Here is a 127,006-nt window from a genome sequence, read left to right on the forward strand (position 1 = left end):
TGTAGGAGGGTTATTGGCATGAAAGTTCTCGTATGCGTTGCATACTATAGTTATTCCTTCCTCCTGTGGGATATTCGTGTAAAGCTAGTGACATCCATTGAGACTAGAAAAGTGTTTCTAGGCACCCTAGTGCTTTCAATAAACCTTATGAAATGTGTCGTATCTTTAAGATACGAGTCCTGTATTTGTGCTATTGGCTGAAGTAGTTTGTCTACGAATGATGATAGGCATTCTGTTGAGCCACCACACCCAGATATGATGGGGCTTCCGACTAATGTCGGCTTGTGAATTTTTGTGAGGGTATAAAACACTGGGATTCGAGGCGGATTTTGTGTTAGGTTAAACCATTTAACCGTCATTTCGTCTTTGCACCGTGCTTGGTGAAGACCTGAAAGTCAGGATGGAAAGGGTCATGAATCAGATGAACAGTAAACAATATAATCTATTAAGGACTGGGTTAGCATTGAAATTATTAATCTTCATCATTATTGGTATCTTCAAAATGATCTGTCAAGTTATTTTTTTTTTAAATTTGTTGTAACTGATACCTGCGAGCAAACTGCTAAAGGAACGTCCGGTTACTATAAAGTTGTTTTTATCGCGCTCACTACAATTATAACAAAGTTTTCATTAAATCCCTAAGTTGTTGCATATCATTGTAAACTGAGATAACCTTGTATTATGTCTCTCTCCTCCGCAGAGGTTCGATGGGGCGTTATTTGTATCCGCTGAACGAAGTGAGTGCAGGCGCAAAAGCTGAGAGGGTTGCCTGCACTCCCTTTTCTCAGCGGAGCCTCTGCGGAGGAGAGAGGTATTATGTACTGTCCTCTCTTCAGATTCTGTTTCTTTATGCCCGTTAACACGCACAAACAAACACAAGAAGGCAGCAATCAAGAATAAATGCAATCTGGGAACTCGAATGATCAAACTTGCAAATGCTGGGCTCCGGGCTCCGCGCAAAATGTCTTTGGGCTCCGGGCTCCACAGCCATAAAAGGATCAGGGCTCCAGTCAGTAAAATGATAGGGCTCCGGGCTCCACAGCAGAAATTTCAGGGCTCCAGGGCTCCAGGGACCCCCCCTTTGGGACCCTGAGTGGTTAGGGCTCCGGACTGGTAATCCGGAGATCCCGGCGAGATGTCGTCGGTAGCCCCGAGTACTCCTCGGCTGCAACTGTTAATAAACAACTGGTCTGCCTCCTGTCAGTTAGGATTTTTAATCTGTTCTGAATTTGGATTAGTTGTTTCCCATCATTTGAGTGGAGTGCCTGAAAACTAGCTTTAGCTTGGTACAGCTAAGCGCACCTCCACAATAAACAATGGATTTATATTTACATTTTAGCTCTCGAATCTCTTTACGGTGGCCAACTACCTTATAAACTCAGCTGATCAAAATAATCTGATTTAGAAGCTTGACAGCGTTGTAGCTGTATGTTGCGATACTCACAGCATTTCTACACTTTAGTTTTCTGCATCATCTCCATTACTTTTTGTCAGTCCTTGCCTACATTCATCGATTCCAGAAAGTCATTTCATCCAACCTGTTCCCAATAAGCGGTGACACTGAAACTCTTATCAATCTGGCCGAAAGGGATTATAGCCGAGTTTGCTATAATCATCTCATATCCAACAAGCGTGAGTGGAATAATTGTTTTATTAAAAACAATCAAGAAATATTACTAGATCTTGCTAAGAGAACTTGCTGATTTCGCCTTGCAAGAACAAGCAGAAGACACTTAAATGGTCGCTATTTGAATCCCTAGAATTGCATTATACAATGATCAAACTAAACAAATCTTACCATATAAGAATGTAATTAAAACACTCTAATCTAATTAATCTCGAGGAAAATAAAGGTTGTTGTTGTTGATTTCAAGTTTTTTATAATCTTAAATATAGAAATGGCTCATGTAAGTTCGAAAACTGAATACTACCAAAGGTTGTTTTCTTACAGGAGAGCGAAACTTTGGAATTCTCTCCCTCTGAAGTTAAAGACTTCAGAAAAGGACTTATCAAACGCCGTCTGACCGTCACTTGATACACAAATAATTGTTTGCGTCATTTCTTTTTATCCACACAAAGTATTTTACACATACCCGTACTTTGTTTTACAACCAGGATTTCACATTTATATACGGCCTTTATGTAAAGAAGTTATAACCAGCTTACAGAACTAGTCTAAATAAAAGTCAATCACTGATTCACTCACTCATTCGTTCGTTCATTCATTCTCTCTGTTTTCCCTTTTATTTCACGTTATGTTTTGAGGCGATTAGGAAAGAGATTTGATCTTAGCGACGTCCATTTGTTAAGTTCTGTAAAAGCGTTGAAATCATATTCACATAGTTGCATAATAGTCACATGCATCATTACCGAAATCTACTTCAACTGCTGAAAAATCCGCGGATAAAACGAAAGTGAAAACAAGTTACTGAAATCTCATTTCATTATTTAATGTGAATTATTTTGGCCCAAGAACTAAAGCGATCCATTTGTTGTCCTCATAATTCGTCTTAATACTCACAAGTCTTAATTGATAAACATATTTTTGAATAAGCCTTACTTCATTAATTAGCTTTCACTTTTGAATAACAAAAGACTGCCTCAAGTTAATTAACAGACCTTCTTTTTTAACTCTGAATGAGCGTTTATCCCTCGGGAAGAACTGAATGAATACAAAACAATTAAGGGAGTCCTATTCAATATAATGTATTGTGGAGTTTTGCTGTTTTTACCTGTTTTTGATGGCGACCGTTCTAGAGTACATAGCAGCTATTTTGCCGCGACTTTTGTTTGCGGGTCATAGTATCCTAGCTTTGTGGCTTCTCGTGGAGTTCAATTCCAATGAATCAATTTACTGGGCATTTTGTGCTGGCTTGGGGTGCCTGTTTTTGGAGTCAATGTACACTGTTGTCGTCCGCAAAGGAAAGGAATACAAATAGTAAGTATAAACCTCCATATCAACTCAAACTATTTTCGTGGCTCCGTTGTTGCTATCATAAGCTTCACAGTGTACTTATGAAATGAGACATTTTTCACGGTGTTCTGATTGTGAGTACCATCTATCCATTAGGTTAAACGATCTCAGTTGCTAAACAACCTTGCTAAAACATTCTTAATTATGAGAGGCTCTTTAATATGGCAAGTCGTTCATCACAGGGATTATTTACTCAGTCATGACACTTCTCCGGTTTTCTTAGTTGTTTTTTGTACTTTCCGTAAGAGTGCGCAAATTTCGAAATGTTTTCAGCTGAGAGCGCATCACCTCACAGACAAATAAGTTTATTGATCTCGATTCATTACTACAAACTGATTGCGAAAGACGTAGAAAAATTTATGCAGTAATTATTGGTGTAGGGTTAAAAGGTCGAGTGTTCCGAACATTTCTGGTTAATCACAAAACAAACAGTTCTAAAAGAATGTAACTTAACCACACTTTTCCCTGTATGGAGGATTAGCAAAGCTCTGGCCACTTTTCCGTGAACCGAGAGGGTTCAAAATGTTATATACTGTCTCCTGCTACATTATTTAACACCATGACAAACTTAATTCAGTTTTCCTTTTCTTTCTTCTTTCCTTTGGTATCATTGAGGTTTAAGTAGCGTCACTGTGGTTCAATTTAATTCCTGGTATAAGAGCTTTCCGTCAATGAGATAATTGTGTACCTTTGTCTGGAATTTGATTTCACCATAACATTTTAAAAGTCCTTTTACTTTGATCTATTGTTTTGGCATGTATCGGTTAAGGATTGCAGAATTCATCCTGTTCTTTTCTCGGCCATGCCATTTTCCAATCTGGTTTTATGGTAAATGTGAAACAGTTTCAGCTTCGGTTTTCTTTGGTGAAAAAGTTCGGCGCATCAGTGAGTTCCAATTACCTTCTGCGTCATAAATTAGCTAACATGTCGGTACTTTAATACTGTGATAGGAAGAGTGATACTTTCGTCGACTGAAAAAGGCTGAGAGGAGTACACTGAAATCTGTTGGCTCCCTTAGTGAAAATAGCAGGCTGCGTGGGCAAAATTTATCGGCCGAGGGCTCATCTAACACAAGTTGACTGAAATGTTCTAACGCGAGCGACGCGTCACCTCGAAAAATAGTCAAAAGCGTATTTGTGTAGAGTTTCTTGATTTGCTTTTATAAGAAGTTTGATGAAAACGATTTATACATAGTTTATGGTATTTTGATCTATAACTTGCGGATCTTCTGTTAACCTATTGCCACCTAACATTTGTTACAGCTTCTGGCCAAGTTGTTTCTTCTACTTATGTACACTCGTCCCCATCACGTGGACTGCGGAGTTAACACTTTTGGAAGGAAGACTTAACAATAGAACAGAAGACGTCAAGACAGTTATGCCGGGAGGGGTAAGGAGCTGAGATCACCTGCATATTACTAGCCTGAGTACAATGCAAATTCTCATTGTACCTTAAGAAGGCGGGTTTGGCCAGCCGAAATATAGTACACTCTAAAACGTAATTCTACGTTTTATCGGTCTTTGCTTCCCTTATCATCTCAGTCATTGCAGACCCCGTGGGGTGTGGGGTTGAGAGGTGCAGCTGGGCCCGTAAGCCCTACTAATCTATTAACACAGGATTGCACAGGTCACAATAGTTGTTTTGTGGCTGGGTGGGAGGGGTGGGGTGGGACAACAATTTAAATAGATGTTAACAGATTGGTTTGGAGGGCAAGCTATGTTCTGTCTATACAAGCTTCTCTCTATTAGCATTCTTCGTGTATTGGCTAAATAAAACTATCTCAGTAATTAACTGAACTCAGTCAAATTTTCAAAAAGTTACCCATTTAACGAAACGCGTAACGCCTCCTCCACCCATCCCCGGGAGACACTGTACCAGGTGTGAGAAATTACCTTATCTTTTCGATAAGCAAACTGCGAATACACAAGTGGTTTAGTTTTCAGTAAAAAAAAATTCTGTCATATAGACATAAAGCTCGACGAGGATTAAACAGACAATGTCACATTTTTAGCACAAAAAAAAGCTTGTATCAAGGATCCAGCTTTGTTGCGTGTAACAATTACTATCCTAGTGCAAGGAAACCAGTATGACTGTGTTATCTTTGATTCCGCAGGAATGGTCAGGATGGAAATCGATTTAACTTGAAAGAATAATGGCCTTTTTTTCCAGTTCTTCTATGTACCTGAAAGATCGTTAACACTGAATTGATTATGTTTTGTTATTCCCGAAAAGTCCGACATCAGTGCTATTTACAATTGCTTCTCTGGTCAAAGAGCAAAAAAGTACTTGACAGAAATTTACACAGTTTTGACAAGAACACAGCAAAACTCCCGCAACAATACCCCAATAACTATCCTGTTTTCCTTTTTAAAATCGCACAGTTCTCGGTCGGTCAAGAAGAATTGAAGAAGATATGTGAGATTGGACTGATGTTATTCATCATTCTGGGCCGATGGATGCTTCCTCGTGGTTCCATCACACGTGACCAGCTGTCAGTTCTGTTGCTGGAGTATGCAGCGATTGCAGCTGATATTCTGGAGCTGTTTGAAGCTTTTGACGATGAACAGGTATTCACACACAAAAAAAATGCCTTTGCTGGTAGCGTTTACAAGCTTAACTTGCGTCGCGCAGGCGCGTTAAGCGTGTAGCCCCAGCCTGTGCTTTTTCGCCAAAATTGACAAGATTTATATTTCAACCTTTGTGTCTCTTAAATCACAGTTTCTGTTTTTACGTCATGTTTAACTATCAAACGAATAAAGATATCTACACGCGTTTCGTGATGACCCAAATGTCAACGGCTGCGTAGGAGTCAACACAGTAGTGTAAAACTAAATTCTCTAATATGATTGATTAAGCTACGCTTACTTGATATGCGTACCAATATGCCACATTCGCCACTACATTTATTGTCGATTCCAAGAGCCTTTTGGCTTGACTTTACAAGACGAGAAAGTAATGCGCAAAAGGGAAGGCTGAGCCGAGGGCCGGTGAAGAATGGACTACGGTCTTGTCCTTGGACAGTCCACTTGAACGCCGCGCGTTCATTTTAAACCTTACTGAAACGTTCATATCTAATTATCTACTTCGTCGAATCGGGGCTGTCTAGTACAGTCCAGAGGGAGTCATCGGCGTCAAATCCGTTTTCTTAAATTACCCTCCTGATAATACAACCTTAAGCAAGCCCTGATGGTGGCGCGGTTTTTTCAGTGGGGCTTTAGAGAGTGATTTCAGTAGACTTTGTTTGATTTCAGGTGTCCCGCAATAAAGAGATAACAGTGTTCACTCTTGCCGTGTTTTCATGGAGTCTTTTGCAGTTCACCTTGGTCACCACATCCTTCGGTGGAGAAAAACAAGAAGACGACGACGATGAACAAATCTCAGAGAAGGTACTGGAAGACGGACCAGTAACCGGCACTCATTAGATCTAATACATCATTTCTAACCATCCATCTCCTCTAGTGGTCACTTACTTACTCCAGTCAGTTTCACACACGTTTGCGTTGATCTCTAGATTGTCACTGTCCAATGGCAGAAATTATGGGCAGCAAGGCTGCAAGTGTGGGAATTCTGAGGGAGGGAGGAGGGGGGGGAGGGAGGGAGGAGGGGAAGGGGAGAGAAACGCCGCTTAGGTAGTGACAGCTAATTATTCTCCGAAGGAACGCTGTTTTCACAGGTTTTGCACCAATTTTCAACTAATACGCGTGCTCTGGAATTTAATTCAATCTAAGAGCAACTCCGTCATTGATAGTTTCAAGTCTTAACTAACAAAATGATCCGATTCTTTTTTCTTTTTCTTTTTTTTTTTTTTTTTGTGCAGACTGAAAACGGAGTTGCAATGGAAGCTGGTTTGTCCAGGAAATACTTACGAAAGGCTATCGAGGCTAGAAAAAAAGAAAACCGAAAGAGAGAGCTTTACAGGTTAGACCACGATGAGGCTGAAAATGAAATGAGAAAACTTGAGCTGCAAGGAAGTCGATACGGTATCATAGCAGCCATGTTTATGCAGGACGGCCCTTTCCTGCTTCTGCGGCTGTACCTTCTCGTCAAATACGACTTCTTTAGAGATTCCACGTTTCTGTTTTACATTGGAAAGAACATCGTATCCCTCTTGCTGATGATATATCGACTGTATGTTATTCACTTTCACGCTAAAGACGAAGTAGTTGTGGTTGAAAAAGCACAGGGATTTCGTTCTCTGTCCTTTGTAATGCTGGGAGCTCAGAAGTTCAAATCACAAGCACGGAGAAACCCTGGCCTGAGAAACAAACGGTTTTCGCTAAAAAGATTGACGAGATAGAATGGTCAAAACAGTTTACATACGCTCAACTGATCTACATATCTTGTATTTATATGAGTGCAGTAAATTATAGGCTCACGTGACCCTGGCACGTATAACACACTGGAAATAAATTTCTGCCGGCTTCTACTTATTTCACCCGAGCAAGGTTGTGAACATGTTTGTGAACAAAAATCGCGGTGATTCGCACTAACGCATGGTACATTTTACCACTGTCAGTGTTCAGTGTTGTCAAGACCTACCCTGGAACGTAGAGGCTATGTTGCTTTGGCAACCGTAAAACTGTACTGACACACTCTAGGTAACCGACTTTAGTTCTCTTGTTTAATGGCCGTTAGAAATCAAGTTATTGCAAAACAAAAAAATGCAAGTGCAAGACCATCATAATTGGCAGTTTATTGTCCTTTTTTTATTTCTTGGAATACCAAGAACAATATTGACAACACGGACAAAGTAATTTTTATGGCAAGGTGATAAAATATATACCCGCTATTAAATACGGCTGGCCTTTGCAGATTTTTATTGTCAAATGGTTGAAGAGATAGCTACAAGATTAGCGCTTGTTTCTGGACTAGATTCTGACCGCCTTGTAAACATACCACCAAATATGAGTATCTCTCCTCTGGCTACCACAACAGAATGCAAAGAGGTGGCAGGCGAAGATCCATGAGTAACCGGGGGAGGCTTCCATGAGCACGAAAAATGTGACCGGATTTGGCTGCAGTCCAGTATAAATGCTTGCATGGGTAACAAACCATCAAGGCCTGTCCGTTGATACCCAGTACCTTCCTGTCCTACAGGAGACAGTACATGTCCGTGATGGCGAGGTACGCTAAACACGACCACTGTGTCGTCAACGCGCACCGCCGGATGACACCACAACTGAGGCGCTTCCCAGTGACGATTTTTAACCTCGAGCTCCTGCCAAATCCAGTCGTTTGTGTCCAGAATCCACACGTCCCCAAATAACTGAAAAAGTACAAGCAACGTTGAATAAACTTTTTGTTTACATGCACATTTAACATACATTTACACAACACTACTCCACAAATCTATACTAGGTGTTTTTTTCCATGCATCAAACAACAAAAACAAGATGTGAAGTGACCCGTAACTATACTATGAATGACGCAATGGGTCATTTGAAGGCAAGGGTGGGACAAGTCCGGGTCAATCATTCCCAGGGTCCTCTCTCTTATATAATTGAAAGCTATCGATAGCAATTGAAGATTTTATAGAGCAGTTTTCACTTCAGAGTCAGTCTTAAAACGTGATATAGGGGTGTGTTTCTTTGAGAAAATCCGAATCTGGATTTTTGATCCATGATCACTCGGATCATGGTACATCAAAGGAACCGACGAATCCTTACCCAGAGTGGATTGGTCAGTTCCTTCAATACACCATGATCAGAGTGATCTTGGATCAGGAATCAGGATTCGGATTTTCCCAAAGAAATGCACCCTAAATTACATTCCACTGTCCAGTCACAATAAACCTGAAACACATTTTTTGAGTCACTTTTGAACTAGATAAACCCAAAGGAAATATAACAATAATTTCACAACCATGAAGCCAAATGGTTTTCCCTTAAGGCGGCTCGGAAGGGTTTTTTAGCTGCGCGTGCATCATTAATCCACCCACGTCATAGCTAAGGTGTACACATCAGCTGAATGAATTAAATTGTTAAATCTCACGAGGCGGAAATAAAAGCTGCAAGGAACATTCTCTTTTATCTCAAAATGTTGCTTGGTGGCCTATCTTGGTTTTTTTTGCATGCATGCAACATTCAGTATGCTACTTCAAATAGAAAAATTGGGAGAAAGTTATCCAGTAGAATTATTGGTAGGTGAAAAAATACCTTTTTTCATATAAAACAAGATCTACTGGAAAAAATTTTGTCATATTGCCAGAGGAGTTAAAGAATTTAGGGTGCTTTCCAACAACTCATAAAAACGGAAGGTCACTGACTTAGTTTTTGAGATATTCTGCAGAAACTGAAATTTAGAGGTCCTTTTCGTCAGGTGACCTGTTGCCATGGTAACCGCTGACGTCAGAACGAGCTTTAACGGATAGCCCAACAACTGAGTTGCAAAGCTATTTATAGTTTGTCTACATAATCAAATACATTTTTTTGTAATCTTTTCACAAACACTATAAGAATGAAATACCCTAATGATTCTCCTCAAATCACACGGCTTTAGCAAAGCAAAAATAAACTTAAATGTGCACAAAGTATTTTTTGTCAGTCAGTTGAAAACAGCTCTCACTACGAATACAGAATCAATAAGCAATAAAATTTTGAGATTCTTGTTAATATCAATAATTTTGTGTTTGCCTTTAATTGACTGATAGGTGCTGATTGTTGATGGCTGTTGAACACGAACTGATCATTAAAATCATTGATACAACTAAGGAACTTGTCTATGCAACAGGCCCTTTACAACAAGACCTGGCAACTTTCGTCATAAAACAATTTTTATGGAACAAAGTAAAGATTTTTATTTGGAAGAACTTGCAGGCCCCATTTTGTAATGTTTTAAAGATATGTCCCACAATGCATCATAAGGAATTGAAGTAGATGATGTGACACTCTTACAGCAGTGGACCGATTGTCTGTTAAATATGAACAAGGTATTACAGTCATTTCACTCACCAAGTTTGGCCCACCACATCCACCAAGAATAAGTATTGTATGGTCGTCTATTGCCATCTAACACAAAATAACCAATAATTATGTTTGTTATATTCACAATGTACCATCTGACTTTTTGTTTCAAACAGGGAGACCCAGATTTATTTGGATCAAAGAACTACAGCTTTATCTCCCTCGTTAGTGTTATCATCAGAAATGAAATTAATCAAAACATGCATTTTGTAACCAAATTAAAATAAGTTTGAAAAAAGTAAAAATCTACCTGAGAATGACCAAATCTTCCTGAAGGTTTTTTGCCTCTAATATTGGGACAACTCCATGACAGCTGTGTCATGTCCAACACCCACACATCATTAAACCTGGAACAAAAATGTAACAGGAACCATGAATCTGCTATGACACTGAATTATTACAGGAAAACAGTACTTACCAAACAAGATGTTGAGTGAGTTGCTAATGTTCTACTCTTATTTCAATGTCTTTTTCAAAACAAGACAATAACAACCCTAAATAAATGGTAAAAATGTATTACTAAAAGGGAATCATGGGAAGTTGGTGTCATATCAAAAACTCTAAAACATTTCTTTATCAACAAAAACCTAAACGTATTGCTCATATTTGTCACCCCAGTATACTAAGACTATTGATGTGTGTCTCTGGCCACAGATAGACTGGGTTAGAATAGACCACAACTTGATAACGTTAGGCTAACAGTTTTCAAGTTCTTGCATTTTTGTTTCCAAAATGTACTGGAGCAGGTCATGAATTGTTCCTATCAAGAATTCAGCTGAGTTTTTTTACATGTTCTAGAATTATTTTGTGACTAAGTGAAGGTGTTTTCAGCACAAAAGGTCAAAATGCCCCTGACTTTTCTCCTTTATGGCCCTATTACATATTTTCCTAGTCATTAATTCAAATGATAACAGTGATCTAGTTACAACCATTGACCAACCATAGAGCACAAATTTGACAAGATATTTTAACCTCTCACTCTCAAGTTGTTAGGATTTATTTTGGCTTTATCAGAGTATTGTGCAACTCCATCAATAGAACCATGGAATGCAAATAATTTATAAGTGTGCTCTTTGATTGATAATTCACAGTAAAATTTCCTATTACATGTACTTTTCTTCCACTCACGAGATCATCAAGGATTTCTAAAATTGGTTTTAAGTTTACATTGGTTGAAAGTTTACATATTTTTGAGCCTGAAGAAATGATTTTCAGTAATTCAGTTTTGTTCATGCTCTCTTTTCTCAAAACTAGAATCACAATACTTTAAACAATAAACAGTGCAAAACTTAATTGATTCAAAAAAATGGATTAGAATCCAGTTTCGGTGGGTAACATAGGTCATGATTACCAACCAGATCACTGATCATGGTTTTCCAGGAAACCTTGGCGATGGTCAAATTTGTTTTCAATTTCACCAATTTATCAGGCCAGACTAGGAATAATAGTACAGCGGTTACCAATAACACGCAACCTATCGCCTTCAAAAGACTCCGATAAGGTTGCATTTTGGTGGACATCAATCAAAGAAAAGCCGTTGAAATTAATTTGAATTCTGAGAACATTTCAAGGCAACAGAACGAAGAAATTGACACTACTTTTATCCGCTGATGGATGTTAAACTTTATGAAAGTTGATTTCCAAGACAGATTATCTAAAAAATGCGCATTGTTTAGACGAAGCCGTATTTTTTTATGAAACATTTGAAATCGCTACACCTGACAATCAGCAATGCCTGCAAGTGAGCAAATTATCACATGCAGTGAAAATTGAAATTTTTAAAACCTTTTTATTTGCACTTGATCTGGCCGGAGAATCAATTTAAATAAAGTTTACCTTCTCTTAGCAAGGTAAAATCCTTAGTTTCTTGCAGGATTACCTTGGAATCTTGTCAGAATTAAAATAATTTCAACGGCTTTTCTTTGATTGACGTCCACCAAAATGCAACTTTATCCGACTCTTTTGAATGCCGTAGGTCGGGTGTTATTGGTAACTGCTGTAAAGAAAGTTGGTAGTGAATTTGGGTAAATCAGTTTGATACTAGCTAAGGCCATCCCAATAAAATGTTTCGTTTCCCATCGCCCCATCTCTTGTGATGGTAGGTCGGTCGGTCGGTCGGGCAAAAAAAATAAAAATAAAATGAACACTTGCAGGGGTCTGGGTTCCAGACAAGGCCGGGCTGCTAAGCAGGAAAGCCTGGTTACAAAGTCAACTCGAAAATGTGGTCATTTTATTTGTTATTCGTAGCATTGATGTTAATTAAAGACAAGGATATCACATCATACCAATTGTTGTTATTAAAACAAGATCGTGTGCTTGTAAAATTAAAGTATTTGCTTCTTTGAATAGTGAATCTGACATTTTTTTTTTCTTTTCGACAAAAATGGGTCTGTTGGCCGATGGAAAACAAAACATTTTATTGGGATGGCCTAAGCGGGTGATTTTTCTAACCACCTGAATTCTACACCAATAATATGCAGACAAAATCATCACCTGAGCTCTCGTTGGGCTCCTCCAAACACAACCATTTTGTGACCTAAGACACAGGCACCATGGCCTGCCCTCTTACAGGGTCTGGGTTCATTCATGTTAACAACTGGTGACCTCCATGACAAGCTTAGAATGTTAAAAATATATAAGTCATCAAAAAATTTGGCCACAGAATTAATTCCTGTCCTCGCTGGCTGACACCAACCACCAAATATGACGATGTCTTTGTTGTCATAAACCACTACCGTGGCACATTCTTTAGGGGGTGGGGGAGTGCCAGAAGTACGGGGCTTTATCCAGCGTCCTTCTCTTAGATCCAGATAATAAAGGTCATTAAAAGCTGTATTGGAGGAAGAACAGCCTCCATATATGTACATTCTAGCTCCTATGATACAGCAGCCGTGGGAGAATCGAGGCAAAGGCGAAATTCTTGATTTTGTAGCTACTGTTCGAATACGCAGATTTCCAGTTTGCACAGCTTCATGGAAGTTTTGTACGCGTTGTTTGGAAATCCTCGTGATCAAACCATACCACAAACGACACACACGTTTGGCATCAAAGAAGTCGCCATATGGTGACAAATAAGACATGATTTTCTCGACGATCTCGACAGGAATGCGAGAAAAATGACACTCTGTTTCTTTTACACAAATCTGACCCCTTTCGTCCGCCATGATGTGTGGCGACTAAAACTAGGTACACTATAGTGTTGCATAAATGAAATATGTATTGGAGGGGAAAGTCGGAGGAGTATGGTGATGGGAGGATTGCTGTAGAAGATCCATTTGGGTTTCACAGAGTTTAGGAAATACAACAGGAAACAGCTAAAAGAAATGGCGGAAGAAGAAAGAGCTACTGGTTCATTACTGAATTCGGAAAGAGACGAGCTTATTCCAAGGCGCGAACAGCCGTCGTCCAAATCTGGCTGGACTTTTTGGTTGGTGTATACGGCAGCTGTGGTGGTCCTAGGGTCGTCCTTTCAATTTGGATACAGTACATCGTGTATGAATGCCCCGGAGAAGGTAAGCTTTCGGATTATTCTGTCGTTCCTTGGTGTTACTTTTCGTGTTTTCGAACCAGGGAAGATTGGTAAACTTTAAGCTTAAATATAAGCTTATAATTAAATATTATACGTTGCTACCAAAGTAACGGTGTGAACCTTCTAATGTCTCGCTATAGCAACGCCATAAATATGAAGCAAAATAAACAGCAAAATCAGTGTTTTATAATATTTCAGTGAACAGGTCAATTGTGGGTTCCCATTTTTTCTTGCTCCCAATGTGTGGCTTCATAGCTCAGTTGGTAGAGCATCGCACCGGTAACGTGGAGGTCACGGGTTCGAATCCTGTTGAAGAGGGTCCCCAATAGGGTCTTTCAATCCCGCCATCCCGACCAAAATTTTCCCTTAATCCCGTAATCCCGACGATTTTTATCAGCTAATCCCGATCCCGGTCACATGTTCTCCAAAGCTCCTTACCTCAACGAAAAAAGACGTTTCGAGTGGATCAAGATTCTGTCCAAGCAATTGTAAGCATTGACCATCAGCTGTATCTCTTTCCATCAAAACCATGACATCTTTTCATGTTCATGTATGCGTTTTCACAGCTTCAAATGAATTACGTCAATCCAAGTTACTATTTCTCTTTTAGGTACGTCTTACTCGGGGATGGTTGTAATAAAGAGGAACCGTTCTTCTTTATCACAACCATCCCTGAGTAAGACACCCGAAATTTCTCCTTTCGTAAAAAGGAACTTCCGCTTTTCCCCATCTCGTAATAGAGAGCTTACCCTGCGAGCAGAGGCTCTTCGATCTTCCTCGGATAAGCCGACTTATCTAGCAAGATCGAAGGGCCTATGCTCGCAGGGTATAAAGAGCAACACAATTTATAACATCTTGGACATCGGGATCATCGCCGTCTGTGTTAACCGTCTTAACCGACGGGGCGTTTAATTTCTATAAAACTACTAGAAGACCTAGAACTACTGGTGTTCAAGAGGCAGCTCGAATCTCACGTGTACTGATTCATAAACGTGTCACTTGAGTTGAGGTCATCAAGTAACAAAGACAAGAGGGTCAAAAGAGTCCCATTGTGAAACTAGATATCTTGTTACGGCCAAGGTTGACGAAAAAAGATCACAGATCTCCATAGGGGTCATAACAGCCGCGATCAAGGGCTGTGCAAAACGTGAATGGATTGTTTTTGATCGGCTATTTCCAGCTTTTTGTCACCGGACTTCCCGGATCTCGGTTCTTTTAAAGCGATATTTCGCAAATCCCGCTTTGTAAAATTCAGAAATCCCGTGTCCCGTTCATATCTACAATCCCGAATCTCGCTCCCTTTTTAACCCAAAATCCCGAATCCCGGCCTTAAAATAAGCCAAATCCCGGATCCTGAAAAACCTATTGGGGACCCTCGTTGAAGCCTGAATTTTTTTCAGGCTTCTAATTTCCAATTGCGTAAATTGGAAAATTCACTGCGATGATCACTTCTCACTTTCATCTACATCTGCACTTCATATATGAATCATTTCATATACTTTACATCATTTCACTCCTCTCACGGGAAAATGGGAACCCACAATATTGACTTTGCTCCCAATGTGTGGCTTCATAGCTCAGTTGGTAGAGCATCGCACTGGTAACACGAAGGTCACGGGTTTGAATCCCGTTGAAGCCTGAATTTTTTTCAGGCGTCTAATTTCCAATTGCATAAATTGGAAAATTCACTGCCTTGATCACTTCTCACTTTCATGTTTGTAATAAGTAGCCCTCCAGTTCCACTGTATGCTGTGAGCCACAGGCAAGTAGCATGGCTGAAGTTCTTATTATGTTTTGATGCCCTTTGTACATTATACCACTGTACACATTCACAACAAAATGAAATCTATTTGTTTTATACTAAGATAGCACTGTTGTTTTGTGCTCTGATTGGGTGTGCCCAAATCTGTGGCTAATAATAAGACAGGAATAAGTTGCTTTAATTTTGTGATCATGTGGTATTCTTTGTGTTCTATTCCAACAGAATATCAAAGATTATTTCAATAAATATTCAAGTTTTAGTGAGCTGATGTGGTCCACTTCAGTGTCTATTTTTGCTGTTGGTGGCATGTTTGGTTCTGTTGTTGGTCAGTTTGTTGCTAATTCACTTGGCAGGTTAGTGAACATAACTCCTTGTTTACAAAAGGAATGATTTAATATACACTGTAAGTTATAGCTTGCCTGTTCAATTCCACTGATTAAAGGCTTCAATGCAAAAATATTCAAACCACAAAATACAATGCTTCTAAAAACTACAGGTTATCATATCACAGCTGGAAGTAAAATTTGCAGGGCTTTGGGTGTAACTGACCCACAGTGCTTCTTGGGTCGGTTTTGTTGTTTTGTCTTGACAGATTTGCCAGATTTTTAGTCAAGTTTGGATGTGGATGTGGCTCTCAAAGTTTCTAAAGCAGTCGACAAAACCAAGGAAGAATCTATTCTCTACTAGTTTTTGCTAATGGGACAGTCGTATGGCAATATACTGCCTCTTGTTTTCCTCAGTTACCGGTATTGCTGAGTTACATGTTATGTTCAGACAGTCACATACAGCAATTATGTATCTGGCAGCTAACATCTAGGGCGTAATAGGCCTTTCTGGTGTCAGGCACATATTTGGATTGTAGGAAAATTTCACAATGTGGTTTAAATGGAGTGGACCTGTCTTGTTAGCTTGAGTTCCAAGAGGTCTCTCTGCTGACAGGAGGCTATTGTAGTGCCTAAAGCTCCTATAAGGTGTCTGCCTCTGCTGACAAGGGATGCCCACTTAATGGAGGTTGTAGTGAAATGTAGAGTACATATAAGACAGTGGAGAAATTGGTGGAACAGTAGTTTGGTGTCTACTTATGGGACGTGTCCACAAGCAGATGCTGTTAAAGTATTGCCAAACAACAGAGCTATAAAGACATTTAGAGTTCGCCTGCATGATCAGATACAATTTTTTGTATTTTTTCATTATTTCACAAATGCTTATGAAAAACCATTACAAGCCTTCCTAAGTTATTTTTTGTCTTTTTTGTTTTTTAGTAAAAGAACCCTGTTGTTAAACAACATACCAGCCATTATTGGCTCTTTAATGATGTTTTCATCATACTATGCTAAAGGACCTGCTTTACTTATCATTGGACGAGTTTTTTTTGGATTTAATAATGGTATGTGTTTGTATGTGTGCTGTCTGATGTGAAAACAATGTCATTTTCTCAGGGCTGTCAACTCTCCCGGATAATCCGGGAGTCTCAAGATTTTGGACCATATCTCCCGTTCTCCAGATTTATGTCTGTAAACTCCCGAATTTGAGCCGGATTTATCCAGATTTATGTCTGTAATCTCCATGAGAATTTGACGAAGTTTGCTATTTTGCGTAGAGTTGAGTTTCTGACTGTCTAATGTACGCCCCCCCCCTCCCCCCCCACTGAAGCCGTGAAGTTGACCTTGATGCGACGCCTCCGTAAGGCGCTTTGTTATTGCTGGGCAGTTAAGTCATATTCTCCATATTTGAAGAGGTGTGAGGTTGACAGCCCTGGTTTCTTGATCACACGTTGTAGAAGGAATGAATTTTTGCCAGTTTCTTGTTAAGTCTTCGGCATATTTTTCATGTGAAGATTTCAGGTTGAAGTGTATGATCCACATCTGCCTTTTTTTATTAACAGCTCATGAAACATCAAGATTTAAGAGTAAGACATGTTAAATAATGAGAATACATTTAGTGCACATCCATGACACTGGGGCATTAACAGTAACAGAAGTATTGCTTTTGCTACTGTACATTTTAAGCTACCCCACTCTTAATGTTTAGTATACTGTAATATCTATAATTCAATTAAAGATATGAAATAATTTAAAAGCAAACTGAGAGACTGCAGTACCAATCTATAGACATTCATGGGTTCCACTCTGCTCAGGAACTCCATGTTTTCCTTTTGTTATCTATTGTAAATTAATTCATGTACAGTGACTTGTTTTGTTGTTATTAGGTGTAAACACTGCTGTAGCACCAGTGTATTTGTCAGAGATTGCTCCTGTCAAAATAAGAGGTGCTCTTGGTGTACTCAATCAGTTTGGAATAGTCATAGGGATGCTTGTTGGATATATACTGGGACTAAAACAGGTAAAGTGCTGGCCTAGCTGCAAACATGTGCATTAACAGGTAACAAAAAGTGTTTGTGTAGGTGTTATTTTCTTTATTTCTCCTTTTCTTTGGTTGTATGTATTTTTTAAGGCAAGCCAAGATTAATTTTATAATGCAGGACTGAGTCAATACATTGCTAGTGATTGAGTAAGCGTCATGGCTTGTTTTGTCTGTTTGAATGCAGCTACTTGGTACAGATCAGGGATGGCCTTATTTGCTTGGATTTGGGTTTGTTGTCGCTGTGCTTCAAATTTTGACCCTTCCATTTTGTCCAAGAAGCCCACGTTATTTGCTGCTTAAACTGAACAAAGAACCTGAGACTGTGCAAGGTATGGGCAAATTTAATGGTATAATTTGAATATATTTCAGCTTGCTGGGGTATCATTGTGACAACTAGATTATGAGATAGAACTTTCAGAAGGATATTTTACAAATAAATACAAAATTAATGTACATGAAAGAACATGTTGAAAATAGCAAATGTCAAGGAAGAGGCCCTGATGATTTTGATGTGTTAAAATTTTCTTTTTCCTTTAATCTTCCAAAAATTCAGTTCAACATGAAAACCAATTTCATTCAAACATGAGGGAACCTCAAACTTGGTTATTTTACTAATTTTGTCATGAATACACTTTCAGTTGCCAGTATTCTTTAAGTTATACAACAAGTATTCTATTTTTTTAAAAAAAAGTTTGTAGTAAAAATTTGTTGACATGAGCACAGCTGCAAAGGGTGTATTTGGGTCACACATGCAGGGAGCTACACTCCTTGGTACAGCTGATTTATCTATGTCACAGGACTGTATATGTGAATACGTCATGGTGTAGTGGTTAGCATGCTATAGTTTTGATTCCACTTATTAAATAAGCTTGCAAGATATATTTTTGGAGGTTTGGTGTGCTTAGTGAAGAATCCCTTAACCCATGTGTATAAATGGGGTAACCCTGCAATGGACTGGTATCCCATCTGGAGGGAGCATATAGAAACCTGGTTAAGCACTATACACATAGACCATCATTCAAGACCAAATTGTGACTTTACTCTAACAGTACTCATGTGTATGGCTAATTTAACATAGCAAAATTTGTTTATTAAAAAAAAAATGGCACAAACACGGGGATAAATTAATGACCACTTGTCTGTAATTTTCTTATTAAAACTCAGCATCAACTCTTATTGTCATTCTTGTAGTAGAGGATTTCACTTACTCAATAATTTTACTGGCTTATAAACCATTCCTCCCATTTTTATTCATGTTATACATGTAGCTAAGGCCATAGAATTCCTTTAAGATAATCTGTTTCTCTTTAAAAAACAGCATTGAACAAGCTAAGAGGAACTACTGATGTTGAAGAGGATATTGAAGAAATGAGGGTAAGTTGTAAAAAAGTCTTCAACGTACATGATATGTGCCCTACAGATTGTCAGTAAACTTTCATTGTTATCAAGCCTACATGTACGTAAAGCCAGCTTTGACTCAATTTTTTACTAAAATGCCTTAAATATGCCCTTGTATTACAACTCGATAATTTTTGGAAAAGTAGTTAATTTAGAAAATATATAGTTTTTCCCATTGGGCAAGCTGCAAGAGTGTTAATCCACAGGACAGTCTTCAAGCCCCAGTCTGTGGGACAGGTCGTTTTTACATGATTATTCTTAAGAAGATTCAAATTTTCTATTAAATCTAGTCATGAATGAGTCTTGTAACCATATTTAAGGACGGTGCCTACTTTTGTTACTGCGTATAAATTCTGCGCATCTCAAGATACTCAGGTTTCCTGTGGGTGGTGCCTACTAATACAGGGATACTTTTGCACGGTTTAAAACTATGCAGAGAAAGCAGAACTTAGCAAGTGCTCTTGGTATCCAAAAAGAAATTTGGGGGTATCCATGCATTTTCAGAGATAATAAAGCTTCAATTTGGAAAAAAATGCTATACATTACTTTGAATAATTGTTGCTTCAATCTTTATCTCTAAAAAATAAGCGGTTACCCCCAATTTTCTTTTTCGATTTCAATAGCCTTTGCTAAGATCTGCTTTCCCCGCATAGTCGTATACTGCGCAAAAATACTTCCTGGTCAGCAGGCACCGTCCTTAAGAGCAATAAAAAATAGGTAAAGACACAATTTATTGACAGATTGAACAGGAGAGGCATCTGAGAGAAGAGCGCATCAGTGTATTGAGATTGCTTCAAATCCACGAACTGCGGACACCATTGATGATTAGTGTTGTGTTACAGCTTGGTCAGCAGTTCAGTGGAATCAATGCAGTAAGTTCTGTGTATTACACATGTCAAATTAGTATTTCATATTGATACACATTTTTTTTTTTTAAATCAAAGGACACATCCTGACTTTGCGATTCATATTACCCTGTCAAACAAATTAATTCTATACTTACAATATGTTGAGTATTTTCCCAACAGTGTCAAAAAATATATATTATTTTTAATTAATAATTTTTGTGCAAGGTTACAAAAAAAGTTTACATCAGTTGTTTCAATTCTTTTGTTATATGCAACTGAAAATGGAGATCAATCTTGTCTGTTAATCATTGCAGGATCATGAAATGATGAAATTAGGCTATAGATACAAGAGGCTAACAATTACATTTAGAAACTTCATGCTGACCTTTTAATACTGGACTGCCAATGTTTATTACTTGTTATCTGTTTTATTTTAAGCGACCATTTTGTTCAAAGTAACTTTGTTTTTCTCCATAGGTGTTTTATTACTCTACATCTATATTTGACTCTGCTGGTGTGAAGGAGGGCCGTGTGGCATCTTGTTTTGTTGGCATTACTAGTGTGGTGATGACTGGCATCACAGTGAGTAGTTTGATTATTTGTTTTCTTCTCGCCCTCTTAGTCTTGACTCGATCCCTTTTCAATAGAGTTTTCAAGAAATGAATGGCGTATTTTATTTTATGACAGGTGGTTTTCACAATTCCAGTTGAAGAGCTGAGAGCATCACTGTGTTACCATGTGTCAAATTTAAGGCCGATTTTTCGTTTTGCCCAAAAGTGTCTGAGTTTTTGCGTGTGGCGTTCAGTTTAGTCAGAGGACATCTGCTCTGTGTTTTTTCTGCTGGTTAGTACTTAGTTTTCAAGAAAAACGAGGCCAAAATATCGAGTCAGCAAAAGAAAAAGCAAACAAAAAAAAATACTCAGCAATGTTCACTGATTAAACTGAATACCGCACATAAGACAGTCATGCTCTCAGTCAGTCCTGCAATTTACGTTAATCTATATTTTGATATACTTGCTTCTGCTAAAACTTTTCTCGAGCAGCTCAAGATTAACAAATGTCTTTTTTTTTCCGAAACAAAAAAACCTAAGTTGCTAGCCTTCCTCGAAAAAGTTATTTGCAAATTTCAACCATGAACTATCGACAGTCTTTGAATACATGGTGAGTATTTCTTAGCTAGCAATAAGTATTTCTGATATCATGTGACATTTTGTACATTTCAGGTCAAGGTAGTGGAAGTGATGGGACGAAAATCGTTGATGATGTTAGGATTTGGTGGCATGTTTGTTTTCTATGCCGTGATGACAATATCCTTCTGTTATGAAGTAAGGATTTAAAAGAGAGTGGAGAATTGTAATTAAAACAAAAGTGGCGAAGGCAAAATGACTAGCAGTACCCTACTAACAGAGCGTTTCTTCCTGGAAAGTTTTTAGCATGCACGAGGTCTGGTTCGTGTCTCTGCTATTTCGTGTAGTTGGATTGTTTAGCCGGTCTCAAGCCAACTAGGTGGCCAACGAGGTGGCCTCAACTATAAGCCTGGTGGTTTCTAGAGATCACCTCGCCATACATTAAACACTCAATTAATTGTAAATATATTAGAAAGAAAGGCAAATAAACTTCAAACTTCAAACTACACAAAATACCAGAGACACGAACGACTTTGTACATGCCAAAAAACTTACCAGAAAGAAACGCTCTGCTAATTATAGGGTATAATAACAGTAGTGTATCGTATATGTCAAGTCCTGTAAATTATTTATTTGTTTATTATTATTATTTTTTTCTTTTGTATCAGGGCTCCATTTAAACTTGCCTTGCTAAACTGGACACCCTGTATAAATAATGATTTAAATAAATAAAATATGTAATAGAAAACTAACTTTTTTTAATCAATGAGGGAATTTTAATATTGAATCATTCTGTAAGTTGAGGGAAAAAGAGAGATGCAAATAGTGTGCAAAGTTGCTGTTAGCATAGGGACACAGATTGTGCATGGTCAAATTCATTTATTTAATTTGTTTTTAAAGTCTTGTTATTCACTTTTAAAAATCGCACTTGATTACATAAAGTACCCAAAAGAATATCTGTTATTCCATCAAAAGATCTATTCAAATGCGCAGTTCATTTGATTTGCATCTTGTAATGAAAGCCCTGCGAAAAGTGCAAAGGAAGTTCCCGCCTCTTTGATGGCATTTTCAACTTTAAGCTTAAGTGAAAGTAAAAAAATTTGCAATGCGAATGTCATGATAAAAGAAAATAAAAATGTTAAAAAAGCACCAAGTTTAGCTGTTTTAAAATGAGAAATAAAATGAGTGCTGCACGTTGCACAGCTTGACATTTGGACTCACTTCTCTAACAAAAAGCATTTTGTAAAATGGACAGTCAGTTTTGTATGATTTAAGTCATCGGTGTAAATGTAATTAGATCTGAAGGTTGGTGGTTCAAAGCTTAGCCTCTGCGATTGTGTTGTTTCCTTCGACAAGAAACCTTACTCCATATTCTCTTTCTTCACATGTGTATAAATGAGTACTTTTTTTTCGAAACAAACGATAGTCTGACCCTAACAATTTTTGTGTTGATGTTTGCTTGTTTTGGTGATTGCAGAATTTATCTGGAATGAATATTGTATCTGTGGTGGCAACATTATTGAGTGTGACGTTTTTCCAACTTGGTCCAGGTAAAGCAAAGCTTATGATGTTAAAATAACTGATATTTTATCAGTTGTTTTAAAAATGTTGAATATGCGTTCCCTAGTAAATGGTTTGTGTAGATTAGTGATTATACAAGGTAATGGTAATACATTTAATACATACAAGATGGAGTACCGGTATCCTTTTTAATATATTGTTTGGGACTGTACTAACCTGCCGTATAGTGCCAATTTTTCGCTCACAGAAGGGACCAGAAAGGGCAACTGATCGTAGGCTATAGCTGTAGCAGTTAAACAGTTAAACGTTGACATCAGTTAAAAAGAAATATGGGTGAAGCTTTTCCACCAGACCCCGGTTGTTTAAAGGGCGTATAACTCTATCCAGTGGATATATCATAATCCAGTGGATAAAATGTACTCCAACCAATACACTTAAGTCACTGGATAGCGATTTATCCGATCATTGAACAACTGGGGGCAGCAGTTGTTCTTTCAGTTGCGCTGCTGATTGTTTGGGTAGGGGAAGCACTTATTTCAAATGTCTTAAGTGAATTTCGTTTGTTATTTCAGGTGCCATTCCGTGGTTTATCACAGCTGAACTGTTCTCTCAAGCTCCCAGGCCTGCTGCAGTTGCTATAGCAGGTGTCGCTAATTGGCTGGCAAACTTTATTGTTGGACTTGTGTTTCCTTCAATGCAGGTAACTAATTGATATTTCATTCCACATACCCTTCCCTGCCGTACGATTAACACCATTTTTTTTTATTGTTCATGCAGAAAGCCTTGTATCCTTACACCTTCCTGGTTTTCATGGTGCTTGTGGGATTTTTCTTTGCTTTTACGTTATTTTTTGTTCCGGAGACGAAAGGAAAGACTATTGAGGAAATATCAAGACGTTTCAAGAGAGGAGAGGACGACCGCAATGCAGGCCGGGAAAATACTGACGACAAAAACGGCTGAGCAGACAGCAATAGCACCACAGGTAGCCCAAGCTCTACAATTTAATTTGTGTTGACCTGTGTAACGTAAACACCAGCGTCACGTAATTTGAGCATCTAGATGACTATTGTGTAATAGCGAAATTATAAGGGTTCTCTCTATATATAAGCCGTTGGAACTGAAACTCCTCGAAATTGCCTCAAATTGACGCAAAACCCACACAGGACACAAAAGGAACTACAAAAGAGTTCAGGAGAGAAATTTTTATTGTAATTTTTATTTTTCCTAATTGTGCCTTCAAATACAATAATTCTTCTCCCAATACAAACCCTTATAATTTCGCTATTACACAATGGTCATCTTGATGCTCAAATTACGTGACGCTGGTGTTTACGTTACAGAGGTCAACACAAATGGTAGAGCTTGGGCTACCTGTGGTGTTTTCAGTTTAGTTGTCAGTTTTATGAATTTGCCATAAAAACTAATTTATTAATTTCATTTAATTAATTAATTAATTTATGAAATTGCCACAAAAAAAATTGATTCATAGATAACAAAACCAGAGATAAAGTGGTGAGGAAACCCGAATAGAGAACAAAAGGCTTACGTGGAATTAGTTTTCCTCGACAGAATAGAAATGATTAGGAAGTAACGACTGGAGCCTCACGAAAAGAACAATTCAAACATTGTACAGAAGGTGAAATGATATCAAAGCAGTGGGGAGAGATACTTTGTTTACTTGGGTCGCAAAGAAGAAATTTAGAATAAAAAGGAAAATAATCTTATTCTCGTTTTACAGTAAGGAAGAAAACAAATGACCGTGTAGAACTTCTTTTCATTGTAGCTATGAACTTGATTGAAGCTTCCAGGTAGTAAATTATTTTTTTAAAATCAAGTGTACTGTCGCAGAAGTTCAAAACCATTATGTGCAATCGATATGGCATTAAACGTTTCCTTATTTATTATGTCAGTACTTTTTTTAGGCAAAGCAATACTTTTGAGGTCAAAATGGTAGCTAGGACCCCTGATCTTAACGCAGTATTGAATGTTTGGCTCAACTAGTGTATATCATCACCTAAGAAACGATGTCTAGAGAGGCAAAGATTAGTGTACACTGCCATGGTAAATTTTTATTTGTCAGTTCTACAGGTTCAGGTCAATGTGGCAGGCCTAAAATCCCTTCTTCCATGAAATGTTTAGTTCTCAGCTATCTCGACGTCCACTGATTCTTCTCTTGGTACCACAGTTAGCTTCAACTACCTAATTACTCCTTTGGTAATAGTTCACGTTGATATTAGGGAATTATTTTCATTATTGTGTGGACTTTTATTTTTTTTTATGTTAAAAGGTAACAAGCTATGCTCATTGAAATTAGCTAAGGATAGTACTTCTCAGACAAATACTGGAAATATTATGACTATGTAAAGTACCAAAACTGGTTTTAAGAAACCCTATAATTTTACTGATGTATTGGTGCAGTTGTTTGTTCCCTTCTGGAATGAGAATGGACAAAATGGAAATGATTACAATGATTGTAATAAAATACGAATCCGAATCCGAATCCGAATCCAGCGGAACGAAAGATTCTTCATTCTACTACAATGTTAGAATGACAGGAATGGGATGGAGTGCCATTAAAAAATGTGCTAAAAAAACATTCCAAGTATTTTCATCCTAGAATGGTTCCAAAACAACGTGCCCTTCAGTTAGTCTGGTTGTGAAATTTATTTTAGATAAGTTATTTCTTGAATGGTATACGTGTCGTTACTTGTGCGAGAAAGCTCCTACGAGAAAAAAATGAGACACGACATCGTTTGATATTTTTGAAACAAACATTAAATGCCTAAAACATATAATAATGTTACAAATGAAGACTAAATAAAGATGTTGTTTTGAATGTCAGGCAGGATTCGAACATGGGTCTCCGGATTACCGGTTGGTAACTGGTATCATGGCTGTATATCGACCTTATAATGGCTAGCTCCTGGGAGACATTTCAACACATTGTTTGCAATCAGGATTATTACACTACTCCCTCGCTCGATCGGTGATGCACGAGGAAATTAATTTCTAGTCAGTAGGGGAGGGGAGGGGATTGCGTGATTTTCCTAGGATCATCCTATTCCACGAAACCAAGTGTGAACTGTTCCAAAAATCTTGCACGATGATTGAATACGCAAACAGGAGGTGTCCACTTACTAGAGGATCGACAGGTACTGAAATACAGCTACCAGTGGGCAACGAAGAAGGGAAATGTTCACCATTTTCATGTTACCATTACTGCCAAATACTTAAATAGGTATTGGAAAATAACTTATATCTAGCTACTTGACACGTGTTTGTCTTCTTATCATGTCACCCCAACCAGGCAGGGTGAGTCCCTTACCTCTGAAGCAAGCTAATAACCAAAGTTCCAGTGACTGCAATGGTGATCAGACCGGTCAAAAATAGAGGCCTTGTCTCTAGTTGGTTACTTTTTGGATGAAGCCTTCCACCGCACTTCCAGAGTTAACATTCAATGGCGCTTCAATGGGAAGTTTTGTACTTTGCCAGGATTTCCAGCCAAGTCAGATACAAGAGGAGCTGTGTAGGACTCAAATTGCACCTGATTTCAGTTTTAAAAGTTGTTTTCACAGTAGAGCATATGACTTTTCCGGCTTTAGTTTCACGAGCCATAAAAAACGTCTGCTCTCGCAGGCCTCTCCCTTCCCCCCCCCCCCCCCCCCCAAACCCCCTCACCAAAAAAAAAGAGAAAGGAAAAAGGTGGTGGACCCACCCCACAACACTCCCTAGATAAACAATATGGTACAACAGTTTAAGCTGTTTTGTTTTGACAGTCAGCTAAAAGTGACCGGCATAAAAAAAGCAGCCGAAACGATTAATTAAAGAAAAGAAAAAAATGAATATTACTCAAAAGAACATATGATCAAAAGATCAATCGGAAACGCGTGTTTTCCTTGAAAATTTTCTGCCCCTCCCAATTTTTAAGCGCTGAAAATCCCTGAGAACGAGGTTGGTGTTCGCCCGGACCAGTATATTCCGCCTTGATACAAATGTCACTTTGGTCATTGCCAGTTTTCAGCAAACGCCGTCCAGACCTTTATACAGGTTTGAGCGACGTACTGGGTTGAATATGTTGGTTCCAAGGTGTTGTGCCAAACGTTTTTTTAGGTTAATTTTCCATCGGTAGTTATTTGTGCCTTTCATGTCGTTATACACCATTGATATTAAAGAAATAATAAACGCGCCCAGTGCATTGTTGAGTTATATAAGCACGCGGGAATTTTTAAGAACTCGAGAGAAGTGCAGAGAGGCACGAGAAACAAGTTTTTTATTTCTTTTATGAAATATAAACAATCGCAAATCCTCAGACAAGTGCGAATTTTAATGAATCAACGTCAAGTTTCTCATTACACGAGAGAACGCGTAATTTGATAACGCGCGCTCTTGCCGATCACGACAGGGCGCGCGACAGCGCAGTCAAGTAAAAAGTCAAACTGTTTTAGTTTTTCGTCACGTCGTAAGCAAGTTCAACAAGTTAACTCCGAGTCAAGTTTAAGTTTTAAGGTGTTGAAGTTAATTAAAAGTCTGGAAACATCAGTACAAGAGACTGTTCTTTGCGAATCGCTGGAGTGACAGCGCATTCTGTCTCTGAATTTCTCAGATTTTTCACAGGCAAAAAATCTGACGTGTGCTCCTTGCATATGTACAATTATAATGCACACACCATACGCATGCCTCGTGCATTGTGGAGTTATGCAGAACTCAGTTTGACCAATCACAATCCTTGCTTGACCCTGGCTTTTTTATAAAACTGATATAATATTAATTGATATAAATCGTAACCGATAGCGTTATGCTCTGACTCCTCAACAGGTTCGCACCTGAAAAATTGTAGTTGTTTACCCAAGAGTGGTATAATTTATCCTGTTATGATTTAGTTCTCTGGTGGTGAAACGATTACGTACAGTTAAACACCTCCTATGGTCTGCGCTAAGTGAATGACAATAAGGAACAAATATTTGCTTAATTCAAGACTGACATTTATCAGAGAACATACAGTACTTGAAGGTGTTTATTCAGCCAACAGTATCACTCAATATATTTTAATGAAGGAAAGATATTTTATATTTCATATACATGTATTCAGTTTCATATACCATATATGTCGACTCAGTTTGGTATTTATTGTTTATCAATGTATTTTTGAGACGAGTTTGAACTTCGCCCCTTGCCAACTATCAAATTAGGTAAAAAGGTTTTCAGACATTATAAACGCCGGATAGTTAGTGCACTTTACCGCCCTCAATTTCAATTAAAAACTGAGCTGGTAATTTTAGTCTTCTTCACTTATTTATTTACTGTCAATGTACTTTTTTGGGGGGCGAGGTACTTGCCAACTACCATGTTAATAAAATATGTTCTAATTGTGATAGGTAGAAAGGTTTTCTAACATTACAAACACCGTTGAGTCACGGTTTTGACGCTTATAATATATAATATGAGTATAAATTACACCTCATAGGCATTTAAATATATGTCTATTTTTTGTCACATGTCCTATGTTAAGAACGTCTTTTTGCCACACATTCTTGCTTGATGCACTGAAATTGTTCAAAGGAATATTTAAATTGAATTTTAAAGTTTCTAACTACACTTTCGAAAGAACTGAAAGAGACACTATCTCAGACTCAAGATTATGCTAGTTGGGCTGTTCTGTCAAAGCACCATTAAAATAAAAAACTCAGGATTGACGTCTACTTTAACTCCTGCAAACAACTAATCATTCAAACGTTTTTTGCGTTTGAATTTTAATTTTTATATCCATTTAATTTTCTTTTAGCTTCGGTTTAAACGTCGAACTTTGCATGTGTGCTGAACCTAATGTAGATGAGCAAACAAAACCGATATTGTTTTGTTCATTTACACTAGGAATCATCTGCAAAGGCAAGAAAAAAGATCGTCGGTGAAGTTTCAATCCTGGGTAAGAACTGTCCTGTTTTGCTATTACCGCTATCATTTGTGGTATGGGGGTAATAATTTTTTGAAAGCGCTGAACTGTATAAATCAAACCATTTCAGGTTTGACTTCAATATTTTCTGGGCCTGTTATCTCTACCTTCACTCTTTCTTTCGGTTGCCTGGATTTCTTCTTCCTCCATACAGTCCACGAGCCCCGTTTTCTCATACAAAGACACGCCACTAGCAAAATTAAAATAAGTAATAATGCACAGCCCAGCACAATTCCAATAATTTTGATCATCCCCGTGCTCTCTTCCTTCTCCCTAATTTCATCCTCTACGAAATCGGTTTTCAGAATGACAATTTCAAGAGTAAATATGTCAGTTTCTATGCTGCTCTCAGCCACCGCCGTCACCTTAACTTGCAAGTTCCCAGGCTCCAAAGAAGCTGAAGACTTCACGGTCAGGTACCCCACCAATGTCATATTTTGTTTTATGAAGGCCGACTCTGGAGTCACGTGGCTGGTCAAGGAAACTGGGCTTGACACCTAAAATAATAAAATAAAATATTGCTGTGCGTTCGGATCCTGCTTATAGTTGCTGAAGATAAACGGTATTCGGGCTCATCTTCCTCGGCCACTGATGTTTAATTGATTGCAGCAAATGAAATTTTCTAGTTTTTCGCGATTTCTTTTAAATCGCACGAATGTGAAAAAATTAATTTGTTCGTATATTATGAATTTTAGAAATGTTAAAAAATCAGATCTAACCTCCATAATATTTTGTGCCCAAAATATCACCTATCTCGAAGCGTTAAGTCGTGGAAAAATTTCGTACAATAAAAGATGCTTGTTCAAAAAATATAATTTTTTAGTGAAGTATGTACATTTTTTTTTCGGTAAAAATGGCATTCAAATATTTGGCGAAGATATGGCAAAGTTTACCGATTTCCCAAACTTGTGTACTTCCCTTGAATTTTTCCGTGTATTTACAGACTTGTAATTTGTAAGAAAACGGTTGAGGCGTAATCATATCAAACGTGTAACTTATGCCATTCTCCAGTCCTAAAGTAGACAGAGGGAAATTTTCATCTCTCCTTAAATGGATTTTAACCCTGAAACAAAGATCTGTGTGAGATGCAATATTAATCATGTCAAAAGCGTGGGGCAAAAAAATATATATACCGTAGCTAATTTCCCAACCACTGAGCCACTGATCTGTTACTGGGATGCTGTAGGTTAGCTTTATTCATGTTGAGAATTTCATTTGCATACCTTAAATAAGAATTCTTCATCGTGACCATCGTTTCTAACAGTGAAGTTGACTGTCACCGTTGATCCAGCTTGGATTGTTACTTTACGCCTTGGTACCAGGCTCTTTAGTGCAGGCAAATCGTTCATCTCCTTGCCGTGCTTGCGAATGATTTTGACGTCTTGGCTAAAAAGTTTGATTTCCTGTCCACCAGCTTGTGGTATGGCGCTTATCACTATAGTCTCCTCAAGATCGCGGTTTTGCGTGGCATCCATTGTCAGCTCAAGCGAAGTTTTTTCACTGGCGTTGAGATGTACAGGATTGGGTTTGAATTGTGCCCGGATATTGTGCGAGGGCGAAGCCTAAAAGATAAAATTTCAGGTATCTGGAAGACAAGTTTATAAATTACAGACCTTGGTTTGAAGGGAAGCAGAGAAATGTAGATAGTCGTTATTCATTTGATTTTGGGTTCAGGGGAGATTGGATACTAGTGAACATGAAGGCAGGCACAACACTTCCCACAACACCGTGAGTGCCACATTTCACTCTCTTTCGACTAAACATGACATTGATCGGGTACGAGCATTACCGTCGTCTTTAATTTTTCCAGTGTTGTTCATGATGATTGTGTCAGTTTGCATAAATACAGTCTTTATATTCTTTCATGATATTTTATAGTTTGAACTGTATTTTCAACTTCAATTTATTATAGCGGAACTCCTTTTTTTAAAGAAGTTAAAGTTAAGTCCCTTTCTTTCAAACTCCAAGCATTTGATTTACGGTTTGTTTGGAATACGTTTAAGCACCTCACCTTCAAGTTAAATGTGCCAGCCAGACCATTGTTTATTAGCGTGATTTGAACTCCTTCCTGCTTATCGCCGTAATGGATGACAAGAGGTTGATCATGATAAATATCAGCGGTAACGTTCCATCCTAGCAAAGGTGTTTGTTTCTTCCTCGTCTCCACAGTCACTTTGATTTCAGTTAACTTCACTTGTGATCTGTTGGCTGTTTTTAATGACGGCACAGCTTTAACTATAACACTTGTCTTGTTAGACCCAGTCTCTTTCAGTCCTGTTAGGACCAATTCACAGCTCGCTACTTGTCCATGATTCAAATTAACATTTAAGGGAGCAATGTAACCAGTGAAATGTTTGTTCTCAGATGCCTGTAACGTAAAAGATCCTTTGGTTCCTAAATTTCTGATAGAAAATCTAAGCTTTGACGTTTGTCCTAGTTCAAGGTTCAGTTCAACAGAGTTTGTCTCAGCTTCGATGTTTATTAGCGGTGTTACTGCACTCAATTCACAGATGCCTGTGTTACCGCTTAGATCAACTGCAATTACATTGGCTGAAGGATGGCAACACGTTGACGAATACACGGCTGAAACGGACCTATTGGATGTTCCTACGGAAAAGGGTGCAACTGTTGACAAAGAATGAGAAGAAAAATTAAAATAAATCAAATTGGAAAGGGCCGCTTTAGTGATCGGAAAGTGTCTTAATATTGATATATCTATTTTTTTTTTCATTCAGAGACACAGGCAAACTCGGATGAAGAAAATTCTAGTTCTCCCAAGACGAGTCGAACCTATAACCTTCATATTACTAGTGAGCTGCTTCACCACTCAGCTACAGGAGACAATATTACTATAATCATCGCGTTCTTGCTCCCCTCTATCCTTCAATCCCTCTAGTCCCTCTATCTTACAGTCTTGCTTCGTGCATGCACCCTTGTGAGTATTGTGTGCAGCACTTTGCCTCTTTATAGATCAGAAATATTTTCAGTTTCCTCTTCCAGACAAGATTACCAGTCTTGTATCTGAGATGGAGAATGACCGGTTTTCCGAATACGGCTTTTCATCCTCTGAACATTCCCCTACATTGAATGAGATGTAACATTGTGTGACAGACTCAAGAGCCGATCAGGACAACCATTGACCAATCATTCAACAAGTCACGAGTTCACCATCATTATTTTTTCTCCGTATGTTTCATTTCGCTGTTCAAGCCATTCCAACCATCAATACTTTTACTCTCTTTCAGAGGCATTTGATTGAGTCATTAACTATTTTTCACACCTGACAATCATTATCACCGTTCTAATTTATTCATACCAGTAAGCTGGCCAAGGTTGGAGTTCTGTGCTGTAATTTTGAGCAGCCCTTGACCCATCTCAAACACGCTGATATTTGACGTCCATGTCACATCTGAACAGTTCGAGAGATTGTATACAGCATCACACTTTTCTGTTGGATTAACAACCTCACATCTCGGTGGAAAGTGATCAGCTTCCTAAATAAATAAATAAATAAAAAAACGAAAGAAAAACCGATGGGCGATATTTTAACTTTAAACCTCGAGAGCCAATACCCCTCCTCCCAACTCTTATTTTTTACTGTTTGGACAAACGTGTGACCTCTCTGTCCACACAAGAACTCCGAATTTTTAATGTTACTCACCATGGTCTGACCACTGTTGTATTATAGAACACGAGTATTGTTGGTGGGTTAGGTAGTGCAAAATATATGAACACTCCTAAAAAGGATTTTACTATAATGGAAATCTGAAAGCTTGAATGTGACGTAACACATTTTGTAAACAAGTAGGCAGTTCACCCCAAGTAGTCATGACAGGAAAGTACCAACTACAGATCAGAGAGAACAACAACTGAGGAATTAACTTACTACATTAAATTAACTTTGACTTACTACATTACAGAGGTGATTCTGTGATCTATAATTTGTATTACCTGAGGTAACACATGGTGTGTTTTGAAACTAAAAAAAAAACGCAACAACATACTACAGCGTTTTTCCTATAACTTCTCCTTTAATGGGCCGTAAAAATCAATAACCCCTCGTTCACCGCCCCTCTAAAATCCATAATCCCTCCTCAATATTGCCCTCCCACAATGGACGCTCCCTCGGTGGTGGTTGCTGTTTCTTTGGTTGTTGGGGAAAGTAAAAAAAAAAGGGTGGTATGATGTTGCTTTTCTCAACTTCAGACACGCTGGACGTAACATTTACTTAATGATAAATGATTACTCAGTTCCTCTAGAGTTTGTACAAACTTAAGAAAGTTGTTGGTAAGACGCTACTGTTGTAGGAGGGTTGGAGTATATTTCGCATTTACCTTTGGTGCGACGCCGAGATAAAACACCATGTAATTTGATAGCACGTCGTTGTTTGTTGCATGTACAGCGACAGTGCTCGTTTTGCCAGAGCTACCAATACTTGGTGCCCGCACTTCCAATGTGAACTCAACAGTCTCATTTTCAGCAACAATGGAGGAACTAGGAACCAGGGACTGGACAAATCCTAGGTCATCTGTTGCCGTCAACAAGAAGTTCCGGGTTGTTCCTATGTTTCTAATCTTTAAAGGTATTTTACGAGTAATGCCAGGAAAAATTGTTGTGTAGTTGTTTGCGAATCGATAGTCGAAGCCAATTTCAATTGTTTCTATTTTGATTTCTGTCGGTTTTATTCTCCGTAATGATTTTCCTTTAGTTGTTTTTCCAGCAAGTTGGAAGCGAAATCTTTGAACAGACGGTGAAAAATGGACATAAAATGAGCCACCGTATATTCCTTGACCCTTTGTTACCGAAAACGACTCCATAACTGTACCGTTGGTGTCTATCAACGACAGTGAGGTCACCTCACCAACCAGCCGTGGTTTTGCAAAAGCCATGCTTAGCAGCAGTGTTTGACCTGTGAAATTAAAACAAAATATCATACGTAATTCCTTGAGCTTATGGTCCAAAGGATATTCCATATTGAAGAACAACTTACGTTATGTATTCACGAATCAGATTAAATATAATGTTAAGCGTGCATTCTGAGATTCCCTCTCTCATAGGAGGCTAATAGCAACTATATTATCAGGGTCTTACGATTATCTGCGATTTTGAGAGCAATTGGTTTAATGCTGAGAAGGGTGATAAAACAAGGTTTTGAAATGGCACAAAGAAAGTTGGATCCCCAATAGCGTAACTGCATCCAATTTTCCTGTAATACAGAACTAATAATATTTTCCGTGAATAGAATTGATCTTTATACCTTTCACCGGGCTTCCAAGCAGAGGCCGGGTTTCCCCGGTGTTAATATTGTCAACTAAAGAAAGCTGATAGGTGAAGTCCAGTGTACTGCGACCAGTGACCTGCAGAGTGTACGGCCCAGTGCATCGCACACGAATCTCTAGTCGACCACCCCCAAAACTCCCCACCTCAGTCATGTGAATACGATCAAATTCTCTGGTCATTTTTACTGTAATAGGCTTGTTATCTGAAACATCAGAAAAAATAAATAAATTGTCAACTTATAAATGTTTTAGCTGAATCAAGTCCAGTACGGTCAACTCTCGCTTTAATGACATCTCTTTGATCTAGTGTACTCAACAAACATCGTTTAATTACTTTCTTTTCATTTTACTCAAGATATTAATAATTGTCCACTTGACACAACAGAGATTTTAGTCGATCTTGTGTCTCGATAGTATCATGTCTTGGTAATGCTAATAAATAATGTCCTATTAATTAACCACATCTTTCAGCCATTCTCTATAAATGCGCACGTACACCTCTTCTTAGAGGAGAAATAATAGTAGATCTCAAGATTATTTCAAGAGGCCCTAGTCTCATTTCTGGTCTCGTACAATTGATTTTATCCCAAACGTCAAGCCTCCTTCCCGAAAAGAGTCGGTTTGGGTCGTCAGTCAGTTCTTCCCATTTTCCAAGGTATACACCTGTGTAAGAATATTGTAACAGAACATATAAGCTTTTCATTGGGGTAAACTTGCCTGATGGATTAATCAGTGTAATTCCGGGATTCCCTTTTGCAGAAAGCACTATCAGAATGCTTTCGAGAGTGTTATCCACTTCAACTGAAAATGGAACGTCTCGGACCTCTTCATTTGAGTCGCTACTCACGTGTAACAAGACAACCTGAAATAAAGGATTTTAACGAAGTGGAATTAATCACGGGCCCATGAAATGTTCGCTTGAACGGAGGACATCCAACCCAGTGGATAGAACAAGCCAGATATAATCCAGCGGATCATTAGTGCCTTGGATTGAAACTGGTTTATGTAGAATAAAACGATTACAAGCATTTACCACTCCTTCTTTAATGGGATGTTAGTGCATCGTTCTGTTCAACGGAGGCTCATGAATCTGCCATCACCTTACAATATGTCCACCAATAAACACAGAACAAACGTGGAACATGATATAAGCAATTTAAGCAGCTTTAACGTCTTTAACGTTCGTACCTCAAAAAATTCACCAGGGTTTCCAGCTGAACTTTGTGAACCAATAATATCCACAACAACTGACACTTCTTCCTTTTTGGTCACCAGAACCTGGCCCCCAGTAGCTGCAGCTAAACTTTGATACAGATCCTGTGATCCTAACTGTTTGATGTCACGTGACAATCGCACCGATCTACGTTTCCGTTTATAAGAGCACTTTCCACTCAATATAAAATTGAGCTTAACTCTTTTTTGTTTGGCTAATATAAGCACAACTGACGCGAAGTTTAAATCTTTAGCGTCGGCATCAGAGAAGTAGTAAATAACAGAATCCTGGACACTTTGAAGGAGTGTTCGATATAATCCCGTCATGCCTAGTTCTGGACAGTCGCCTCCTTTGTGAGCTCTGAGAGAGTTGACTGCTTGAATAACTTCATCCGGGTTACTTGTTACCGTTACTGGGCCAACCTCTGTAAGAGCAATAAACAACCAATGATTTAGACACAAAGTAGGCTAGGCAGAAAATGTCGACAATTTACTCTTCCTTTAGCGGTTCATATAATAACATCCTCGTCTACGTGCTTCTCAATGTAATTTACTGAAAGGAGTTCGTTAAATTAAACTTTGGTTTGATTTCGTTCGGTGGCACGCAGACTTATGTATGAAAAGTTTAAATGTTCTCAATACGCAAGTATACTGAAATTTTACTGTTTCAAATCAATCAGTGTGAACGCTTCTCTTGTAATCAATGCTGATCTGTATTTTGATAGGAGTGCAGTTAGTTTAAAGTTCTGTTTATGGCTTGCTGTTTAGAAATGTTTGAAACCATAAAAGCGGATTTGTAGCATGAAGAAGCCTACCTGGGTCGTTAAACGGTACGAGGATATAAACAAAAGCAGTGTTGCTCAGGGAATTGTTATTCTTCTGCACAAACTCGGTGGATAATTTTTTTACGGACTTGATCTCCCCTGTTGAAATAACATAAAAAATCGTACAAAAGAACAGCGCACAAGAATAATTTTGTTCTTAAGAAAACTGAAAATTATTTTAACAAACGGTCGTTATCCATTAATGTAGTTGCTCCTCGTTTAATTTTAGCGTAATTCATTCAGACCCGAAAATAAGAAGCAAAACATGTCCTTGTTGAACGCTTAAGGCCGGGGCAAACGAGAGCCGATAGTAAACGATAATGGCCGATAGTTGAAACTCTCGCTCTCGTTTGGCACCTAACTATCGGCCACTATCGGCTACTATCGGCCGCTCTCACCGAGTTTGAACATGCTCAAATTTTTTGCGTAGTCGCCGATAGTTTTGTCTCGTTTGGCACCGCGCTCGATAGTAGCCGATAGTTCAACTATCGGATACTATCGGCTTTCGTTTGGACCGCCCTTTAGCATCTGTTTGTTTGTTGGGTTTTTTGTCAGCACTTGTTTAATCTCCCACGCAGTGGCTTTTAGGGGGAGGAGGGTAAAACGAGTCCGCTAAAACGACAGCGCGGGAGGCTGGCGCCTGTCTGACTGTTAGGTGAATGAATACAATCATTAGTTTTAGTTTCAGCTATTTTCCCTCCAAGGCAGAATTCTGTTTTCCAGGGTCTAAATATCAGCGTTACTCAGTAATCATTTTCTGTGTGTCTGGGGTTATTTTAGTGCGATGTCAATGTCTCCAATGCTTGCTGACCTGTTTGAGTCGTAACCTGGGCCACAGATATTATCTGAGTATGCAGCCTAATTTTCTAATTTTCTCAAGTATGTCACGTTTGTCGGCTTAGCATGACTAGCACAGTACAAAAGCTGTTTCTAAAAATAACTTCTTTACTCTATATACCGAATTCTTGGACAGATGTTTTACTTCAAGGTTTATGATCATATGGCGGAGAAAGGTGGAACAGGCCAAGCAGCAACCATTCTTACTCGAGTCCACCTGCCTCCCCGATCTCACCGTATTTTCTATAATTTGTACTTCATTCATTTTAAGCCAATAATTTATTGCACACGTTAAATCTACGGACGTACTTCCCATACTACCAGTATCATCTATAACAAGAGCTAATGTCCGCACTGCCTGAAGGTTTAAAAAGCGTGCAAATGTGTCGTCACCAACAGCAGTGCGCAGATCCTCAAAGAACGTCTTCGTTGCTTCTATGGCGAGTTCAGCGGCAACCGTGTGAAGTCTGATGATGGAAATGGAATGATACCCAGGAAAGCGGTTAATATTGACTTAAGGAACTAAATGAACAAAAAAGTCTTTTAAGGGACAGTAGAATTGCAATAGATAAAAGTGTGAATAGTGAAGTATTTCGATTTACGTCCGTGGGATAGGCTCAAAGAAATTTTCATTTCCTGAGTACTATTAGCAGGTGTTTTCTGTGCATGGATTTGCGTATGTTAAGATCAGTTAAAATTGACCGAGTGGCTTGCTGTCATTATGAATCTGCAATTAGAAATACACTCAAACATCCACTTTTATGAATGCGGTAAAAAAAGTTAACCTCAGACAGTGTCGGGGCTCAGTATCATGAAGCATGGAAGTACATATATTTCTGTATAGCCTCTTCAGAGAAAACGCGATATAAAAGAACAAGCTTTAACATTACGGGAAGGAAGAAAATTTTTTTTCGCAAAGTCTGGCTAAAATCCGGTTTGTTTTTATGACTGAGCAGGTGTGTTGGGCGTATGCAAATGACATTGTTCATTAGCAAGTTACACAAAGGATGTCAATCCAATTCAAAAACAGAAGTTACGCGGCGATTTTTTTGGCATGTTATGTGGTAAAAAAACACAAATAAGACTTCAATTTCGATTAGACTGTATTCTCTAATGGTTGCCCCTTTTGACAGAATTTTAATTGCTGGCCACATTCTGACGCTTCTCGGAAATCCTTGGACATTTAGAGGCATTTTGCGACAGCTGAATCTTAAGTTGGCGCTGGGAGAAGGAGTAACGAGTGAACTCAGCTCAAAGTCTTTAAGGATCAGAGCAAGTTATGTGATTGTTTAAGGATAAAAATATGAAAAAATATGACTGTTTTGCTTAAAAAATAAAAAGGTTTACGAACGACCTCATGCGCTACCAGTTTGCTAGATAAGGTATATGCATTAAGTTTATTTTTGACCATCAAGGAAGGAAGTGCATACTTTTACCGCTCCTTTTTAAATATTTTACCTTATTAAGCGATAACGGTGAGCTTCACTACCACTTAAATGATATAGCGAGCTCAAAAAGCTCAATTTGTTTCTTAAAACTTAAAATTTATTACTTTCGTAAAGTGAAAATTAAACGAATTCAGAATGTTTTTACAATCTTCACGAGTTTTCTCTGGAATGTTGGTGATAGTTTATTCGACATAGCATTTGGAATAACGTCAACAAGCAGGTTATTTTATAAGGTCACTCAAAATATACTCGCCCCATAGTTTGGCTTTTTTCATGTTGTGATTTGAATTGCTAATTCATTCTTTGCGAATCTTTCCATTAGAGCGAGTTTACAACGATCAAAAAATGTAAATCATGTAGGTGGATGATTACTCCCTCGTAGTATATTAAATTTTGCTTCAGGTTTGCTAAGAATTTGTGTCTAATTTTCAGAGTAATACTTCTGACAGATAAAGAAAGTAACAATAGCTTTTGGAGATCTTCGGAGAACCCTTGGTAAACAAAATTGTTAGGAAAATCAATATCATTTTCAATTAATGGCTTGTAACCTGAAATATTATGCCCGTGAAAATAACCGATTCAATCAACTAAAAGCTCTATCGCTAAAGCGTTAATTCATCAGGAAAATTACTCACACAGCGTTAGCTTTGGCTTTGTTTTCAATTTGTTGTTGGTGAAAAGCTGGACGCAAGTGATATGTAAAATTCATAGGCGCGCGTTCGCGTTCTTTCTCAATTATTAATGTGTTCTCGGTTTTGGATTTAATTTTCATTCAGTGCTGACCAGATCATCGCTGAGCCAAGCTAATCTTGCGTTTCTTTTTCGCCTTTGCTTGGTATTCACTAATTTAAAGAAAATGTAAATACGTTCAATGGAAAATGAAACACACCAGCCATGCATATAACAATGATTATTAAACAAATTGAGAGAAAGAAATTTTTTGTCTTAATTTGAAACTGAATTATGAGTTTTTAAAATAAGAGTGAAACCAAAGAGTCGGTTATAGTGAGCTGTCAGTGGGCTTCATGTCAAAGAAAAGTCAACACTCATATCTATAAAGTATCTCCCTATTTCACTTACTTATAGTGAGGTGACCACTGGCTTGCCGCGGAATCCTTATTTATTCCACCCCCTGCTTCTTTATCAGCACTGCTGTCTAAAAGTCCTCCATGACTGCATTTTCCAGAGTTTGCTGGCTTTGATATATCTTGTCCTTCATGGTATCCACTCGTTATTTTTTGTGTTATCAAGTTATTATCACAGTTAATGTTATTTTCCGTAGCCACTGGGCAGGGAATACAGGTTTGTTCGTTTGGTTTTGAAATAAACTCTGAAGGAATCGAATTACCTCCATTTGTCAAACTGTCGTACGCTCGAACTCGATTTCCAAGCTCGACCCAACTCGAATGGCTGTAAAAGTCCTGTAAAGTGTGCAAATACTGACCAACAAGTTGGCGAGCATGTTCAAATTTGACCCCTTCCAATAAACTTGCGACCACCGCTGATTTTAATTCTAGGAGCCGACTTGATCCTTCCTTAAACTGTTCTCCGTTAAAATGAGCGGCGGCGACATTTTTTAAAGGCGCTGAATTTACTTCCGCATTTGAACTTTGCATCTCTGCAATGGCGTTCTGTAAACGTATTTTAGATGTTATGAAACTGAAAAGCTTTTCAATCTCGTTTGGATTATCCGCTGAGATCAAAATTGTTGACAGATCTCCATTGCTTGTTGAGACGTCTTCGTCGACGTATTGGGGATTTTCCTTCAGGAAATCGACCATACTTTGTAGAAGTCCGATTTTCGTAATAATCGCATGGTCGCGTGTTTTAAGCGCAGATTCGCTGTCAAGCCCTAGCTGAGCAGACGGCAAAAATGCTTCTGTAGAACAAAATAACGACAAATAAACCACAAAAGCAGGAGCAAGAGCCATGGACGGTGTATCGAGATACTTTTTGTGTAAAGCCGCGAGATAACAGCCCCGGTGAATCCACGCAGCTGGTTGCGGAACAGCCGAGTGAATAACTCGAGTATGCCCAACCGCACGCGTCTCTTATTATGTATTGTTTGGAAGCACTTTTGTCTCTGAAACGCCGGACGATATTTGAATATTTATATGGCTCACTGTTTAGATTTCTGAGTGCAAATAATCTATAAATAAGTAATCTTGTTGAGTGTAGGAGACTACAAAAGGGAAAATGTCAAGAATGCGACTGATCGATGACGTTCCGGATTTTTTCGTTCTTTTTTTATTAAAAAAATTGTCAGTGGCGTTGAATTGATGACTACCTTTGCTTAAATTTTTCGCTGCTTTTTTCTATTGCTTTTTTACATTATTGCTCTACCATTGTCACTTGATCTCCTTTATATATTGAAGAGTTTTCATCACCTACGCGTCTCGGCCCGTACTTTTCTTTCACTGAGAATTTTTGATGATTTGTTTTGTTTTTTGTGCGTACGTGTTTTGACACCACCTGTTGAAAATCCCTTGTTCCCATCCATTTCATTTATTTGGCGAGAATATTTGAAACCAGACAAAAGGATTTTGCAGACTGCGTCAAATGCTGGACTGAAGTGTTTTGTGTTTGTGTGTTTCCTTCTAAAATTTCTTTATTTTCAATACCGAAAACTAAGACAAAGCACTTTATCCAGAAACATACGCATCTGTTAGATGAGGGGACGTAAAACTCAAACTTTTACATTTTCCCTGGTTTAAATAACTTCGTTTAGCTTAAAAAAAAATGGTTTTAAGAAATTAGTTCCCCCAGACAGTGTCGATTTCTTTTTTTTTTTTTTTTTTTTTTTTTTTTATCGTCTTGGACCTTTATCAACGGGCTAAACACGTTGAGAACCTTTTAAAACTACCTGCTTAGGTTTCGTATTCGCATAGTAATGAATAATATTTGGGCGAAAAAAATTTCACGCCACCGGCAACAATGCAGAGAAAAATATAAATTGGTTGATTGATTGATCGTTCAGAGTGAATATATGCCTGATTGACATTTTGATTACAGTACAATGTAGACGTTTAAGAGTTTTAATTTCTCAACCACTGCATGGTTTTTGGTTTGTAATATTTAAAGAGAAGAGCCAAATTGCCGTAAGATTGTGGCCTCTAGGCGGGCGGCGCGAAAATGGCCCAAACTGATCTTGCGAAGGGAAGAAATATCGAAATTGTGCTTTTTAGTTGTTTCCGACACACAGGGATTTGGGTAAAACATATTTGGTGTTAGCACGACGTTTGTTCGAACTAAACGAAACGTAACCAACACAACACTTCTTACAACGCCTAGAGTATCCCCAAGAGAAAAAAAAATAGAAACGTTATGTAACGGAGGTCCCTCAAGAAAAAGCTCACTTGTTGTGGAATATAATAGCCAGTGCGCGTAGATCAGATTCGCCCGTGGTGTTTCGCTTTTAATAAATTGTCGTATGTATAACTGGAAACCTAGGTTTGATTGTTAGATTCACGCTGAGTTAAACGAAAGGGGAGTAAATAAGCTAAGACAATTTATATGCTACCCGCTGAGTTTCTTTCCCATTCACAATGAGCTAAGAGCTAAAGACTATCTAATAATTACACCATGAGTGCGTGCACCAATGAGGCGAGTAGCGCGGGGTCGGCTATAACCATCCACTATCCGTGTGACAAACGCGAGAGGAAAAATTGTTTTATGAAAGCCAACCACGCTACATTGCTAGATCTTGGCTAGAGTATAATGGCCGGATTTTATTAAAATAAACTGGATCAATGTATAATTGGCCTGCGTTGCAGCCGGACTTGTCACTCAAGACCTATTAGAGAACTCGATATAGTCCGTCTATACCAGGGATTGTATAGACTGTCTGCGGCGACGCAGGCTGTGCATAATGCAATCCAGGAATTTGATTGGCTTAGTGGCCATGGTATATGAGCCATTATAATTAATTGGCACGCGTTCTCGTTGGACAAAATACATGGTACAAAATCGTACGGTGATTATTTAACAATTATCCTGCGAAATCGGGCGGAATATCGCCGGGCACTTAACCGACCAGGCCGTATGCCGTGCCGAGTTGGCTAAAATCAGGGGGTATTCCACAAGATTGAGCAGGATAATTGTTTTGTTATTAAACGTAGTGACAACAAAGGAAAGTTTTATTGTAGAAAAGCTGGAGACAATCTTCTAATGTCCTTACTTGTTTAAAGCGCTTTGTCATTTTTTTCCCCAACTCAAGAAATAACCTATCTGATCGCACGACATCTGCTGTGTACGGACGACGAATATTGAGTGCACCATGACCATATTTAGGCAGTATTACAATGTGTTGAAAAATAACAGACGATAACAGTCGACCGATTTTTTGATCAGTTTTTGGTCCCAGTCATTGTAATCCAATCTCAGTTTAATAAAGACTACTAAACTAGTTAGATTGCACGACAAAATTGAACGCTAAGCGGCTGAAGCCTGATTTTGAAGCCTTTAAAAAATTGACGACGTTTCGACGTTACCTCACGTCATTAAGGTCGGCACACACGAAGGGACTGGTCCCTGCGACTAGTCCCGGGACCAAGTCCCTCCCTGTAAACTACCCATTTTCATCCATAAATCTAGTCGCAGGGACCACAATTTGATCCCTGCGACTTGTCCCACGAATTCAAACATGGTTTGAATTCAGTCCCCTCAAATTATGCTTGTCCCTGCGTGTGAACTGTCCGTGGGACAGGTCCCTGCGACCAAATGAAAATACACCAATCGCTGATCAGTATTTTAGGTCCCATAACCGCTTACAAACTCCTTTTCAAGATGGCGGCCGATTTTGAATATGGAATTTCATTCGACATGGCCTGGAGAATAAATCTTGAATTTTTTTGGTATTAAAGGCATTGTTCGAACAGGTCAGTAGTATACATGTACTGAACTCTGGAAGAAAACAAAAAAACGTTTTCCAAATTGTAAATAACTGTCCTGTTTTATTGACGTGTACGTGTATTTCCATGTTTTGAGGTTAATTTTGTAACTTCGGTTTCACTGTTTAGGACCGCTCCTTTTTCGTCTCTACGCTTTCCTGAATTTCAGTGAAAACGGCATAAATTTTGCTATTTCGATGCAGCAGACTAGTCCCTGAAACAAGTTCCTGCGACTAGTCCCCTCAGGGAGGCGTAGAGATGCAAAAGGAGCGGCCCTAAACAGTGAAACTGAATTTACCAAATTTTAAATCCGCAAAACATTGAAATACACGTACACGTCAACAAAACAGCACATTGTCGATCTATAAAATTAGTCAGTCATTTACAATTCGAAAATGCTTCTTTTTTTCTTTTAGAGTTCCGGTATGCTATTGATTCAAAACAGGACAACAACAGCAATTGAAACAAGGCCTTAAATACAAACAAAACTTTTTTAAAATACTCGTTCAACCTCACCGTCGGCCGCCATCTTGAAACGGAGTTCGTAAGGGGTTATGGGACCTGAAATACTGACCAGCGAAATACCAAAAGCCCGTTTTGAAAATTTTGGTCAACGTCTGGAAATTGTTCTTTTTCCCGGAAATTTGGAAATTTCGGGAACTTTCTGTTTTCTTGGGGATTTCATTTCGATTAAACGTGACACTCGCGCAACCTGGCACTAGGCCAGCGGTACGGTGTACAAAATGCATTCTCTTCACCTCAGATGACTTAGAATACTTATTAAAAGTTATTTGCACTGATAACGAAGGAAACATTGTACCTTCCATTGATCACATTGTCGGATGGGTTGAAAACAAAGAAGAATGACTCGAGAAATACGCTTAAGGTACGTACGATCATATTTATTGCTTGTATATATAAGCTTAAAATATAGTTGAACTTACAATTTCATCGATACCTCGGAAGTACATAATCATCTGCCGAGGACGATTATTGGCCCATTAGACTGGAAAAAAACGTTAATTCCATTTGACAAACGGAAATTTTGGCTTCATGGATTGCGCCCTAGGAATAAATATGACAAAACAATGGAAGAGTCTTTTTCATGTCGCTGTGGGTATGATTCCCAAAGGAGAAAAGTGCCGAAAATCGTGGGAATGTGGCGCCAACTGCCACAAGGGTAGGTACAGGTGGGAAGGATCGGAAACTTGAACGGCACTTCCACTAAACTCGGTAGAACTGGCCAGGAAGCGATTAAAACCGCGCTATTGGAAACAAGGCCGCAAGGCATTGTGCAATTCTTACACGCGTCAGTTACGGGCTAATTGTATATGTAGTGAGGATACTTTGATAGTCAAGCAGTCAAACGTGCTTGAAGATTTCTTACAACTTTAAAAGGATGGTCAATGGGTTCATTTTTGTTCAAACCATGTTTGTTTCGTGATGGGATGTTTACCAGTTGCATAATAGTTAGTCTTTTCCATAGTAAGGAGTGTCAATTCAGAAATCAATAAAATAAGTAAACCCCTTTCCAGCTTGTTGGAATAATGGATTATAATGTCCTCAAAATTTCACACTTGCTCTCGAAGCTTCACTTCTCGGCGAACTGTTTATTTTTCTAACAATCTTTTAGTCTAGGGCATTACCCTCCGATATACCAGCAGCCTGAAGGGGTTAATTTACTAAATACCACGATAGGTTTTTCACGCAATCATCTTTTAAACTTCAAAAGAAAAAAGAGTAACACCTTTCCCAAAAGTCTATCTTGGAAATTTACTCACAGAAAGCAGCACCAGCATTCTTACAGACTTTTTAGGTTAAAATGACTGATAAAAAAAGACGCGCAAACTTGTACAGATCATCGATCTTTTTTTATTCACTGAACAACATTTCTGAAATCACGTAAAACACTCAGTAAAATGAGTATAATGAACTCGTTTGTCATCAAACAGTGTTCAGTTTGGAGAAATCATCTGAAAAGTAAAATCAGCAAACTGTTTAGAGTCATCGAGATTTAAAACAGAGAGATATTGTCTTTTGAGCCACAAGGAATCCTGTCATAGGAAAGCGGATTGTCGTCGTATCTCGTTGCTTATAACTTGCAACCAGTGTCAAGACTAAGTAGACTGCATGCAATAGACCATTTCCGAGTTGCTTTGAACCTCACTTTTAAAGTGAGGCTAAGTGCAAAGTTTTTGTTCTGAAAATTCGTTTTCATTGATATGCAAACAAAATTAATTTTTATATGAAACGTTTTGCACTTAGCCTCGCTTTAATGGTGAGGTTCACAGCAACTCGGAAATGGCCTATTACATATCGTAAATGATCTATGTACTTTGTAATAAAAGCCCCCAGTATGTGACAAAAGTCCCTTCAAAAAGTAAGGCGAAAGGTCCCACCCCACTTTGCTGTTGGTAAAACGTCTTAAGCTTACCAGCTTTGTGCAACCAGGAGCGGGTAACGATTAAATCAAGTGGGATAGTTTGGTGGGGAAAAACTTTGAAAAACTTAACATTTCCTTTCCTTGTGACAACTCTTTTTACGAAGAAGACTTTCTCGCCATGGAAGAGTTGCCACGTCAATTCACTGGCCTGAGAAAGGAGAGTTAACTCTACTAAAGGATTGTTAGATGGTCTTGGAGAAACCTACTGCTGCTAGAAAACCGTTACCAGTGAAAACCAGTCAAACTTGGCAAGGGTTCAAATATCACGGCTTAGATAGGAGTGAAAAAATACACCATGCGTGCACTGCAAGTGAAAAAAAAAAAAGTTTTAAAAGGCATTTCTATTGTACTTCTTACCAGCATAACCCGCATGTTAATTTACAGCCGTTGGCATAGTAGCCTCGGTGGCACAAGGCTTTGTTTCGTTTAGCATTTAAACAAGTAAAGAAGCGACGCCTGTTACCACACGAACGTTCCTCTCGTATTACTGCAAATCAAGTACAGAAAGAAGAACAGTTGTTGGGAGAATACACAAGCGTAGCTTAGTCATTTTTTTGTGTTGCGCCACGAATTATAATTGAATTACAAATTATATAGCATTAAACTGTAATTGTATTGGATTCTAAACGTACGTCCATTGTATTTGTATCGGTAGACAAAAAACTGTATTTGCTAATTAAAGAAATAGAACTGGAGAAAACCTCCCAGCAACAGTGACAGAGATACGGTGCTTTTCGATAACGGAGCGAAAGCATCAAAGTTTTCGGTTTATCAGACCTATAGGCTGAAGAGGGGTGGGGTCGATGGGTACGCCCGTAGACCGTACGTCTATACCGGCTCCAAATAGATCCGCTTCAAAAATCGGACCGGATAGGGCTTTTGTTCACATGGGACCTGCTATCCGTTACCTGAAACCGTTCCGGTCATAAGTGGCATCGTGTAAACACCTATGCCGCTTCGTTTGGCTACAAGCAGTGCAATTTAAGCTTGGATTCTAGTTAATTTCGCTGAATTAACCTGCGAGAACATTGAACTATTTACAGCAATGACACGAGAAGGAAATTACCAGCATTACTTAGCAAGAGTCTCGGTTTAACTACCTTAAGGCAACTAACCATTCCATCTATTCTGCGCCTGATTTAATGGTAAAAAAGCTTCCTTGCCCTATTGATCCAGTACCCAACCGGTCCTGTGTGAACAGAAGCTCATAAAGCGTGATCACACTCGGTCCTAACCAGATCCATTTCGGACCGGTCCCGTGTGAACTCAGCCTGCTGGTCGGAATATATTAATTATAAATTGATGCTAAACAAGTTCTCGCTCAAATCCTGAAACGTAGTGCGTGGCTTTTGTTCAGTTTACGCCTACTTCTAATCTTGTGGTATTTTTAGTGAAAAAGTTTATTTTCTTTGTTGATGGAGCTAGCGGTCACAATTTGGTGGTTCCAGAACATCGATTACAGTTAAAAATTGCTATCGTTTTATCAGTTTATGTCCTGTTTAATAACGTTGTAATTTATTGGGTTATGTAGGCCGCTGTCCGCGTAACGAGTGGGGCAAAGCTGATAAGCTGAAATGTTGAACTTCGCCTCCCGGTCAAAAACCAGCAGTACGGGGCCTCACATTGAAATACTGCCCATAAAAAACAACATCTTTTATGGTATGTAGAAGGATAAACTTCCCTTGTTAGAAAACAGTCATTAGTTTTCCGATAACGGTATCAAAAACACAAAAAACTCATCCTCCCATATCAGTCCCACACACATTCAGCGAAAGGAATTGGTGAATATTGGTGGATATTGGTGGAATTGGTTGAATACAATAACCTTTATTAAAAAGTATGCACGAAGATTGATCCTGGGCATTATCCTATTCCTTGAAGCTCATAGTTCGGTTCCTTGATCTTCGTTCTCGGAAACTGTTTGTTTCTGGAAAAAAGTAATATCTGTGGATGAATATCCGTGCGTGTTTTCTCGCCAAGCAAGGTAACATTGCTTGTTCGTAAGATTTCGTCCAGTAAAGAAATGGGCAGATTCATAAAGTTTAACTGTGTGCCACTTTAATTTCCGATAGATCAATGTGGGCTTATTAGCTCTGTCAGAATTTATAGTTTAACTTGCTGTAGCTATCTCATGATTTCTCCTTTCTGCTACAGCCATTAAGAGGTGCCTTTAAGATAAAATAAACTAGACAAATTTTAAAAAAGGCCCGATTTTCGATTTTACGCGGTTCGTATGACCAATATTGAAAAAGGGAACAATATACATGGAAAGATGTCCAGAAAAATAAAGAAAAAATAAGATAAAGAAAAAATGTAAGAAAACTGCCTCAACTTTCTACTCACAGTTGGTGAGATCCTCCATTTCTTTCGTGTCGTCTCCATCATCAAAATTCAAATCCAGAGCGGCACATACCAGCAGTACTGCCAGGAAAACAATAACGATCTTCATGATTAAGCGGATTTTACTTCCGTACTTCTCAACGTTTACTTGCAAAATGAGAATGAAAAAGAATGTTTTGGAATAAACAGCTTAGCAAGTATAAATTCTTAATTATTTTTCTTATGTTGAGGTTTATGTTAATCGCTCGTATTAGTTTTTTTTTTTTCATCTCTTTCGTAGGATCAACCAATAACAATATGAAAAATGTCATTAATAAAATATAAATTATCAATGTTTAAGCTAGAAATCTGATCGTACGAGTTATCAATACTCTTATCAATGCATTGGGTTTTTTGCACAGGAATTATAGAATATATAATAAAATTAGCTACTGTCAGTGCCGCCGAAAAGTTTAATAGCCACTGATGTATTCTGCAAAGTTCTCATCGTAAAAATGAAAGGCACCTATTTTACCACACGCAGTTATTTATTTCTATTCTGAATATCTTGGCTGTTCATCCTTCCAGTAAGGATTAAACAATGTTATCTCCATCATCCAACCGTATGCAGTTATTGATAATTATTGTGTGCTCTTATCATTCGCCTATCGATCTTTTCTTGGCCCTATTTTTGTTGAAGATATCGTATGTTCACCTACAGTTTGGGTGGAGATTTTTACCTCTACAGTCAATAGGCGATCGACTTTAAATTTTGTGTAGAAAACAAGTTTGTTGATATCAAAACAAAAACAGCTTTTTTTTACCAGGTGAAACAGCTAAAACCGCACTCCTTTTTCCAATTATGTCGTGTCGCCTTCAGGGTTTTGAAGGTGAAACTTCAAGAATGATTATATTCATGACGTAAACAACGTTAATTTAAAATGAAATGTGGCAAGGCCCTGAATAAACGAAAATTATTTAACGCTTCACTGTTTGTATTTGTTAATTCGAGGTCGGGATTAGGCAAGACCTTTTCTGTTGCCCCGCTAAGTTTGTGAAGAATTTTTCCAATCAATAATTTTGTCAGTAACCTGACGTAAATTATCAGAAAGTGAAACCAAGAGCCAACGAACCTGGAGGTAGGGCGACCTTGTGGTTGAAAGATAAAATAAAAAGTTGAACAAATTCAAAAAAGGCATTTTCAGAAACTAAAAAATAATTTTGCTAGCCAGTGAAGTAGAGGAAACTCTAAGGCACAGGTAATCGCAGTCATGTAAATGCCTTTCCATGATCACGATTGTGCTTAAAGGAAAATTCCACTCTTGAAATAAATTAACGTTAAATTGTTGAAAATACAATCTAGTTTCAAATTTCGTTGGAAAACATGGAAATAATATTTCTGTGTCGGAGAAAACAGAATTTGATTAAAGCCTATTTTTCATTTTAAATTTCCCGGGCGCCGCCATCTTGGATTTCATGACGTAATACGGTTGCTCAATTCATACAAAAGAACTTCTGGGGCCCGTTTCTCGAAAGTCCCGGTAATTTCCGGGCACGTTAACTTATCGGGGCCGTTATCGGGAAACTTTACCGGGCCCGATAATGAGTTTCTCGAAGCACCCGTAAACTTTCCCGGTAATTTCCGGGCCCGGTAAAATAGGAGACCCAGGGGAGACCATTGCCAGGCTCTTGCGCGCGCTTCACACTTGTTCGCAAGAGAAGGAGAACGACTTAGGACTACACGTAATCCATTCGATTCATTCGAGAAAAGCACGGCTATGGATGCGACAGGACTGTCTTCATGCTTTTTGAAGGACAATACAATACGTTCTAAGTTTAACGTTTTCGTGTTATCAAAGGAAAGCAACCAAGAGAGACTATTTTACATCATGAATGGTATCGGCAATTACTTTCAGGAAACGCCCTGATGCGAAATAGAACCTGAAAAGGATTATGAATGTTATCACCATGAATTCTTGTTGTGAGGATCAAACTAATAGCCAGGATCAGTATATAATTTCTTCAAAGTTGTAGAAGAGATAAAGCCAAGCAAGCTGTGGGGACCGCCGGGGAAACAGTGTCTGCGTGGTGTCCTATTTCAACGCCTATTTCAACAGTTCGTACTGATACAAATTTACTTTTAGCGGCCTTAGTAAGTATAGAGAATATTGGGAATAAGGAAGGATCTTATACAAGTCTTAAAATTGAATAGCTATAGTTCAACTGGCGTGATTTGATCGTCTTCTCCGGCACAGGAAGCACTATTTTAACCGATCCGCAATCGGCTTTTGTATCATATAACACGGCTCGATCAATTGAAATGCGGCTGAAACTACTTGCGAAAAATGGAACGGTTTTTTTAATTCTTTATTCTCGTTTATCTATTGTGTGTAAGCTTCTTATTCTTTTCCCTCTAGCTAATGCAGCAAACACTGCACTTGTGTATTTCGAGGACGGCGCATAATTCGACTCTCATCGCGATCGCTCTGTTTATATCAATGGTTATGTTTACACTGATTTATCTGTAGCATGTCAGATTTCTAACTTCCTCCTTCTTATGAGAATTCTGCAAATAACAAAGGAAACAATATATTGCTTGCTGTAGGATTAATTTTGCATGACAGGAACCCATTTTATGCTAAAAAGGAAGCCAATGCGAAGTAATAATGTGCGGCGAGTAAGCCGTGTTTACATGACAAAATATTTATTTGTTTTTTCTTCCGCCGTTGGTTGATAATTTATAACAATAAAATAGTGATAATTTCAAATTTATATAGCGCCCATATGCAAACACCATAAGCGCTTTTCAGACATCTAAAACAACATTAACAGCAACAACAACAACAATAGTACTACGCCTGTATTTGCGTTTGCTCGGCTTCCAGAGCCAGCGGACAGCTTCTCGCTGTATTTCTCCGCAATTCGTCTCCAAGTTCATTCACTAGCCACTCGATTCTCGCTCGTGATCTTTCTATGACTTCGCAGTCAACCATGTCGGCCAGAATAGGTCGTCTTTGACAAGACCGAGGTCTTCTAACTAAACAAAAAAGTCCGCCTCCGGCCGCAATTTTGTTTAGTGTCGCAACATTTGCGATTTCCCAGTAACTTTACGGGAGGTCATGACCTCCCGTAAATTACCGGGCAACTTACCGGGAAAATTATCAGGATGGTAAATAACGGGAGTTTCGAGAAACACCCGTAAAATTACCGGGGACCTAACGGGCCACTTACCGGGCCCGATAAGTTACCGGGACTTTCGAGAAACGGGCCCCTGGTTACTAACAATAGCGGCAACCGTATGACGTCATGAAATCCAAAATGGCGGCGCCCGGGAAATTTGAAATCGAAAATAGGCGATGATCATATCTAATTTTTAGCACACTTGAAAGGCACTTCTACTTTTTAAACTAAAATTTAGAATTTAGACACTATTTCCGTCAATTTGTTGTCGGAGTGGAAGTTTCCTTTAAAAGCAAGCGAAATCAGCCTCTGTTGGGGGTCTTTTTGAACCTCCCCAGACTGCCATTTATTTCTGTGCCGGAAATGCAATCCCAGTCGCTTGACGTAAACCGGTAGTAGAAATTTTACGAATAGCTTTTTAATTTCTTTGAAGTATTACGTGGAACGATGAAAACACTTATCCCATAATTTTGCGTTACTGTGGCTGTTACAGATATCTCTTGTGAATCAAGCTGTCCGGTTGTGAAAACAGTTGACATTTGCTTCCAACCTTGAATCTGACTACAAACTTGTGGTTTCCACAGATTTCAGGTTGTTTGAGTGCCGTTAATAGGCGGATAATTCATAATATGATAAAGTATTGATATTAAATCTGCTAGGGAAATGTTTCATTCAAACATTGGAAAAGCAATTTCGGGAAAAACTCATTACCGATATCAATAGTTCCTTCTGCATATTTAGCAGTTTCACCAAATTCTTGGTTCATTTAAAGCATTTTATAAATTGGTCATTGATGCACTACGTGAACAGCTATAAAAGTAGAAACCTATGGTGCTGTAATTCATAGTTTTGTTCAAGCAGCTCTTGGCTTGAACCATTAAGCTACTCCCACGCCCGACTAAGAAATTAGGTTAATTTGGAAGTCAATAAGTCATCTTTACGAAACGTTCTCTGTCAAATTAAAACAGGTTTCTTTCGGCGGAAAGGCTGCTGATTATTCAGTTATCCTTATGTAGCTAGTATAGATGCAGCTGGGACATTTTCCTTGATATTCAAAACACTTGGAATTTAATTAAATGAAAGCTAAGGCTGTTCGATGGATTTAAAACACACAGAGATTTTAGCCATCGCTTTCACGTTCGATTGATTGGAAGAAATACTGAACTTCTCAAGTGAGACCAGTACTCAGGCTGTTCCATCCACATTACGCTTGAGAGCAGCAGTTTCTGTTTCAGTGACTTCTTTAAATCCAGAAGGCCGTTCTTATACATATTGATACAAATTAAACGATAATAACCATCGATGGCATGAGCCTATTGGTGATTTTCAATGTAAAGAAGAAAGAGGAGGCATTTTTCGTGTTCGAATTACTTATGTTACTTACGTTACGTTCCTTCTTTGTCAACTTGGACCACAAAAATGGTCCTAAATATGTCAGAGAATGTTTCCCATACTTAATAGTGTTAAAGTGTGGCATGATAAAATCAGAGTTTGTTAGATTATATTGTTTTTCTCCTTGTCCTTGAAGATTGAAAAGGTCTTGTAGATACTTCGGTAATAGGTTGTTGTTAGCTTTAAACATGAGAATTATTGCAATTTGGCAGAGGCAGGTATAAGATTCCTTAGTCTCATGAGGACTCTAATTTGCTGGCTGGTCCTTATGTGATTACTAAAGTTCAGATCAGAATCAATATTTATACCTAATAGCTTGATATTTTGGGATTGCTCTATTTTAACTCCACCTATATGCATGTTCATTCCCTCTGTACCATTGCTTTTACCAAGTACCATCGACTGATATTGCTTAATGTTTATCTGCAGTAGGTTATCTTCGTACCATTTTGTCATATTATTTCCATCCTGTAATAACTTCTCTTCCACCCGTCCAGTCGAGTGATCTGATGAAAATATCTGATGGTCATCAGCGTATATGGATATGTCAGCTTCCACAATAGCCTTAGTGAGATCGTTCTGAAACACATTTCACAATAGAGAGGTCCGAATGTGGACCTCTGTGGGTAGCCTCTTGTAACAACCACCCATTGATTTTTCACCGACTCTAGCCTAACGCTGTTTTTTCGCCGGGAAAAATAAGATCTAACCAAGTAGAGCCCCATCTGAAAAATGATATGATTCCAAATTTTTTTAAACAGAAGTGGCGGCCAAAGAGAATCGAATGCTTTGCTCATATCTGACGATAAGACACCTACTACTCTAGCCTTTTATAGTTTAGGTCTTTTTTTTTTTCAGTTCTTTACAAGCCGTAGAATGGTACTTTCACATCCATTGTTCCTCCTGTAAGCTAACAGGGTGTGGCTCAGTTTTGGATCTATATACTTAGTTACTTGCTTGCTCAAACGTTTTTCGTAAATCTTGCACAAAGCCGGTAGTACTGTGACCGGTCTGAAGTTCCTGACTTCTCGCCTGTCGTCGTTCTTGAATACAGGTATCCATTCCCCTCGTTTCTAAGGTGTTATCTATTCTCCTTGCTGTATACTAGAATTGAAAATCGTAGTTAAATACTTTAATCATATTGTAAGTTGATCGAAATAGAGGCAATTTATTTGTAAGATGGTATTATAGTCAAAAAGTACTACTTGAAATGTTACATCAAACACAATACGGCATTTTATTGTTGTTGAGTTGTCATTTGCGATGGGCCGCTACTTTCGGGGTTAACCACAATTTTTTTTTGGCGGGGGTGGGGGAGAGGGGCATTTCTATAAGACTTCAATAGGAAGATAAAAAATTAACGTTACTTTCGGAATTCTACGATGTGGCATATTACAGACAAATTAAGTAGCATTCGGTCTTGACAAGTTTTTCGTTCAACCCACGTGCAGTTGACACTTTCGAATTTGTTCAGATCTTGGTTTGAACGAAAGTGATTGCTGTTCAATTGGCAACGACACCAGTGAATTCATGTCATGGAATGGTATGGTTTATGTTACATAGACATGGATCTCACGGAAATTCAACTAATTCTCTCACGGAAATTCAATTAAATTCCCAGGGCGTTTCCCTTGCAAACCGGTTCCCGCCCCTCCCAATTTACAGGGCAGAATTCACGTCCAAGACAGAGTCGGGTGGACACCCTCTGAGGAGGTCTGGCGACCAGCAACCAATGAATTCCGCGCTTTCAAAAAGAAAGGTGCTGAAAAATGCCTGCATTAAATCACATTCCTTTATTCCATATTTTTCATCATTAATTTAGGCCGTTTCTTCAGTGTTTACCTCCCGCCTTTTGTCATTATCCGCTTCTTTCAGTCAATCGATCTTACTACCTGCCATTCTACTGACAAGCTTCCTTTGTAAATTGTCGCCGAATCATCGTGTTATAATTTTTTTCGCATCAATTTGTTCATTGTTACAATTCCACTAAAAAAGAAAATAGCTCGGTTCTTAGAAATGTGCAAAGAATAAAGTTTATAGCAAATTATATATTCAAATTGAACAGTATTCGGCTTTACAAGTTCATTTTGACAAACGGTTTAGTTCAGATCTTCTTTTTTAGCTGCTGACGTAAATTAACTTTCGTATAAACCGCAAACGGGTTTACGCTGAGCTAAAAGCATCCCTAAAGCGTCTTTTCACCTTTTTTTAAAAATGGTATTCGGCTTTTACAATAAAATAAATAAACAAAAAGTAGCGCAGTGATTGTTCTACAATATATCATGCTTCAGTTTAAAACTAGTGCAAGGTGAAAACAGAGAGTGTCAGATGGTTTCATTTTTCAGTTGGGATAATTAATTTTAGACTATAGTTGCATAATAAATAATAATTTATTCGTCTTTTCCTTTTACGGCTGGGCACCCATTTCGGCATTTTAGAGGACACTGCACTCTTTGATTTTACGAGAACGTGAAATTTTGGCCTGAGGATGGACAATTTTTGGGCAATTTTTTGGCAATTTGAGCCTGAAAAGTTCTTAAGATGTTCCGTACGTTACCTGTTATAGTACATGTATTTCAAGGAATCTATGGGGACGTGACCAAGACACCTATTATTTTGGTTAACTGGACAATATAGACTGAAGTTTTTGCTGGATTATTTTATCGGTAGTTATAATGTTGATTTTAAAAACATTTGGTCAAAATGGAAATTTTCCCAAATGACTCTCGGCCTGGGTAAAGTGGTAATTGTATGTTCTGAAATTTTTGTTAATCTCAGCCTCAACGTTCTTAGACCTTCTTAATGTCTGTGAGACCGCCTGTAAGAAAAACAATTAAACAGAATGTTTTGGCTCAGCAAGTTTTACACCGGTAAAGTAATCTGAAAAAGCGAGGAAGAAAGAAAGCGGAAGGATAAAATTTTAAAAACGAGCTGCAAAAAGTATAGAAAATGAAAATTGTCAGTGACCGTAAAAGGTCAGGAAATTCTGCATAATTTGAATATAAAATTACACATTTCAGTTATTTCATCGTGGCTGTTGGTCGTCTGTCATTTGATCCTGGGAGAACTAGGGAAGGGCCACAATCGGCAGAAAACATACCACATCCAGCAGAATCAGTTGAGGTAACATTGCTCTGGAATTATCTGCTCAGTGTGAAGTCGAAATGGAAACTTCCTCTATTACTATGCAATGGCCGGGCATGAGGATGTTGAGTTCGACTGATCCAATTAAAACTCATCACACAAGGAACTTGAAGCAAACGCATTTCTTCAACAAAGCTCTTTATTTTTTCTTGAAGCAGTTACATCTTTAATTGAAACATGAAGTGCAAAAACAAGCTGAACTTTTACTGAAAAATGTTGACAATTCCGCAATGGGTTCAAGAAAAGCATATTGCAGGTAACACTTTTTGTCACACAAAAATTTTGGAAGCAGAGATTTCCGTGATCTGCAAAAGAACAACAGTGAATACATCAGTCGTGAAAAAAATCTTGTACTACAATCAAACCTGTATTAAGGGGATATCCTTTATTAAACAGACAATAAGAAAAGTCCCAAAATTTTGTTAAAAATTTTAATGTCAAATCCCCTTATTACGGACCATTAGCGGACGAAGACACCTAAAAAGTGGCTAAAATAATAATAATAATAATAATAATAATAATAATAGCTTTATTTAAACTGATAAAACCGTTCATTCAATCGACTAGATTGACTGGTATTAATCGGTGATCAGCATACATAAAAATCGATAAAAATATAATTCATCAGCAATATCTATGAAAAATCTAAGAAATCTAAATACTTCTACTACAAATATGATTGGCGCTGTCCATGCCCATCAAATATGTAAATGCTCTGTACTTGAACTGCGCAAGTGTCTTTTGCTCTCATACAGTGTGTTCCAGGCTCTAGCAGCCGAGAATCTGTCCACATTTAGTTTTGACTGCTGGTAGATCTAACAGATCGACAGTGTGATCCTCATGTGTCAAAAACCTTAAATGGACACTTAAAAGTGGGATTCTTGCCACTGATAATAAAATTTTTGTGGGGAATCCAACACCTCTGAACCTTAATGCAAGGATCCGATGTGTGGTTTTATTATAAAACTGGAGAAAAAGTAAAAATGCAAAGGAAACTCTTTATTCTTTTGCTCACGACAGTAATTCAGTATCAACACCAACACAAAGAATCCTTCGAAAAATTGCAAACAGAAAGCCGCAGCATGTTCGAGCGACTACCGTGTAGCATGAAAATTTTGCGGGTTCTAATTTTTGCGGATTTTGCGGATTGAGCTCGATCCGCAAAATTTTGTTCCCGCAGAAAATAACACCCGCAAAATAAAACGCCGCAAAAATTAACTCTCTTCGGTCAAATTAAAAACTCCGCTTTTAATAGACTTATGCTACTGGAGCGATATACATTAAACTTAAACAAGAACATTAACATGATTTTTCTCTGAAAAAAGCAACTAGAGCTTTCAAGAGTAAAGCAATTCAGTACATTAGATTGCCACAAATGGGTCATCTGAAGGAACGCACATCATACTTAAATCGTGCAGCAGACCAATCATGTTCTAGTGGCGCTTCTGCAGCGGCCTGCACAGAAGTGCAGAAGTGCAGAATTTCAACTGAACAAGAGTGTTATTATTATCGACTGAGTCTGTCAGTCATTGCGTTACAGTAGGGCATAGTTTTCCATAATTTTAGCAGGTCGCTCCCAATTAGGTCTCGAAAAGTTATATATGCTAAATATGCTAGCGGCATCTTTCACTCGAAATCCCCTCTGTAGGCCTTAATTGGAAGGTTTCAGCTACGGTAATTCAAACATTCATACTGCTTTCTTAAAAAAAATAATGTGCGGTAAATGCGGTAATTCCGGTGGTGGCAAACCGTATTAACAGTGTTTGGCTGCGACTGGTAGGGGTAGGCTTTTTGTTTTGTTGTTGTTCAGTCCCTTTGCGCAGTAAGGTATTAAAGTGATATGTCTCTAATATGTAACTAGAGTGAACTGTGACTCAATTGACCGTGCAATAAAACTATTCAGGTTTCTTCCATCAAAATATTCAACCACTTGAACCAGGGCATCGCAAAAATTAGTTCCTAGCAGAAATTTCAGTCATCTCGAACCGCAAACATTTGTTCCCGCAAATCACAAAAAATCGCCAATCCGCAAAATAAAACTCCCGCAAAATTTTCATGCTACACGGTAATGTGAACTGAACCTGCAATGGCCTCCTGTCTTACGTGCACAAACCACACTTATTCAGAAACACAGCCGGGATACTGCCTTAATGTTTGCATGAGAGCTGTGGCATGCATGTATCAATGCAAATATATGTGCCCATGGAGAAACGCAGTGTTGAACTTTCCAACATATCCGGCGTTCACATATTGGCGTTTGACATCAAATATCAGTTATTTTATAGAAGCCGGCAACTGAAGCTGATATTACAAATTTTTGAATATCATTATCTCGTAAAAAAAAATTATGTTAAGACTCCCTGTCTTACGTGTGCAAACCACACTTATTCAGAAGAAGTTAGAAGCGCAGTATACTGCTTTAATGTTTGCGTAGTTCTTATTTGATCCTGTGAACTTTGTGGCTCGCATATATCAATGTGGAAACGCAGTGTTAAATTTTCCAACATATCCGACGTTCAAATATTGGTATTGGAAATCAAATCAGTTATTTTAGAATAGAATAGAAAAGCGGACACTAGAGCTCCCTCCGGGACCTTTAAAACTACAGGTTTGACGGTATATGGATCTTTCGTTTTATAATATGGCAAACAATATTGTATGGCTTCTAACAAAAAAAGGGTGAAAAAAGGTGGTACAAAATCTGCCGCTGGAGGTACTCAATGAACTTTCGCAAGAGAAGGCTCCGCGGGAAATTTAAACCATTTACCATGCGAAACAACAACAACAAAAAACCGAAACATGCAGGCACTTTCTTATGCCTCAAAAATAAGCCGGGGAAGGCTTTTCTTTTTCTTTCGGGGGTAAGGGTAATCTTTACGTGATAGTTTTTGCTACGAGTTTCTGCCCAGTTTCCGCTGCCATTTCCAATGCTTGAATTTAATTACTATACCCTTTCTGTTCACAGCCTATAGGTAGATTGCATTGCTGTCTTGTTGGTGGACAAAACGAAAGAAATTTGTTCACAAAGTTCGCATAAAAATGGAACTGAACTCCCAGAGGAGAGGAGGTCCAGTCCACCAACATGGCTGCCACGACGTCACATGCAAGCCATCAATTTTTATAGCCCTTAAAGATCTCAATACCCTGTCACTTTCTTGGAGGATGAAAGAGGCCCTTCTTTAGGGTGGAATCTCCCAGTATACCCCATTTGATTGAATATACCCCGACAAAATCTACGCAAACACAGCATTTGTTGTTTGTGTGTGTGTGTGTGTTTTTAACTTACCATATCACTTGCCAAAGGCGCACGTGCATGGACAAAATCGTTGGACGTTTTTATTCAGACACCAGTTAGCCTGGCTCCGCGCCCTGACGCAGCTCAAACTCATACGTTCAAAACAAGGGGCACGTTTTTCACGATTAGCTGGAGATAATAGAAACGAATCTAGATTAACTTTCACATATTTAGCACTATTGTAGATAAGTGCTCATTAATATACAACAGACTACAATGCATTATGGAAGGGGAAAAACCTGGCACATTACAAGATTAAAGGCAGTATCTATATTGACAGCTCACCTCATTCACCTTTCCTGAATGGGGAATGGAGGAGGGAAGGAGGAGGAGGGTGGAAGGGAGGAGGGGGAAGGAGAGGAGGAAGGTGGGAGGGAGTGGACAGGGAGAGGGTGGAACTCTATCTCGTATCTTACGCCTTACTGAGTCAGAACTACCCTTTAAACGGTACGCAAGTTCTTTATTGATACTCAAAAGTCGAAAGTAAAAAAAAAACAAATAAACAAAACCGTTATACTTACTGGAAACTAATCCCTCGTCGAAGTCTTCTAAATACCTCGCAGAGGTTACCAACAGGATCGCGAGGAAAACTATCACAGCCTTTATGTTAAACATGTCGCTCGGCTTCCGTGTTTTAAGTAATGTTGGTGAAAAAATATACATATTATTGTTAGTAAAATAGGTTAAATAATACTCTCTTTTGTTTTCTAACCTAATCCTAGCTGATAATAAAAATAGATGCAAGCAGAAACTCAAAGCGGTAGTTTTAGCTGTTGAATTAAAGATGTAGTATCGAGATACAGATACAATTTTTTGACAAATACTGGAAGCGGTCTCAACAAGCTGAGTTTACAGCAATTACACAGCAACCAAACCGCCTCCATTTCCTAAACCTTCTCTGGAAGTTTTCAGGCCCGAGCTGAAGTATTCTTCAAATCGTTTTTCCGTCGATTGTTGGTAGTTTTTCGTGTAAACCAGCCAAATGTGTTTGTCAAAGTTTTTAATGCTTCAGCTTTCAAAATTATCAAAAATCGAATTTCTGCTAATGAACATTGTGAATTTGAAGTAATTTTCCGGCCCGGTTGGGTACTGGAACAAAAAAACCACGACACCGAAATCAAAGCAAAACTAAACGAAAACAAAAAGAAACCGAGTAAGATTGTTAACTAAAGATGAAAACTGACTGACGCTTTCGCCTTTCTATTTCAGGTGTGTAAAACAAATATTTCCGCCATGTTTGCAAAGAATTAGATCCGAAGAAAACATCATAATTTTACATTATTCATAAAGTGAAAACGGAAACCGACTTAAAGCCGTGCGTTGTCGATCTATTACTTGTACCTACAATGTAGAGTATTTTTTCCTCTTAATCTGTTTTGTGGTTTCGTGTTCTAAGATGCTGTCTGTTCCAGAAGAACACAGATTTTCTGGTCATATTCTTATAATCATTATTACGATCTAAATCATGAATCAACGGTTCTACTACAATTCGAATGTGACAAGAGATGAAAGAGACAGCCTTCACTATTCAAGATAATTTTTACATTCATTAGCCCTCACGAGATCCAAAATGAACCTCTTCTCTCATCAGTTGTCGATTGTCTTCTACGATATCACCTGCCTTTCTAAATTATGCAAAACAAACAAATAATAAAAATCACTTCGAAATTTCAGTGAAGTGCACTAAGCACTAAGAGCGGTTACAATGGGCAGACACTAAAAATATGGCTTGACGACTTAGCTTTAAAACGAATTCTTTTTCTGTTTCTCTTTTTTTTTTGGAGGGGGGGGGCGGGATTTTTATCGAATCCGCTTCTTTCTTGTTTATGACAATTGTATGCTCAAATTGGACAGGAAAATTGAAGTCCTTTATTTGAAATCACGTTTTGAAGTAAAAAAAACGGAAGTTGCCGACAATGCAGCCGAAACACATACAACATAATTTAAATCAACACCTCGCTGAATATAGCTGAACATATATTCAATCGTGCTGTCAATGTACTGCGAATTAAGTGGCTTAATTCAAAGCCATCAAATATTCTGTACGCGTATACTTATATTTCACAATGACAAAGATCTTTATTCAAAATCGCGTGGCTCCAAAATGAGTTTTCGCAGTTTTTAAACACAACCAGCTGAGCTTGTTTCATAACCTTAGTCGTTCTTTGTGTTTTAGGTAAATAGAAAGATACATAATTCATCGAAATAAGTCCTACCTGAAACATAAAAAAGAGTTGTTTGTGCGGCGGTGTTGGTTTTTCTTATTATTGCTGTGGATTTCTAACGTTGCTTTTTCATTACTTCCCATTAGTCCTTTGTTTAAAGTCTTTTAACCATGTTTTACCGGCTTTCTGTTATATCCTATCAGCAGTTCAATTTCCTTTTCAGGTATACTGCCGCTCGCTTCACAATCAAAAGACAAGATAGCGGATTTATCAATTTTTTCTCCTAAAGACCATCAGTGTGAGTCGGCGTTAATTGGCGCGCGATTTCTTAATTTGATGAAACTTTCAATAAAATGCGAGCGGACTTAACCGCCAAAACAACAAACTTAAAATATTGCGTCTATCTCGCAGGGAAACAGGCATGCACAATAAAAACGTTTGTATTTTGTCTGATATTTTTCTTTGTTTCTTGAAGAATTAATAAGACCAATTCAAGGATCTACAGGAAAACTTAGTGGGAAGCTAAACAATTTGCAGTGATAAAAAATGCGCTTACCAAGAACCGTTATTTCATTTCAAATCTTTTAATTAATGAATGAACTTTCTTTGAAAAAATCAACGATTTAAGAATGTTTATTTTCAAGCCTAGGCCTATTTAATGTGTTTTTTGTGAGAAAGGTCTTCAAGCGAGTCACAAAATCATGAACATCATTATCATTTTGACCGTTTGAAAATATTTTTTTTGCAAGTTGCTGTCCCTTAGTTTCAGTTTAACTAGAGAGTGGATTTATTAAGCTTTAATCTATGACCCATTTTCAAACTACTGCATTCTCGAAAATTTTGATCATCGTGATCGCTAACCGTGGTGCAATTTTATCAATTGTCCCTGTGTACTTACTAATGAACACAGTAAAAGTACCTTTTAGTCATGGAAAACATGATTTCTGTTCCCTTATTGAAAGTTTTCAGTTCGGTATAATAATGTTTCAATAGAATAAAAAATGCTCATTGTTTGCGGTTAGTTTGTTAGCCAAAATTTCACGCTGAATCTGAGGGAGAAAGCTGTGAGATCAACAGCTGCTTGTAAAATTCGATGACACCCACATGATCTCCGCGAAGATCGGCGAAGAGGTAAGATAAAAGGGTAATCTACTGCTCGCTTGTCAGCAGTGCGAACCCACCCAACACTCAATCACCTCATGAACGCACTAAACAATTCTTCACGGTCGCAATTTTTGAGTTCAAAAATGAAGCCCTTGTGGCATCCAACCGATTCATTAAATAGCAAAACTGAGAGTCATAAATTGGTATAAGGCTAGAATATTTTGGTTTGCTATTTTCTGTAGTAGCATGGATGGTGTTTATTCTTGTAACCATAACAGAGTTAAGAAATATTGAGCTAGCAAGCGGCTTACCTTTTTAAAACTTCGCAGAACTTTAAGCTGAGTAAAACTTCGCAATAAATCAATTACCTTCAGCGTCGATATGCGAGGAATGGCATGGATCTGTGTTCTTATGTACTATGGCACTCTCTCATCAACAATAATAGCCAATCAAATCGACGCTTTTCACTTGTCGCTCAAAACAAATATATAATTATGAAATTTGAATCTATTGGCTGTCGGAAAATATAGCTTGAAGAGATGAAATTATTTTTCATAAACAAGTAGTAATATAATGAAAGACCATTCAGAAACACCTGGATGATGCAATAACTGTCGGCTTATGGCTATCATAAAAGCTTTGCCAATGTGTTGGAGTTCACAGTGATTTTGTATGAAACTGTAAAATATCAGTTCAATTAATTTTTTGTGTCAGTGTCCTTGAGCACCCGTTATTCTTTACCAGCGACTTTTTTGTTTTTACAATTTTTAAACGAGAGGAAGTTAAATTATGTAAAATTCCAAACTGATTTTCTTCTCTCTAAGGGTTAGCCCAGAACTAGTAACCTTGATTATTAATTCCGCGTTCTTTACGAACAGAGAGCCTGTGAACTGTCAAGCGATAACACCTTACTAACTTTATTCATATCTTATTGTACAATTTTTTCTTGATTTTTGCCTATTTGAATTTAAATTTTTTTTTTCAGTTCAGTTTTATCTGTGGAAGGGCGTCTTACTGTCAGCGGTCGAAAAGTGTTCTCAAACAAACACTTGGACGTCGATATGTGTTTCGATGTGTTTCCACTTGCAATCAGCGAAGGTATAAATATCCAAAAAGCTCTCTTGAGACGCATTCAAACGAAAATAAAATAATTGGAGAGGGGTGAAAGCAAATTTGCGTTACAATCCGCGCTGCGACATCGGTCTGGATTAATCCACAGCAAAATCTGGAGATAAGCTCGTCCATTACCTTCCACTAATGGAAATATTAAAAAGCTGTGCAAAACCACTTTTGAACGAAAGAGATAAATATTTTATTCATTTTGAAATATTTCAGTTTTCCATGCTAGAATACATTGAAACCGAGACACTTCCGTGAAAACAAATGACGCAAAAAACCATGATTTGTCCGGTTACAGTAAAACACTTTTTCTTGTAACAACAATGCCCGGTCGAAAGATTTGTCTAGACAGGCCTAATAATTAAAAAAGTCAATAATTTCATTCTTTATGATACTGAATATTGAACAACTCGGCAACTTCCTTTTCTCAGGGAAATGGTTTGCGCTAGGTAATGCATGTTAAAGGACAGGAATGAAAATTCCGTTTGATTGTTTCATGACAAAGAAACACTTTGGGTAAACTTATCATCCAGACATCCCAAAATTTTTACTGAGCTAAGACGCTGCGAATAAGGATGGCCTTGTTCACAAATAAGGACGCTGTAGGAAGAATCGAAACACAGTCGGTGGCAAGGGAAAGGCAGCGAAAATACCAAGTAATTTTCAGGGCTTGAACTAAAAAACAGACGTCAATTTTAACTCAAAGAACTGCAAACACTGGAAATTAATGACAGGTTCTAGGACGCTGAGTTAGTTTTATCAGAGACTATTGGCTTGCATCAGAGCAAAAGCTATATATGGTTTTAGAAATAAGCAAGGGGGATAAAAAAAATTATAGAAGTACCAGGTTTCTCCCTAAAAAGCGTCAACGAAGAAAATAATTTCACAGTTGATATTTTCCGACGATACGAATGCTCTCGTTGATTTTCGGTTCTCTTAAACTTGTTGATCAGAAGTCTGGGCAATTTTGAAAATTCACTCCGGAGTTTGCCGCTTAAACGTCAAACTCCTCTGTGGGCTGAACAATACGCCGAATGAGGAAAAACCTCAAAAAAACCTCGTTTATGCAAATTTTGACAAACTATGTTAAACGATCGAATGAGGGTAACAGCGACCACCTGTCATCTGACTCTTCGGAGAAACGTTGCGAGCCGATATTTTAAGCAAACACTACCGAGTTGTTGGGCCCCTCAGTTTTGTAAGAGTTACGGCCTGGTTTTGCTCACAATCAACATTACTGTCATCGTAATGCTTAAACACGTTTCCCGACAATATGAATGAGAAAATGTTTCTTTCTCACCGACTTATCTTGATTTCTCCCATTTTATCTTGGACCGTCGTTTCAAGTCTCTTTCATTTTCGTGAAACTCTCCTCAACTATCCTCTATAAGTGTAACACAAATAACTGAAAAGGCGCTTTTTAGCTTTATTTTTCTAAGTAAAAGTAACTACAAATGGGTAGTACCAGAAGAGATTCAAACGGCATATGATTTCATCACTGTTTTTAACTATTTACTTTTCTCCTTGTCCATTGTTACCGTTCATCTATGTACGTGCTTGTTATCCGCTCTATGCTGCTAGCAAAACCAGGATTTGATTCTTTGTCAGACAAAAAGATACATGCTTTAAGGTTTCAAAACTCTAATTCGTAGCATATATAATGAAAACGCGCCCAAGTAAAATAAATTTCGTTTAAGCGTTCAAGACCATTGAAATTTTGTCAAATATTTATTTTAAACTGAAATATCTACTAGCAGGTCCGAAAGAAACAGTACAAAACCTGATGGATTTGGAGATGATTTTTGCCAGTCAGTGCCACAAGATAATCTCATCATTTTCTTATCCAAGTCCAAAACGCGAGACCTTCTCGGTGTATATTGGTCGACTTGTCATGGAAGCTATGCCATTAACAAATGTACGAACATCCCGTATAGTGCAACGGTTCAAAAACAATAGTGGCAGTTGTTAAATTTTCCGAGAAGCTAGCCGTCTTCTTTCTCCAACCCCCAGCAGCGCAAAACACTTCGTTCCAGCAAACGGCTGGAGTTTACAAGGAACGGCGCCAGCAGAGATGGATTGGCAAGGATAAACAAAAAACATGCTGCAGACATAGAACGTTTGATATTTATTAAAAACAAAAATCAGATGGCGTTCATTTTGTTTAATGAAATGAAGCTTGTCGGATTGGCAAAATTGAGTGCAGAAAGGCAACATACGTAGCAGTTAGTTTGACTTTATATATTGCTATCAAGTTCAGGAATTTGACTAAAAAGAAGAAATGATCTTCTTCCATGCTCCATTTCTTTTGCTGAGCTCATTTCACATCTGTACCTAGAGTTATGAGATAAGAAGAAAAATCATTGAGTTGAAAAAGTAATCACAACACTGATAATATAATAAAAACATTTTTTAACTAACTAGATGATCTACTATTTTACATTGGTTTTCCGTTATATATACCATGTGTGCGGTATAGGTTGATTTTAAGTTACGTCATGGCGGCCATGTCGGTGGTTAGGAACAATAAGATTTTTCTCCTCTGGTAGTTAACTCCATTTTTATGTAAACTATGTGAGCAAATTTTCTTTTGCTTTAGCACCAATATGGTGGTAATGCAATCAACCTATTGAATGGACCCATTTTGGAGTCAAAGCAATTACTCATTCATAACCTGTTTGTGGTTCTAAATGGCGTTTGAAATACCCGGCATAAATTGTCTTCTTAACTATTTAGACTTCACGTCAACTGTTTTATTGCTTAGCTTTAACATGAACTGTTATTTGATCTTACTAAATTTCTGTTATTACCAGTTTTTTGGTTTGACGTTTACTTGGCAGCCTTCATTCTGAAAACAGAATTAAAAATATGAGAATTAGATGATTCAAACGAAAAAACGAAAAAATCAGATCATTCAAATGTTAATCATGTTACTCGGGAACAATCAGTCATCACAAATGAGGGCTGGATTTGTTACAACTGTTCAAAGAATGTTTCAAGGAAAAAAAAGGCAGTTTTTTTTTTTTTTTACAATCTAGAAGCGCTCACAGAGGAAAAGTATTCCGGGGAGCAATTTCCTGGCGTTCAGCAACAGCAGGGACGGTTTAAACCAAAGAAACATCTCTGAAGAAACGGAACGAAACGGATGAGGGATTCAATACACAGTGGAACCCGTTCACACGACGAGGTGGAGTTATAGCGGTCGTATCTCCAACGTGGTCATTTAAAGAAAGTGTCTAGATGAAATTTTGTCCGTGCACTCAAGAAGTGGCTGTATGGGAGCCTCTTTCCCACGGTCACCGGTGATCATCAGGACGAGGTTGATAAGGTGAGCAATGTTTGTTACTTACATTCTGCTGAAGTAAGCAAGGCTCATGGATATCAAGATCAGGCAGACAACAATCAAGCCCAGGGATACGGCAAGCAGAATCGTTATGGTCGCCCGTGTTTCTTTCGTTTTTTCTGAAACAAAACAAAAAACTATTTTTTTAGCTGAAAACAGACTAAACAGTAGCTAAGAAGACTATTTAAAAAAGGTTTAATCAATCTCCTTCGTGCGATACGGCTATGTACGGAAAGGATAATATAGAGTATGACAAAACGATGGCTATTCAGAGGAAAAAGAGACAATAAACTACATAATACGAGACTGAATGAAACTTCCGGTATAGCGAGTGAACTGGCTTGTTAAGGCATAATACTAATTTGACAATAGCAGATTGGTTCGAGAATTTGTTAGCAGTTGAAAATTTCAATTAAAATTAATTACAGGCAGCAGAATGAGTGAGCCAGAATGGCTGTTCGGTCGTGAAGATATATATATTTACCGTCATCAGCATCTCCGCCTTGCCTATCGCCGTCACCTTCACCAGGTACAGTTGTTGGTGTTGGTGTGGTCACGCCGTCTATTGTGTAATGACATTAACATGAAACTAAGTGATGAATAATTGTAAAAATTATTTTAATAGTGAACTGAGCGCACACTCCTTTTCGTCTATGCTTCCGACCTGATATTCTTTTTATGAATGTTGTAGGGTAAATATATTAGCCATAAACAATAACCTTCAACAACAACACAATGTTGTATTGAGGGACTATTAATAATTTTATATTCCAGTTTAATCAAATCAAATTTCGAATAGAAACCATCAGCCGCTAGTCCCAACAAGAGGTTATCACTGAATTTTGGATTTCGTAGGTTGAGAGGTTTCCTTTCCATCAGAGCTCTGTGAGGTTACAGCAGCCAATCAAAGCTAGGAAAACGTTACAAGAGGTTGGCTGTAATGAAGGAATAGCAGTGTACATGTAGAATGGGGTGTGCCTAAATATTATTTGTCCTAAGCTTTTAGAATAAATTAAGGTCAAGTTATTTAAACTTGTGTGTTTTGTTGTTGTAATTTATATGGAGACTTGAGATTACAAATTAAGCTGAGTACTGTGCTTTTAATGGCAGTTAAAAATAATTTCAAATGCTGTGTTATTGGATTTTATCATTATGCAGCTGGCACTAGTTTCCATCCCTTTGCGGCACTTATACTTTGACGGACCAATACTGCCACTTTTTATCAGTTGATGCAACAATAATGATACCAAAAAAATGTGTTAATATTGGTGAACAAGTTATAGTCGATTTCTCGACATAATGGGTTACCATAGCAACAGCATAATCTGACAAAAACACCCTTAATATTACCTTTAAGTGGTTTTAACTTAAAGACGAGTTCAGTGACCCCCATTTTTATTGTTTACAAATTTTATTGGAGGGGTTCAGAGCTACCTTAAATTTTCGAAAATTTAAGCCACCTTAATTAAATAGCGGCACCGAGGTTTTGCTTGCCTCATTATGCTCTTTAGACTACGGTCTAGGTGGCTCTAGACATCTCAACCTAAACTAATGAGCGTAAGCAGAGAAAATCGAGCTACTATTTTCTACAGTAGCAACCGGCTTTCTGAGGCTTTTCACTGAAACCAGTAAAGCATTTTTTTAGGAGACAAATTATGAACCGTAAACATACACGACAAACGCTATTTATTTCTAAATTTAAAGCGTTTGTTATCACCTGAAGGGATGACTATCATCTTCGCAAAACCTTGTCTTTCGTGCTGATTGTTCTCACTGTCATCATTTGGATGATATGCCCACACAAAATAGTACATTACTCCTTTCTGTCGAAAAATAAGCGACAAATGAAACTCATTAAAGGGTTTGGCGGATTGTCTGGTGGTGCTTAAACTCTACACAGGACAGAAATTTGGATAAAATACCGGTAATGAGGTATAATGAAAAGGGAATGTGCTATTGTTGGAGACGGGGATGGGTGAACGGGGCTACGATTCGGAAAAGTATTTTGAAAAATATCATTCGAAACGCGGAATTAAAAAAAGTAAAGGAGGATTCCGACTTCTGCGGGATAGCGGTATTGTTCAGCAGACACTTCGCACCATGCCAATTTGAGATCGGAATGAGGAGTAATTTTGACAAGTGCAAGCTTGACGGTGATTGGACACTTCGCGTCAGCGCGGAAGTCGGAAAGGGGGGAGGGGGGGGGGTGAAAAACCTAACCTCACAAATCGCTTTTTCGAACTAAAACTAACTAAAGAATATTAATAACTTTTTATACCGTAACAAGATATAATCGTTGTAATTCACCATTAAATTTTACTCAAGTCTGATTGGTTTAAATTGACCACGTGACGAGATAGCGAGTTCACCCGCGGAGAAACACCATCAACGCATATTTATTCATCGGACGAAAATGCCCGGATGAATTGTACTTGCCTGTGAGAAAACTTCTCATTTGTTCTCCAATACATTAACAAATAGGTTTCTTTCGTTGTATCTTACAGTGTTTTACCCTGTACGTTGTTCCTTCATCTTTTTCACTTCAACCTTGCGTCTTAAAGTTAAATTGGTAAGCTGTAAATTCGAAGTGCCAGTCCAAGTAACTTTGTACGTAAGAAAAATAACGATGAACAGTAAAGAAAAAATATCTTTTGGGACTATTGATCTGGTAGCTGACCCTTAGAAATTTAATGTCCTTAAAACTAGCAAAGAAGCCGCTAATATTTGTTTAAGGGACATCATATTTCGGCGGGGTAACTACCAGTCGATAGTCCCTCGATAGGAACACTCCATTGGCCGTTTTCACACTAGAGACGGATTATTTGTCCCAGACGGATTATACGTATTAATGAAAACGGAACGGTTACAATTTGACGGATAATCAGACGGATTATCTTGAAGCGGATTTTGGGGACGAATTACACGTCTGACACGGATAATCCGGCCTTCACGAAGTTCCGTTTTCACATTACGACGGATAATTCGTCAGATAATTCGTCCGTCCAGACGAATGATCCGTATTAAGGGTGAAAATGGCCATTGTATAAATACAGAGCCACAACAGGATGTCCGAAACGCTAATCGATCTCACTTTAGGCGGATTTACAGGACGCGATGAATGCCACAGTAAAGCCTTACCTCGATAGCTACATCTTGTACATCACCCGTGTCCCGTTTTCTGCTGTAAGATATTATTGTCCTACCGTCTTTTTCCATGGCGTACATTAAATACGCATCTTGTTGCTCATCTTCCGGAGGAAAGCCGTAACTTCTTGTAAGGTAATCCTGAAAATGAAACAATTAATTCATTGGAGTGAAAGAAGACAAAAACTGGTCATTGCCATTTTTAAATCTGCTTTCTATGCTGTAGTCTGCGAGTGAAGGTAAAACAAGAGCCCTGGCAAGGCTAATCCACACCGATTAATTCACAAGCTAATTCACTTAGTTTGATTTATTTTCCTCACACCTTGGGATACTGTGGCACTGCCGACCAGGAGAAAAATCTTAAAGAAAAACATTGTAAAGAATTCAAATACAATAACTGTGGTATTTTTGCACTGTTACGTGTTAAGTCAAATTATGAATCAAACAATGGGAAAAAGGCCCAACCTTGAGATACATGTCTCCGTTTCTCACTCCACCAACTACGACATCGTATCCATTCATGGCTTGTGGCCTGTTCTTAGCGAAGCCAAATCCAACCCAACCTGTTGCTGCCACATCGAGCGTAAAGTACAAACTGTCCGCGCTCCTGTTATATGACCAGTACACTTTGAAATTGTCGCCATCGAATGAAGCATTTCTCTGGAAGATCTTTGGAGCTAAAAGGATGAACAAATAATCAGCTAAACCTGACTAATCTTGTCAGTAACATAAAATGACGTCACTGCACCTAATACAAGGAAAGATGTCTAATGCTCATGACGTCGATGATGAAAAAACAAACATGTGAATTGAAAAAGGGAGAACGACTTCATTATTCTTGCGGGAAGACAGGCAGGCGATTTTTTCATATTAGTTCAAATGGTTTTTAGCAAGTTATATAATTGTTCGTTAGAGTAGTCAAACACTACAGATATCAATATACGTAAGCTACAACGCATTCAAAGACCAATTTCGTTTTTCGCAACACCATCTTTCCCTCCAAATATACATTAGGTATGTTACCAAGGAATTTAACTACAGGTAGCAGTTTTATATCCAGAGAGAGCGTAAGCGCGCGGGTAAAACGACTCAACAACTGAACATTCCTATTTTTGAAAACTAAGTTTGCTCCAAGGTCCTTTTATCATAACATACTCTCTCTGCGGCATCAATTGAGCTCATCGTTTAAATTACGTGAAATCTCTTTAGCCTTAAACCATAAACGTAAAGCAAAAAATTATTCAAAATTGAAATAAATCGTGAATAAATGTGATGTTATGTCTAAGCATGGTGAACAAATAGTAGTCTTACTTTTTCACTCAACGACAAAGGCATATTCGGAAAAGAAAATCTGAGTTCTCCCAGCAGCCGTCGAAACTATCACCTTCCGATTACTAGTTACGATGCTCTACAAGGATCTCATGGAAACAAGGTCATTAATCTAAATGTGTGTGACAAGAATACTGCAAGGATTTGAATCTCGATAAGAACAATATGCACATGTTTATTGCAATGTTTACCCAGCAATCTTACCTGGTGTCAGCGATGGCGTAATGGCCGGTATAAGTATTTGTCGCATCACACCTCTTTTGGTGTTCATGTGCTGAGGAAACGCAGCCGCTTCTACATCACCCGAGGAATGATAGGCCCATATTATAAACAGCGACATGCCTTGCTGTAGAATTAAAGCATTTTTTCTAATTATATTCATGTAAAAACAGTCTCATAATCATTAAAATAATAACAATCAGCCCTCTACTGAGACTTGACCCTGCTTAGCTGTGCCAGAAAGCAAGTTCTAACTAATGATTGAAATATTAAATAAAGGGCCACCGCATTTATGTAAGTAAAGTTAATCGCTACAAAAAGAAAGAATGGTATCAGGCGTTGTTTTCGCAGCTGCTTTTAAAGGTTCGAACATAACTGTACTCCCCTCTTTTCTTTCATATTTCTCTCATCCATGGTACACACATATAAAGGTCATATTTTATCTTTCTATCTCTTCAAGTATACCGCTTCACCAGCTTTCAGTGGGCTTAAAAGCGGCTCAGTTGCTAAATCACTGAGCTTATGGGTTCCAATCCCCTTCAAGCCGGAATTTTGTCAGCCTTTCTTTTTTTCCTTCGAAAGATACCTTAAAGACCCTTACCTGAATCACGGTATCATTTGTAGCATCACCGGTGTCAAGCTGGCGATAAAATCTTAACGTTGTTACGCCATTTTCTCCCCTGGAATAGCTCAATATCCAGTCCTGCTGAGAATCCAATTGAGGTCGCATTCGGCCAACAGTCAGATAATCCTACATGAATAATTCAAATTAAAAGTCAGGCGAATACGTACGAGTATTAAACGAACTTATTTTTAATTAGATCTTCATTTGTTTCTAGGAAAGCCTTTTTTCCTTTTAATCAGTCAAGCAAACCAACAAATCCATAAGCAGTTTACCTGTAGGTAGCCAACTCCACCCGACACTCCTCCAACAGCCACATCATAACCATTCATATTGTTCGGAGCTTGAGTGGCAACACCAAATCCAATCCAGCCAGTGGCCCTCACTTCTACCATAAAGTGTAACGTGTCCATACTGCTGTTGAACATCCACGACACGTTGTAGTTGTTATTATCAAAAGACAGAAAGTTGGCAAAATGCATGGGTCGCATTTCCATAACAGGCGTGGCTGTTACTACTGGAGTCGTTGTTGCTAAGGAAAACAAAAATAGAATGTGTTTGAGTCAGCATGGCGCTTTCGGTAAATCAATAAAGGCATCACATGTACCATTTTACTATTACTTGATTCAAGGTGATCGCAGTTTATCAACAAGCACTGTCTTTGCCTCACTTTCTTTCCTCATGGAAGCCGTTAAGTAGGACTGTCTGCGTGTTTCAAGTCATTATTCTGAACATTGGAGAATGAACAAGCAGACATTTTCCCAAAGTGTGAAATGCAAGGTATTTTAATAACTTTATCCATTACATTCAAGTGATATTCAAACTCGCGGTGGTATCGACATCTTTATTTGACGTTTCCTCCGTGTTTACATGGAATTGCTTCTCTCTCCAGTGGAAATATGTTACAATATTCACCATACAGGGAACTCAGTACAACCCCTCTACAATATCTCCTAACAACATTTAGGACTTTTCATCAAAACAAATCAAAAAATCTTAGGTTTTTCCTAGTACCTCGTAATTTTACATCTGTTCTTACTTTGCTAGCCTTGACAATCTTACCTGGTGTCGGGGCAGGTATGAGTGTTTGTCGCATCACACCTCTTTTGGTGTTCATGTGCTGAGGAAACGCAGCCGCTTCTACATCACCCGAGGAATGATAGGCCCATATTATAAACAGCGACATGCCTTGCTGTAGAATTAAAGCATTTTTTCTAATTATATTCATGTAAAAACAGTCTCATAATCATTAAAATAATAACAATCAGCCCTCTACTGAGACTTGACCCTGCTTAGCTGTGCCAGAAAGCAAGTTCTAAATAATGATTCAAATATTAAATGAAGGGCCACCGAATTTATGTAAGTAATATTAATCGCTACAAAAAGAAAGAATGGTATCAGGCGTTCTTTTCGCAGCTGCTTTTAAAGGTTCGAACATAACTGCAATCCTCTCTTTTCTTTCAAATTTTTCTTATCCATGGTACACAGATATGATGGTCATATATTATATTTCCATCTCTTCAAGTATAATGCTTCACCAGCTTTCAGTGGGCTTAAAAGCGGCTCAGTTGCTAAATCACTGAGCTTATGGGTTCCAATCCCCTTCAAGCCGGAATTTTGTCAGCCTTTCTTTTTTTCCTTCGAAAGATACCTTAAAGACTCTTACCTGAATCATGGTATCATTTGTAGCATCACCGGTGTCAAGCTGGCGATAAAATCTTAACGTTGTTACGCCATTTTCTTCCCTGGAATAGCTCAATATCCAGTCCTGCTGAGAATCCAATTGAGGTCGCATTCGGCCAACAGTCAGATAATCCTACATGAATAATTCAAATTAAAAGTCAGGCGAATCCGGACGAGTATTAAACGAACTTATTTTTAATTATACATCTTCATTTATTTCTAGGAAAACCTTTTTTCCTTTTAATCAGTCGAGCAAACCAACAAATCCATAAGCAGTTTACCTGTAGGTAGCCAACTCCACCCGACACTCCTCCAACAGCCACATCATAACCATTCATATTGTTCGGAGCTTGAGTGGCAACACCAAATCCAATCCAGCCAGTGGCCCTCACTTCTACCATAAAGTGTAACGTGTCCATACTGCTGTTGAACATCCACGACACGTTGTAGTTGTTATTATCAAAAGACAGAAAGTTGGCGAAATGCATGGGTCGCATTTCCATAACAGGCGTGGCTGTTACTACTGGAGTCGTTGTTGCTAAGGAAAACAAAAATAGAATGTGTTTGAGTCAGCATGGCGCTTTCGGTAAATCAATAAAGGCATCACATGTACCATTTTACTATTACTTGATTCAAGGTGATCGCAGTTTATCAACAAGCACTGTCTTTGCCTCACTTTCTTTTTTCATTTAAGCCGTTTAGTAACTTTCTTCATGTTTATTCTGAACATTGGAGAATGAACAAGCAGACATTTTCCCAAAGTGTGAAATGCAAGGTTTTTTGATAACTTTATCCATTACTTTCAAGTGATATTCAAACTTCGCAGTGGTATTGACATCTTTATTTGACGTTTCCTTCGTGTTTACATGGAATTGCTTCTCTCTTCAGTGGAAATATATAAACAATAGCTTCCATTTGGCGCGAAAATATGCTCAGATATTTGTCCGTGGACATTATCTGTTCCGAGAAGCGAAAAGTTTTGCGAGAGCGAAGCTCGAGGAAAACTGTGAGCTTCGAGGAGCAGATAATGTCCAAGGACAAATATCTGAGCATATTTTTAAAGCCAAAGGAGGCTATTGCGGTTATTATCCTTCAAATATTTTTCGCAACATGCAGCAACGAGGTTGAGTATTTGAACATTTCGTTTAAGGACAGTTTACCGTCAAAAACGTGTAGAGCGTATGTTGTTTTCTGAAACTACTGCATCGACGAGCAGGTTTATCTATCCTTCTCTCAAAAAAAAAAACCGTCCCCCCCCCCCCCCCCCCCTCATCTTCACATTAACTTTAATTGTAAATTTGACGCGCCTTGAAGTTTTAAAATTGGGGAATGTCACTTGGGGAATATCATCAGATATTCCTCAGTCTTAGCTGGGGTCAAGAGAAGATGAATCCTCTCTTGCTGGGGTATATTCGGTCACGTGAGGCGTTTAGACCAATCGCGCGTGAGGAAAAATATTTGATGGATTATAAATATACGTAATTTTTGTGCGTCGGGGATGGAGAAAAATTGCAGAGCACTTTCAAAAAGTAACGATGAACTGGCAAATTACAGTTCAGAAAAAACGTTTGATATATTTTTCGCTAGACTTTTGGATTGTCCCGTATTCTAGGGCTAAGAAATTACAAACAGTACATGTATTTCCTTAGATTCGCTCTCGCAACCGTTAAAATAGATCTCGACTTGTCTTGAAGAGATGGAAAAAAACCACCTGAAAAAATCCGAGCTCGCGCTGAAGTGTCTCGAGAAATTTCCTGCTTTCTGGCAGACAAAAAAAAGAACGGAGAACAAAGCATTTATTCTCAAAAGCATCAGAGCCGCTTAAAAAGACCGTTTAGTTTCATAAAAGATCCAGAGTTCTTGCAAGCAACAAGGCACAAGATGCGTTTGTTAAATCACTGAGGAAAGATCGTGAAATTGCTTGCGTAGTAAACAAAGAAACAGTCACCCTAGAAATCGTTTAAAAGCTTTTCCAGTCTGTTCAGCTCGGCCCGGCTGACACAACAAATCCACCGCAACTTCAAACTACTGTTTGGTTTTAGCTTTTGAGGCAAGAAATTTGTGGAAAATTTTGCCGGAGCGATTGGCGCACTAGACGAGTACTCAATTTTTTAATCTAATGTAAAACGCTCTTGATCTCATTCAAACTTGAACAAAGCTGCCACTTTCATTCATGCCGGTCCGCGCGCGGAGAATGTTACAAGATTCTTTTTTGACAAAAAAAGATCGCCTCCAGCTTTTCTGCTAAAAACCTGTGCTTTCTTATCAATGTGTTGAATAATAAAACAATTATCTTGCTCAATCTTGCGGAATATCGCCTGATTTTAGCCCACCTCGTAGGGTAAGTATCAGGCGATATTCCGCGCGATTTCGCAGGATAATTGTTAATTATTCATCATACAGGGAACTCAGTACAACGCCTCTACAATATCTCCCAACAACATTTAGGACTTTTCACAAAAACAAATCAAAAGATCTTAGGTCTTTCCTAGAAACTCGTAATTTTATATCTGTTCTTACTTTGCTAGCCTTGACAATCTTACCTGGTGTCGGGGATGGAGTAATGGCAGGTATGAGTGTTTGTCGCATCACACCTCTTTTCGTGTTCATGTGCTGAGGAAACGCAGCCGCTTCTACATCACCCGAGGAATGATAGGCCCATATTATAAACAGCGGCATACCTTGCTGTAGAATTAAAGCATTTTTCTAATTATATTCATGTAAAAACAGTCTCATAATCATTAAAATAATAACAATCAGCCCTCTACTGAGACTTGACCCTGCTTAGCTGTGCCAGAAAGCAAGTTCTAAATAATGATTCAAATATTAAATGAAGGGCCACCGAATTTATGTAAGTAAAGTTAAACGCTACAAAAAAGAAAGAATGGTATCAGGCGTTGTTTTCGCAGCTGCTTTTAAAGGTTCGAACATAACTGCAATCTTGTCTTTTCTTTCAAATGTTTCTTATCCATGGTACACAGATATGATGGTCATATATTATATTTCTATCTCTTCAAGTATACCGCTTCACCAGCTTTCAGTGGGCTTAAGAGCGGCTCAGTTGCTAAATCACTGAGCTCATGGGTTCCAATCCCCTTCAAGCCGGAATTTTGTCAGCCTTTCTTTTTTTCCTTCGAAAGATACCTTAAAGACTCTTACCTGAATCACGGTATCATTTGTAGCATCACCGGTGTCAAGCCGGCGATAAAATCTTAACGTTGTTACGCCATTTTCTTCCCTGGAATAGCTCAATATCCAGTCCTGCTGAGAATCCAATTGAGGTCGCATTCGGCCAACAGTCAGATAATCCTACATGAATAATTCAAATTAAAAGTCAGGCGAATATGGACAAGTATTAAACGAACTTATTTGTGATTAGATCTTCATTTATTTCTAGGAAAACCTTTTTTTCCTTTTAATCAGTCAAGCAAACCAACAAATCCATAAGCAGTTTACCTGTAGGTAGCCAACTCCACCCGACACTCCTCCAACAGCCACATCATAACCATTCATATTGTTCGGAGCTTGAGTGGCAACACCAAATCCAATCCAGCCAGTGGCCCTCACTTCTACCATAAAGTGTAACGTGTCCATACTGCTGTTGAACATCCACGACACGTTGTAGTTGTTATTATCAAAAGACAGAAAGTTGGCGAAATGCATGGGTCGCATTTCCATAACAGGCGTGGCTGTTACTACTGGAGTCGTTGTTGCTAAGGAAAACAAAAATAGAATGTGTTTGAGCCAGCATGGCGCTTTCGGTAAATCAATAAAGGCATCACATGTACCATTTTACTATTACTTGATTCAAGGTGATCGCAGTTTATCAACAAGCACTGTCTTTGCCTCACTTTCTTTCCTCATGGAAGCCGTTAAGTAAGACTGTCTGCGTGTTTCAAGTCATTATTCTGAACATTGGAGAATGAACAAGCAGACATTTTCCCAAAGTGTGAAATGCAAGTTTTTTTAAAATAACTTTATCCATTACTTTCAAGTGATATTCAAATTTGCGGTGGTATTGACATCTTTATTTGACATTTCCTTCGTGTTTACATGGAATTGTTTCTCTCTCCAGTAGAAATATGTTTCAATATTCACCATACAGGGAACACAGTACAACGCCTCTCCAATATCTCCTAACAACACTTAGGACTTTTCATCAAAACAAATCAAAAAATCTTAGGTCTTTCCTAGTACCTCGTAATTTTACATCTGTTCTTACTTTGCTAGGCTTGACAATCTTACCTGGTGTCGGGGATGGAGTAATGGCAGGTATGAGTGTTTGTCGCATCACACCTCTTTTGGTGTTCATGTGCTGAGGAAACGCAGCCGCTTCTACATCACCCGAGGAATGATAGGCCCATATTATAAACAGCGGCATACCTTGCTGTAGAATTAAAGCATTTTTCTAATTATATTCATGTAAAAACAGTCTCATAATCATTAAAATAATAACAATCAGCCCTCTATTGAGACTTTACCCTGCTTAGCTGTGCCAGAAAGCAAGTTCTAAATAATGATTGAAATATTAAATGAAGGGCCACCGAATTTATGTAAGTAAAGTTAATCGCTACAAAAAGAAAGAATGGTATCAGGCGTTCTTTTCGCAGCTGCTGTTAAAGGTTCGAACATAACTGCAATCCTCTCTTTTCTTTCATATTTCTCTTATCCATGGTACTCAGATATGATGGTCATATATTATATTTCTATCTCTTCAAGTATACCGCTTCACCAGCTTTCAGTGGGCTTAAAAGCGGCTCAGTTGCTAAATCACTAAGCTTATGAGTTCCAATCCCCTTCAAGCCGGAATTTTGTCAGCCTTTCTTTTTTTCCTTCGAAAGATACCTTAAAGACTCTTACCTGAATCACCGTATCATTTGCAGCATCACCGGTGTCAAGCTGGCGATAAAATCTTAACGTTGTTACGCCATTTTCTTCCCTGGAATAGCTCAATATCCAGTCCTGCTGAGAATCCAATTGAGGTCGCATTCGGCCAACAGTCAGATAATCCTACATGAATAATTCAAATTAAAAGTCAGGCGAATACGTACGAGTATTAAACGAACTTATTTTTAATTAGATCTTCATTTGTTTCTAGGAAAACCTTTTTTCCTTTTAATCAGTCGAGCAAACCAACAAATCCATAAGCAGTTTACCTGTAGGTAGCCAACTCCACCCGACACTCCTCCAACAGCCACATCATAACCATTCATATTGTTCGGAGCTTGAGTGGCAACACCAAATCCAATCCAGCCAGTGGCCCTCACTTCTACCATAAAGTGTAACGTGTCCATACTGCTGTTGAACATCCACGACACGTTGTAGTTGTTATTATCAAAAGACAGAAAGTTGGCAAAATGCATGGGTCGCATTTCCATAACAGGCGTGGCTGTTACTACTGGAGTCGTTGTTGCTAAGGAAAACAAAAATAGAATGTGTTTGAGTCAGCATGGCGCTTTCGGTAAATCAATAAAGGCATCACATGTACCATTTTACTATTACTTGATTCAAGGTGATCGCAGTTTATCAACAAGCACTGTCTTTGCCTCACTTTCTTTTTTCATTTAAGCCGTTTAGTAACTTTCTTCATGTTTATTCTGAACATTGGAGAATGAACAAGCAGACATTTTCCCAAAGTGTGAAATGCAAGGTTTTTTGATAACTTTATCCATTACTTTCAAGTGATATTCAAACTTCGCAGTGGTATTGACATCTTTATTTGACGTTTCCTTCGTGTTTACATGGAATTGCTTCTCTCTTCAGTGGAAATATATAAACAATAGCTTCCATTTGGCGCGAAAATATGCTCAGATATTTGTCCGTGGACATTATCTGTTCCGAGAAGCGAAAAGTTTTGCGAGAGCGAAGCTCGAGGAAAACTGTGAGCTTCGAGGAGCAGATAATGTCCAAGGACAAATATCTGAGCATATTTTTAAAGCCAAAGGAGGCTATTGCGGTTATTATCCTTCAAATATTTTTCGCAACATGCAGCAACGAGGTTGAGTATTTGAACATTTCGTTTAAGGACAGTTTACCGTCAAAAACGTGTAGAGCGTATGTTGTTTTCTGAAACTACTGCATCGACGAGCAGGTTTATCTATCCTTCTCTCAAAAAAAAAAACCGTCCCCCCCCCCCCCCCCCCCCTCATCTTCACATTAACTTTAATTGTAAATTTGACGCGCCTTGAAGTTTTAAAATTGGGGAATGTCACTTGGGGAATATCATCAGATATTCCTCAGTCTTAGCTGGGGTCAAGAGAAGATGAATCCTCTCTTGCTGGGGTATATTCGGTCACGTGAGGCGTTTAGACCAATCGCGCGTGAGGAAAAATATTTGATGGATTATAAATATACGTAATTTTTGTGCGTCGGGGATGGAGAAAAATTGCAGAGCACTTTCAAAAAGTAACGATGAACTGGCAAATTACAGTTCAGAAAAAACGTTTGATATATTTTTCGCTAGACTTTTGGATTGTCCCGTATTCTAGGGCTAAGAAATTACAAACAGTACATGTATTTCCTTAGATTCGCTCTCGCAACCGTTAAAATAGATCTCGACTTGTCTTGAAGAGATGGAAAAAAACCACCTGAAAAAATCCGAGCTCGCGCTGAAGTGTCTCGAGAAATTTCCTGCTTTCTGGCAGACAAAAAAAAGAACGGAGAACAAAGCATTTATTCTCAAAAGCATCAGAGCCGCTTAAAAAGACCGTTTAGTTTCATAAAAGATCCAGAGTTCTTGCAAGCAACAAGGCACAAGATGCGTTTGTTAAATCACTGAGGAAAGATCGTGAAATTGCTTGCGTAGTAAACAAAGAAACAGTCACCCTAGAAATCGTTTAAAAGCTTTTCCAGTCTGTTCAGCTCGGCCCGGCTGACACAACAAATCCACCGCAACTTCAAACTACTGTTTGGTTTTAGCTTTTGAGGCAAGAAATTTGTGGAAAATTTTGCCGGAGCGATTGGCGCACTAGACGAGTACTCAATTTTTTAATCTAATGTAAAACGCTCTTGATCTCATTCAAACTTGAACAAAGCTGCCACTTTCATTCATGCCGGTCCGCGCGCGGAGAATGTTACAAGATTCTTTTTTGACAAAAAAAGATCGCCTCCAGCTTTTCTGCTAAAAACCTGTGCTTTCTTATCAATGTGTTGAATAATAAAACAATTATCTTGCTCAATCTTGCGGAATATCGCCTGATTTTAGCCCACCTCGTAGGGTAAGTATCAGGCGATATTCCGCGCGATTTCGCAGGATAATTGTTAATTATTCATCATACAGGGAACTCAGTACAACGCCTCTACAATATCTCCCAACAACATTTAGGACTTTTCACAAAAACAAATCAAAAGATCTTAGGTCTTTCCTAGAAACTCGTAATTTTATATCTGTTCTTACTTTGCTAGCCTTGACAATCTTACCTGGTGTCGGGGATGGAGTAATGGCAGGTATGAGTGTTTGTCGCATCACACCTCTTTTCGTGTTCATGTGCTGAGGAAACGCAGCCGCTTCTACATCACCCGAGGAATGATAGGCCCATATTATAAACAGCGGCATACCTTGCTGTAGAATTAAAGCATTTTTCTAATTATATTCATGTAAAAACAGTCTCATAATCATTAAAATAATAACAATCAGCCCTCTACTGAGACTTGACCCTGCTTAGCTGTGCCAGAAAGCAAGTTCTAAATAATGATTCAAATATTAAATGAAGGGCCACCGAATTTATGTAAGTAAAGTTAAACGCTACAAAAAAGAAAGAATGGTATCAGGCGTTGTTTTCGCAGCTGCTTTTAAAGGTTCGAACATAACTGCAATCTTGTCTTTTCTTTCAAATGTTTCTTATCCATGGTACACAGATATGATGGTCATATATTATATTTCTATCTCTTCAAGTATACCGCTTCACCAGCTTTCAGTGGGCTTAAGAGCGGCTCAGTTGCTAAATCACTGAGCTCATGGGTTCCAATCCCCTTCAAGCCGGAATTTTGTCAGCCTTTCTTTTTTTCCTTCGAAAGATACCTTAAAGACTCTTACCTGAATCACGGTATCATTTGTAGCATCACCGGTGTCAAGCCGGCGATAAAATCTTAACGTTGTTACGCCATTTTCTTCCCTGGAATAGCTCAATATCCAGTCCTGCTGAGAATCCAATTGAGGTCGCATTCGGCCAACAGTCAGATAATCCTACATGAATAATTCAAATTAAAAGTCAGGCGAATATGGACAAGTATTAAACGAACTTATTTGTGATTAGATCTTCATTTATTTCTAGGAAAACCTTTTTTTCCTTTTAATCAGTCAAGCAAACCAACAAATCCATAAGCAGTTTACCTGTAGGTAGCCAACTCCACCCGACACTCCTCCAACAGCCACATCATAACCATTCATATTGTTCGGAGCTTGAGTGGCAACACCAAATCCAATCCAGCCAGTGGCCCTCACTTCTACCATAAAGTGTAACGTGTCCATACTGCTGTTGAACATCCACGACACGTTGTAGTTGTTATTATCAAAAGACAGAAAGTTGGCAAAATGCATGGGTCGCATTTCCATAACAGGCGTGGCTGTTACTACTGGAGTCGTTGTTGCTAAGGAAAACAAAAATAGAATGTGTTTGAGTCAGCATGGCGCTTTCGGTAAATCAATAAAGGCATCACATGTACCATTTTACTATTACTTGATTCAAGGTGATCGCAGTTTATCAACAAGCACTGTCTTTGCCTCACTTTCTTTCCTCATGGAAGCCGTTAAGTAAGACTGTCTGCGTGTTTCAAGTCATTATTCTGAACATTGGAGAATGAACAAGCAGACATTTTCCCAAAGTGTGAAATGCAAGGTTTTTTTAAAATAACTTTATCCATTACTTTCAAGTGATATTCAAACTCGCGGTGGTATTGACATCTTTATTTGACGTTTCCTTCGTGTTTACATGGAATTGCTTCTCTCTCCAGTGGAAATATGTTTCAATATTCACCATACAGGGAACACAGTACAACGCCTCTACAATATCTCCTAACAACACTTAGCACTTAAATTCATCAAAACAAATCAAAAAATCTTAGGTTTTTCCAAGTACCTCGTAATTTTACATCTGTTCTTACTTTGCTAGGCTTGACAATCTTACCTGGTGTCGGGGATGGAGTAATGGCAGGTATGAGTGTTTGTCGCATCACACCTCTTTTGGTGTTCATGTGCTGAGGAAACGCAGCCGCTTCTACATCACCCGAGGAATGATAGGCCCATATTATAAACAGCGGCATACCTTGCTGTAGAATTAAAGCATTTTTCTAATTATATTCATGTAAAAACAGTCTCATAATCATTAAAATAATAACAATCAGCCCTCTATTGAGACTTTACCCTGCTTAGCTGTGCCAGAAAGCAAGTTCTAAATAATGATTGAAATATTAAATGAAGGGCCACCGAATTTATGTAAGTAAAGTTAATCGCTACAAAAAGTAAGAATAGTATCAGGCGTTCTTTTCGCAGCTCCTGTTAAAGGTTCGAACATAACTGCAATCCTCTCTTTTCTTTCATATTTCTCTTATCCGTGGTACACAGATATAAAGGTCATATATTATATTTCTATCTCTTCAAGTATACCGCTTCACCAGCTTTCAGTGGGCTTAAGGGGGCAATTCACCTAAACGCCATTTTTCTGCCACTTGACATGGCTTTAATGGCAATTTCTCATTCACGTTTCAAGCAATCCAAAAACCCTATAATAATCCCATGAATCTGTGTTGTGGGGTATTTTGTGAATTTTTGGGTGATTTTTTGGATATATTTGGGAGGAGTAGTTTTTTTTAGAAGGATTGATTAAATTAAGAGAAATAAGAAATATTGAAGATTTAATGAAGTTTTAAAATTAGAGTTTCTATTTAATAATTAATAGAAGGATACCAAGTTAGTCCACTGACAACCCGGGGTGCTCTTGCGTGAGTATCAACTGTCTGTTGGTGTTCCAAAAATCATTTTCTTTCTTCTATCCCTTCTTAAAACTTCTTTAAATTTCATTCAAATTTAGCTAAATTGCCCCCTTAAAAGCGGCTCAGTTGCTAAATCACTAAGCTTATGAGTTCCAATCCCCTTCAAGCCGGAATTTTGTCAGCCTTTCTTTTTTTCCTTCGAAAGATACCTTAAAGACTCTTACCTGAATCACCGTATCATTTGTAGCATCACGGGTGTCAAGCTGGCGATAAAATCTTAACGTTGTTACACCATTTTCTTCCCTGGAATAGCTCAATATCCAGTCCTGCTGAGAATCCAATTGAGGTCGCATTCGGCCAACAGTCAGATAATCCTACATGAATAATTCAAATTAAAAGTCAGGCGAATACGGACGAGTATTAAACGAACTTATTTTTAATTATACATCTTCATTTATTTCTAGGAAAAGCTTTCTTCCTTTTAATCAGTCAAGCAAACCAACAAATCCATAAGCAGTTTACCTGTAGGTAGCCAACTCCACCCGACACTCCTCCAACAGCCACATCATAACCATTCATATTGTTCGGAGCTTGAGTGGCAACACCAAATCCAATCCAGCCAGTGGCCCTCACTTCTACCATAAAGTGTAACGTGTCCATACTGCTGTTGAACATCCACGACACGTTGTAGTTGTTATTATCAAAAGACAGAAAGTTGGCAAAATGCATGGGTCGCATTTCCATAACAGGCGTGGCTGTTACTACTGGAGTCGTTGTTGCTAAGGAAAACAAAAATAGAATGTGTTTGAGTCAGCATGGCGCTTTCGGTAAATCAATAAAGGCATCACATGTACCATTTTACTATTACTTGATTCAAGGTGATCGCAGTTTATCAACAAGCACTGTCTTTGCCTCACTTTCTTTCCTCATGGAAGCCGTTAAGTAAGACTGTCTGCGTGTTTCAAGTCATTATTCTGAACATTGGAGAATGAACAAGCAGACATTTTCCCAAAGTGTGAAATGCAAGTTTTTTTAAAATAACTTTATCCATTACTTTCAAGTGATATTCAAATTTGCGGTGGTATTGACATCTTTATTTGACATTTCCTTCGTGTTTACATGGAATTGTTTCTCTCTCCAGTAGAAATATGTTTCAATATTCACCATACAGGGAACACAGTACAACGCCTCTCCAATATCTCCTAACAACACTTAGGACTTTTCATCAAAACAAATCAAAAAATCTTAGGTCTTTCCTAGTACCTCGTAATTTTACATCTGTTCTTACTTTGCTAGGCTTGACAATCTTACCTGGTGTCGGGGATGGAGTAATGGCAGGTATGAGTGTTTGTCGCATCACACCTCTTTTGGTGTTCATGTGCTGAGGAAACGCAGCCGCTTCTACATCACCCGAGGAATGATAGGCCCATATTATAAACAGCGGCATACCTTGCTGTAGAATTAAAGCATTTTTCTAATTATATTCATGTAAAAACAGTCTCATAATCATTAAAATAATAACAATCAGCCCTCTATTGAGACTTTACCCTGCTTAGCTGTGCCAGAAAGCAAGTTCTAAATAATGATTGAAATATTAAATGAAGGGCCACCGAATTTATGTAAGTAAAGTTAATCGCTACAAAAAGAAAGAATGGTATCAGGCGTTCTTTTCGCAGCTGCTGTTAAAGGTTCGAACATAACTGCAATCCTCTCTTTTCTTTCATATTTCTCTTATCCATGGTACTCAGATATGATGGTCATATATTATATTTCTATCTCTTCAAGTATACCGCTTCACCAGCTTTCAGTGGGCTTAAAAGCGGCTCAGTTGCTAAATCACTAAGCTTATGAGTTCCAATCCCCTTCAAGCCGGAATTTTGTCAGCCTTTCTTTTTTTCCTTCGAAAGATACCTTAAAGACTCTTACCTGAATCACCGTATCATTTGCAGCATCACCGGTGTCAAGCTGGCGATAAAATCTTAACGTTGTTACGCCATTTTCTTCCCTGGAATAGCTCAATATCCAGTCCTGCTGAGAATCCAATTGAGGTCGCATTCGGCCAACAGTCAGATAATCCTACATGAATAATTCAAATTAAAAGTCAGGCGAATACGTACGAGTATTAAACGAACTTATTTTTAATTAGATCTTCATTTGTTTCTAGGAAAGCCTTTTTTCCTTTTAATCAGTCAAGCAAACCAACAAATCCATAAGCAGTTTACCTGTAGGTAGCCAACTCCACCCGACACTCCTCCAACAGCCACATCATAACCATTCATATTGTTCGGAGCTTGAGTGGCAACACCAAATCCAATCCAGCCAGTGGCCCTCACTTCTACCATAAAGTGTAACGTGTCCATACTGCTGTTGAACATCCACGACACGTTGTAGTTGTTATTATCAAAAGACAGAAAGTTGGCGAAATGCATGGGTCGCATTTCCATAACAGGCGTGGCTGTTACTACTGGAGTCGTTGTTGCTAAGGAAAACAAAAATAGAATGTGTTTGAGCCAGCATGGCGCTTTCGGTAAATCAATAAAGGCATCACATGTACCATTTTACTATTACTTGATTCGAGGTGATCGCAGTTTATCAACAAGCACTGTCTTTGCCTCACTTTCTTTCCTCATGGAAGCCGTTAAGTAAGACTTCAAGTCATTATCCTGAACATTGGAGAATGAACAAGCAGACATTTTCCCAAAGTGTGAAATGCAAGGTTTTTTGATAACTTTATCCATTACTTTCAAGTGATATTCAAACTTCGCAGTGGTATTGACATCTTTATTTGACGTTTCCTTCGTGTTTACATGGAATTGCTTCTCTCTTCAGTGGAAAAAGATAAACAATAGCCTCCATTTGGGGCGAAAATATGCTCAGATATTTGTCCGTGGACATTATCTGTTCCGAGAAGCGAAAAGTTTTGCGAGAGCGAAGCTCGAGGAAAACTGTGAGCTTCGAGGAGCAGATAATGTCCAAGGACAAATATCTGAGCATATTTTTAAAGCCAAAGGAGGCTATTGCGGTTATTATCCTTCAAATATTTTTCGCAACATGCAGCAACGAGGTTGAGTATTTGAACATTTCGTTTAAGGACAGTTTACCGTCAAAAACGTGTAGAGCGTATGTTGTTTTCTGATACTACTTTATCGACAAGCAGGTTTATCTCCCCTTCTGTCACAAAAACAAACCGTCCCCCCCCCCTCCCCCATCTTGACATTAATTTTTATTGTAAATTTGACGCGCCTTGAAGTTTTTAAAATTGGGTAATGTCACTTGGGGAATATCATCGGATATTCCCCAGTTTTAGCTGGGGTATATTCGGTCACCTAAGGCGTTTACACCAATCGCGCGTGAGGAAAAATATTTGACGGATATACGTAGTTTTTGTGCGTCGGGGATGGAGAAAAATTGCAGTGCACTTTCAAAAAGTAACGACCTTGCTAGGACACCAAACTATTAATAACGCTGTTTTGTACTGAACACAAAGAAGACAACCAAGTTTGCTGTTAAGAATTGTGATGGTTAGTGCAAAAACGACTGCTTACCTTTCTGTTTATGAACTGGCAAATTACAGTTCAGCAAAAACGTTTGATATATTTTTCGCTAGACTTTTGGATTGTCCCGTATTCTAGGGCTAAGAAATTACAAACAGCACATGTATTTCCTTAGATTGGTTCTCGCAACCGTTAAAATAGATCTCGACTTGTCTTGAAGAGATGGGAAAAAACCCGGCACCTGAAAAAATCCGCGCTCGAGCTGAAGTGTCCCGAGAAATTCTAGCTTTCTGGCAGACAAAAAAGGGAGGGAGAACAAAGCAATTATTCTCAAAAGCATCAGAGCCGCTTGAAAGACCGTTTAGTTTCATAAAAGATCTAGAGTTCTTGCATGCAACAAGGCACAAGATGCGTTTGTTAAACCACTGAGGAAAGATCGTGAAATTGCTTGCGTAGTAAACAAAGAAACACTCACCCTAGAAATCGTTTAAAAGCTTTTCCAGTCTGTTCAGCTCGGCTCCGCTGACACAACAAATCCTTCGCAGCTTCAAAATACTGCTTGGTTTTAGCTTTTGAGGCAAGAAATTTGTGGAAATTTTGCCTGAGCGATTGGCGCACTAGACGAGTACTCAATTTTTTCATTTGATGTAAAACGCTCTCGATCTCATTCAAACTTGAACAAAGCTGCCACTTTCATTCATGCTGGTCCGCGCGCGGGAAAATGTTACAAGTTTCTTTTTTGACAAATAAAGATCGCCTCCAGCTTTTCTGCTATAAACCTGTGCTTTGTTATCAATGTGTTGAATAATAAAACAATTATCCTGCTCAATCTTGCGCAATATCGCCTGATTTTAGCCCACTCGGCCTACGGCCTCGTCGGCTAAGTATCAGGCGATATTCCGCGCGATTTCGCAGGATAATTGTTAAATATTCATCATACAGGGAACTCAGTACAACGCCTCTCCAATATCTCCTAACAACATTTAGGACTTTTCACAAAAACAAATCAAAAGATCTTAGGTCTTTCCTAGTACCTCGTAATTTTACATCTGTTCTTACTTTGCTAGGCTTGACAATCTTACCTGGTGTCGGGGATGGAGTAATGACAGGTATGAGTGTTTGTCGCATCACACCTCTTTTGGTGTTCATGTGCTGAGGAAACGCAGCCGCTTCTACATCACCCGAGGAATGATAGGCCCATATTATAAACAGCGGCATACCTTGCTGTAGAATTAAAGCATTTTTCTAATTATATTCGTGTAAAAACAGTCTCATAATCATTAAAATAATAACAATCAGCCCTCTATTGAGACTTTACCCTGCTTAGCTGTGCCAGAAAGCAAGTTCTAAATAATGATTGAAATATTAAATGAAGGGCCACCGAATTTATGTAAGTAAAGTTAATCGCTACAAAAAGAAAGAATGGTATCAGGCGTTCTTTTCGCAGCTGCTGTTAAAGGTTCGAACATAACTGCAATCCTCTCTTTTCTTTCATATTTCTCTTATCCATGGTACTCAGATATGATGGTCATATATTATATTTCTATCTCTTCAAGTATACCGCTTCACCAGCTTTCAGTGGGCTTAAAAGCGGCTCAGTTGCTAAATCACTGAGCTCATGGGTTCCAATCCCCTTCAAGCCGGAATTTTGTCAGCCTTTCTTTTTTTCCTTCGAAAGATACCTTAAAGACTCTTACCTGAATCACCGTATCATTTGTAGCATCACCGGTGTCAAGCTGGCGATAAAATCTTAACGTTGTTACGCCATTTTCTTCCCTGGAATAGCTCAATATCCAGTCCTGCTGAGAATCCAATTGAGGTCGCATTCGGCCAACAGTCAGATAATCCTACATGAATAATTCAAATTAAAAGTCAGGCGAATACGTACGAGTATTAAACGAACTTATTTTTAATTAGATCTTCATTTGTTTCTAGGAAAGCCTTTTTTCCTTTTAATCAGTCAAGCAAACCAACAAATCCATAAGCAGTTTACCTGTAGGTAGCCAACTCCACCCGACACTCCTCCAACAGCCACATCATAACCATTCATATTGTTCGGAGCTTGAGTGGCAACACCAAATCCAATCCAGCCAGTGGCCCTCACTTCTACCATAAAGTGTAACGTGTCCATACTGCTGTTGAACATCCACGACACGTTGTAGTTGTTATTATCAAAAGACAGAAAGTTGGCAAAATGCATGGGTCGCATTTCCATAACAGGTGTGGCTGTTACTACTGGAGTCGTTGTTGCTAAGGAAAACAAAAATAGAATGTGTTTCCACTCGCAGATTTATTGATTTCTGTTTTTGTGTTTCCTTTGTGTTTACATGGAATTTTTTTCTATCTCTAGTAGCATTCATTATTTTTCGGCATTTTTCAAACACGGAACTTAGCCGCGCCTCCATAGTATCTTTTGTTAGGCCATAGGACTTTTCACTAAAACAATCAAAAGACCTTGGTAATCTTACCTGGTGTCGGCGATGGCGTAATGGCAGGTATGAGTGTTTGTCGCATCACACCTCTTTTGGTGTTTATGTGCTGAGGAAACGCAGCCGCTTCTACATCACCCGAGGAATGATAGGCCCATATTATAAACAGCGACATACCTTGCTGTAGAATTAAAGCATTTTTAGAAATTATTCATGTCAACAATGCTACTCTTTCTAAAATAGTTAACATCTTATGTCTGTTAAAAATTTAATTACTTTAATTTGGCGTCGGAAATATAACCTTATAAGCAAGTTTCAATAATCAAAAAAAAAAAATTTCAGTCGCGCGGTATCATAACTCTTTGTAGCTGGCTGTTTAAGTGTTTACGCCGGTTTTCCAGTGAATTATAATATCACTGGTCTTCAAGTTGATGCACATGTTACTTCATCAGTTGAATAGATTACTCACTTGGATCACTACATCTTGAGGATCAGTGGTGTTTCTCTTCCTACTGAATGTTAGACTGGTTACTCCATTCTGCTCAGTGGCATTTAGTAACTCGAAGTCTTGCTGTTGTTCTGGTGTCGGTCTGACTCTTCCCTGTGTGTAGTAATCCTGTTGAGACAAGAAATGCTTTGTTACTTGAAGATGATGATGATGATGATGATGATGATGATGATGATGATAATGACGATGATAATGATAATGATGATGATGATTATGATGATGATGATGATGATGATAATGACGATGATAATGATGATGATGATGATGATGATGATGATGATGATAGTAATAATAACCATAATAATAATAATAATAATAATAATAATAATAATAATTATAATTATAATAGATAGATAGATAGATAGATAGATAGATAGATAGATAGATAGATAGATAGATAGATAGATAGATAGATAGATAGATAGATAGATAGATAGATAGATAGACTTCGGATTACAAGTCCGGTCCGCAAACCACCAGTCCACGCCGCATTCCATCAAAAGCTTTATTTATTTAGGAAGCACAGTCAGTTATAGATTGTTCTCCCGAAAACCTTGACTAAAAGAAGCTATCCGCAAAACTTAAAAATGATAAGCACAAATAGAACGATAAAAGTAAGTTTCAAAAAATACGGAAGTCCATGAACCGTTTGTCGTTAATAAAAAAGTCCATCCGAATTTAGCCTGCATAGCAAGCGTTCCCATACGAACGAATTTGTTCGCATTCCGGCCGCGTGAAAATTGGGGCGAACGCAAAAAATTGGCGGACGGGGATGGGAGTGGGGAGGTGAGGGAACGCTTGCCCGCATACCCCTTGAGTTTGAAAAACGCCCACCGATTTGTCACGGTTAATTTCATTCGCTGATTGACAGCTGGTCAACAAATTAGCCAATTACAGATTACCGGATATGGAAAAATAAAACGCTTCATCGAACTTGTCAAACCCCCGAAATACTGTAGGTTGTGATGTCGGAGTCGCGAAAACTCCAAGCGATCGCTGTAGAGTTTGTCAGTGCGATTTCAAGGTAAAATTTGGAACAGTATCTAAACCTGGTGATATTTCTTCAGAAAATCTTTTCAAACCATCGAAAAGAAAAGATTCATACGGTAAAATTCTTGCCAATACTTGCAGGGCGGTTGGACTTAAAGTGGAAAACACCAAGTTATTTCCTGAGCGTGTGTGCAATCCTTGTAAAATTAGAAATTTGGGGACACTATACGAACTTGTGCAGAATTCGATAGGTGGTCAGGCTGCTTGTAAAATTCACCAAAGCAGAAAATTAACGTATCCAAGCGGTTGCTCGAAACGCCACCGGGCAGCAGTCCTTTTCACAAGACTGTTTATGTCAACTCTCCTAGTCCCGTCTCACAGAAAGCTTCTCGGAAGTCTTTACAATTTGCAACCACAGCTGATCAGGATGTTAAGAATTGTGTCGAATCGAAGTTGAACATCGACGATTTACCAATTGATGGGACACTTCAAGTTAAAGTAGTGATCGTTAATTCTACCGGCCAAGTTACAACAAGAATTCCTCACGAGGAGCAAACTAAACAAATAGTGCGGCAATTGTGTAACAAGAATTGGCAAGCGGCCACAAATGCCATACTCAAACACAAAGAACTTAAGCCAGAAGTTGTGTAAGCACTGAAAAAAAAAATGTTTCAGAAGAAGTAGCTAGCTACACTAAATCCGTAAGTATTTTGCTCTTGAATGAACCGGATGTAATTATGCTTTGCAATGGAGAAATAACAATAATACTGGAGTATTCTGTGCCTCCTTGCCTTTTACTTCGCACTCCACACATCATAACAAACAACTGAAAAATTAAACTCTTGCCAAATCCTGTTGGCAATACGGCCATTAAATCTTTGCATTGCCCTTTCTTGTTCCGTTTTCAAAGTAAAAGAAAGCCCCGCTTCGCTCAGCTCCGATATAACTTCGTTCAAACACGTTTCAAAATCTTCCACATGTTCCGCCATTTTGATCTTCGCGAAAATTTGATAGCTACTTGTCAAACCTGTCACTCTAAGTGACCACACAGCACCAATCGGGAGCCCCGTTCGTGGACGAACGGGTTTTTCAAAATCGTGGGGTTTGCGGGCCTCGCTTCCCCCTCCTACCCCCGTCCGCCGACTTTTTGCTCTCGCCCTAATTTTCGCGCGGCCGGGATGCGGAAAAATTCGTTCTGCGGGAACGCTTGCCACGCAGGCTAATCCGAAGTTAATTTTCGAGTGCGACGGTGTTTGAGTGACATAAAATTTAAAGGTGTTTTAGTATTACTTACGCCGGTATCGCGTTGTTTATCCTTTACTATTCAGGACTAAAAAAATCCATTGTTTTACGGACCGTTAGTTTCATTCCGTAGTTCCAAAAAAAGGCATATGATCCCAATTTTCATTGATCGGTGACGTCAATTTTCACTAAATTTTCAATGAATAAAAGTCTTCAATTATTTATCAGTAATTATAAATGGGGCTTTAGATAGTTGTAATAAATCAATGTTAGGAAGGCATGCTCTTGACTAGTTGGCGACTTCAGTAAGCACTTCAATAAAAGTGCTGACCGTTTCAGTAAGATAGCATAAATTTGAAAACTTTGCTTTAAAACATACTTCACAAACACACTGTGATGTAATTGAAGTGAAATTCTTTGACGTTTGCAAGTATTGATAGTTAGAAACAGGACTGGTTTTTTATTCGTGCAAAGTTTTTACCGTTGTAATGTGTAATTTGTCAATTTTAGTGTTTAATTACACTCGTTAACTGCAAAGTGTGCGTGAAACGGCCAATAAAACAGGACCGAATGTCTTTTTGGTTGATGGAATTTGTGCTGGACTGATTACCGTTTTCCTTTTGTGATGAATATCATCGGCGACCATTACAACTTTTTAACGTTTATTAAGGGCTTGTTTTATTCCGCCGGCAAGTAGAAATAACTTTTAAAAGATGCTTTTGTTCTCGTGCGGTGGTTACTCATCATTTAGGCAGATATTTGATACAAGCGTACAAAGCGCTCACGAGAGATGCTAAGTTGTTTTATGTCACTTTTTGGTGAGCAGATACATGAGTCGTCCAAGTTTACTACGATTTTGTAGTTTTTTAAAAAACATGCTTTTGCTATTTATGTCTCCAGGAATTTAAAACAAAAACTCGACAAACACTTCACTAATGTCAATATTATAGACCTAAGGGTTCTTGCATGACTCAGCTGATGTTGTTTCCTTGGTGATTAACAAAACAAAAGCAGACAACGTGAAACTGCGATTGTACTGTGTGGTAAGTATCATTTACTGTACTGACTTACAACAATATGCATACAAAACTAAACATTTTTCATATCCTTCATTCTGGGTATCTCGGGAGTAGCTGCCTACTAAAGTAGCTGATGGCATTGCTGGAAATGACTATGCAGGACAAAAAACGGGAAAATGTTTGATTACTTCCAATTTTCTATTTGGATTCCAACAGCCCTGGCTAAGATCGGCGTTTCCCGAACTGATATACCATAGTCCGACCCCTTCACCGATAATCCGCGCAATATGCCTCTGTGTTAGGAGACACCGTTGTTAAGTCAGCATTACTTCGAACATGACAGTATGAAAATTACACGAGAAAAAACAACAACAACCTTAGGTTAACTTTTCGACAACAATCAATTACAAGCCTAGCTACGCCATAAGCTACTGTGCCTGAATGATAGAAAATGGCAACAGAGTACTTTAATACAATGTTCTTTCCATGATCAAAAAAAAAAAAAGGATTAGCTGTTTAACACTGAACAGTGAAAGTAGTAAAACCTTAATTTTTGTCAAGCAGTCTAGAGTTTGCAGTGAGCATGAGACACCCGTATGTTGGGTAGATTTTTTATCGATACTTAACAATACGTTTCAGTACTCAACTCAAGTGAAGACGGTTACTAACACAAGATGAGATATTTTAACAAACTGAAGTATTAGTCTACTTTGATAGAAGTAGCTCGTCACATTTTTTGCCACTATACCTGTAGATAACCTGTTCCATTATTAAGCACGCCTCCCACAGCAACATCGTAGTTGATCATATTGGTAGGAGCATTCAAAGCAAAGCCAAATCCAACCCAGCCGGTTGCTCGCACTTCCACCAAAAACTGAAACGTTTCTGAAGATGCGTTAAAAGTCCACGACACGTTGTAATTGTTATTGTCAAAGGAAATCATGTTGGAAAACGAGTTTTGTCCCATAGTAGGGACAACAAACATGAGTAAAATATATCGTATAAATGTCATCTTTGGATAGTTGAGAAAAAAGTGAAAGATGATTTAGCGGTCTTCCCGAGTAGACTGTGGTTAAAACTGGAATGCGTGCAAGCTTATTGGTAGTATTGATGTGGTTTTGTACTTCATTTTAAAATAACTTTTTTCAACTTATATCGGTCACACGCAAGATCAGAATATACGTATATTTGACCATCATTAATAAACAAAAGCGGAATGATGACGTGGTGTTACAGATTTGTTGTTAAAGTATGCCGAAATTTGTTCAGCGCAAAAGTTCCGTCTTGTTTGTTTTATTGTCTGCTACATCGTTTCTTTTAAAGATGATAGTTGTCGAGTAAGTCCCCTCCTGTCAGTTTTAAGATAAATGACATTTGAAATTACAAATATTTATCGAGCGCACGGCCCTTGTTTATTGTTTTCTCTGCCAATATCACGTTGATATTTGTTGTTGACGATCACAAGAGACCAAAGCAGTGACTGGGCATTTTCTATTTTTGTTTTAAGAAAATGTCAAAAATTACCCTCCACGATGATTTCTTTCCGTGCTTGTGTACGGTGAACTTCTCCAACAGAAATCAGAAAACCGGAAAGTCGTGTTGCTAGATGTAAATTAGAGTGACTTTACTCAATACTCAAACAATGTGTAATCGCCTGGTAACGCAAATTAACAATAAAAAAGTTTAGTGAATAATGTAGAAGAATACTGCTCAACGAAATAGAATAAATATTGTCAGAAGCAAAGCCCAACATAAGAAATAAGTGAAAAAATAAAAATTGTCTATTTTGCTTGCCTGCTAAGAAATAAAATTAAGTAATTTGAAACACACACTTTGACGGTATTTGTTTGTGTTAGCGACAAGTCACGCTACACTTAGCTGTAGTTGTTATTGTGGGTGGAAAAGAGTCTCGATATTCTATTTCTTTTCACAACTTTTAAGTTGTGAAAAAAAGGCAAAAGTACTTGAGGATTCAAGTCTACCATAAGGGCTCTTCTAAAGGCAGAAATTACGACGGGTGGGTTGTCAACTGTCTCGATTCCTCGAAGTAATTGAGATGCATTGCATGTAAAACTCAAGGGAAAAGCCTGTCACACGACATCCTCGTTTCCTGCTAACGTACTTATAATTAATAATAATAATAATAATAATAATAATAATAATAATAATAATAATAACAATAATAATGATGATGAGGCAAAGTTTTTGTGCTCGACACAGTAAACAATAAATTTTAAATAAATATGAGTTCAGTGGAATGCATAAATTTCATATCGCTAATTCATTACCACCAATATGAAATGTAAGCGGGAAAGTCCAAAATCATCTCGAGGATTAACCATTTTTAAAAATATTTTGATGATTTATGTGACTATACTATACTGAGTTGATCCATTTCAAAGTTTCAGTCAGTGGACCGTGATATAGGAATAAGGTGGACGTATGTAAATATGTATGCAACCAGTGAAGCGTTTCGACGAATGAACCTGTATTCGATGCAAAAACGTTTAAATATTGATGGGCGGTTTTTTGATGGTTCAGCCAAAAGAAATGGTCCACTGCTTCACCGTATGTGGCATGATTATGTCATGCTTTCGGTCCAAATTGTACCGTGTATCAAAGACTGCGTTTACACTGCACCGGTTTCAGGTCAATACGGATCACACTGTCGAAAATGCACCAGAAATCGCAGTATATTTGCAGCAATTATGCTATCGCTTTGGGAAGAAAAAACAAACAAACAAACAAACAAAAAAACAAGGAAGCGAAAAAAGACGCACTGGCCATAAAGAAAACATTTTCTTATTTTTGGGCTCATCTCAGCATTTATGTGGTATGCTGAAAGATAAAGAGCAAAGGAGGGCCAAAGGCGAATAGAAACGCCAAATGTGTTATACCATACGGGTTAACATTATACCATATGGGTTACCATATTTTCGTACCCATGGTGCTCCTTCCACGCGCCGTCCGCTGTTTTTGAGCCACTTTAAACTGTACTTTAAAGATGTGGCTCCCGTGATTTTTGCTGAAGGCCTAATGACCGTTCTAAACGTGCAGTTCAGAATTTAAGGGGGCAATTCACCTAAACGCCATTTTTCTGCCACTTGACATGGCTTTAATGGCAATTTCTCATTCACGTTTCAAGCAATCCAAAAACCCTATCACTATTCCGTGAATCTGTGTTGTGGGGTATTTTGTGAATTTTTGGGTGATTTTTGGATATATTTGGGAGGAGTAGTTTTTTTTAGAAGGATTGGATAAATTTAGAGAAATAAGAAATATTGAAGATTTAGTGAAGTTTTAAAATTAGAGTTTGTATTTTAAATTTCATTCAAATTTAGGTAAATTGCCCCCTTAAGGTGGAAAAAGATCTAACCCGGATGCATTTTTAAACATTTTGCTGATAAGAGAACAAACTTATCCTCATACCTGAGCATTTACGTTGATTCTGTATAACGGAAAACGTTTTCCAAAACAACATGAGTTTAGCAGCAGTGCATCGTGTAAACGCTCACCAGTTAGTGCTGTGAAGGGACAGAGGTGGTTTGCACAGCGGCAGCAGTTCTTGTAGGGGAGCCCCCCGCTTTGAACGGAAATAAAATCCTCTGATTGCTGGCGACGCTGAACAATCACACCAGAACCATCGACAGGCTATACGAGTTTCATGCTAGGCGAGTTTCATGAAATAAATACCGTTTGGACAATCCTTGAGCACACCACATAAAGCAATGTAATGTATAAATCAACGTAAATCATAAAGGGTGAAGTTCGTTTGGGTGTGGGGCAAGAGAGTCATGAGGGGATGGGCTCGCTCATCCTTGTTGGATTGAAGGAAATCTAGCCAAAGGATCTCACACCAGCACTTAACAATGAATAAATACAATAACATTTATTTGTCTTGTAATTGGTATACTTATCTTAATTTAAAGTTCATTACTTATGATAAAAAAAACGAAAGTAAACCAACAAATATTTGATTGTAGGACTACATTCCTGAATATCAGATACGAGAATTCCTCCAAGAATTTTGTTGTTAACATAATGGTCATTCCCATGTCATCAATAATTGATTTTATTTACAGCTAACAGCAAAGAATATTAAAGAATAGAAGGTAAGCGCGAAAAATTTACTCGAGAGTATCAAACTCTCGAGTTAACACTTTTTAATTTAAAGAAAGAAACGATCACTCAACGTTCCTAACCTTTACCTATGATTTTGTGCAGATTACATTAACGCAACACACGAATGTTGCAATTATGTATAGTATTTGCGGTATTAAGACTTTGTTCATCTTTGCTACCCACTCAAGCATATTGATTATTATTTTGTGTGTCTTTAAGTTTTTTTTTTGTACAAAAGTATTTGTTTTCATAAGGATATCGTAGAATATGTACTCATTATATCCTAAGAAGCTATATTACAAACTTAATTCGAATCCCCCAAATTAAACTGGTTGATCATTAGCTGTTGTGTCACTACTCAACTCTGAGCAGAGTAAGTGAAATTAAATAGCCTCCAAACCGACCACTACCACTTTGCTCAAAAATAATTCATTTACGTCTTAGCCGGGCTTAGTTTCAACCCGTGCTTTCGTGATGATATGATTTGCTCTTGAATGAGCTTCGTCGTTAAATTACTTCGTTTGAGATATTTTGCTTTCTCTTTTCAAATCGTTTTATGAAAAGATTCGTCTTGTTCTAATGTCTTAAATATGGTGGAGTCCACAAAGACAACAAAACATGATGTCAACAATCTAAATGAAATGCGTGAGAAGAATCGTGGAGTATTAAACAAGTAAGTATATACACATATTTAACTGTTGATTTTCTTTGTCTTAAGACTAGAATGCTCACCCTTTAGTAATAACGCTACAAACAAGACGACTTTGTCTAACAGCACTAATATCATAACGCTTCCAATACAATAAAATGCATTAAATATTGCGAATTGACACGTACTAAATATTTGAAATATTTCATAATCTCTTATTGCGTGGTTCACAAAGCAGACTACAAGAGTCCTTATGGACGGAAGTATCAGGTCTTTTCGCCTTGAAAGTGGGAAGAGTTTTTTGTCCAATGTTCATGAAGTGCTAAATCGGGCATTCCCACACATGTAAGAAGCAGTTCATAGCTGATGGGGCCGGAACGTCACTTTTGTAAGCTGGCGATACACCGCGGCAGTCACATATGTACATTCCATTACTTTCCTTTAGCTTGTAATGCCTAGCGAAATCTGTTGAGCATGTCACTCCCATGACTCGTTTATTCTGTTGAGGAAAAATAACGAAGCAGCATTAGAGGATCTTCACGGCAGCTCTAAGTCTTTTGTAACATGATGAATAAAAAAGTCTCCACACTTTTGCTTTAAGGTGATTCCACTGAATTGCATTGCGCATCCTTACTGCGCATAATTTTTTCGCGTCATTTAGCGCGCGCACCCACAACATTACGGGATTTCCTTGAGGTTAAGCTCGAGGTTTAATACTCTACTTTGAGATATTTTAATTTGAATGCTTTAAAAAGCACGTATTTAGATAGTGCTGCTTACGTACACACGCAGCAAAATCTTTAATTTCTTTCATAATCTTTATTCCAGTTCAATTAAAATAGTTTGTTGTGTAAGATAAAAGTAAATTTTGTTGAACTGCTTCGATATTTTAATGCAAGAAATTAATTTTACTGGAAATGATAGTTCCCTTTTCTGAATACTAGCGTTCCTAATATAAACCTCGTGGGTCATCTATTTACTATAATAGCCATCCAGGTTACACAAAAACGAGCATGGTGACCCCCATTTTATTTTGCATTTTTGTTATACTCGTAACATAGTCATGAACTGGACCAAGCCTTAGACAATTCTAAATACTCCTTCTTTTTCAGCAGAATCACCTTAAGAAAGGAGTCATGATGGTGTGTCACCAGCACGCACATATATTTAGTTTTTGGCTTATCTGGAATGTTGGGTTGGGCTTGGTTTAAATTCTTACTCGGGGTTGGGTTGGTTATAAAGACGTAGAGAGGGACATAGCATCTTTTTGACCGTTTACTCACCATTGGCGAATTTCTAAAACATAAATAGATAAAAGTTAGAACTAAAGCTGTTGCATCACTATTCAGACTTCAATCTTGGCTTAGCGGATGTGTAACCATGGCAACAATTCCTTGCGTGCCTCACAGTCTTCCATAGTTTATCTATCACAAAAAAGAACATCCTTAAGGGGGGGGGGGGGGGGAAGGGGGAGAAATTACACTTACCGATGGTACGGTGTAATGCGCTTGTGTGAAGGCGGAATCTCCCCCGGTAGCTCTAGTGCCTTCGAACATCCGGTATTGGCACGTTTTGAAGTCTGCAGCTGTCATTCCGCCACTTGAAGCTGATTTGTTGAGCTAAAAATAACAAAATTTGAAGTTTTGTTACACGTTGAAATTCAGTACACTGACAACATTTTTCAATAATCTTGATGAAGAAAAAATGATGGCAAAAAAAAACCTACAACACGGGGCTATAAATCAAGAAGGAAACTACAAAAAATTGACGCTTGTATTACACGAAGAATAAATTCACTATCATGGTTTTAATTGCAGCTTAATAGAGTCCTAAAGTGTGATGTCACTGGTATTTAAATTTAAGAGATTGTGGAATAAGATATTCGGAGAGAGTATAATGGAAAAAGAATGCTCGCTCGCCAAGAATCAGAGCACAAAAATGTCATATCTTATTCCCAAAATGCAATAAGATGCTCATTTGTGGCAAGTGGATATATATTTTTCATCATACTTATTTTGAATAACTTACGGAATTTCACAGTTTACAAAGGAAAACGGCTGAGTTCGGCTGTGAGCATTCCCCGGGGGGTTTTGCTGGGTATGTGCCGCTGGCCTCTCAGAGCCCCTGCCCCATTATAGTCTATTTTGTGGCCAGTTATAGACCCCATCTTAGTCACTTTTCGGGAAAATGTCCCGATCCCGACTAAGTCACTTTCTATTTGTGTATTTACTTTCAAGAACGGAATGTAATGCGAGGTGATTGTTACATTTAATAAACAACAACTTTCGGAACTTTTTAACCGAGACCATTTTCAATCCCTACTTAATAGAATTTTCTCACCCCAAAAATCCGAAAATGTGCGACCCCATTCTAGTAACTCTATTGAAAATGCAACCGCATTCTAGTCAATCCAGTCGTGAAAATGCGACTCCATCCAGCGGCACATCCCCATTAGCCTCTCATAAGGAAGTACCCCCCCCCCAACTAAAGAGAAAGCATCATTGGATTCCATACTATTCCAACTTACCTTAGCACTTAATGTTGCATTAACTCTCATCAGCGAGTCTTTTACACTATTGTACAAAGACAGCAGCTCATCATGGGTTGCATTCTGTGCGTCGTTAACGACTTGAACTGTTTCTATCGAAGTGTTCATCTGGGCGTATCTTCTCTCCAGATTCCCAGCACGTATGGTCATATTGCGGCTGGATTTCTTAAGTTCCTGAACACGTGACTCAAGCTGTGTGACATTCACTGCCAGCCTTCTGCGCGTGCCATTGGCTAAGATCTGATTTTGTCGCAGTTCGTTTATTGCGGATGTTAACTCGCCGTCACTCTTGTTCAGCGCCTTGACTGATTTATTAAGTAGTCTTAACTCGGTGTCGAGCTTCTTTTCAAATGCTTTGTGTGTATTGGTCATGTTCACCCTCACACCATCCACAACAGCCACCTTAAAAAAAAAACATTCTTTGAAAAATGGAAATCGATGCAAATTATTACAAAAGGGAATGACAAAAAAAAAAAAAAACGGATTATCACTGACAGAATGATTTGTTTGTCACCGCAGTCGAAAAACGAAAACTGAATGTAGAAGACTTTACATCAGAGCGACTTTTGAAAATTCTAGGTGACACGCTTTCCTTGGCTTTACAGAAAGAAAGTGCATTGGATCAATTAAGCGATGTCCCGGGTTTCGTTTCCGCGTTAAGTTTCGCTCCTACGCAATTTTTGGATAACAAAGGGACCGGAGGTGTGGGTCCCATTATAAAAACCTAACACTTCAAAACACTGTCTGTTCTCACCTTGTTGGCAGTTTCATTGATCATCTTTTTCTGTACAGAAACCTGTGCCTTTAGTGATTCCATCTGCAGGAAAAAGTAAAAGGATTAAGAATGATGTGGATTTCCGGTACAGTTAAAATTTCCGGTTGCAAGCAACCCGCTGTATTGAAAGTTCTTATCCTGAGGGATACAGTTAAATTTGTTTTCCGAGAATCTCGATGCTTCCCGACACGAGTCGAGAAAAGCATTGAATCGAATTTCGAAGCGGACAAAAGTAGGTAGGGGCTTGTCGTGTGTTATTTATGACACAGTAAAGGCATTTAATCGACAAAACGTTAAAAACAAATTGCACTGGGACGAGAGTCCAATAGGGCTTAATTTAAGGAGTTCAGTTCCTCTTTTGGAAAAATTTTCGTCAAAATCTTGCACTTTGTCTGGATAATTTTCTCTGCAGAAGGCTTTAACTGTTGACATGGCAGTTTTTGTCATCAGTCCCTAATGCAATTTATTTTCAGGCCATTTGAAAAGACCGACACGTCTGGAACAGACTCCATCACGTGGGCACTTGCTTGAATCTGACGACATCATGCCACGTTCAGTCTGTCAGCCATGCGTTGTTCACGTGCAACAGTTAACTGTTGCCCTCTAGATGTCATGTGATCACAAACTAACCAATGAATGCGAGCGACGTTGGGAAAAAAAACTCGGGCAAACAGAACGTTTACAAGGTGGAAGAAATACCTCGAAACTAGTCAAAACCATTTTGAAATGCTAAGCTAAAAATTCCCCTTTTTCTCTTCATTCCCATATTTCCTGTGGGATATCTAAATGTCATTATTACCGGGGAATACAGCTTATCCGCGCTTCCAGATCGTCAGTAGACATTTTTTCAAGACAGCGGCATATTGAAAACGGCAAACGAAAAACACAAACCTGATTTTCATACTTTGTGACAAAAACTTCAACCGCACGTTCTCTGTTATCCTAGATAGAGAAACAACAAAAATAAACGATTGGTATTTTCCGAAAGATCAACTTCATCTTCTGAAGAAATGAATTGAATTAGGCAAAAACAAATACAAAGAATAAATAGCTTTTCCTGTAAAAATAGAGAAGAGTGCTAAGATTTGCGCTCAAAAATCTTAAGACTTGTTGCCGTTGATTAAGCACTTAAATTTTAAAAACTTAAAAAGTTAGACAGCTTCTTTGGGGGTTTCGCTTGGGCTTTTAAAAACGGAGTGGTGGTGGTGGTGGTGGGGGGTGGTTGCTTATACCTGGGGATTTTTACAAGTGGTATATGAAAAAAAAAAGGGTTTCGAACTGAGCGGATAATAACATTTATGGTGGCAAATGCACAAAGCCCTTTGATGTCGAGTTAAGATAAAGGCTGTCCTAGAGATGCTCTCCATACCGGATTCTGAAAAGCTTATAAACTTAATACAAAATAAAGCATGAACAGCCACTTCACTGGTATTTGACGAGCTAGTAATAAATTCATTGTTCCGCAATCTACCTGTGTTACGGCCAGGTGTACGTTTCTAGTTTTCCATGTGACGTTGTACAGTGTTCTACGAAACTGTTTCTATTCACGAAAGAAGTAGAGGGGGTTAACATCGGGGAGGGCTTACAGCCAGAATATATATCCTTTTTGTTTGCAGGTCGGTGGGCTTATAACCAGTATTTTACGGTAAATTGATGCAAAAGCTGAGTTTGGCGCCAAAATTTAACGTTCTGTTTGGGATCTATCACAAAGTTTACTGAGAGCTTGTTCAGATAAAATGGACTAACATAAATAATTCCTTTCACCTTGTTATCTATAAATAACATTGGAGTCTGGCCTTAGGGGCCATAATTTTCAAAACAGTGCAAAGTGTATGTCGTGGTAGGTCATTTGGCCACACACGATCTGTGAATAGAATTCACATTAATGGGATACCCAAGCATCCTGTTCGCTTAGGATTTCTTATCCCGCCAAAATATTTACGTATAACGGTTCCTGTTATAATCATTAGAGAATCTTACCATTTTTTCTTTCATCGCTTTCATATTGTTTTCCAAATCTTGGATTCTTTGCACAAGATTTTGGACCGACGTTTTCCTTCCTGTGTGTGGGGCAGCAAGCTTGCCTTCTGCTGTAAGAATAACAACAGAAATACTAATTACTTTTTCCAAGTGGAGGGTCATCGGAAATACATTTTGTACAACAGCCTTGGAATGGAGCATAAACGTATGAGATGTACATCACGTAAAAAAACATCAAAACTTTAAAATACACCACTGACATGAGTTGATATTTGAAAAAATTACAACTTAAATCCAAGCTATGTGCAGTGAAAGACCATTGGAAGGCAGTTCGTTTTGATTGTGATCACAGAGAGTCTTTGAAAATACAAAATTTAAGACTTAAAAAATTAAAATAGCCCTGACCTTTTTTTTAATGACCTGATTTTTTAATGAAATGATAACCGCGTAAAACAGGATGCTACGAGGGCTCTCCGCACGACATTCCCGCCAAAACTATATATTGACCTGTCTTCCCGCCAAAATATTGACCACCTCAACGACACACAAAATGAAGGGTGGGGATTATTTATTCATGCCACCCGAAACCGTGAGCGAGTAAACAGGGCAGCTTAATGAAAAGGCTAATCCAATAGCAAGCACAACTTTAATTAAGTAAAATCATATGATAAAACGGAAGCCATGGGACAGAAATAAGTTGATAAAGAAGAAGCCCCACACAGGAACACTGTTGTCTTTGTCGCTTCCCTGCGGGTGTTTATGCTCAAATAAAGTTTAGAATTCTACATTCCAAGGTGGAATAAACAGCGTTTTCCTGTTCTTTCCGTTATGGGTTCTTGGAATTTTATAAATGTGACCTCTTCTGAAAAAGAAAGCGACTATTCATCCTATAAGGAGCTATAATAGGAGATAAACATTCAGTGGCGCGGTCTAATTGCACTCACGATACCAAAAAAGCATCGGTTTTGTTGGTTTTTCGGCAGATTAACTCATTCCATGACACTATCCTGCTTAGCGGATTTCCACCATTCTCAGAATATGACAAAAGCATTAAACGTTTTCATTCAGATGAACGTGTTTCTTTTTGAAAATGTTATTTTTTAATGTACAAAGGTCGACGCCTTTGCTGTGCGACACTGAAATACCACTCCTACGTATTTTCAATGAGATGCATTTTTTTGTTGTTACCAAGCGCAAATGCCTTCATAGCTTGATTAACACATTTATTACCATTTCGCTTCTGATCTGAAAGTCAAGCAAACCTCGGGCTGATAGTATTCTTACTCTGTTCATACCATGGCCAAGCCAGACCATATGAACTGAACTCATTCAAAGAGCGTGAGAACACGGCATCCCTTGTCTTAAATATTTCCGGTTTGGTATCGGAAAGAGTGCTATTTGGTAATAGTATTGACATTTGTAAATTCCTTTTCATTGAATGAATGAATGAATGAATCAATGAATGGGTGAATCGCGGCTCCACGCGTGCTAAATGAAATATGTTTTGGCTGTTGTTGTTGTTGTTGATGTTATTACCCTGTTTGTACCAAGCGGCAAAAGATTAAGATGATCTCTAGAGACGCCTAGTACGTGCAAGCATGCAGAACACCGATACTCGAAGCGCCAATTATCCGCACGAATCAAATAACACCATATGCAATAAGCAAGTAAACTATCCTCGATTTTGTGTAGGTTCTAGCTTTCTTACCCAGTTAATACATTGAAAAAATAAACTACATATTAAAAAAGCAAACCTAAAGACACACCCCTAAAAATCAGCAGGAAATACCTTGTGTGCAGGAACACTTGGGACCTATTTTGCCGAGGACTATGAGGACCACTAAAGCCAATGCTGCTACAGAAACGACAAGAATAAGGGACAGGATTAACTTGCTGAGGCAAGTGTCTTTCTTCACAGGTAAAGCGTCCGAAGACATGGTTGAGCTGATAGAGTCGTCTGAACATTCTGTGATTTGCCTCACTCGGTGGGGAGGCGGTCTCGTTGATTCATAAACATCATTTGTCTTCTTTCTTGGCCCACTTTTAGCATCATAATACCCGGCGTTGAAGAGACCGTCTCCAGAGTTAAATAAAGAAGTCAGTGAATAGTCGGAGGCGCTGCTACGCATACTGCCAGTGTTTGGAAGATCAGAAGCCGATAAATAATTCATCTTTCGTTCATGTTTCTGTCGCACGAGGGGGGAAACAGGCCTCGTCGATTCATAAACTTCGTTTGTTTTCTTTCTCGGCCCAGTTTTTAGTTGTGTCCTAACACTTTGCAAGTCTTCGTAATCGTGGCTTGAACTGGAACTCACGCCGCTGTCCTCATACTCATACGCAACATTGATGTGAACTTCCCCAGAAGTGCCAGATGACAGTGAATAGTTAGGGTCGCAGCTACGAATGATGCCAGTCTTCGGAAGATGAGGAAAATCAGAAGGCGATAAATAATTCATCTTTCGTCCACTCGTGGAAGACATCGTTTGTTGTTCGAATATTTGTCAAAAGTGCGAAACTTCTGTTGTCTTGAGTTTTCAGTTTCTGTTAATTACTCTCGCTGTCTCTTGCCGTTTGACTGGGAGACGAGTCTTTCGCAAAAAGTACAGCCGCCGTACGTGCTGTCTTGATAAGTGGTTATGTGATACGGTAACTGATCCGACAACTGACACCTCAGATTGACGTGTATATAAAAGGTTTGCGATTGCGCGCAGGATTTTGTATTCCTACAATTCCAGAATAGTTACATGTCATGCCAAACTTTTGTTGAAGATGAGTTGATGGATACTTCAGGTAAATTCTATCATCAATTGCAAAATAATTGAGCAAGAAAACGTAAGTTCTGCGTTCACGGCTAGACAACACGTACGAGATGTCAACAGCGTGGCCTCCCGGCCCAACCACTCAGATCAGGTAGCGAGACACACGCGGGAAAATAATACCCGCCAGCGCAGTGACCACGTGATCTATCCTTCGTAAAATGTGTGAAGCCAGTTGTAGTTTCTGTAAATTACGCTTTGTATCTCGGGATGCAAAAATATATACATTCTCTGGGATTAACATCTTAGTATATTTAGCCGAATACAAACAAGCTACAGTACAAAGGGAAAATAAGTCGTCATGTAAAAATTGAAATATGAGTGTGTTCAAACGTTGATACTTTGATGTAAAGAAATTAAAAAATGCAGCGTGATTCGATGAGGTCAAAGCCGCAATTTTTGGGTCAGTTGTGAAAGGAATCTTGTCTACTTTTCTGAAATTAAGTTCCTTAAAGATCAAATGTTCCAGAATTTTACTCCACGATTTTTCCCCTCATCTTGTTATCGCTTAAACCGTTTCTTTGGTCCACAGAGGTTTTCTTCGAACGACGAACATGTGCGGTAGCAAACGAACTTGTTTACCTATTTATTTTTCGGTTTTTGTGCGTCAACACGAGAGACATGGCATTTCCGTTTTCTGTTATCACTTCTAGCCAGCCCATGGCGTGCTTGCACGCAAAATCGGAAAGAGACTAATAAATTAGTGTTATATACATATAATAGAGATAAACAGTTTTTAACACGGCAGCAGTTTGCTGGTGTGTTCACGATCTCTGGCTATGTTCGTGTGGGGAAAAATGATAGTACAAGTTGTGTCTTTGTTTCCTCATACAAACTACAAAGCATCTTTTACAAATACACGAAAGTGACAGACTTTCACATCAGCATGAGTCCGCTAGAGATAGAACGGCATCCGCGGAGATATCTAGAGAGGTCATCAATAATTTGGAGCGCATGTATTTTGGTCTTGAAAAAGATGCGGTTATGAAGTCACGGCTGATCCATATCAAAGATTATCGCGAACGCGCCACCTTGACGTACTTTCTCGATTAAACGCCTCAGTCGTTTAGCGGAATCCGGCGAGTTATGTGAACGCGGCACCAGTGTAGAAAAGGATTCTTTAAAATCACATTTGACAGCATCCAGTGATTTTATAAATTTAGCAAAAGACAAGTACGACATTTGGACAGATGCCGGAGAATAAAACTACTCTAAAGAATCCTGAAGTTGTCCCCCAGATTACAATGACAAGAGCTTCAGAGTTCAACGCAGTCGTAAAGTTTGTCTACAATAATTAATCTTTGTACACATTGAACACAAAACTAATCAATTGGCGAATATAAATATACTCGACAGTACCCCTTGTCCCCTTCCCCGGAGCAAGCTCAATCATGGATGCTGGGATCTTTAACGATGTTTTGATGGGATGGGAATGGGATAGGAAGAGTTTGTCGGAAACAGTCTTTACCGTTCCCCCGACCACGATCCAACACCTTGGCTTCTTTACTATTCTTTCTGTGAGGTCGCGAACGCTTTGAATAAAAATAGGTACGCATGGCGAAGATGTGGGTAGTGCTGTGCACGCGCTGCGGACCTAGTTGTTTTACGGACACTCGCTCACTCTTACATAGACTTTCAGACCAAAGAAGTTAAAATCTATACCCTATCTAGGCCAAAACGGCTAAAGACCATACCCTTTGGTGCCCACATACATACCGTGTAGCACGAAAATTTTGCGGATTGGCGATTTTTTGTGGTTTGCAGGAACAAATTTTTGCGGTTCGAGATGACTGAAATTTCTACTGGGAACTAATTTTTGCGATGCTCTGTTCAAGCAACAGAACATTTAAGTGGAAGGCACTTTAATATTTTCAACTTTTATTGTGTGGTGAGTCACAGTTCACTCTACTTACATATTAAAGACATATATCACCTTACTGCGCAAAGGGACTCAACAACAACAAAACAAAACAAAAAGCGTACCCCAACCACGCACAACAAAACACTGTTTCGTTAATACGGTTTGCCACGACCGGAATTACCGTATATTATTTTATCAGAAAGCAGTATGAAGGTTGAATTACCATAGCTAAAACCTTTCTAGGCATACAAAGTCCAATGTATATCGCCCAGTGGCACAAGTCTATTAAAAGCAGAGTTTTTAATTTGACTGTGGGAACTAATTTTGGCGGATCGAGGTCAATCCGCAAAATCCGCAAAAATTAGAACCCGCAAAATTTTCATGCTACACGGTAGCTAAACATAGCTTATCTAGGGGGGGGGGGGGAGGGGGGGCTCGGAAAACTACTCGGGATATTTACTAATTGGCATCGGACGGAACGTTCGCGCGCAGTGACCCACGCATTAAAACGCAAACTTAATTTCTATTTATTTAGGGTAAACTGCACCATGTCAAAACGCAATTCCGTTGCCGGCTTTTCAGAAAATTTTCGCGAGTTTTGCAGTTCTAATTGGAAAAGAAAAAATATGACTTATACGTGAAATTCGCCACCTGCTCTCTTTCATTAGGAGAGCATACTGTGGTTACTGTGTCTGTGGGGAGAGTTGGAAGAGAGTAACGCATTGCCACGGAGTTTTGAGGGGGCGGGGGGCTAAACCAACAAGCCGTATTATAAACCGGAAAGGGGAAAAAAATTGTGAAATGCCTGCAAATTACGTGAACTTCTATTCCCTCAGTATAAACTCTACATGCAGAGAATTTGTTTTACACTCCTAGTTTTCAAAGGTTTCCGTGAATCAAAATACAGTATCACGATACACCATCTTTCATTTCAGAGACCTTAATTCGGGCCGTAATTAATCAGCTTGAGTGAAACGCTTCCCCGCGGATGCTGAAAAAAAAAAAGCAAGAAATAATGACATCCCGGCTTGAGTGAAACAGCGTATAGATTCCAGAGGCTAGGTTGCAAATATAATAGAATATTTTGATCCGAAATGAAGCAAAGTATCAAACCGATTGGATTCCTAAGCCCCCTTCGATCTTCCCGGAAAAAAGGTTGGAATTTTTGCACGTGCCATGACTGTCCGTAAAACTACTGATTAAAAAAAACTGAGCCAAAACCACGCGTTGCTAAGTGGAGCCATTACAAGAATGTCACATTCCAACTAAAAAATAAAAATAGCCAAAAATTTGTGTGGAGGACGCGCTTTCGCGGAATAGGGTTCCTTTTGACATCTGGTAGGTTCAAAAATTCAGTTATGTTTCCAGTAAAATTAGCAAAATGTAACACTCACAGCGAATAAAAGCAATTCAATTAGTTTCCTTGATCCTTTTGAGCATTCCTACAGGCACTGATTGGTTGCCTAAGTTTCCTTGGAACCAACCTTTCAGGTCCAGGATTCCAATCACCCTGGTCCCAGAGTGTTTCTTTTTTCTTTTTCACCAAACAAAATTGAGCCGCGAATGGGCGACAATTCAAAGAGGAAAAATGGATTTCATTAATTGAACCGGACGTTGCTTTTATGAACAGTAAAAGACAATTATAATAAATTGACACCCATGCATTACGACTAACACGTAACCCATATTTCCGTACTTGCACATTTTCCTGTTTATTAGGACAAAGATCACAATCTTGCGGCTTCTAGGATAACATAAAAGGAATAATGACGCATTGATCATTAGGGATGTTAATGCCCCCCCCCCCCCCTAGCTGGAAGGGTGTATTGGGGAAGGGGTGCGGGTTACTCACCTTTACCAGGGATCATTGTTGTGTTGTACTGTACAGTTATCCAGAAGCCAAAATGACATTGTTCTGAGTAGCGGGCGGGAGCGAGCGATGGAAAGCGGCAGTATTCACAGGGTTTTCATTCCGCAAACACTAAATCAGAAACATTTGTCGTGGGGTTGGCTACGTTCGGTTGAAATACGAAGATAAATTATACTGAGTGGAGGACCTATGAACAGGGGAAGGCATTAAGGGGGAAGGAGTGGGCTGAAAGCAGCTGAAAGGACTTACTGCATGCAGTGAAAGAAAATACAAAAGAAAGTGATTGGTACCTTTACTACAACACTGCGCAGATTTCAGGCACTATTCTGGTGAAGGACAAGGTCTAACATCAAAATTCCCACTGAATCAAATTCTCGCTCGATCTCCTGAATATTTTCTGTGCTAGCTAGTCTTCAAACATAAAACAGCACGATAAAAAGCGCAACTAAGAAGCTGACTCGGGACATCTTAGCTTGTGCTGGGAAATGTAATTTTGATCATGCGGCCACTGGTGGGGCTGTATGATCGATAAGCCGACATGTTGAACAGTGTACACAATTTCCGAGGCTATGTTGCAAATATAATTTATCGGAAAACATTCAAAACATTGGTTAAATACTGTTTGCAAATTAACAAAATGTTGTATTTTGTATCTGAAATGGAGGAAGGATATCAAACACAAAACCCCTTTTTCCCACTGATAAGCACTGTCAGTAAAAACACTGATAATAAAACTGGACTAAAATCACCAAGAAAGCTTAGATCGAGAACATGAAAAGATTAAATAAATATCGAGTTTTATAATTTGAGAATTTGTGCATTGCCACAAATGCATCAATGAACTCGCTATTAGTCAAAATAAACATATTTCATATACAAGCGTGCGTCCTTCCAGACATAATTTGCACAACAAGACTTTTGTTCTTGGGCCATCGTAGCTTGGTCAGAAATCAAATACAAACAGCGGTGATAAAACAATTTAAAACTTGCGCATTTTATAAACTTGATGCGCAAGTTTATTATGTTTAGCACCGCTGTTTGTATTGCACAACAAGTTTTTTGTATTGGGATTGACCGGTAGACTACGTTTCTTGCAAACAAACCTTACTGGTTCCCTAGTACCACAAATTGCCCCCAATGGAATCTCTTTTTTTTCTATATAATTTCGTACTGTCCTTTGTAAAGTGTTTGTATAAAATGACGTCGCAAAACGAAAAACCTGGATTCACTAATTACACAGCGATTTGGCGGATCAGATACCAAAAGGTATTTATAAATTGGTACCCAGGCATTTCTGCTTGCACGAAAAACATTTCGCTATAACTTGACCTTTTTCTTTCTTTTTTTACAATGTAAAGGAAAACAATGGCTCATACATGATCAGAGATGTAAAACGACCATCCCTCCGCCCCTCCCGCACTACAAACCCTTCTACGTGTAGCAGCTGCTGCGCTGTAACATCGCAAATCTCAGCTGCAAAACAAAAGTGTCCCTGAATAAATAAACACATATTATGAGCATGCATTTGCGTTGTCGAAATATTGCCTAAGGTTACCGTATACATTTAGAGGTGTCTCGCGTCCAAGCGATGTAGAATGTCCGTTTTAAACTGTAGATACCAAAACCCCTACATCAAATTAAAGCTTATAGAGCTGGCTATCAAACTATACCAAACAGTTTTGAAATAAAATGAATTATGAAATTTTTTTGGGCGCTGTTTTCTCGAATTGATTTTTTCACTTGAAGGGACACTTTTTAGAGTTAACACTCAAAGGGAATTTGTTCGTTTGCCTTCAAATTTGGACAGTAGCTAGTTTAACGTACAAACAACAAAAACGTTTCTGCGAATTCTTTCTTTCGAAATATTTTTTCTCCGAGAGAGCGATTTTGGTACGATCACTCCACATTTTGTTAATCCTACTTCGAAAAATGTTTTGTAACTTTTCTGTTTTCACTGCGATTGATCTGGCAAAACGCAGACACGTTTTTTTAGCGCTTTGGGTCCGGAAACGGAGCGGCAAATTAAATTAGCGAAAAATAAATTCGCTTTGACTTGTAGCTTTCAAAAGGTGATTCGGACGCTCGCATTTAGAGGTTGTGAAAAACAATTCATTTTATTTCAAAATTCTTGGCATAGTTTGATAGCTTTTTTTTTTTTTTAGCCAGCTCTAAAAGCTTTAATTTGATTTAGGGGTTTAGGTATCTACAGTTTAAACTGGACGCGCTACATCGCTTGGACACGAGACACACACCGAGGTTCCCCATCATCCAGCGGTAAATTTCATTTGGATTCATCTTTTCTCGGATTAGATCATGGAATGTTCCGCACTGGGAGGCGTTCTACCCAGTTAAAACACGGACTACTTGTTATCATATCTCATCAGCAATGTGGTGGTGGTTCTGTTTTCCGGGTCAAAATAATATTTCCTGTGTATAAATTTGTGTGGTTTTGGTGACATTGGCCCCACGGTTTTAAAACTCAGCCAAGGGTCCGTGAGGGGGGTTTTAGGGGGCTTATAATCGGGAACGGAAAAGTTTTATCTGAGTCCTATCGCTCTTTATATATAATCTTTGATTAGATGGTGAAGAGGCACTTCATCTTAAACATTAGCTTTGCTGGGGTCCGGGCTTACATGTTTTGAGTGGTGTTTGGGTATTTTCGGTTAAAAAAAGGGAAGGCCTACAACCGGGGAGGGGGGAGGGGCGACGCTTGCAGGATGAAAGAACTTGAAGCAACGATATGGTATCTACCGCAAATTTTATCTGATAAAGGACAAGGGTAAAACAACCTCACCACAAATTTGAAGGAAGTGCTGCCTCAGGGAATAAAACTGAATTGTAAGAAGTGCTGCAAATAGTGTCAGTAAAACTACTAGCGACTAAATTGGTACTAAAATCACGTGAGTTTGAGTGGTGCTGAGGGTGACTGGCAAAGGAGCGGATATCATGCAGTTCAGATGACAAAATATTTTTGTAAAACGAATTTGAAAACAGTAACAACACTTGGTTTTACTGGGAAATTTATCTGTCATCCAAATGCCAAATGTGCATACACTACACTATAGCAAAACACCGCGTTACGCAATCGCGTCTTCTAAACCCTCCAAACCATTACGCTACAGTTGTTTACCAGCTTCTTGAAGATTCTTGACGAATCGCATCAGAACTCATCACGACTTCCTGCCGGTTATCTGGAGCATGCATGTCGGCAAAGTTGCGGAATTCCATCCACTCACGGTCATCCAAGGTCACCTGACAAAAGTTGAGTCTAGTGGGTTGATATAAAGTTAAAACACCCCACACGGTGTAATGACAGACGTTTTAACAGGATGTATCATTATTACAAATAGAAACAAAACGGTTGTTTACGAAGTGGTCGCTTACGGGAGGTGGTCGCTTACAAGAAGTGGTCGCAATGAGAGAGTATCATTACAGACAGTGTATCATCACAGTGATCCCATGTGAAAATATCACCGATTTCAATTAGTACGAACATTCCTTACTGTCTGGTTCATGTTACACTATGACATAATTAATTCGAATATTCAGGTCGATCCTAAGTGAAATCGGACTCTCCGTGTTGAGTGAGCGACCCCGTGATCTCAGTGATGCACAGGTGACCCAAGCTCAAGTTGTGAGCGATGATCATCTTGCGTATTTATAACTATAGCGGTCACGGCGCAAATATGAGAGTTTGTATGGGGATATTTACGATCGGGTTTAGGAGGTACAAACACTTGAAAGTTCTCAATAAAAATGACATACCTTGCATTTAAGGTGTATTGCCTACTGTCTGTTTGCTATTTTGAAGTCATTTTAGCGAGTTATCACTTCCTAGGTTTCCCACTCCTTTCTCTAACTCGCTAAAATGGCCTCAAATCAGCACAAAACAGCAAACAGACAATAGGCAATACAGTAAAAACCCACGTATAAGAACCTAGTGATTTAAGAACCTACAGGCTGAAATTGGGCATTTTAATACCCAAATATATAAGAACCTATCAGTAGCCTGGCAAAGAAAATTAGGTTCTTATACAAAAAAAAGACTTATTGTAAGGCCAAAATACTGGCTTTTGTTAGAAATTGTGAAATTTCTGAGAAATATACTATGAAAATTATTTGTTTAATACAGTATGTAGTACAATGAAGAAACTTCGAAATTGAAAATCTTTTAAATACAGAGCATAGAATATGTAGTACTGTATAAAATTATACTGGTGTAGTCTTGGGACTTGAATCTGTATAGTGCCCTGACTTTTTGTATCACTATGACAAATCCGGCTACAAATTAGAACCTACTAACCTCACTTCGGAAAAACTACCCCAAAATATAAGAACCCTTCAGCCTGAACCCAAAAATTCTAGGTTCTTATACGTGGGTTTTTACTGTACACCTTAGAAGCAAGGTATGTCATTTTGATTAAGAACTTTCCAGTATTTGTACCTCCTAAACCCGATCGTAAAAATTCCCATACAAACTCTTATATTTGCGCCGTGGCCGCTATTTAATGTAGTACGTTTATTTTTATATAACGTGCTTTTCCACATTCACTTACTTACAGTGATCCAATGTGAAAATATGGTGATTCACTTAGTATGAATATCCCTTGCTGTCTGCTTCTTTTTTGGCGGGTTGAAATATCCTGGTTTTCCACTCCCGCCCCCCTCCCCCTACAACCAACAAAAGTCTGCACCACACGACCCTATATTGTGGCAGAGATTTACATTTTCGATCTCAGTGCGCACAGACCCGTGGGCACCGATGGGTGAAGTCTAAAGTGGACCGAGATCCCATTCTTGTTGGAGGCTCCAATTGTGCAGTTCCAGAAAATATCCATACCCCCCCCCCCCCCCCCACGGAAGGCTTTTTTTATTTTAACCCCCAACCCCCTCGGAATTTCCGTTCCAGAGGGAAAGGATATATATAGAGAGAGCGATGGAACTAAAACTCACTGGAATCGCGCTAAATCGCCCTAAAAACCACATAGGAGGCAAGAAATACAGAAGAGAAGTAAAATGGGTGATTTTTATTTAAAATTCGTTCATATTTTTAGCCTCTAAAATAAACCGTTTTTCTCCCTTACAAATCCTTATATTTTTCAACCGTTGCGTAGCTAGCGCTCATATTTCGAGCTTGGGCTACCTGTGGAAAGACTAGGAATGTTTAATAATAGGTACAGTCCTAGGGGGGGGGGGGGGGTGGGGTGGAAGTGCCATTTTAGTCCGACATGCTGTGCCTTTTAATTAAGATGCTTTTATCCATCGACTTTGCGAGACAGGAATTCGATGCTTTGCCTGCTTGCGCTTTCTCCCTGAGGCACGTGATGTGTGCGACGCGTGATTCGGGGGGCGGGCAGGTTCAAAGTACGAAACTTGATAGGGCATGGGTTTTGTTGCATTTTATTTGAGCTGCCTCTGTTGCTGGTTTCATATAGAACTTCTACACCGTGCTGACGAGTTCCAATAAAAACGAAACAGCTGTCCACGGTTGCAGCCCTGTTTTGTCGGTTTCTGTCGGGTTGTTGTCTCGCAAAGTCAACGTTTTCACGTAGTATCAGCCTTGCAGTTTGTGTTATAATTTGAGCATTATACCTCCAGCCGAGCATAATTTTGAGCATAATACCCTGCTTTCACGGGTGACGCCCGAAAGCATAATACTCTATTTTACAAGCATAATCCGACAGACCCTATCAGAAATAGATTTCAACCGCAAACTAGCCTGTGGAACTACGAAAAGGCCATGCTCATCAAAATAGTTGCTTTGTTCAGAAACTTTTTCATCTCCTCATTTGATGCTACAAATAATCCCGACGATATCAATCGATGAAAATCAATATAATCAATAATAATCAATTGATTGGTATTGGAAATCAATAGAAATCGAAGCCCAAAAGTTGAGTGAGTTTCGATTTTCATTGATTATGATCGATTTGCATTGATAAGTATTGATTATTCAAATCTCAGTTTCCTTTTCAATAAAACGCATCACATTAATTGACAAATGATTTTAATAAGTTTATTTGTTCAAATATATATCATAACTAAACGTATCCTATAATTTTAGCATCATATTATTATTTACTATTTAAAACGAGTGATGGTCTCAAAACAACAACATTTTTATTCCCTTTTCCTATATTTTCGTCCTCCAACTCAAGTGTAGTGCAATCGGATTACCACAGGGTGCAAAATTCCGTCGTATACCGTGTAGCACGAAAATTTTGCGGGAGTTTTATTTTGCAGATTGGCGAGTTTTTGTGATTTGCGGGAACAAATTTTTGCGGTTCGAGATGACTGAAAGTTTTGCTAGGAACTAATTTTTGCGATGCTCTGTTCAAGCAGCAGAACATTTAAGTGGAAAAAACCTTAATACTTTTAACTTTTATTATACGGTATGTTGAGTCACAGTTCACTCTACTTACATATTAGAGACATATCACTGTAATACCTTACTGCGTAAAGGGACTGAACAACAACGAAACAAAAAGCCTACCTGGCCTACTATGCACAACCAAACACCATATTATTTTATAAGAAATCAGTATGAATGTTTGAATTACCCGTAGCTGAAATACAGAGGGGCTTTCGAGTGAAAGATGTAGCAAGTATACAACTTTGAAACCTAACTGGGAGTGGCCTGCTAAAATGCAAAAACTTTGCCCTACTGTACATAACGCAATGAGGCAGACTCAGTCGATGATACTGAAAACATTCCTGTTCAGTTGAAGTTTCAAGAGTTAAATAACTTCTGTCCAGGCCGCCGCAGAAGCGCCACTACAGCATGGTTGGTCTGTTTAAGTCCAATGTATATCGCCCCAGTGGCTCAGATCTATTGAAAGTGGAGTTTTTTAATTTGACTGAAGGGAGTTAATTTTTGAGGCGTTTTATTTTGCGGGAACTAATTTTTGCGGATCTAGGTCAATCCGCAAAATCCGCAAAAATTAGAACCCGCAAAATTTTCATGCTACACGGTATGTGTATATGACGTGTGACGTGCAAACGTCGTTAGATCAATCAAAGGTCAGGTTTTACTCAGATACCATTGCATAACCAATTATTGATCATCTACAAAAATCAATAAAAATCAATAAAATTAAGACGTCTCGGTGAGTGAGTTTCAATTTCTATTGATTGGTTGAACCAATCAATATCAATCAATTAATTATTATTGATTATTATTGATTATATTGATTGCAATCAATGATTGATTTTCATTGATTGATATCGCCGGGAAATAATACGAGTAAAGAGGGCTTTTGTTGTATTTCAAAACTTGAACTTCAAACGATTGTGAAGTCACAGCCATGCACGGCATGATATGAGGCTGATTGAGTCGAAGTACAAAGAAAAATACCTGCTACGCGTTAATTTCGTTTATGACCGTTTATCAGAAGGATTAACCAGACAACACTTCTACCAAAATGTCTTTTACCAGAATGATTTATCGTTTGCGCTGCTTTTGTGCTGAATTATTATTATTTTTCCACAGTAGCGACTGAAAATTCTTGTCAGCCAACTTTGTGGCTCGCTTACGATTTTTTCATGAATTTCCTTACCCTCTGGAGAAATTCTTCATAGGAACACCCCCCAACCCCTCAGAATTTTCCGTCCTTTAGCCCCCTCCTTCTCGGAATTTCCATCGACCCTCCGTGGGGAGGGGGGTGTGGATATTTTCTGGAACTGCACATTGGAGATTCTTCCATGGGAAACCACAGGTACCGCAAGCTCTATGAGAGAAATAGACCGTGATCTTTGCGTGAGTGTTGTAATTTGAGCGTCACGACGATCATTGCGTAACGGCGAAATTACTGGAATCGCGCTAAATCGCTCCCAAAACCACATAGGAGAGAGAACAACAGACAAGGGAGTTCAGGTAGGGTTTTTTTTTTATTGAAAACTCGTTGGCATTTTTAAATTAAAGTAGGATCTTGTGTTCCCATACAAATCCTTATAATTTCGCCGTTACGCAACGGTCGCCGTGACGCTCAAATTACAACACTCACGCAAAGGTCACGGTCTGTGTCTCCCATAGAGCTTGGGTTACCTGTGGGGAAACGTGAAAAATATAAATTATTGCCATACTTTTATTTGGAACCTGTTGACAGGCAATGAAAGACAGTTTGACGCCAGTTCCAAGCCAGTGTAATGATATCAAATTCCCGAATAATGCATCAAACAACAGCTTTCCCCAGGGGGCGATCCTCGGGGCACCAAGCGGCATTTGTCGAGATTTGTCACATTTTTTCCCCGAGGGTGTGGGGCAAACGTCACTCGAAACCACAGGGCCAGACCCAGGGGACTTGTAATATGCGGTCCACTGTAGGTTCTCGACGATTCCCAGACATTCTCCGAGGACGCTTCACACACGAGTGCATCGAAAAGGCGGGACACCCTTGACAGAACAGGGAAAAATACAGTTCCTGGTATAGAAGAGTTCATCAATAAAGGTATGCTAGTTATGCTGGTTAACGGAATCCCTTCAACGATGATCGACAGTTTGTGCCAGCTTTGTCTTAATGGGCTCCTGGCTTTGTGTATTTCTTTACACAATGGTCATTTTTAAAATAAGCTTTGAAAATAGTGTCGCTTTCTAAGGAGAAGAAGACGATCTGACCATATAACTCCAGTCTTAAAAGATCTTCATTGGCTTCCGGTTGAAGCACGCATTGCTTTTAAAGTACTGCTCTTAACTTATCATGACTTATAAAATTCTCAATGAACAAGCTCCTAGCTATCTGGCCTCTTATTACTACATACCAACCAACCCGTCTGCTGCGCTCATCCAGTCTTTCTCCACTTCATGTTCCGACAGTCACGACAATGACTTAAGGGGAACGTGTACGCCCCAAACATTTGGAACTCGCTTCTACAAGACATCAATCCTCGTCTTAAAAGTTTTTTTTTTAGGAATACATATACATAAGTTTTAAGTTAGTTACTTTAACATCTATTTATCTATCCACTTCATTTATTTATTTATTTATTTATTTATTTATTTATTTATTTACTTATTCATTTATTTATTTTTTAATGCATATAACATTGTTGTTTTCAATAGGCTATCTCTAAAACAGGGAACGGGGAATGGAGAAATGGGGAATGGGGAACGGAGAACGGGGAACGGGGAATCTCTAAAAGGGGGAATCTCTAAAAGGGGGAATCTCTAAAATAGGGAATCTCTAAAATAGGGAATCTCTAAAAGGGGGAATCTCTAAAATAGGGAATCTCTAAAAGGGGGAATCTCTAAAATAGGGAATCTCTAAAAGGGGGAATCTCTAAAAGGGGGAATCTCTAAACGGGAGAATCTATCAACAAACTGGATAAATCTAAGAACGTTTTAGAAGTAGAGTTTTTCCTAAGAGACATTTACAGCATTTGCCAACAACCAATAATATTATTGACAGTTGTTGTCATAATTACTAGATATATAAGATAAAAATAAATTGTTGTGGTCGCTTGCCGCAATATCTTCGGTAGGGGTGGTCTAAAAAAATTATGCCAATCGATACCAAAGGGCCACATACAGCAAGAGAAATCGAATTTTCTACAGCATCTTACTGCAAAACGGTAAAGATAAAAGCGCAATTGAATCTCTGAATAAGCCGTAGACTCAAAATGACTGAAACTGGAACCGGGCCTGGCATCTGTAACACGCGTCGACCATCATTAACTGGACTAGATAGACGTCCTTACGCCTGCTTAAAGCTTATCTAGTGATCAGTTCAAAAATGTGAAATTTGCGTTGTTTGTGTCGCGATTGAACCATCAGCCCTAATGGCCTTACAACGATGTCTAATAAAAAAGCCCTAACCAATTTCCTTTTATGCCTTTCGAAAGTTGCAACAAACGCCCTCAATGTTTTTCAAGAAAAAAAAGGTTTCACTGGTCAAGGAAATAATTCACCTTATCTATGATGTTATCACTCAGGTACCAGACATGCTTATCTCCCTGGGATAAAGACATGTCTGACGTAGGCCGGAAGCCACCCAAATTGCAAATGCTAAATATGTTTTCATTGTGTCTGGCTGGTAAGTTTCATGGCGTAATTAACAAGACTAGTAATGAGAATATAAGGTTTAATAGCGTCTGCTTTTTTATGCCAAAAAGACAAATTCTCTTAAAGTAGTACCAAATGGCAGGAAATGGCTGCAAGAACGTGTTAAGATAAGACATGTCATCCCGACCTTCGGTCGACCTTTTTTCAAGTCGGTGGCTTCAGGTCAACATGGATAACAATTTCAAGTTTCCATTGACGTTTGCCAGCAAAAGAAAAAAGCTTGAGGCGTTTGATGGGCTCCCAAAATTTAGCTGGGACGAGATTACGAGCCAGGAAGTAATTGGTCAAGGCTCATTTGGCGCGGTGTTTATTACCCAGTATCAGACAACAAAAAAGCCTGCCGAAACAGTGGTTGTAAAAAAGCTTTAGAGATTTAAGAGATTCCCCCTTTTAGAGATTCCCTATTTTAGAGATTCCCCCTTTTAGAGATTCCCTATTTTAGAGATTCCCCCTTTTAGAGATTCCCTATTTTAGAGATTCCCCCTTTTAGAGATTCCCTATTTTAGAGATTCCCCCTTTTAGAGATTCCCTATTTTAGAGATTCCCCCTTTTAGAGATTCCCTATTTTAGAGATTCCCCGTTCCCCGTTCCCCGTTCCCCATTCCCCCATTCCCCGTTCCCTATTTTAGAGATAGCCGTTTTCAATATTGTTGGACGATGTTAGATGAGCGCTTGGCGGATGATGAGGAGTAAATGTTGATTCTGATGATGAAAAAATTTGTGTTATAGTAGCGACTTCCATCTTTATGAGGCGAGATTTAAACAAATGACGGGTTTTTCGAAGTTATAGTGCGGACATATTCGATAGATGACAGATGAGTTTAAGTCTCACCTCCGAATGACAAGAGGTACATGGGATATTTTGTGCAGAGAAGTGGCAGCAACAGGAAGAATTCCAGAGGGAAACCGCTTTGGAAGACCATCTATACCTGTCCAGTGCCACGTTTGGCATTTGTTTGGTTTATGTCAAATTCAGAAGTCATGAGATCCGTCTCGGATAGATTTGACGTGACGCTAAGTAGCCTATAAGAATTATTCAGCGAGTATCAAATGCTTGTATTTCTAAGCGACAGCAATACATCAAGTGGCCTACCGGTACGCTTATGTAGAAATGATCTAGAATCTATTGTATATTGTTAGGGACTGGTCATAAAGTATAGGGTGGGGTGGGCCGGAGCAGAGGGGTGGTTCGTCGTCAGCTTTTGAGCCCTTGGTAAGGGGTGGGTCGTGCAATGCTACAATAGAAAAACAGGGGAAAAAGTGGGACAAGGATGGCAAGTTTATAAACTTACTTGATTTAACCCAGAAGGTTTCATACCTTAAGGGCCTTCAGTGGACACAACAACTCAGAATAGGTTTTTCACATGTAGAAGTTCTTGAAGAAATAATTGAAATTTGCTGTCGGCCAACAAAATTAATAGTAAGTAATAATAATTATAAATAGTTAGGCATTGTAAATCATTGTCTTTGAAAAGCCTCCTTTGGGGAAAGCCAATAAAGTAAGTATGCATTTATCCCGGACGAAACGCCTTCAGGGTAAGTTTACAAACTTGTTTATCAGTTTTGTAAGACCATTTTAGCCAGTAACTAAGAGTACGATTTCACGCTGGGTCAAAACCACTCTAGGCCTCGCACAGTATTAGGCAGAATCTAGTTCTGCTGTTTCTCAAGCAAGTGTCTCCCGGGAACCATTCTCCGCATAGCAGGCTGGTCTAGCCAGTGCACCTTTTCTCAGTATTATCAGAAAGAGCTGCATAAACAAGGTGATTAAGTTTCTACAGCGTTAAACACTTCATTGTAATTTTTGTTACGTAGAATTGAAATTGTTTTCCTGTTTGGCAGGTTTCTTTGCAATTAAAGTTTGATAAGGTTCATTCTTGGGTACACAAATGCTGTCTCTCAACCTCTCCTCTGAATCTCAGTTTGACCCAAGACAAAAACACACTCAACCCTGGGTGTGACTCGCTTCAAGCCAAGCGTTCGGTTTATTCTGCAAAAAGCTAGAAATTACAGCATGTAAACATACGTAAGCTACAAAGTCAACCTAGAAACATACAGCTCAAAATCCTAAAACTTAAAAAACCTAATTGAACTGGGGTTGTGGAACAACAGCTGGGTGAAAAACCTCCCCGTACGTCCACTTGCTCCTAGGAGAAAAACCTCAGGCCAGCTGTACCCCATATTCAACGGTCCCCCTAAAGCCTAAAGCCTGAGTTACTGATAAACGAGAAGACAAAGAGTCTTTAACGTAGCCATCCTTGGCCGATTCACTAGACCAACGGCCATGTCTTTTAAAGAGGCGATCTGGAATTCCTGCATTGTCGGCAGCAGTCGCGCCGCCACTCCTAAGACTCTGAGTACCAATAGTGGTAATATCAGATACAATGTCCTTAAAGGCTTCTAACACTAGTTCTCTTAAACGAGAGTAACTTAAACCTTTACATCTAGCTTTATATCCTACTTAGTTTTTGATAACTGACAAAACAGAGGGCTAAGTGGGGCAAGATTAGCTCTTTCTAAATAACGACGGGTCAAGGCAACAGGGCAAGAAGCTTTACCAGATGCCGCTATAACGACCCAAGCCCCATCCCTATACTGATCAGTTTTGCTAGATTCTATAAATAGCTTTAAATAGCTACACTCAATCACGACGTCTGAACGATTTAACTTAGCCAGTTCATCAAAGCGAAGAAAAGCAGCAAAAGCTAAAATACAAATAACAACAGAACGAATATTATACAAAGAGGCAATCGGATCGGCCTTAGAGGCAACTAAATGTTCAAGCTGAGAAATAGTAATTGGCTCCTTCTTGGAAGTGCGATGGGCCAGCATACGCTGCACACCAGCAAGAACATTCTTCACTAGCGGATGATCTGAAGGAGACGGCTCACCACCCAGTATCCAAGCAATACTGTGGACGGCAGACTCCAGAGGGGACGCTGTCTTTGCGTCAATCATCAAGAATCGCAAGTAAAGAGCAAACTCAAAAGGCGAAGCAGGAAAGGCTATCAAGGAATGACTCCGCGCCCAGGATTTCCATCGGTTGTAAGAGGCGGTATACTTGGCTGACGTGCTAGGGGCTCTGCTAGCCAAAACTACTCCAGGTAAAGATTACGCAAGCGAAGATAAGGCAACATCGTTCTGAGGAACAGCTTCCCGAAAATTCGTCCACATAGAAGACTTGAAAACATCTGCAAAATAAGACAATAAAAAGAACACAACACACAAATGACACCCCCCCCCCCCCCAAAAAAAAAAAAAAAAAAAAATAACCCGATCGCTGAATAGGCGAGACCGAGATGAAATAACTAACCTCACACCCGATTGTAAATATCCTAACTAATTACGTAACCAGTGCACATACCTAATCAAACAAAAGATACCGATGAGAGCATATTTTCCTGCTAATTCCACAGTCAAACGCAGGAAAATACTACTCTCCTCTAAATCTCAGTTTGACCCAAAACAAAAACACACTCAACCCCGGGTGTGGCTCGCTTCAAGCCAAGCGCTGCCCAATCCGAGAAGACGAGAACGGGGCTAAAAAGAAGAAAATAACACACCACCCCTATAAACTAAAACAAAAGAAGCCACCCAGTGACTACACGCAAGCCACCCACTGACATAAGAAATAAAACTGATAATAATGCTGACAAAATAGCGTGAGCCACCCACTGGGTACGCGCGAGCCACCCACTGGCAAATAAAACTAAAGAAATCTGCGTAAGCCACCCACTGGCAGATGAAAGAGAACTAAAGAAATCTGCGTTAGCCACCCACTGGCAACGCGCAAACCACCCACTGGCTATAAATGAAAAACAAACCAAAACAAAAAAGAAAATGCAAAAAACAAGCCACCCACTGGCAAACTGAAGGCCACCCACTAACCTCAGACCAACAAAAAATAACATAAAAAACTTACCAAACTGACGCAGATGAACAACGAGAACACCAACCTTGAACAATAGTGCAGAAACCGGCATTAGAAAAACGCGCAGATCTTAAATTAATACGAAGAGCCAAAATCCTGAAATTAAGATCCTCTCTCCCATATACACCAGAACTGTGACGACCGATGCAGAAGGTAGACTTCAAAGGAGGGAGGTCTACCCAATCCACGACAAAATGAGCCAGATGAAGACCGTCAGATGTAATAAGAGGCCAGAAAGGAGCGGAACGCTAGAGCGGGACACTCAACGAACCTTGAGCGCAGCAAGACCTCATGTGCTTAAACACCCTCGGAACAAGGTGAGGTGGCGGACAAAGCCAGTTGTTATCGAAGCTCCACGACCTGGTAAAGGTGTCCATGGCTTCACAACGAGGATTCCAAAACCTGGAATCAAATCTAGGCAACAAATGGTTATGTTCATTAGCAAAACGATCAATAGAATGAGGCCCCCATTTCAAGTCTAATAAACGAAAAATGTGAGGACTAACGAACCAATCGTCGAAGTCAACAATACGACTTAAATAATCCGCCTGCTCGTTACTTGATCTGGGCACCCATTCCGGCTCGATAGAGATACCATGAAGAACGCAAATCTTAAAAATAAGCTTAGCCTCTTCTTGCAAACAAGGCTTCCTATTACCAACGTCAATAATATGGGCAACATTCTGGTTGTCCGTGTACCACTGACACATAACCCTGCGAGCTTAGGCGCAAACGATTGCAATACTTTTCTAACGGCCAAAATCTCCCGCATCGTAGAACTCCCCATCGCTGAATCGGCAGACCAAACGCCTTGAGCCGCCACCTGGGGCCCAAGCTCAACAATATAACCGCCACATCCGGAATCACTCGCATCCGAATATGCCACTCTAACTGCACTGGATTTGAACCAAATACGACGGCCATTAAGACGACCTAATTTGGACTGCCAAAAAACTAATTCTTCCACGACCGAGCTTTCACGTGAAAAAGTGGACAACAACGACCTTTGAGCCGAAATCTGAGCGTACATTGAACGGGTCATCAAATGCACAATGTTCCCTATGGCCAAAAACATAGAATTCAGCTGACTAGCAATTCCAGCCAGATCCTTAGCGTTTGTAAGAGGAAGCCCGCGAACGCGCGAAATGCTTTCTTGAAGCTTCATAATCTTCGAAACAGGAACGGAAATAATGTTAAGGCTGAAATCAAGATGAAAGCCAAGCCAGGTACCGACCTGCGACGGCTCCCACACGGATTTTTGAAAGGTTCACAAAGAAACCGGCGAGGTCCATATCAGAGCGACATAAGCGACTGAGCCCGTGGCAGGCAGCTAAATCGGGGCTCCCACCAATACCGTCATCAAGGAAGGTTACGACACGACGGCCAAGCCCACGCCAATAATTAACAAGAGAACGCACTAACTTAGTGAAAATGTACGGCGCCGAAGACAAGCCAAAAGGCAAAACATTGAAAACAAAATACTTAATCTCCGAACCATAACACCAAGAAAAACCCAAATACTGGCGATGATCAGGAAAAATTTCGACATGATGATATCCAGATTTAAAATCAAAGGTAAAGAAAAAATAACCCGACTGAAACAAATCAAACAGAGTGCGAATATCTTCGTAGCGAACAGACTGCTCCAAACAAAACGGTTTAAAAAAGAAAGATCCAAAATAAGTCGGCATTTCCCACTGGACTGCTGAACCACGTGCAAGGGGTTGATAAAGTTGGGCGGATAATCAACTTTGGAAACACAGCCACGCTCAATTAACTCTGAAATGGCATCGTCAACAAAATCTTTAAACTTGAAAGCCGACGATCTATTAGGAATAACAAAATTCTCAGGCAAATCGATGAAAGGGATTTTGTACCCTTCAACAGTGGTGTGCATGATAAAGTCAGAAGCACGAATGGAATTCATCCAAAATTCAACGTGTTCCTTGAGGGAACCAACCTTAAACAAAGTAGGCTCTGCAGATTTTTCAAAATCAAAAGCATCACTTGTTTGACTTATCTGATCTTGATGAAGTAACTAGATTGGGACAGTTGTTTCTCCAATGTCCTTCTGAACCACAAGCGAAGCAGGTTCCTTTCCTGAACTGAGTTCTGGGTAGAAAGGCGGCTTGGGGAAACTGAAAGGGGGGACGAAAGGACTTGAAAGCGTCGTCAGCGCCGTAGCGTGGATGAAAAACAAAAGAAGAAGAAGAAGAAGAAGAAGCATTATTAGACTTGTAATTAGAAGAACCCGATTTAGCACGCGATTTCTCTCGTTTAGATTCAAAGGCCTTCTTCGCCGATTTTTCCGCTTTAGAAATGCGCCGTTCATCATCAGGAGTGTCTGCCAAGTCATCCGTCACGTAGGCCGAAACCGTAGCCCAACCACACTCCGATCTATCGGCAAGCTTAATAAATTTTTGACGTTCAGACAAAAGCTTCTTACCTTCTTCCAGCTCCTTCTTAGCCTTATCCAACTTCTTCTTCTCAAGAGCAGAGATAGCTGAATCAAATTTGGCTTCTACAGATTCGTTGAAGTTGAATTGCTTCTCGTTGCCAACTTTCTTCCACTTGACAGAATGATCTTCTTTAAACTTTTTAACAACAGATCGCACGCAGTCTTCTTGATCTTCGGAAATGGACCTCTTGATGTCTTGTAACTTGCATCAACCCGTTCCAAAATGGTTTCTTGAGACGCCGCAAGAAGTTCGACAAACTCCTCCTTGTTCATGACGATAACTAATAACCCGAACGCTGAATAAGCGAGACCGAGATGAAATAACTAACCTCACACCCGACTATATATACCCTAACTAATTACGTAACCAGCGCACATACCTAATCAAACAAAAGATACCGATGAGAGCATATTTTCCTGCTAATTCCACAGTCAAACGCAGGAAAATACTAATCTCATGGGATCACTACACCGAGGATCATGGGATAGAATTATAAAATTAAACCTGTAAGTTGAAGATTGATGTTAATTCTATCTCGTCATCAGTGAGTGTAGGGATCCCTTGAGATTGCACAATCCAATCCCAGACTTCAATGCGAATCCTTACCCACTTCTTGGCGGACGTATGTTTTCCTAGTGAAATTTCGTTTTTAAACCCAAGTTTTAATCAACACTTTCAAGGTGGTGCTTTCTACAGCGAAGAATAGTCCACTGGACCGTACTTTGCAATCGTACCTGGCCACGATATGCTGCAATCAGCCGTGGCCTCCGACTCGATCATAGCACACGGTGACTTGCCGAATACCGTTGTGGACTCGCAGAGTTCGACTCAAAAGAGTACAGAAAGCATCAAACCGAAGGGACAGCCAAATTCTAGCAGAAAAATCCGAATCTAAGAGTCGAGA

The 127,006-nt window shown here is 38.8% G+C and overlaps 7 protein-coding genes and 2 long non-coding RNA genes across 10 annotated transcripts; 2 read left to right on the plus strand and 7 right to left on the minus strand.

Moving 5' to 3' along the window:
• The first annotated feature begins 5,379 nt into the window (after positions 1 to 5,379).
• LOC146489603 (transmembrane protein 26-like) lies at positions 5,380 to 7,531 on the plus strand. The gene is made up of 3 exons (XM_085104184.1): positions 5,380 to 5,541; positions 6,226 to 6,360; positions 6,792 to 7,531. Exons 1-3 carry the CDS (start codon positions 5,404 to 5,406, stop codon positions 7,269 to 7,271), a joined length of 753 nt encoding a protein of 250 aa, XP_084960310.1. The 5' UTR covers positions 5,380 to 5,403; the 3' UTR covers positions 7,272 to 7,531.
• Positions 7,532 to 7,642: 111 nt separating this feature from the next.
• On the minus strand, positions 7,643 to 13,101 carry LOC146489604 (F-box only protein 42-like). Its single transcript, XM_085104172.1, has 4 exons — positions 12,430 to 13,101; positions 10,187 to 10,283; positions 9,925 to 9,981; positions 7,643 to 8,240 (listed from the first exon to the last, which is right to left on the minus strand). The coding sequence occupies exons 1-4, from the start codon at positions 13,098 to 13,100 to the stop codon at positions 7,797 to 7,799; spliced, it is 1,269 nt and encodes a 422-aa protein (XP_084960298.1). The 5' UTR covers position 13,101; the 3' UTR covers positions 7,643 to 7,796.
• Positions 13,102 to 13,163: 62 nt separating this feature from the next.
• LOC146489605 (solute carrier family 2, facilitated glucose transporter member 3-like) lies at positions 13,164 to 24,315 on the plus strand. Its single transcript, XM_085103465.1, has 12 exons — positions 13,164 to 13,448; positions 15,450 to 15,580; positions 16,490 to 16,614; positions 17,437 to 17,570; positions 17,776 to 17,920; positions 18,910 to 18,965; positions 19,730 to 19,861; positions 20,315 to 20,419; positions 21,061 to 21,162; positions 22,442 to 22,514; positions 23,058 to 23,185; positions 23,263 to 24,315. Exons 1-12 carry the CDS (start codon positions 13,260 to 13,262, stop codon positions 23,443 to 23,445), a joined length of 1,503 nt encoding a protein of 500 aa, XP_084959591.1. The 5' UTR covers positions 13,164 to 13,259; the 3' UTR covers positions 23,446 to 24,315.
• A 3,166-nt stretch (positions 24,316 to 27,481) lies between these two features.
• Positions 27,482 to 40,111, minus strand: LOC146489606 (von Willebrand factor A domain-containing protein 7-like). The gene is made up of 11 exons (XM_085103454.1): positions 39,116 to 40,111; positions 36,897 to 37,054; positions 35,742 to 35,849; positions 34,903 to 35,351; positions 34,432 to 34,576; positions 33,693 to 33,917; positions 32,770 to 33,344; positions 31,752 to 31,929; positions 30,447 to 31,060; positions 29,659 to 29,997; positions 27,482 to 28,932 (listed from the first exon to the last, which is right to left on the minus strand). Exons 1-11 carry the CDS (start codon positions 39,964 to 39,966, stop codon positions 28,492 to 28,494), a joined length of 4,083 nt encoding a protein of 1,360 aa, XP_084959580.1. The 5' UTR covers positions 39,967 to 40,111; the 3' UTR covers positions 27,482 to 28,491.
• A 4,639-nt stretch (positions 40,112 to 44,750) lies between these two features.
• On the minus strand, positions 44,751 to 47,877 carry LOC146489607 (uncharacterized). Its single transcript, XR_014863516.1, has 3 exons — positions 47,711 to 47,877; positions 45,725 to 45,854; positions 44,751 to 44,897 (listed from the first exon to the last, which is right to left on the minus strand). It is a non-coding gene; the product is annotated as an uncharacterized LOC146489607 (long non-coding RNA).
• A 7,646-nt stretch (positions 47,878 to 55,523) lies between these two features.
• Positions 55,524 to 62,395, minus strand: LOC146489608 (uncharacterized). The gene is made up of 4 exons (XR_014863517.1): positions 62,278 to 62,395; positions 59,219 to 59,321; positions 58,689 to 58,826; positions 55,524 to 55,707 (listed from the first exon to the last, which is right to left on the minus strand). It is a non-coding gene; the product is annotated as an uncharacterized LOC146489608 (long non-coding RNA).
• Positions 62,396 to 65,187: 2,792 nt separating this feature from the next.
• Positions 65,188 to 80,483, minus strand: LOC146489609 (uncharacterized). Its single transcript, XM_085104152.1, has 20 exons — positions 80,247 to 80,483; positions 78,579 to 78,835; positions 78,283 to 78,432; positions 77,668 to 77,809; positions 76,879 to 77,135; positions 76,582 to 76,731; positions 75,966 to 76,107; positions 73,704 to 73,960; positions 73,406 to 73,555; positions 72,802 to 72,931; positions 72,015 to 72,271; positions 71,719 to 71,868; positions 71,103 to 71,244; positions 70,035 to 70,246; positions 69,564 to 69,710; positions 68,143 to 68,248; positions 66,910 to 66,987; positions 66,433 to 66,544; positions 65,893 to 65,930; positions 65,188 to 65,416 (listed from the first exon to the last, which is right to left on the minus strand). The coding sequence occupies exons 2-19, from the start codon at positions 78,798 to 78,800 to the stop codon at positions 65,912 to 65,914; spliced, it is 2,823 nt and encodes a 940-aa protein (XP_084960278.1). The 5' UTR covers positions 78,801 to 78,835; positions 80,247 to 80,483; the 3' UTR covers positions 65,188 to 65,416; positions 65,893 to 65,911.
• Positions 80,484 to 80,752: 269 nt separating this feature from the next.
• LOC146489610 (uncharacterized) lies at positions 80,753 to 94,046 on the minus strand. The gene is made up of 15 exons (XM_085104563.1): positions 93,783 to 94,046; positions 89,745 to 89,891; positions 89,315 to 89,456; positions 88,840 to 89,072; positions 88,544 to 88,693; positions 87,929 to 88,070; positions 85,575 to 85,831; positions 85,279 to 85,428; positions 84,664 to 84,805; positions 83,875 to 84,131; positions 83,577 to 83,726; positions 82,548 to 82,689; positions 81,755 to 82,011; positions 81,458 to 81,607; positions 80,753 to 80,983 (listed from the first exon to the last, which is right to left on the minus strand). The coding sequence occupies exons 1-15, from the start codon at positions 94,044 to 94,046 to the stop codon at positions 80,753 to 80,755; spliced, it is 2,814 nt and encodes a 937-aa protein (XP_084960689.1).
• Positions 94,047 to 96,897: 2,851 nt separating this feature from the next.
• Positions 96,898 to 105,955, minus strand: LOC146489611 (uncharacterized). 2 transcript variants are annotated; one of them, XM_085103485.1, is made up of 7 exons: positions 104,898 to 105,955; positions 103,109 to 103,215; positions 102,020 to 102,070; positions 101,108 to 101,170; positions 100,333 to 100,755; positions 99,293 to 99,424; positions 96,898 to 98,304 (listed from the first exon to the last, which is right to left on the minus strand). In XM_085103485.1, exons 1-7 carry the CDS (start codon positions 105,586 to 105,588, stop codon positions 98,128 to 98,130), a joined length of 1,644 nt encoding a protein of 547 aa, XP_084959611.1. In that variant the 5' UTR covers positions 105,589 to 105,955; the 3' UTR covers positions 96,898 to 98,127. The 2 variants fall into 2 exon arrangements, with proteins under 2 accessions (XP_084959611.1, XP_084959601.1); XM_085103475.1 differs by having other exon boundaries at positions 103,109 to 103,218; positions 104,898 to 105,941.
• Positions 105,956 to 127,006: the final 21,051 nt, after the last annotated feature.

This window comes from Pavona decussata, unplaced genomic scaffold (assembly GCF_977016875.1).
Source record: "Pavona decussata unplaced genomic scaffold, jaPavDecu1.1 SCAFFOLD_4, whole genome shotgun sequence".
NCBI classification, from domain to species: Eukaryota; Metazoa; Cnidaria; class Anthozoa; order Scleractinia; family Agariciidae; genus Pavona; species Pavona decussata.

Bases quoted from the DNA above. Each gene is read 5' to 3' on its own strand.
- LOC146489603 (XM_085104184.1), top strand. From the start codon at position 5,404: ATGTTATTCATCATTCTGGGCCGATGGATGCTTCCTCGTGGTTCCATC. The intron at 5,542-6,225 runs GTATTCACACAC...GTTTGATTTCAG, and splicing joins AAGCTTTTGACGATGAACAG to GTGTCCCGCAATAAAGAGAT. The intron at 6,361-6,791 runs GTACTGGAAGAC...TTTTTTGTGCAG, and splicing joins ATGAACAAATCTCAGAGAAG to ACTGAAAACGGAGTTGCAAT.
- LOC146489604 (XM_085104172.1), bottom strand. From the start codon at position 13,100: ATGGCGGACGAAAGGGGTCAGATTTGTGTAAAAGAAACAGAGTGTCAT. The intron at 10,284-12,429 runs GTGATGATTTTG...TTTTTGTTCCAG, and splicing joins GGAGCCCAACGAGAGCTCAG to GTTTAATGATGTGTGGGTGT. The intron at 9,982-10,186 runs GTAGATTTTTAC...ATTTTGTGTTAG, and splicing joins GAAGATTTGGTCATTCTCAG to ATGGCAATAGACGACCATAC.
- LOC146489605 (XM_085103465.1), top strand. From the start codon at position 13,260: ATGGCGGAAGAAGAAAGAGCTACTGGTTCATTACTGAATTCGGAAAGA. The intron at 18,966-19,729 runs GTAAGTTGTAAA...ATTTATTGACAG, and splicing joins AGGATATTGAAGAAATGAGG to ATTGAACAGGAGAGGCATCT. The intron at 23,186-23,262 runs GTAACTAATTGA...TTGTTCATGCAG, and splicing joins TTGTGTTTCCTTCAATGCAG to AAAGCCTTGTATCCTTACAC.
- LOC146489606 (XM_085103454.1), bottom strand. From the start codon at position 39,966: ATGGCTCTTGCTCCTGCTTTTGTGGTTTATTTGTCGTTATTTTGTTCT. The intron at 35,850-36,896 runs GTACGTCCGTAG...TTATTTCAACAG, and splicing joins TGATACTGGTAGTATGGGAA to GGGAGATCAAGTCCGTAAAA. The intron at 29,998-30,446 runs GTGAGGTGCTTA...TTTATCTTTTAG, and splicing joins CTGGCACATTTAACTTGAAG to GCTTCGCCCTCGCACAATAT.
- LOC146489609 (XM_085104152.1), bottom strand. From the start codon at position 78,800: ATGGAAATGCGACCCATGCATTTTGCCAACTTTCTGTCTTTTGATAAT. The intron at 77,136-77,667 runs GTAAGATTGTCA...TGTTTTCCTTAG, and splicing joins TACTCCATCCCCGACACCAG to CAACAACGACTCCAGTAGTA. The intron at 76,108-76,581 runs GTAAGAGTCTTT...TTAATTCTACAG, and splicing joins CAAATGATACCGTGATTCAG to CAAGGTATGCCGCTGTTTAT.
- LOC146489610 (XM_085104563.1), bottom strand. From the start codon at position 94,046: ATGACATTTATACGATATATTTTACTCATGTTTGTTGTCCCTACTATG. The intron at 89,457-89,744 runs GTGAGTAATCTA...TTAATTCTACAG, and splicing joins CTCAAGATGTAGTGATCCAA to CAAGGTATGTCGCTGTTTAT. The intron at 84,132-84,663 runs GTAAGATTGTCA...TGTTTTCCTTAG, and splicing joins TACTCCATCCCCGACACCAG to CAACAACGACTCCAGTAGTA.
- LOC146489611 (XM_085103475.1), bottom strand. From the start codon at position 105,588: ATGTCTTCCACGAGTGGACGAAAGATGAATTATTTATCGCCTTCTGAT. The intron at 99,425-100,332 runs GTAAGTTGGAAT...TGTTATTTTTAG, and splicing joins ATGCAACATTAAGTGCTAAG to CTCAACAAATCAGCTTCAAG. The intron at 98,305-99,292 runs GTAAGTGTAATT...TTTCCTCAACAG, and splicing joins CGCATTACACCGTACCATCG to AATAAACGAGTCATGGGAGT.